At 42.9% G+C, this 133,742-nt stretch overlaps 1 protein-coding gene across 1 annotated transcript; it reads right to left on the bottom strand.

Annotated features, from left to right (window-relative positions):
• Positions 1–29,773: 29,773 nt before the first annotated feature.
• On the bottom strand, positions 29,774–108,525 carry SLC6A13 (solute carrier family 6 member 13). Its single transcript, XM_061638669.1, has 14 exons — positions 108,302–108,525; positions 93,999–94,133; positions 88,843–88,983; positions 87,582–87,666; positions 85,788–85,920; positions 52,125–52,259; positions 46,547–46,650; positions 45,274–45,398; positions 44,486–44,598; positions 42,243–42,380; positions 37,236–37,338; positions 35,042–35,142; positions 33,015–33,185; positions 29,774–30,240 (listed from the first exon to the last, which is right to left on the bottom strand). The coding sequence occupies exons 1-14, from the start codon at positions 108,507–108,509 to the stop codon at positions 30,121–30,123; spliced, it is 1,812 nt and encodes a 603-aa protein (XP_061494653.1). The 5' UTR covers positions 108,510–108,525; the 3' UTR covers positions 29,774–30,120.
• Positions 108,526–133,742: the final 25,217 nt, after the last annotated feature.

Here is a 133,742-nt window from a genome sequence, read left to right as displayed (position 1 = left end):
ACGGTGGCTCCATTCCTATCTCTCAGACAGGCACCAACGGGTGGCATTGGGGGATGAGGTTTCAGACCCTTGGCCTCTCAATTGTGGAGTGCCACAGGGCTCTATCCTCTCCCCCATGCTATTCAACATCTATGTAAAGCCGCTGGGGGCCATCATCAGGAGATTTGGGCTGCAGTGTCACCAATATGCGGATGACACTCAGCTATATCTCTCGTTTAGGTCCTCACCAGAATTGGCTGTGGACACCATGTCCAAGTGCCTGGACTCCGTAAGTGAATGGATGGAAGGAATAGGCTGAAACTGAACCCCGACAAGACTGAGGTGTTGCTCGTGGGGGACAAGAGAAGGTTGGGAGATATGGACCTGCTGTTTAATGGGGTAAAATTGCCCCTGAAAGACCAGGTCCGCAGCCTTGGGGTCATTCTTGACTCCCAGCTGTCCATGGAGGCTCAGGTTTCGGCAATGAGCCGGGCGGCTTGGTATCAACTTCATCTGATACAGAGGCTGCAACCCTACCTTCCTGTCCATCTGCTCCCACAGGTGATACATGCTCTGGTCTCCTCCCGCTTAGACTACTGTAATGCGCTCTACGTGGGGTTACCCTTGAAAACGGTCCGGAAATTACAGCTGATACAGAATGCGGCAGCACGTTTGATTAAGAACAGCTGTCGCCGTGATCATATCACTCCGGTGTTAGTAGATCTACACTGGTTACCAGTTGTCTACCGGGCCCAATTCAAGGTGTTGGTGCTGACCTTTAAAGCCCTATATGGTTTCGGCCCAGTTTATCTAAAGGAGTGCCTCCAGCATCACCAATTATGCCGCCCGACAAGATCAGCCACACAAGACCTTCTCTCGGTCCCACCAGTTAAAACAGCTAGGCTGGTGCGGACCAGAGAGAGGGTATTTTCGATTGTGGCCCCCATCCTCTGGAATTCCCTTCCTTTCGATCTTCGTCATACCCCCTCCCTGATAAGTTTCTGCTGGGCCTTGAAGACCTGGCTGTTCAGGCAGGCCTATGGGATTTCTGGGATGGGTTAGCTTTTAATACTGTTTAGTTTAATTATTGAATGGGTTTTTTTGGTTTTATATTGTATTTTATTATGTCAGTGTGCGTCGCCTAGAGTGACCGTTAATTCGGCCAGATAGGCGACTCATAAATAAAATTTTATTATTATTATTATTATTATTATTGGCCATCTCCCCACCCTGTTTCCCCTGGGAAAGCTGGGGCTCAACACTCTGCAGGCAATAAGTTCAGACTTCTGGCAAGAACTATCTGTGCCTCCCCTAGCTGCCTATTGGGAAGGGAGAGAGAGAATGGGGTGGTCCTCCCCACTTTCCTCTCTGGCCATGCTAAAACTGCAGCTCTGCCCACCATCAGCATGCCTCCCCCAACAGAATGTGGCCCTCCACAGAAAAAGATTCCCCACCTCTCATTTAGGGAGACAGCAAAAGGTTGAGAACGTGGTGTAAGACCCAGGTATCCAATGGTGGCTGGTGGCTCTATGTCAGTGGGGCAGTGGAATCCGCTCTCAGTTTTAGTCCGGGCTTTCAAGGAGCTATCCAAGGTGCTCCTTGGACAGCCCCTTGAAAGTATGGACTAAAACCCAGAGTGGATTCCACTGCCCCACTGACATGGAGCCACCAGCTGCCACTTGAGGTATCTGAAAGAGTGCCTCCTCCTATACCAGCCAACCAGTAGCAGATGGTGGGGTGGGGCGGAAGCACTTACCCTGACCTCCTGTGCTGCTTACTGGGAGGGAGAGTGGGAGGGACAAGGCGGTGGGGAGGTTGGCACTGTGCAGATGCACCAGCAGGAGCACAGTATTGGCTCCGCCAATGCATTTGCACAGCGCCAACCTCTCTGCTGCCTTGTCCCTCCTACTCTCCCTCCCAGTAAGCAGCAGCAACCCACCAGCCAGGACTTCAGGTAAGTGTCACTACTCCACCCTGCAGTCCACTACTCCAGCCAGCCCATGCATCGAGAGGCTCTCTTCCAGATTTCCCTGTCATCAGAGTAAAGTGAGTGGCTTACCGAGAGAGAGAGCCGTTTTAGTGCTAGTGCTCCATTTATGGGATTCCCTCCCCAGGAGCGTTAGCAAAGTCACTTCAGTCACACAGATGTAGTTCAGAGAGAATAGTCCAGATAACACTTTACTGGACAAAAACAAGGTATAATTTGAGAACAGTAAGATTTTGTCTTTGATACATAGCAGGGAAGCATACAACCAAACATACCGAGAAAAACTCCCTCAGTACTACTCAGCCAATCAGAGCACAGTAGTGATGTGACAAATTCAGAAGTGCAGGGTACCTTCGTGATAGTCATGCCATGCTCCTTCATAGCCATGTCCCCTCATTCACTTGCTTGCTGTCCTTTGTCATCTCCACACTCCTCAGTCCTTCCCACATGCACCTTCTTCCACAACAGCAGATGTCCATAGGAGCCAATCAGCGTGCAAGAAGAGTGTGTTAGCCACTGAAAAGAGTCTTCTCAGTGGCTGGCTCACCTCCTTGCACTCTGATGGGCTCCAATCAACAGGAAAGGACAACGAACCATGTAAGAAGATTCTTCTCAGTGGCTAACACACTCTCCTTTCATGCTGATTGGCTCATAGGACACTGGAGACATAGGGACCCTGCTGGGCCCTGCTCTGAAAAAGTAAGGGGTCTAAGACACCCCCCAAGACCTTGGACCATTACACCCCTGTCATAGCATGTGCTACCTCAGTGAAGATCATGCCACTCTGCCTGGATGCTAAGCAACACCTCCACCACCCTGTCCCCCTCTTCGCAAGTTGACTTTCTAACAACAGAATTAACCCTTAAGTTAAAAACTGAATGATCACTGCTGTTGAAGTTCCAACAAGGAGAGATTTGTCTGACACCAATATTGGGGAATGACCATAGCTCGGAGGACAAAAAGCATCTGCTCTGTATACTGAATGTCCCAGGTTCAGTCCCCAGTATCTCCAGGTCAGACTGGGAATGTCAACACTCTGAAACCCTCGGGAGCTACTGCTGGTCAGTATCGACATTACCGAGCTAGGTGGACCAATGGTATAAGGCAACTTCCTGCATTCCTGTCATTATCCTTTTGGTGCCAGGCAAAGATGTGTTTATTTTCCTTAAGCTCTGAAATATATTTGGATGTTGTTTAACATGTTAGTGTTCCATTTTTATTTTGTGTATTTCATTTTTTTGTAAAGCACTCTGGAAGCTCTGCAGAAGGGCAGTACTGAAACCTTTTAAGTAAATCATGAAAACAAAACAACTAAAGGGATATGTGGGGCTCTTGTACCTTTAATTATAGTATGGGTGAGAGGGGAAAACGTTCAGCAGGCACCACTTTTCTAACCCCAGCGTGACAGTTGCATCACCTAACATTTATCATTTTATTTTAAAATATCTATAGCCTGCCCTTCACCTACAGGTACCAGGGTAGGGCACAGAACAGAAAACAAACAACCATACAACTGTCAAACAAATAAACAAAAATCCCACATCATCACCCTCAAGAGAGCCAAATTTATCAAATTCGCACTTTCCAAAACAATATGAGGGCCAAAGCACAGCCATCCTTCAAAATTCACACTTGCCCAAATTTTACAATGCAGTTCTGCTACCAAGCAATGTTTACAAAATGCATCTATTAGAGCAGTGGTTCACAACCTTTATGAGCGCAGGACCCCCTTTACAAGCTGAATTTTTTTGTGACCCCCTCCCCCCAGGGAGGCAGGCTGGCTGCCAGGAAGGAAGGGGGAAGGAAAGCAGCCTTTCTTTGCAGGCTTGCTTCTTTTTGCTTCACAAAAAGCCCTCTCCTCATTCTAAGTAAGGGCGTTGCCAGTAGCGGCAGTGCAAGGAGACAAGAATCAGTGATAGTAATCCCCTCTTCTTCCTGGTAGCTCCACCCTCAGCCTCCTTTGGCATCTGCCATGTATTTTATAGGCAGATGCCTGCCCTTAGTGCGCCTGAAGACGCTCTGGCGCTTCAGCAAAAGGCCTCCCCTCTCGTTTGGAGCAAGGGGGAGGTGTCATCTGCAGCGCCAGTGGGAAGCATACAGTGTCGAGGGAGTGAAGACTTCTTTAAAAAATAATAATAAATAATTCATTTCTTTACTATTCACGGCCCCCTCTGGATTACTTTGTGGCCCCCCTGGGGGTCCCGGCCCCCAGGTTATGAACCACTGTATTAGAGGAAAGGGTGCATAAAATGAATATAATAATGAAAATAACATAGAAAAATGCATTATATTAGGTTACATTGCTTTGGAAAAGTGTGTATATTAGTCAAAACTGCATGCAAAAATGTATTTATTAGGAGAAAGTCATATTAAAATGCTAAAGGATTTTCCTGAGGATTAAAAAAATAGCAAATTGCTATAGATGTGTGGAGAACCAAAGATAAGAAACATGAGAACAGAAATTGTCAGGACATTTCATCCCTACTCAGCAGTCCCTGGTATAGTAAGCCAGGAGGGCCACTATACTACAGCTATCTTTGATCTGGGAAAGAAGGTCAGGAAAGCCAGTGATCTATCATATAATGGGAAAGGCAGTTAAGGTACCCATCTGTGTTATAAGGGGAGGGCATTCCACAAGCAGCTTCCCACTTAAAAAAAAGAAAGCCTCTTCCCTGCATCACCCCATATCAAACCTTCTCCAGTGATGGATCACAGAGAACAGCTTCCTCCAAAGATCTTAAGAGGCAGCAGGCCAATATAGGGAGAGATACCTTCAGGTATTTGGATCCCAAGCCATTTAGGGCTTTTTAGATACTGGCAGCTTGAATAGGGATTGGAAGCAAAGAGGCAGCCAGTGTAACTCTTTCGGAATCTGCGTAACGTGATTCTCTCTGACTACACTGGTTAGAATTCCGGCAGTCCTGCACTCTGCACTAATTGAAGCTTTCATGTTGTCTTCAAGGGTACCCACTCACACGCAATGCTTTACACAGTGGTGGCTGGCTGGTTAGAACAAAACAGGGCATTGCCCTGCCAAGGGGAAATGCAAGCAAAAAAATAAAAAGTTTCCCCCCACATTCACAAAATCTCAAATCTTTCCTGACTCCCACGTGCACATTATCCTTCCATTTGAATTTAGGGAGACTCCTGGAGTCATTATGTCAAATCTCCTGTCTTCTGGCCAGTCAGCTCTCTGCACTGCTTGCCCAGTCCAAATTCAAAACTACTGCTAAAGTCAGGAAGTCTCTCCAATCTGTCTCCCAAACAGTACAAATTCACACATTTTCCTTATGAAATATCCTTGACCTCAATATGACAACAGTTAAGATAATTCTATCAAGCTAACGCATTTATTCTAGCCAGCTTGATCAATCAGTGAATTGATAGGTTGCTGGCCATGCCTGAGTGTCCCTAATATGGAGAAGAACACAGAAGGGGGCAAATTTATCAAGCGAGGGGCTGTAGCTCAGTGGCAGAGCATCTGCTCTGTATGCAGGAGGCCCCAGGGTCAACCCTTGGTATCTCCAGGTGGAGCTGGGAAAGGCTGCTGTTTGGAACCCTGGAGAGCCATGGCCAATCAGTACTGACCTAAGTGGACCAATGATCTGACTGAGAATAAGGCACCTTCCAGCGTTCCTAACATTTATTTATTTATTTTATTTTATTTTATTTTATTTTATTTATATACCGCCCTAAGCCCGAAGGCTCTCTGGGCGGTGTACAAAAGATAAAACAAGCACAGTGTATAAATACAATAAATACAATAAATCAAGAAACAAAAACAAACAAACAATAAAAGAACCAAACAACGTCCAAAATACAAAATAATAGTGAAATACTGTTAAAATACACTCTAAAATGCCTGGGAGTATAAAAAGGTTTTCACCTGGCGCCGAAAAGATAGTAGCGTCGGCGCCAGGCGCACCTCATCGGGGAGACTGTTCACAGTTCGGGGGCCACCACTGAAAAGGCCCTAGTTCTAGTCACCACCCTCCGAGCTTCTCGATGGGACGGCACTCGGAGGAGGGCCTTAGATGTTGAGTGCAGTGTACGGGTAGGTTCATATTGGGAGAGGCGTTCCACCAGGTATTGCGGTCCCATGCCGTGTAGGGCCTTATAGGTCAAAACCAGCACTTTGAATCTAGCCCGGAAACAAATAGGAAGCCAGTGCAGACGGGCCAGAACAGGTGTTATATGAGCGGACCTTCTGGTCCGCGTCAGCAATCTGGCCGCTGCATTCTGGACTAGCTGTAGTTTCCGAACAGTCTTCAAGGGCAGCCCAATGTAGAGCGCATTGCAGTAGTCCAATCTAGAAGTTACCAGAGCATGAACAACTGAGGCAAGGTCATCACTGTCCAGATAGGGACGTAGCTGGGCTACCAAGCAAAGATGGTAAAAAGCATTCCGTGCCACTGAGGCCACCTGGGCCTCAAGAGACAAGGAAGGATCGAAAAGAACTCCCAAGCTACGAACCTGTTCCTTCAAGGGGAGTGTAACCCCATCTAGAACAGGGTGAACATCCACCATCTGGGCAGAGAAGGCACTCACCAACAGCGTCTCAGTCTTGTCTGGATTGAGCTTCAGTCTGTTAGCTCCCATCCAGTCCATTATCGCGGCCAGGCAACGGTTTAGCACGTTAACAGCCTCACCTGAAGAGGATGAAAAGGAGAAATAGAGCTGCGTGTCATCAGCGTACTGATGACAATGCACCCCAAAACTCCTGATGACCGCACCCAGCGGCTTCATGTAGATGTTAAAAAGCATGGGGGACAGGACCGATCCCTGCGGGACTCCACAATGGAGAGTACAGGGTATCGAGCAATGTTCCCCAAGCACTACCTTCTGGTGGCGACCCACCAAGTAGGAGCGGAACCACTGCCAAGCAGTACCCCCAACTCCCAACTCCGTGAGTCTTCCCAGAAGGATACCATGGTCGATGGTATCAAAAGCAGCTGAGAGATCAAGGAGAATCAACAGAGTCACACTCCCCCTGTCCCTCTCCCGACAATGGTCATCATACAGGGCGACCAAGGCTGTTTCAGTGCCAAAACCGGGCCTAAAACCGGATTGAAATGGATCAAGATAATCAGTGTCATCCAAGAGCCCCTGGAGCTGGCTGGCAACCACCCATTCCAGCACCTTGCCCAAGAATGGAACATTCGCCACAGGTCTATAGTTGTTCAGGTTATCTGGGTCCAAAGAGGGTTTCTTCAGGAGCGGTCTCACTACTGCCTCTTTTAGGCAGTCAGGGACCACTCCCTCTCTCAAAGAGGCGTTTATTATCTCCTTGGCCCAGCCGGCGGTTCCGGTCCTGCCAGCTTTCACCAGCCAAGAGGGGCAAGGGTCCAGCACAGATGTGGTCGCCCGCACCAGTCCAAGGATCTTGTCAACATCCTCAAGCTGTACAGACTGAAACTCATCCAATAAATAAGGACAAGACCGTGTTCTGGATGCTTCATTAGATCCCACTGCCATAATATTGGAGTCTAAGTCCCGGCGAATGCATGCGATCTTATCCTGGAAGTGCCTCGCGAACTCATCACAGCGGGCTACAGATGAATCTATGATATCCAGAGGGCCAGAATGTAAAAGCCCTCGTACAATTTTAAAGAGCTCCGCTGGGCGGGAGAGAGATGCCTTAATTGTGGCAGCAAAATATCTCTTTTTTGCTGCCCTCACCGCTACTATATACCGCTTAGAAGAGGCACTTACCAAGGCATAATTGCATTCGTCAGGAGTTCGCCTCCATCTGCACTCAAGCCTCCTCCTCTCTTGCTTCATCACTCTCAGCTCCGAGGTATACCATTCTGGCCAGTGTAGAATTTGCAGTCACAATCTGTATGACGAGGCCAATTTAAGCCTGTGAAAACATTCTGCTTGTTAATGTGCACATAGGGCACATAGGCTCTGTTACAGCTGCCACATAATACTCATTCTGCACTTGTAAGAAATCATTTTTTTAGCATGGCAGCACCTACTCTTTGGAACTCCCTGCCTATCGACATTAGGCAGGTGCCTTCACGGTATTTCTTATGGCACCTCCTTAAAACTTTTCTGCTTAGGTAACCCTATCCAGACACATAGATGCTGATCTGTTTTCATCTTTTTCGTTAGCAGCTGTTTTAATGGGTTAAATATGTTTTTAATTACTTGTTTTTAATTGGTTTTTTATCATTCTTTTTTTTAAAACCACTTAAAGGTCTTTATATTCAAGCGTTATATAAATTTTGTTAAATACAAATAAAAATCCAGCCACAATTAAACACTCCTGTGTCTCATTGATCTCAATAGGAGAATTGTGTATATGCTTAGCCAACTCTTATTTATTCGGTTTATTTAACTAATCTTCACTTGGACCCTGCCTTTCAGATCAAGAGCTCCCAAAATGACTCACAGATTTTTTTTTAATAAACAGGATTTAAAAGGTATTAGCTTTGGTTAGATCATGAGAGAAACAGCCCATCAAGTCCATCTTGGCAATGATTAGAGAAAATTCCTTGAAATGGAGAGGGAAACTGTAAGTGCTGGAAGGAACTCAATCAAAGAGGCTCATATCTTCCAATGTGTTGGCACTGTGACAAGGTATATAAGCACAGGGAATTAATTTTCAAGGAATTAAACGTTACAAAGCAAGAGTTTGTTTTAGCTATTGCGCTGGCCTTGCTAAATATATGGGAAGTGGAGAATGAAGGAGTGTCACATAAATCCCTAATTTGCTTTATGCTAGCTGCAGCCAGAATGAAGATTGCTAAAAGCTGGAAAACTGTAGAGCAGCGAAGATTTGGCAACTGGCTGCAGAGACTATGGCACGTAGCCAGGGCCAAGAAATTGGCATTTAATGTAAGACTGGCAAAAGCAGAGGCAATTGTAGTGGACTTCTGTGCTACATGTTTGTTCATTGAATCACAGCCTTTCTCCAAGGAAATCAGGGCACTGCTCATGCGTCTATCCTCCCAAACAATCCTGTTCAGGTATCTTGGCCGAGAGTAGCAACTTGCCTAAATTACCCAGAGAACTTATGGCTGATCAGAGATTTGAACCTAGATTTCCTCAATCCAAATTCAACAGCCTAGGTACTATGCCACTTCCAAACGAGGGCCAGATTATCTAAAAGGCGCAGTACTCTAGTGCATATCACCTATAGGTAGCATTCCAGAATGGCACAGTAAGTTAAGTAAACAGAAGCTATGCTCTCTTTTCAAAATCTGGCAATAAGGGCACTCCCACGCCTTTTGGAGTTGATAAATGCTTTATACAATATTTCTGTTATTTACTGCTGTACATTTTATGCCACACCCATGTTCATTCTCCTAACATCTAACATTAGTGCACCTTCACTGAACCACTTCTTCAAAACATCAGTAGATATCACTAAGAGACATAAATAAGGGTGGAGGAGACTGGGGTAGTTCACATGACCAGGGAAAAAAGGGGCGGGAACAGCAGCTGTAATGATAACACATCAGCCTTTATTCTCAATGGCTAGGATCCAAAGAACTATATCAGAAGTTCGCTATGCCCAAGGGAGCTCTAGGCTTGTGGAGTTAAACTATGGAACTCACTCCCACAAAAGGCAGTGATGGCCACCAACTTGGATGACTTTAAAAGAGGATTAGACAAATTCATGGAGGATAAGGCTATCAATGGATACTAGCCACGATGGCTGTGCTCTGCCTCCACAGTCGGAGGCAGTATGCTTCTGAATACCAGTTGCTGGAAACTGCAGGAGAGGAGAGTGTTCTTGCACTCAGCCCCTGCTTCTGGTTTTCCAATTCCCATTGGCATCTGGGGTTGGCCACTGTGAGAACAGGATGCTGGACCAGATGGGCCTGACCCAGCAGGCTCTTCTAGGGATGGACAAATATGTCAAATTCTGTTTTTTTCAAATTCTCATTTTTCCAATCTTAAATTCAGTTCTCCACATTTCCCCATCTGCTTGTGAATTTTTTTTTAAATCCTGCATGAAAATTCATCAACTTTTTAGTGCTAATTTCTCCTAGTACACACATTTTTGTATGCAATTTTGCCCAATATACACATTTTTGCAAAGCAATGTTTTCTAATATACTGTATTTTTTGTATATTATTATCACTAATATTTGCATTTATATGCACTCTTTACACTGGTATATGCATTTTTCGTATACACCTTACTTGGCTGGAGAACTGCACTGTAAAATTCAGAGAAGGGCAAATTGAGAAGCATGGCTATGTTTCGGTTCATAGCTTGTTTCAGAAAGTGTGAATTAGGTTGGCTCACCTTTAAATGTGAACTGAATCAAATCCTCCCACACACACAGCACAAGTTTGTGGTTCTAAACCAGCAGACGTGTATGCCACATGGCAATGCACTTTTGAAATTGGGAGGAATTTCTCATTGAACAGCAAACCCACACACCATGCCAATAAACTGAGTCTGAATCCTAGCAAGATGGAGGCGCTGTGGGTTGGTGGTTCCCGAGTTCAGATAATTGGTTAGTTGCCTGCTTTGGATGGGGTTGTACTCCCTCTGAAAGAGCAGGTCCGTAGTCTGGGGGTGCTCCTGGGTCCATCTTTGTCACTAGAGGCCCAGGTGACCTCAGTGGCTAGGAGTGCCTTTTACCAGCTTCGGCTGGTAAGACAGCTGTGGCCATTTCTGGACTGGGATAGCCTGACCACTGTTGTCCATGCACTGGTAACCTCCAGGCTGGATTACTGTAATGTGCTCTATGTGGGGCTGCCCTTGAGGTTGGTCCAGAAGTTGCAGCTGGTGCAAAATGCGGCAGCGAGACTGCTCACTGGGGCAGGGTATCGCCAACATGTCACCCCATTGCTGAAATAATTGCTCTGGCTGCCCATTTGCTACTAGGCCAAGTTCAAGGTTCTAGTTTTGATGTGCAAAGCCCTATACAGCTCAGGACCAGGATACCTGAAAGACTGTCTTCTCCCTTATATACTCAATCAATCACTGTGCTCTGCAGATGAGGGCCTCCTGCAGATACCATCTTATCAGCAGGTCTGTTCCACACAACATAGGAAATGGACCTTTAGTGTGGCAGCACCTACCTTGTGGAACTCCCTCCCCTTAAATATTAACAGGCACCATCTTTGTTATCTTTTCAGCGCCTATTGAAAACTTTCCTCTTTCAACAAGCCTTTTAAGTTGAGACCTTATCCCAGTCTGCATCTGTGTTGGAATTGCTTTTTAATATGTTCTTAAACTTTCTTTTTTAAACATCTTAGATGTTTTGGTAGCTTTTTTTAAGTAATGTTTTTGAAGATGTTTTGTTTTAATGTGTTTTAAAGTTTGTTTTTATGATGTTTTAATGTTTTTAGTGCTTTTGTTTGCCACCCTGGGCTCCTGCTGGGAGGAAAGATGGGATATAATAATAATAATAATAATAATAATAATAATAATAATAATAATAATAATAATCAACTGCTTTTGAAACACTTTAGAAACCCCCCACTAGGAATATAGGAAGCTCCATTATGGCAGCAATGCTTCCAGACTGTCACTGTTTTGTGGGAGGGATTGAGTTACATCCTAGCAAACGTAGGTTTGTGCAATTAAAGTGGGTTGAAGTGCTGTAGCACAATAAACCTACCTGGAAAACATCAGGCTTTTGCAGTAAGGAAAGTGACAGGAAAATGCACTAGAAAATCATGTAACCTCTGTGCAAACAAGTCAGGATGAATGCTCAGTAAACAGGTCATCTGGAAGCAACTGAGGCCAGTCTATTGGCTCATCTAGTTTAGTATTGTCTTTCCCAGCTGGCCACAGCCCTTCAGGGTTCCAGGCAGAGGCCTTTCACATCATCTGCTACCTGATCCTTTTGCCCGAAGATGCCAGTGACTGAATTTAGGACTCTTGGCATACAAAATGTGTACTCTGCCACTGAGCTTTGAGCCCTTGAGAACATCTGTCACTTATGTTTTGAGATATACTTTTTAAGCAAAGAATATTGCAACAAGCCATGTCACTCTGTACTATAACATTTTCACTGACAGCTGGTTAGGTAGTTAGCTTGTTTTTATTTATTTATTTATTTATTTATTTTATTACATTTATATCCCACCTTTCCTCCAAGGAGCTCAAGGTGGTACATGGATCGCCCCTTCCCATTTTAATCCTCACAACAACCCTGTGAGGTAGGTTAGGCTGAGAGACTGTGACTGGCTCAACTACACCCAGTGAGCTTCATGGCCGAGTGAGGATTTGAACCCAGGTCTCCCCACTCTAACCACTATACCACACCGGCTCCTATTATTGCTTATTCCAGGTGTTTAAAGCAAAATGCCATTTTTTAAAGAGGGTAACTGTTGAAACAAGCCTGTTTAAAGCTGGTTTTCTGCTGAAAGGATAGCTGCAGATAGTAAAAAACTGAAGATTTGTAAGAATGACTAGGATTAGAAACACCCTTGTATTTGGAATTTTGCCATCATTGCCACACCACTGCACAGTCTATTAAGAAACGCTGCTGATAAAGGAGTTCAAAAGAGCAATAGAGGGTTCAACGCACATGAGATTGTTGAACTGTATTTGAAAAAAATGAAAAAAGTTTAAAAAGTCAATCAGTGCAGCCACACATATTGGTCCAGCTAGATTAAAAAGTATATAACGTGTCCAACACAGGCAGAGGCCCCAGTCACCTTCACCTTCAGAGGGCAGAGCCGGGGCTTTGGCTTATGCTAGGAAGGCACCCAACTTCCTTCTAGGTGACTCCAGAGTAAACTTGCCAATCCTTTTACAGATTGGTAGCTGGATAAAGCACAGGAAGCAGAGAGTAGGAATAAATGCTTCTCATTCATAAACGATCTGGAGTTAAGGGTGAGCAGTGACGCCTCCAAGTTTGCCAACGATACTGAATTGTTCACTGTGGTCGAAACAAAGCAGGATTGTGAAAGAACTCCAAAACGATCTCTCCAAAATTGCTGAATGGGCAATAAAATGGCAAATGTGGTTAAAATAAGTAAGTAATGCACAATGGAGAAAGAAAGAAAAAACACTAGACACTGATGGAGTCTGAGCCAGGAAAGTGATCTTAGGGTCGTGGTGAATAGTTCAATTTAAACAGCCCAGTGTGCAACAGCTGTGAAAGGTGCTAATTGCCTGCTAGGGGGGTCATTAAATAAAGGGGGGGAAATGGCAATATTGTAATGCTTCCATGCAAAATCTATAGTGTGATGGACCACACTTGGAAAATTGCATAGAGTTCTGGTCACAGTGTCTCAAAAATGGTATTGTAGAACTGGAAAAGGTTCAGAAAAGGGTAAGCAAAATAATCAAGGGGATGGAGTAATTCTTCTGTGAGGAAAAGTTACAACATTTGGGACTTTTTAGTTTTTAAAAAAGGTGAGTATAGGGGAGACATAATAGAAGTGTATGAGATTGTGCACAATGTGCAGAAGGCGTCTAGAAAGATTTTCCTTCCTGATTCAAACAGCATTACAACCCAGAGTCATCCAGTGAAGCTGAATGGTGGGCGATTCCAGACAGACAGAAGGGACTACTTCGAGTACAGCATATAGTTAAAACTATGAAAATAGTTATGCGGTGACAGTCACCGCCTTAGATTGCTTTAAAGGGGAACTGGACTTATCCTACATGAATTTGTCTATCAATGGCTATTCATCAGGATGGCTATATCCTACCTTCAGAATGAAAGGCAGTATGTCCCTGAATGCCAGGGAGTTGGCAAAGAGGTATTAGGAGGAGCCTGTGCACTCATCGTCCTGCTTGCAAGTTTTCTATAGCCATCGGGTCAGCCACTGTGGGAAGCAGGATACTGGACTAGAGAACAGGCTATTAGTCTGATTTGTCTAGGGGTGTAAGGAGGCAGCGATTTCGGTCCCATCCTGTCTTCGTTGCAATCAGCACTGTTTCTGCTCCACTACAGCTTGGCTTTCACTGAAACCTATGTTATTCATCTCACTATCTGCTGTAGCTGAAACTTAGGTTATTAGTTCTGTAACTGATTTCAGTGCATTTTAATGGAAAGGAAATGTGAAAAACAATGCAGAAAATAATGTAATTATGTAACTTTGCAGGCAAAAAAAAATTGCAAATACTGGTCATATTTGCCTTGCGTGATTTCCATTCCTAACCTCAGAAGAACATGCAAAATGTGGCAATTCCTGCTCCTGTTTTTGATGGTCTTCTCCAAAATCCCCAGATCCAGCAGGGCTCTCCTTACTTTATTTATTTAAAATGTTTCTAGACCACCCTTCATTTTTGCTCATCTCAGGGTGGGCTACATACAGTAAGACTGTAAAATTAAACTTCAGTGAATGAAAAATGGACTGCCTTCAAGTCGATCCCAATTTATGTCTTTACCCTATGAATAGGGTTTTCATGGTAAGCGGTATTCAGAGGGGGTTTACCATTGCCTCCCTCTGAGACTAGTCCTCCCCAGCTGGCTAGGGCCTGCTCAGCTTGCCACAGCTTCACAAGCCAGACCCTGCCTTGTCCGCAACTGCCAGCTGGGGGGCAACTGGGCTCCTTGGGACTATGCAGCTTGCCCACAGCTGCACAGGTGGCAGGGCATGTAACCCTGCCCTGAGCCACTCACTGTGGGGGTGATCTTTAGCTGGCCCTTGATGCCCAGGAGACCCGAGCGGGGATTTGAACTCACAGACTCTGGACTCTCAGCCAGGCTCTCCTCCCCACTGTGCTATACCACCTGTTGAAAACTTCAATAGTCAAATCTAATACACACTGGGAAGGGCCTGTAGCTCAGTGATAGGGCATGCAGAAGGTCCCACATTCAATCTCCAGGTAGGATTGGGAATGTTGCCTGTCTGAAACCCTGGAGAGCTGCTGCCAGTCAGTGTAGACAATTCTGATCTTCATGGACTAATGGTCTGACTCAGGATAAGGGAGCTTCCCATATTCCTTCAATTCACAATTCTTACATTCTTATGATTGGCTGTTCTGAGGAAAGGGGACTCGCCTCATCCTAGGTTGGGCCCATTGGATGTCAGCCCTGGATGTAAGTGGGAACCTTCTGGCCCCTAGTAGCTAGTACCCTGTAGCCATCTACGGCTATTTCCCACCCCTTTACACTAGGGCGCTTTCAGGGAAGAAGGGCCTTCTGCTGCTTTTTCCCTGGCTGCCATCTCCTCCATCATCCTGTCACTGGGGCACATTTCAGCACTTCAACTTTCTCCTCCTCCCCCTTGCCACAGCTGCAATGTCAGGGGGACCCTTTAATGGTCTCCTGGGCTGAGCTGGAGCATCTGACATCTCAGCACTGGTGGTACTGGATTTTATTTTTTTACCTTACTTTATAAACCAGGTGTAGCCAACATAGATGTTCAGATATTGTTGGCCTACAACCCTCAACATCTCTGACCATTGACTATTGCTGGTTGGGACTGATGGGAATTGTACTTCAACAACATCTGAACCCTGGTATCAAGATCAAGTTAGGCCAGCCACTATGGGGACATGCATGCCATCACTCGCATTGTACCTGGAAACCAGGAATGGAGATTTGAGGAAGAGACTATCCCAGGATCAAAGCTGTGTGAGAGTTTCAGTGTGTGTGTGTGCTGGTCATATATCAGGGATGGGGAGCTTCCAGCCTCCAGGCCAATCATGGCCCTTCAAGGGGTCCCATTTGGCCCCCGAGGCCATTTTACCCAAACCATGCCCACCTGCCCATCATATGATGGGCAGGAGGTTGGGTTTAACCCTTCATTGACTGTGTGATGCATCATATGTTCCCAGCAGGGAACAAGATCACGCAGCCAAGGCAGTAGAATTTCATCCCCGCTCACCAGCTGAGCAGGGATTAAAGCCCTGTGAAAAAGTGCCTTTTGAAGCAGCTTGCATATGAGCTACTACAAAAAGGCTTTTGCAAAGCCTCTAAGGCAACTCCTGTGTGTCTGTTTGCTCCAATCTCAGAGACGTAAAAGCAAAACACCAGGGATTTTCACAGGTGGGTGGCCTTGCCACCTGCCAAATTTGGCCCATGAGGCAAATCCTGATAAGGATGGAGCTAAAAAGGTTCCCCACCCTTGTCATATATTCTAGGTTATCATCATGATCTGAAAGAAATGATGAATGTGTTTCCTAATTTGGTGCCCTCCAGCTATTTGGCCTATAACTCCCAGCAACAGCAAGGTGGAAGAAACGCGGAGCTAGTGGGCTCCAGGGGGTGGCAGTGGGCCCTCTGCTGTAACATGGCCCTCAGCAACTGCCCTGTGAAGCCAACAACATATAATAAGGCTCCTTAATTCTCCAGTTCATACCTGACAACATCTGACATTCTGATAGAGCCTGATAAGCATCCCAGTCCTCTTGGATGGGTCGTACAGGATCCCCCATAAGCAGACTTCCTCCAGGGAAGGGCTGGTAGCTCAGTTGTTAGAGCATCTGCTTTGCATTGCAGAAGTTTCCTGGTTCAGTCCCCAGCACCTCCGGGTAGAGATCATCCCTCCCTGGAGAGTTGCTTGCCAGTCCATGTGGACAACACTGGGCCAGCTGGACCAATGGTCTGACTTTGTATAAGGCAGCTTCCTGAGCTGCTAAATACACCCACCTGCTCTGCCAGAAAAAGCATTGCTGGAAATGTTCCCATGCCTGGAACCCTGAAGAGCCACTGCTAATCAGCGTAGACAGTTCTGAGCTAAATGGCTCAGAATTGTCTGATCAGGAGAAGGCAGTTTCCTAAATTCCTAATTTAGACTTCCATGGAGTGTGTGGGATGAAGGCAATGCTGGATCCTAGAGCTCATTTAAGTCCCGCTTTTAAACCTGGCTCTTAATCCAACTGTCCTTCTTTCTACACTTCTGATCCTTCTCTGTGCTTTTGTCTTGCTTTCAGCTCACTCTCGCTCTCTTCTCCTCATTAATTTCCCTTTGCCCGCTCTCTCAGTGACCTCTTTTTGTGCCCTGTTTCTTGCTCCACCAACCCCTCCCACATCCTCAATCTAGAATGAAGCAGAAGGTCTGGCTCAGACCTTAAGGGGAAATGGAAAGGAGAAATGCAAAAGAGAGAGAGAAATTCCTTAAAATTATTTTAAATTGGATCTGCTGGGAAAGGATCCTTGGTCTGTTAGTGGGGGGAGGGAGTCTTTCACTTTCATGACTGTCAAATGATGCTGTGTTTTCAGAACTGTTATTGAGCAAGTACCTTTTTAAGATTTAAGCTCAGTGGTAGAGCTCCCAGTTTCAGTTCCCAGCATCTCCAAGTGGGGCTAGGAATGCCCTCAGTCTGAAACCACTACCTGTCAACTGTTGACAATGCAGACCTAGATCAGATGTGGGGAACCCTTGGCCCTCCAGATGTTGTTCAACTACAATTTCCATCGACCCTGGCCACTGGCCATGCTTGCTAGGGCTGATGGGAGTTGTAGTTCAGCACCATTGGAGGGCTAAAGGTTACTTACACCTGGCCTTGATGGACTAATAGTAATACTTGGTAGAAGAGAGCTCTGGGGGCTGGACAGAGGCCTAGAGAGGCTGATGTTCCCCAGACCTGGTGTAGACCAGAAAATACTGGTCTAGGTGGATGAATGACCTGACTCAATATAAGGCAGCTTCCCATATGTCAATTAACAAAGGCCACACCTCCTGCCAGGTGCATCAGTAGCACTTTGCCTGTCCACATGTGGTGAAAGGCTAGCACTTCAGTTGTGTTGTGACAAGTCACATACAAAAATCACTGCAAAGTGTATTTATACCTGGCATTTACACCTTTTTGTTTTTGTTTTGTTTTTAAAAGCGACCATAAAAACAACAGCATGAAGTGGGCTTCACACACTCCCAGCATTGGTGTTCGTTTGTATAGTTTTGCAAGGTGTTTCCACTTGGCCTGCTAATTGCACACCAGATAGAGCTAAAGGTGAATCCAGTGGAAGCTGGTCCATTAGGGCAAATGAGGCACTGCCCCACCAACCTCAGGTTGCTCTCAGCCAGCCCCTACCTGCTTGCCTTCTTAGTTACAGCCAGTCCCAGGATGGCTCTGCCTGTAATTGGTTCTGGCGCCACCTAGTGCTGGTCTCCCTGCCTTCCGCCCTACCATTCCCACTTGGCATCTGTCACCACTAGACTAATCCCAGCATCTGCGTCAGCATTCAGTCTTCTTCCCTACCTTGTGTGTGCTCCTGTTTCCTTCCTTTCTTACCAAATGCTAACAATGGGAACAAGCGACAGCAGTTTTCTTATTCCGACATGCCCTCTTCATCCTCTATTCATCTGTTGCCAGCTGGCAGAGCCTCCTCTGTCTTCTATTCTGCTTGGCCCTTTTCTTCCTGAAACAGGTGCAAAGATTTTAATAGAATGGCTTGGGCTGATTCATGGCCCTCCCACCTGGTCTGTTAACACTGCGTGTGTTCTTTCTTAAAAAGATCCACCGGGAGATGTTCCAGGAAACTCCCTTCCTGTCATATGAGCTCTGTGCTGGAGTTAAGAGACAGGGCAAGCATATCAGTTCACAGAGAGGTCGCTTCCAGAGGACCTGTTTATTGAGTGTTCATCCCAATTTGCAGGGAGGTTATACAATGTTGGCTGTCTATTTATGCATTAATTCTGATTTCTTTATAAAAGGGGGTTATATGATGTTGTCTGAAACAACTAGCTACTTTCCAGCATATTATTCCAGCAAGAAGTTCCGTTTTTGGGGAGCAGATTTGTTGCACAAGAGCGCCAAATCCACTTTAATTGTGCAACTGAATCCCACACACAAAATAGCAACGCTACCGGAAGCGTCCTGAGACAACGTCAGCTTCAATCTGTAGTACTTCCATTTTGGGGGACCCTTCTCCACTTCCTTTCTTCTTTGGCTCAAGTTTGCTCTTTGTCAGCCATCTTGATTTTGTCAGGCAGTTTGCGGTTTTGGAAAACATGCCAGACAAAAACAAATTGTCCTCAGACGAGGTACAGTCTTTGCATTCTCATTTGTTCACTTTGTGCTTGATTTCATTCCGCCCCAATGGCTTCCAACTAAGATAGACATGGCTTGGATTTGATGTGCTGCCTTAGTTGCTACGTGCCTGGAATCCAGTTCTGTACCTGACATTGATGGCAGGGTAGTTGAATGGCTAGAATGGGCATCTCGAAAGCATGCGTCACATAAATGCAGAAATGCCTTGGACAAACTTAATGGTATATTGCAGAGGTGGGGAACATTTTTTCAGCCCAAGGGCCACATTCCCTTCTAAGCAACCTTCCAGGGGCCACATGCCAGCAGTGGGTGGCAAAAGTGGGCAAAGCAATGGATGTTAATTTTACCTTTTTTAAAAAGCGACATTGCACTCCAAGTCCATATCAGGACTGATGTTACAGCAAAGACACAAATCTGTGTTTGATTGTGACCATTTTGGCCGTGAACGAATGAATATGGTAGCAGAAAAAATCAGGTGGGCTTCTTCTTTAAGACAAATGGAGGGAACACTGAGGCCACTAGGGATCCTATTTAGACACCTAAAAGCACTCTCCAGTTCCAGCTCTGACATGAACATCATTTCCCCTGGTTTTTATTTTATTATTATTACTATTATTTTGGGAGACTTAGAGTTCTTCCTGGCAATCAAACATTTAGGTTAAAGTCCACTGAATTGCAGGAAATATGCAGTCCTTATAGATTCTGTATAAGGGCTCCATTATTGATTTATTTTACACATTTCCGAATCACCTTCCTGCCGATGAAGCCCTTGTGAACTGTGGTGTGTCTCAGGAGGCATGAGAGAAATCTCCTCAAAACACAGGGAAGAAGCAGCATCCAAACCTCCTGTGCTGATTGACCTTGCTCTTCCTGGGCTGGTGCATGCCGTGGCACTTCCTCTGTCCCCAAGATCAGGGGACCAAAATATCAGCACCATCTGGCTGATGAGAAGACTCCTGCAAGAGCATTCATCACTCTGTCATTAACAGCAAACGTAGGCAGAGCGTGTTGACAAAAATGGGGCTTCTGAGAAAAAGAAAGAAAGAAAGAAAGAAAGAAAGAAAGAAAGAAAGAAAGAAAGAAAGAAAGAAAGAAAGAAAGAAAGAAAGAAAGAAAGAAAGAAAGAAAGAAAGAAAGAAAGAAAGAAAGAAAATACCCACATATGCAAAGGTATATGGACCCCCCAAAGGTTACACAGTCTAGGAATCTAGGGCAATTTCTCTCTATCTATCCATTCCCTATGCAGCATGCAATCTGCTCCCAGACTTCAAGCTGAGTTGCGTTATCACATTTCCAACAAGCAGAATTGCAAACATATCTTGTACAAAAAAAACTTCATGGGGGCTAACACATACACACAAAAACACAAAATCTGTTGGAAAAGAAAAATAGAAAATGGGGGTGGGAGGAAAAGGAGAATGATCTGCTTATGTTCCTCACATTTCCTGCAAGCAGGCAGTAAGCCTGAATACAAGAACTCCTATTAGGAGATTGAGGATACACTACAACATTGTGTTGTAGATCCTACAAGTACAAACATGCAGTTCCTCAGAGGTAAGGTTGGTATTGCACATCACTAACATACATCCCATTAGCAAAACTATATTCAAAACCACATAATAAAGGATTAATCACCACTTGCCAGGTTTAGGTTGAATTTCTATATGTACCACCCTTTCGTTGACTGGAATAGTCCCATTTGATCCATCCTATTCACTCATGGGAGCAATAGGAATGATGGGTTTCCTAAGGATACTCTGCAATCATAGGTAGGAACATAAAGCTGGGATGATACTTTGGGATGAGGGTCACAAGTGAACACAGTAGTAGTCCAGGGAATATGTTGGATTCTGTACATGAATCCTGTTGCTGAAATAGACTCAGTATCACCACTGAATTAGTCCATCTTTCACAATTCACTGAAGTTCATCTAAATTGCTTTTCCTTATTCCATTCCAACTGCTGTGCAGGCAGCTATGTCACCAGAAGAAGCTAAAGTACTGGGGACACCTTGTGGCTGCTAGAATTATGTTTATACTTTCTTTGCAGATACAACCCCAATTGCTGCTGCTCTTAGAGGCACATGTTACCAAATTCTTCCATGCTACACAGGAAGTGGATGGGACTGTGAAAGACCAACCCAAATGGTGTTTGCATTTTGACCAATTTGTAGGACAGTACAATATCTCAGAGAGGAGGTCAGGTCTCCTGTTCCCCTGGTGCATTCACTGTAGCTGCCCAATTTCCCTGCTTTTTAAAGTTTGATAGAAATATCTGTTGGCTAAAGATACATTCTTAAACAGCAAGGTTTTTTGCCTTTTGGTGAATTATTAATTATCAGTATCAGTGTGTGCACTGCAAAGTCCCTGCTATGAAAGGTGCAAATGGGTAGCAGGAATATAAGAGTGCAGGCATGCACCAAGGCTACTGAATAGCATTTAAAATTCTCGGGGGGTTTTAGGGTCGCTTTAATGCCATTTAGCTGGAAGAAATAGCTACTGAAGTTCTGTGTAGCTTTTTACAAACCTCTTCTTCCCACATGTACCAATATAATATGTACATAATGTACTAGCCCTTAAGATGTCACAAATCTCTGAGATTGTATGTGTTTGTTTCTGTGTTGCTTGGCAACAACACTGTAAGGGATAGTCATCATCATAATAAAAGGTGCCTCTGAGCATGTGTGTTCTGCATCCTCCTCATCTGAGTTCCACAACCAGGCAATAGGGCTGAGTCCAAGGAGCTGCTTCCACATAAGCTTGAACCCCTAACATCTTCCTTTTTTGGGGGGAAAAACCACCTGCCTGAAATTTGGCAGTCTTCACTGGGTGGTCTGAGTTAACAGTTCTTGCTGTTCCTTCTGCTTCTGAAACAGGCGTTTTATTTCTTTCAAAATGCAACCTTGACCCTTTATGCAACGTGTAAGTTAGTCTACAAGCCAGGCTTCAATGGGATTTCTGCTTAGAGTTTATACTTTCTTCAGTAAGGTCTCCTGAGAAGCCACCCCACACAATAAAGATACTGCACAGAAACCTAGGGGAAAGACAAAATGGATAGCTCTGTGGGCAGGTCAAAGCACGCACTCCTCTCCTCCTTATTTAAGTCACACGCCTCCCAGAGGGAGCTCAGAAGACTGTCGTGCTGAACACACCATACGCCACACACAGACCCTCCAAGGTGGGGAGAGGGGAACCCAAGGAGATTGAAAAGAGGGGAGGGGAGCTCAGAACAGCTGGGACACTGTCTAAGGCTCTTGTTGAATGCCATACACAGGTCCAGTGGGGGTGGGGTGGGGGGGAATCCAAGGAGAGTAAACAAACAACAATCCTACCAAAAGTGGGGCACGGCCTGTAATTTGATATTAAAATTAATAATTATTTGATATCAAAAGCAAAGGGCGGGACCTATAATTTGATATAAAATAGACATTAAATTAATATCAATTTTATATCAAAAGGGCAGAGCATATTATTTTATTTTTAAAAAGGCCACGGTCTATAATTTGATATAAACTGATATCAAAAGGGGTGGGGCTGAGAGGTGGGACATGGGGATTGTTCTCGCTTCCTATTGGCTGGGGCATTCTGGCTTCCTATTGGCTGACGGGACCTGTCACCTTGAATTTGATGAATGCTATACATATTGTCTTCTGCAAGCTTCTCGTAGGCATCTGGCTGGCCACTGTGAGAACAGGATGCTGGATTAGATGGGCCACTGGCCTGATCCAGCAGGCTGTTCCTCTGTTCTCATGACAAGCAAAACTCCAAACTTGTATCTAGAGAAACCCTAATGTGCCCTAAGAATGAGGCAGAAAAATGTAAGCTTCTTTCATAGGGGAAGAAAGCTCAGTGGCGTCACTAGGGTTGGTGTCACCTGGTCAGAGCTTGGAAAAGTTACTTTTTTGAACTACAACTCCCATCAGCCCAATCCAGTGGCCATGCTGGCTGGGGCTGATGGGAGTTGTAGTTCAAAAAAGTAACTTTTCCAAGCTCTGCACCTGGTGCGGTAACTCATGGTGTCACCCCCATGGACCTCCTCCCGTATCAGACCATACAGAATTCTTAGTAATGTTTTTTGTACTGGACTTCCCAGGAGGATCGCTCTGCCTGTGACTGCCTCTGAGATGAGCTCCCGTCTCAGAGGAAGCTTTTTCAGTTTTAAAACCAGTCAGAAGAGTTTTTTGACTGGAAAAAAATTTCTCCCAGGCAAGGGAGAAATGTAGAGATCATCCACAGAAGCTTCGTTGTGTTTGTTGGGGACTGGAATTCATTAGGATCGCCTATGAAAGAAGGTGTAGCCAGCAGCGTCGACGGAGCCAGGATTACAAGCAAGCTCAAACTGACTAAGCGAGACGTTTTTTTTTTCTTCAAAGAAAAACGGATTTTAACAGGCAAGCATTCTTCTGTCTACTCTTATCATTTTGTTATCGTTACAGCAAAAGAGATTTGTTAAAGAATCAGCAACAAAGAAACCCTGGGTGAGTTATAACTTTCTCTTTTATACACGGAATTAAGGAGGAAGAAAATCGAAATAGCCTATCTTTGTTTTTATTGCAAAAAGCTGGCATGGAATTGAGCATTATAAAGATACAAACAGATGAGGGGCATCTAATCTGAAGAGGAAAATCTGATTTATATGACATTTGAGTATTATATGTCTGGGACTATTTTTTCTGGTCTACTTTTTTTTTGACGAATCTGCTTATTCTTTATGCCACTAATTATTTGGATGCTGTGAACTAAATTTGTTTTGCACTTTTGGACACATAAGAGATAAGGCAGTTTGTGCTGTCTAGAGGGTGATGTCAACAGGCTTGGAAGATTAACTCCTTTGTGACTGGAAAAAGAAATAAACTGTTCTTTGCTTGGGAATAGTGGCTATATTGGAAATTGAAGGGGTTTTGTTCTTTTGGTTTTAAGAATGACAATCAAGAAGGTGGCTGAGACCCTGGATGTACAGGAAGGGGTTCTCTCTCTAGATATGTTTCAGAAAATAATGAATGAGATTAAGCTAACGAAACAAGAACTGAGACAGAGCAGACAAGAGATGAAAATTGAATTTGGCAAAATGAGACAGGAGCTGAAAGAAATTCAGGATTCTATGAGAAAGGAGGTAGATGAGACCAAAGATATAACTGGACAAACAAAAGAAGATGAAAGAAAAATTAAAGGGAAGGTTCAAGCCCTGGAGATTGGAATAGATTTATCAAATATGGACTTGGAAAAAGATCTGGATTGTATGGCTGTGATGGATCCTAGAGACAAATATTACTGTTTGGAATTCAGCGCTGTCCCTGAAGGAATTGGTGAAGAGATTAGAGATAAAGATATCAACGGTTCGAAAAAATTCCTGGATTGGAAGGATTTGATGGAACTTGAAATAGAGAAAGTTTACAGAATTAATTCCAGATATGTGACAATGGAAAAACTCTCAAGAGATATGCTAGTGCATTCTGTAGAAAAGAGGAACAGAGATACAACTTTACAACAACATTTCAGTAATACATTCAGAATTGATGGCAAGGAAATATTTGTGATGAAGGAAATTCCTATCAGACTCTTATTATATGACTATGATAGCAAGATTATTGGGTGTGCAAAGATGGAAGATGGAAGATGGAATCAACACTGATAATGGAAGAGCTATTAAAATTACTGGACTTAGTAGACTTGAAGAGATGGACCAATTGTCATGTCTATTTGGAGAAAAAATGATGGATATATATCTCAAGGATTGGAAACCTCTCTTTGACTTTTTGTGGAAAGAATAAAATGATATGATGTTAATGAGATTTGATACTAATTAAGATAACCACTGGAGGAAGGTGATTTTATAATCTATTAAGAGACAGGTTTGTTACATATTATAGACCTATAGCTGATCTACGATAAATCGGAAGTCAATAGTTTTTATTGTATTAGTTATTAATTTGTTCTTTTTCTTTTTGTTTTGTTTTGTTTTTGAAAATTTGAATAAAAATTAATGTTAAAAAAAAGTAATGTTTTTTGTACTAATGTTACTTGTAAATCGTAATTCCCATATATCACTGAATGTAATGGCAATAGTAGTGACATAAACAACTAGCAAAATTAAAATTACACCTTTAAATTACAATATCATACGCACAGCTCAAATTCTTGCTCTTATTACTAATGGGAGTTAATTATCTTGCATATGCCCATAGTAAATTTTCAGATACTTTCAGACCCTCAGCAATTTTCAAGTGGTCTGTGTAGAAGAAAGGTTTGGGAACCCCTGGAATAAGACACCTGCTTATGTCCCTATGCTGCTCTCTCCCCTCATTTAGATGTCTGGGATGCATGTGTGTGGACACACCTCCTTACAATTATGGAAAGTGATTCTTAATAATAAGTTTTCAGACACAAAGTTACATAGGTATTTATCAGTTGTTTAGTAGAAAATTCAGAGCTGCAGGGTCCCTTCATGATAGTTACAGCCACGTACACCCTTTTTCGCTCCTGGATTAAGAATGAGATCTTTGTTAATGCATTCTCTCACAACAACAAACATCTCTAGGAGCCAATCAGCATGAAAGTGGAAAGCGTTAGCAACTGAGAAGAGTCTTCTTAGTGGCTGACTCACCTCCTTTCACTCTGATTGGCTCCAATCTGCAGAAAAGGCAAGGAAGCATATAAGAAGACTCTTCTCAGTGACTAACACACTCCCTTTTCATCCTGACTGTAGGATGCTTGGAGACATAGGGACCCTGCTCCCAAAAAAGCAGAGGGACTAAGATCCCCTGGGCTACTACCCTCCTGGTGCTTATGGACATGACCGTAATATATTTTGTGACGTGCAAGTTCGACATTATTTATTAAGTGTGTTTAGGATTACACTGATGGCATTCCCAAATATGTACTTTCACACAGACGTTGGTTTTCCATAACACAATGTTTGTCCAAGCCTCCACACTTGGGGAGGGCACTACTTGCACACCCCTTCCATAAGCACATCAAAGTTGGATACACGCCTGAACCAAGACCCAGACAAAAGGGCACTCAAAACAAAAAGGTAATTACAGTGACTGAGTAGATCTTGTACAGTGGTTATACTGACTGGGCAGCCACTGTCCTTCACATTTTACAAAATACTTTTTCCTATACAAAGATTAAATTTCTGTGTATGAAAAAGTAATATATGAAGTGGTCTCAATAGTGAGAAGAGTAAACAAGTGAATGGTGATCCAAATGTTTTTCATTCTCACATTATGAAGCTAGCTGCCAGATGATTTATTTATTTATTTATTTATTAAATTTATACCCCACCTTATGGCCAAAAGGCCCTCAAGGCGGCTTACAAAAAACATGAATATAGCAATACATGAATAGAACATAATACATCAATAAAATAATACAATTCTCAAAATTAAATAACGAATAACATTATTAAAAGGGGAAAAAAAGCAATTGTATCATACTGAAGGAATCATACTGGTATGGTAGTTCCATAATCACCACAAAATCCAAAGTACCTGATGTATCACCTTCGCTACGCATGCAGCATAGACTGAAAAAACAGCACCCAAGCTACCATTCAATACGTGCACATGTTCTTTCCAACATGAATCTACAGGTCTCAAAAAGTAATGTGTGACAAAGTCCTCAAACACCTTATAACATGCCTCAAACATGGTCTCTTGTTCTACCAGCATGCCTTCACACCATCACTTTGCCAAAACATAAGGATAGGTAAATTGCTTTTAGGGAGGTTCACAATTATGATTTCCTATTTATTTAATCTAAAAATATTTAAAATACATAAAAACAGCCAGGGGAAGATATTGGAGAAATATAAAATAAATACAAATAAAAAAGGGGGGGGGAGGTGAAGAGACCTTAAATGTGCTACTCACCATCTCTCAGCCTATCCTCCCCTCAGGATGAAAACAACGGAGAACCATGACCACCCCCAGGAAGAAGGGCACACTTAAAATGTAGAGGAAAAAATCATCTACCACCATAGTGTGAAATCAAATACTTATTGGGACACAGTATGAATAAATATTTATATAAACATGACTCTCAAATATGTTTATGAATTACACAATCTTTAAACATATTTATAGTGCAAGCCGATGTTTGTTTACTCAGAAGCAAGTCCCAATGTATTCAATGGGGCTTACTCAAACTGGGAAGTGTGAAGAGAACTACAACCTCAAGTGATAAGGAACTTGTTCTTCCATGCTACACAGGAAGTTCTTTCAACTTGTTTAAGTTGAGACCTTATCCCAGTCTGAGTCTGTGTTGGAATTGCTTTTTAATATATTTTTAAGCCTTTTCTTTTTTTAAAAAAAAATGTTTTTTTAAAACTTTTAAAAAATATTTTCAAAGATGTTTTAATATATTTTAAAGTCTGTTTTTATGATGTTTTAAAATGCTTTTAGTGCTTTTGTTTGCCGCCCTGGGCTCCTACTGGGAGGAAAGGCGGGATATAAATCAAATAATAAATAAATAAACTTCATTCACCCAACCCAAAATTCAGAATCATGCCTCTTTAGGCTGTTTTCCAACTGTTTATTCTTGCTTTGTGGTTATTGGATTTTAAATGGCTTTATTTCTTGTTGTGAGCTGCCTTGGTTTCCAACCCTACCTCACAGGGTTGTTGGAAAGACTACACACACACACTGCAGATGTATAAATACATGCAGCCCATATAATAGTTTATTGTCAAACCAGTTGGTCATTGCAGAAAAATCAGTATTAGTTTTTAAAAAACCAGTATTCGTTTCCTACAGAATAAAAACTGTAATACCTAAGTAAGTCCTGCCTACTTGCTTTAAAATAGGACTGGAGGGGGGGACAGAAAGACAACACAAACACAATTCTTTTTTACATTCACTCCAAAGTCCCATTGATTTTCAGCACATTCATAACCATATCTACTCAAAAGTGAATCCTATTGAATTCAATAGGATTTACTCTGGAGATATGGGATTAGCAATGCTTTTACCCCCACAAAAGCAAGTATTGGGAAGGTTTTGAAAACACTGCCCAGGATCTGACTCCTACACACAAGAGGGGAAAAAACTGAAATATATATACTTACCCAATTTATGAAATTTTCAGATAAACGGGGGGGGGGAACCACCATTTTCTGGCCTTGCAATAAGGTTTACTAGACACTGCCACAGGTCAAACAAACACTTCACTGATTGGCTGCAATCCTGAACGGGCGGGGTTAAAGCTACGAAGTGCTATACAGTAGTTTAAAAAAAGATTTAACGGGGCGGCTGATGTTTTTATGTATATCTTGAGAACCGGACCACCTAGAAACGTAATTTTTTAAAAAAATTAAAGCTGAGAGTCACCCCCCTCTGATGGTGTCACCTGGTGTGGTCCGCACCTCCTGCACCCCCCTAGTGGCGCCACTGAGAAAGCTTGAGAAATTGGATGGTAGGTTTAAGCAGAGTAATAATATCAACACCAAACTACACATTGTGGTTGATACAGGTTGGCCAGAAAAAGGCCTCCACCCAGTCCACTCTCCCCTCTCTCAGGTAATGCATTTTTTTCACTTGCCTGTGATGTAACAATATATCAAGTGTTGCCGCTCTTCTAACCACTCCTCCCAACTCCAGGGTCTATAAAAAAAAAACCACTAGCACAGCTTAGAAAATGACACGGGAAAGCCTTTTTCTGTATCCAGCCCACATCTACCATGCCATGTCGTTTGGCCCCAGTTGCACAGCAATTGCTTTGGTGGTGCTTCCTCCTCTATAACAGCGTGTGACTCAAGGCACTGGTATTGGTTGTCAATGGTAGGAATTTCTGGTGAATCTAAGCTCTTTTGGATGATGGCAACAAAGTTGGATGACTCTCTTCTTTTTTTTAAGGATTAGACAGATTCACAGTGGACATGTTCATCAATGACTGTTAGCTAAATGGAGTCTCCAGAGAATGAAGAAATAGATTTTTGCTTCCAGACAGTTGCTGGGGACAAAAAGAGAACCCCCCTCACTTCCATATCCTGCTTGTGGACACCACTACTAGAAACAGAATGCTGGACCTGAATTTTGGTGCAATGCTTCAATGTGATTCTTACATGCCTGTTGCTTGTCAGATTTTTGGACTACAACTCCCATCAGCCCCAGACAGTTGGTGGGAAATGTAGTCCAACATCTGGAGGGCATCAGATTTCCTGCTCCTAGATGGGTAGGTCAACACAGCAACTTCCTACATTTGCAGTTCTGCTCATTTGTATTAAATTGGATGCGGTAAGCACAAGGCAAAGTGTTCCTAACATGTCCCATTTTAAAAAGCAGCTGCCTTTCTGTTATGGGCTTCATGATTCCAGCTGTGCTGCTTTCAGGGCACACATGATTGCTCATTTTAGGGAGGCCGGCATAGGATGAAGTCAAGGACAGTAGTGGACTAGCCAACTTTCCAAGACCTGCAAAATCTGGTGCAAGACTGGAACATCTGGAGTACTTCTGAGGATGGTGTGTCATATTCGGAAAGGTGGTAGGGCAAGCACAGCCAAATCATCACATTTTGCTGCCTAGGGCAGAGCAGCAAATGATGCCACTTCCCAAGTCAAAGGGCATCATACCTCTGAACACACACAGAATTGTCTTGAAAGGGCCTTTTTTTTTTTTAGATCAGCACAGAGCAAATATAATCCACAGTACTAAGCCAACTCCCTTGTCTTCAAACCTATTTGTGCAGCCTGATACTATCCATGTTTGGGTGGGGGGCATTCAGAAGCAATAGCTGGAGCGTGCTGTGCCTGCCCCCCCCTTAAACAGAAAAAGAGAAGGGGGGAAAATCCTGACCTCTCCTGTAACAAGGTAAAGAGCCAATACATGCAGAAAACACTATATGTCTGTGTCAAGCAGTGTGTACCTACAAGTTAGAAAGATGCATACTCTCTTGAGTTACAGATCCCCATCATCCCCTAAAAAGAAACACAACGAAACATTGGAAGGAACAATGATTTTATAGATGGAATGGAAGGCTCTCTAAAATCCATGCAAGATAAATGCTTCTGCAATCATGTTAAGTATTTCCATCCCAGGCTTCCACAGTTCCACTCCCAGAAGATCTCCCAGGGGAACATTTTGGTTTGAATCATCTCCTGTGATTGTGCCTCCAGACAGAAGATGAAGCCACATCTGCTTCCACCATAATGTCTTGGGAGAACTCTCTTTCCCTAGCAGCCATCATAGATCCTTTGGAAGGGGACAGGAAAGTCAGCTTATGGGTCCCGCCCTCCTTGGCCCCTGGCAAAGTCTAGGATTGTCCAATGCAGAGGGGCACACCTCCCTCTAACAGTGAGAATCCAACTCAGTCAACATCAGGAGCCCAGTTCTGCGGGCCGGAAAGGGCTGTCCTGGACACATCCTCTGGGGCAAGTCTTCATCTGGACAGACAAGTTGATGGAACCTCTGAAAGACAAAATGGAGGTGGAAGAGAATTCATGAATTACCCAGACAAAAAGCATCACTTTGTGCACAAATGGGAAGTTGCCTTATATTGAGTTGGGCCATTGGGCCATCTAGCTCAGGATCCCTCAAACTTCTGAGTTCATTGTTCCTTTGATGAGCTTATGTTGTCATTGACCCCAGCCAAAAGAAATAAAGTCAAGAAATATCCATGTATAATCAACATTTCTTAATCATCAGTTACCACTAGCAGGAATCATAAAGCGTAAAAAAATAAGGAAGTAAAACAATAATGCAGTATGGTCTGAGAATTCTGTTGGGCTGTGGAATCATCTTATTAAATATAGAGGTTCTTCACTGGCAAGGGAAGTGCACTCTGTACATGCCCATTCCCATTATTTCTGAGGCTCGTGGTTCCCAATTACATTTTTCAATGAACCCTATGTAGGCCCTTTTCTGCCCCCTTTTCACCCCTAGGTCTTTATTTACCCCTTTATCTATCAATCTCTTTGGGATACCCTGATCTAGCTCATTTTCTACACTGACTGGCAGCAGCTGCCAGGGACTGAACCTTCTGCACGCCAGGCAGATTCTCTACCATCTTCCCCTTCCAAGGAGAATCAGGGAGTCTGGATTTAACTTTGAGAGCTAGCCTCTTTATTCTTCCTTCTAACGTTGCAGCTGTTCTAAATGATCGGTGGAAGAGATCGGAACAATTAGCAACACATTTATTTGTATGTTTCAGTTGTACCAGACCCTTCCTCCAACCAACACAGAGGTGGGTTGAAGCCTCACATGGCTAACCCAATGAATATAGATTTAGGCTGTGAGACAGTCATAATGCACTCTGGGGAGCTTCATAGCAGAGAGACCATTCATTCAAACCAAACACCCTTTGGAGTTCATTGCTGCTATTACAGTTAATTATCTCTAATAGAAGCTCCTCTGTCAAACTGTGGTGGAGAACATCCTTTGACACTCATTTTCAACTAAATCCCTTAATATTTCTGGGGTTATTTCAATGGCAATCCTGCCCACAGATTCTCTACACATTTTTTTAAAAAAATGGATAACCATTCTTCCTTTCCACATATAGGAGCACCCAGAATCACCTCAAAAAAAATCATTCTGTGGAATGATTCTAACCTAGGGATAAGGGAGAAATTCCGTTTTGCATTTTGATAAAAAACTACCTTTCTCAAACCGATACCTGAATTGAATCTGAGCTGTCCTACATTCACGCCCCTCCATATTTGGCAATGTAGTTCTCCAAACAATGCGTACAAAAATGCATCATATATGGGGCAATTGCTTGAAAAAGTGTGTACATTAGTCAAAACTGCATACAAAATTATGCTTATTAGGAGAAATTTGCATAAAAATGCTGAAGAATTTTCATGAGGATTTTTTAAAAAAATGCTGCATAAATGTGGAGACCTGGATTTGAGACTGGGAAAATGAGAAACCGAGAGAACTGAAATAGACAGAGCTGCCCATCTCTACCCTCACCTGAAGAGAGAACTGGTAGCCATGGAGTGATTGATTAAGGAAGAGAGGCTGACAATTGGCCTCTGTCTCAAAGGAGCCACAGCATGTCCACTAGGCCTTGACCAGATGCCCAGAACCCCTGGCTTTACAATGCCTTGTTCACTTCCCAAAACAGTTGCTCGTACAGCAACCACTGAATGAAACAAATGTTATTCTAGATCACATATATTTACTCCTCAAGAGCACCTACCACTCCAGCTATGAAACATTATATAAGAAGTGGTCTTACAACAATCTGCTTTGGGGCAATTTAACCTTGGACAAGACCTTTGAGGCTTGCTATGAATTTCACATACACAAACTTGAAATGATGTATATGGATCTAAGAAGGCACAGCTCAAACTATAGTATAAAACACACAGAGACAATATTCATAGCATTGCGACTCCTTCATAAGCTCTGAATAGTACAGTTATGAGAAACATTTGCAGGAAAATGGAGCCTCTTTTTCAATTACTGGAAAAATAAAGTGCAAGAATCAATCAATCCATATGTATTATTAGGTGATATATAACATAACATATATGATGTATATGAATAATGGATCACTTAGACACAAGATATATTTTTAAAAGAAAGTGATCATTAATTTTAAATGAATTGAAGGGAAAAGATGAATAATGTGCAATATATTTATTCTTAAATTTAGATAGTATTTTAAACATGTTATTACATTTCTTTGGTATTATTTATATGGCATTTTGTATAAAGCTGTAATTTATGTGCACCATTGTAAATTATCTGCATTATTGTATATTATTATTACTATTAAGAAAAGAAAGAAAACCAGTTCAAAATGTCACACAGGAAATACACGGTGTTTCATCTGGAAGTCAATAAGCACAGGAGGGGGGAAAGAGGGGAGCAGAAGGGCACTGCGATGTGAAGCTCTTGAACGGTGACATTTTTAAAATGCTGTGCAGTCAATAACAAGCACACAGGAAGGCAGTTTGGTCTGTGTAGCCCTCGAGCCAACTCGAACTCAATAAAGCCACAAGCTCTTGTCAGAAACAGAATGATCTCTGGCAAAATTAGTCCCAGTTCCCCATTAATTGCTTTTGCAGCACAATAAACCCACCTCAAAAGGCCATCTCATCAATACGCTGGTAGCCAGCAAGCCTCCCTCAGGCCGTCTCATCAATAGGCTGGTAGCCAGCAAGCCTGCCTCACCCAGATAGCCTCCCTGCAGCATCCCAAATCCCACTGAGAAAAACCCACACCAACCTCACCTCTCTCAGGGAGCCTTTGATAGTGGAAAGTTTATAGACAATCCAGAGAGGGATGCAGATCATAGATGAGAGCCCTAGCAGCCAGCCCACAGTGTCTCCCCACCAGGGGTACACATACTTCTTGTTGTATGTCAGTGGAGCGTATTTAATCAGAGAAAAGAGAAATGTCGCCTGGAAGGAGAAGAGGAGGGAGGGTTAGACAGACACCAACACCAGACAAGTCACTTTGCCCACTTCATGGACAGAGCAAAATGGCCTATGACACGACGAGACACTTCCCTGACCAAGATTCCAACTTCATCCCAAGGAAGTACTTCCCCTGACAGAAACAATGTACTCTAGGAGGTGTAGCCAATGTGGTGCTACACACTGTTAAACTACAACTCCCATCATCCCTAACCATCGGCCATGCAGGCTGGGGCTGATGGGAGTTGTAGTCCAACAACATCTAGAGGGCACGATGTTGGCTACCCCTTTAACATATATAGATACAATCAGAACCAAACTAGAAGAGATGTGCAGGGCCAACCCAAGACATTTTGCTGCCTGAGGTAAAGCAGAAAATGGCATAAAGCAGAAAATGGCATCCCCTTCCCCAGTCAATGTAACATCCATGGCTGGCTAAGCTATTCTGGCACCTGAGGGGGGAAAAGCCAGGCAAGCACCTGTCTCCCTCCATGGCAGAAGTATAACAATAAAAATTATCTAACTAACCATTTGCTGCCTTTTCATGACATCAGTAAATCATCTGCCTTTGGAGGCTGCCACACTCTGCTCAATAGTATGGGCCAGCCTTGAAGATCCATGATAAAATACCTACCCAGGCCCATTGTCAGGGGTTGGCATGGTCAGGCACTTGCTGACGGGCCTGACCTGACCCTACCAAACCATCCGAACCAAACTGTAGTGCTGGATATCCCTGCCACAATTACATCCACAGCACTGCATTCCTTTCCTGCTTGCTGCCACATGTTACTCACCTCACGCTTTTCCCATGTTTTTCTGGTGGGTGGCAGCACTTTTGATTCTGAACCACTGCAGCCACCTGCCGTGGTTGATTACCCAAAAGGCAATGTTTGATCAGACATTGCTTTTGGAGTCACTGAACATGGTTCTCAATCTCTGCCCCACGTATTCCCCACCTGCACCAAAATTAAGCTGGTATAATACTAGTGCAAACATGCAGTAGAGACTGTTGGCTCCGACGTCAATGGTAGGGATGGGATCCATCGGCTGGTGCCAGTTCGCGAGCATTCCATCAACCTAACAGGCTTGCATCAATTCGAGTTCATTCTGTATCTGCTAGTGGCTGCTTTTACCAATCTGTGGGGTTTTTTGCTCAGAAAAAATATTGATATCAATATTTAAAATATTGATATTAATATTGATATTTTAAAGGAAATATTGATTTGAAGGAAATATCAATATTTATAAAGGAAATATTGATAAATTATCATTCTTACAATCAATGTTTTAGAAAAAGATTTTTTTTAAAAAGTCTGTTGTCAAAAATAACAGCATAAATTTGCTGTATTAAAATCCAACAGAGACTGAGAATAAATGAATTAATGGAAATTTTGGTACCAAATCTAAACTGGGCGGAATTCCAGCAGATATCTAGTCAACAGGGCAATGAATCTGCTCCAGGTTTTAGTCCAAACTTCCAAGGAGCTGTCCAAGGTTTCACTGCCCCACTGACATTCGAGCCACCAGTTTCCACTGCAAACATGCAACAGCAGTGGTGGGGTAAGGTTGATGTCATGACTGGCAGGATGCTAAACTATGGGATATGGGCCAACCTGCACCTAGCTTTACTGATGCCATTTGGGATTTAGGCATGCTTAATATCCTCTGGATCGTGTTTGCTAGATTTCCACCTATGCAGACTCTCGTCATTATTTCCTCACTTCCTTGAGGAACTGTGCACTGCAATACAGAACAGCACTGGCAAGGACCCTTTTGGAAAATAACTGACCCACTCTTTTCACTTGTGCCTCAAGATCAAAGGACTGAGATATCTAACTCACCAGGCAGACAGCTGGTGTGATGAATAACCAACAGTATTTGATGACAGACCATGGCCGATAGCCAATCATGTCTTCAATGTTATCATAGAAACGGTCAGCTCCTGTGAAAAGGAAAAATAAAGATGGGGAAAAACAGCCTGCTATTAATATATGGAGTGGAGAAGGAAAGGCCAGAGGACCTGTGTAGGAAGAAGAAGGGGCATGGGTGGGGGTTACAAAAAGAGGAGCAAGCCAGGCACATGCATCAAAGCAAAGCAATGTTCAGCAATTTCTCTGGCCAGTGTGGCAATATAGGATAGACCACAGAAGCGGCATCAGAATGTTTCATTCCTTCCCTTGTTAATTTGCTTCCACTCATCCTGAAACTTTCATAGCACCAGCATGCAGCATCTCCTGCCTCCTGAAACCAAATTTATTTATTTATTTATTTATTTATTAGATTTATTAGTCACCCATCTGGCTGGTTGTCCAGCCACTCTGGGCGACGTACAAAATAAAAACATATAATTACATTAAAACATTAAAAATCTCAGAGCTTGGAAAAGTTACTTTTTTTAACTACAACTGCCATCAGTCCCAGCTAGCATGGCCACTGGATTGGGCTGATGGGTTGTAGTTCAAAAAAGTAACTTTTCCAAGCTCTGAAAAATCTCAACAATAATAGTAGAACCTAACCCACCCCAAAAGCCTGTCTGAAGAGCCAGGTCTTCAAGGCCTGGTGGAAGCTCATCATAGAGGGGGCATGGCGGAGATCATTTGGGCGGGAATTCCACAGAGTGGAGGCCACAATAGAAAAAGCACTCTCCCTAGTCCTCACCAGTCTAGCTGTTTTAACTGGTGAGATGGACAGAAGGCCTTTTGAGGCTGATCTTGTTGAGCAGAATCGCTGATGATGCTGGAGGCGTTCTTTCAGATAGACTGGGCCAAAACTGTGTAGGGTTTTAAAGGTCAAAACCAACATCTTGAATTGGGCCCGGAAAATAACTGGTAACCAGTGTAACTCCTTTAGAATGTGATCTCGCCGGCGTCTGCCTTTAATCAGGCGAGCCGCTGCATTCTGTACCAATTGCAACTTCCAGACCGTTTTCAAAGGTAACCCCACGTAGAGCACATTACAGTAGTCTAGGCGAGAGAAGACCAGGGCATGTACCACAGATGGGAGCAGATCGTTGGGAAGGTAGGGGTGCAGCCTCTGTATCAGATGGAGTTGATATAGCGCTGCCCGGCTCACAGCCAAGACTTGAGCCTCCATGGACAGCTGGGAGTCAAGAATGACCCCCAGGCTGCAGACCTGGTCTTTCAAGGGCAGTTGTACCCCATTGAGCACCAGGACAACATCCCCCAACGCTCTCTTGTCTCCCACGAATAGTATCTCAGTTTTGTAAGGGTTCAGCTTCAGCTTGTTCCTTCCCATCCAGCCACTCACCGATTCCAGACACTTGGACAGGGTTTCTACAGCCAACCTCGGTGAAGATTTAAATGAGAGATAGAGCTGCGTGTCATCCGCATACTGGTGACATTGCAGCCCAAATCTCCTGATGATAGCCCCCAGCAGCTTTATATAGATGTTAAGCAGCATTGGGGAGAGGATGGAGCCCTGTGGCACCCCACAATTGAGAGGCCAAGGATCCAAAACCTCCTCCCCCAATGGCACTCTCTGGTACCTACCAGAGAGGAAGGAACAGAACCACTGCAATACAGTGCCCCCTATACCTAACCTCTCCAGACAGTCCAGGAGAATACCGTGGTCAACAGTGTCAAAAGCTGCTGAGAGATCCAGGAGGACAAGGAAGGTACATTCACCCCTATCCACTGCCCTCCTCATATCATCCACCAAGGCAACCAAGGCCGTTTCAGTCCCATGTCCAGGCCTGAAGCCTGATTGAAATGGATCCAGATGATCCGCTTCCTCCAAATGCACTTGCAACTGCAACCAGATACAAAAGAGAGTTCCTGAGACTAAAAATTGGGCAGAGGGCCATTTGAAAGTCAGACAAGGGCCACATGTAGCTTGCTGCAAGGAACGATTCCATGATACCATTCCAAGATATTGGCATGAGATTCTCATGATATTTGCAGTATCTCAATGCCTGGTTACCAGGAGTTGCTCTAGACTGGTGGTTTAATGTGTGCTTTAGAGACAATAGAGAGGAACTTAAACAATGGCACTTGTTTCCTCCACATTTGTACTTACCATATACCCATCCAATGCACAGAGTCTCAAAAATGGCGACAAATAGTAGGCACATTCCACTAGCAGCGTAGTAGTCAAACAGTTGGAAGACATACATCCCACCCTAAGAAAGGGAGCAGGGACATAGAATTGGAAAGGGAAAGGAAGAGAGAGAGGAGAGGAAGCAATTCAGAATCCCAAAATCCAAGGAGAAATTCAGACGAGTATTTTAGATGAATCCCTAAGATTGTACTGCTGGCTTTCCAGGCCCTGAACAGCCGCTGCTGTAAGAAAAATCTAATCTTTGAAACTCATCATGGCAACTCTCTGTATTGAGACACTGGACAATCAAGAACTCATCTGAATAAGCTGAGATATGCATAAGTGCCAGACACCTGCACCCAGCCACTTTATTCCTTCCTTTGCACAAGCAGGTGGGGGTGGGGGAGAAGAGACAGAGAACCAAGAACCACAGTTAATAGCTTCCTCTTACATCCAAACCAGGAAACAAGCCAGAATATGAAGCTGTGATTTAGTTTCCAGATTCTGGCTTGTTCGGAAGCCATTAACCATAGTTTCTAGTTCAGACACAACAGGAAGCTATGGGTAACCATGGATCCTGGTTTCTTCATGAAAGGGAAGAGCAAAGTGACTGCATGCAGGTGCCCGAATCTTGTACACATCTTGGCTTATTAAGCAAAGATATTGAACATCCAGACTGGGCCATTACTTGATATTTGGAGAGCCTATCAACCTATCTTAAATTGACAGCGGACTCCATCTGCACCCTCCAGAGCCTTATTGTTGCTGCTTCTTTTTTACTTCCTGATTACCAAGCATCTTCTGAAAACAATTTTATTCTCTCTGTGTAGTTAGGGAAAACACAGTTCCTTCAAGCTCACTCTCCGTTCCCCTCCGCACAAAGGTCATTAAAAATAATAATAATAATGGCAAATGCCCTAGTGGCTATTCATGTACATTGCACTATTTAATGTTAAGCGCTCTAAGCAACAACTGGTGTGTATGTTCGGGGAGAGTCTTATATGAATCATAAATAATTTATTGTAAAAACCCAACGTCAAAGACTATTCCTTAAACATGCCACATTGCGACAGAAAGCCAAGGACTCAGGAATGCAATCCTAGCAATGTTCTTCTTTCAGCTTCTAATTTCCATGAGACAGAAAAGAGATAAGTTATAGTCTGGGAATGCAGAAGTATGCAGCAGGTCTATATTTAAGTCTCCTCATGGACAGAAACTAGGAATCCGAGGTATCCAGGAGGACCAGCTACTAAAACTCTGATGTCATTTCATGCCTCTGTCATATGCTGGAAAACAGGGAGCCAACGCACTGTGTGGCATCATTTCAGAGTTCTGTTACGTTCCCAACCAAAAGGCACTTTAAAAAGCCCAGAGGGCAGATGAAGGGAACCTTTTTGAGCCCAAGGACCACATTATTATTTTCATTATATACTGTGCTGTGGGGTGCCATAGGGTACCTTCTTGTCCCTCATGCTGTTTAACATCTATATGAAGCCCTTGGGAGCGGTCCTCAGGAGATTTGGGGTGAGGTGTCAGCAGTACGCTTATGATACCCAGCTCTATTTCTCTGTAACCTCTGAATTGGGAGAGGCCGTGCAAGCCCTGGACCGTTGCCTGGACTCAGTGGTGGGCTGGAGGAGGGCCAGTAAACTGAGTCTGAATCCTACCAAGATGGAGGCACTGTGGGTTGGTAGTTCCTGAGTTCAGATAATTGGTTAGTTGCCTGCTTTGGATGGGGTTGTACTCCCTCTGAAAGAGCAGGTCCGTAGTCTGGGGGTGCTTCTGGATCCATTTTTGTTGCTAGAGACCCAGGTGACCTCCATGGCTAGGAGTACCTTTTACCAGCTTCAGCTGGTAAGACAGCTGCAGCTGTTTCTGGACTGGGATAGCCTGACCACTGTTGTCCACACACTGGCAACTTCTAGGCTTGATTACTGTTATGTGCTCTATGTGGGGCTGCCCTTGAGGTTGGTTGAAGCTGCAACTGGTGCAAAATGCAGTGGCAAGACTGCTCACTGGGGCAGGATATCACCAACATGTCACCCCACTGTTGAAAGAATTGCACTGGCTGCCCATTTGCTACCTGGCCAAGTTCAAGGTTCTAGTTTTGGTGTACAAAGCCCTATGCAGCTTGGGACCAGGATACCTGAAAGACCGTCTTATCCCTTATATACTCAGTCACTGCGCTCTGCAGGTGAGGTCCTCCGGCAGATACCATCTTATCAGGAGGTCCGTTCTGCACAACATCGGAAGTGGACCTTGAGTGTTGTGGCACTGACACTTTCAAATTCCCTCCCCTTAATTATTAGACAAGCACCATCTCTGTTATTTTTTCGGTGCCTATTGAAGACTTTCCTCTTTCAACAAGCCTTTTAAGTTGAGACCTTGTCCCAGTCTACATCTGTGTTGGAATTGCTTTTTAATATGTTTTAAACCTTTTTTAAAAAAATGTTTGTAAAGATGTTTTGTTTTAATGTATTTTAAAGTCTATTTTTATGATGTTTTAAAGTGTTTTTAGTGCTTTTGTTTGCCGCCCTGGGCTTCTGCTGGGAGGAAGGGCGGGATATAAATCAAATAATAAATAAATTGCTATCATGCTCAGGTCCTACTTGTGGGCTTTCCATAGGTATCTGGCTGGCCACTGTGAGAACAGGATGCTGAACTTGATGGGCCTTGGCTTGGTTCAGCAGAGCCCTAATATTCGTTCTAAACAGTAAAGGACCAGCATTTCTGAAGGCATGCCTGATCCCATATGATCCTGCCCACCCAGGAACTCAATCCTTCAAGGGGTCCAGTTAGCTCACTCCCTTTTTGGCTTTAGACAAGTCAATAAGAGCTTTTTATTTTTTTCAGCATTTGACATGAAGCATTTGTCTTGCCTGTTGATTGTGCTTTGTTCTGCTCTTGGTTTTTAAATTGATTTTATTTTCTATTTTACTGTTAGCTACTTTGGAGGCCATTTTTAAGGCTGAAATGTGAAAGGGTAGCTAAATTCTGTGCCTTCTGTGTAAGAAGGTAAATTGTACTTGTATTACTGTGGTCAGGCAAGCTTCCTGTTTATGCATTCATCATACACTCTGCTGGTACACATATAAAGTGTGATGTCTTTAAACATTTGTCTATGAGCCAATGAGTCCTGAGCCAATCAGGGCACCAAGTGCATATATACAGGCCCTTAATGACACACAGCTATCAATAATTCAGACTTGGCATGTTGGTGAAAGAAACACTGGTGTCCTTGCAAACAATATTGCTGTTTAATGTGTGTTGCTGCCTTGCCTCTGTGTATATTATTATTACTATTATTAATTAAACTTCTATCCCGCCCATCCTCCCAGAAGGAGCCCAGGGTTGCAAACAACTCACAAGACACTAAAAACATCTCAGAAACAAAATATCTTAAAAACATCTTTGATTAAAAAAAAAAGCTTTAAAAGCATCTTAAAAGGCAATTCCAACACAGACAAACTGGAATAAAGTCTCTACTTAAAAGGCTTGTTGAAAGAGGAAGGTCTTCAGTAGGTGTCAAAGGGATAATTGAGATGGTGCCTGTCCAATATTTAAGGGGAGGGAGCTCCAAAGGGTAGGTGCCACAACACCAAAGGTCCACTTCCTATGTTGTGCAGAATGGACCTCCTGTTAAGATGGTATCTGCAGGAGGCCCTCACCTGCAGAGTGCAGTGATTGACTAGGTATATAAGGGGTAAGACAGTATTTCGGGTATCCTGGTCCCAAGCTGCATAGGGCTTTGTACACCAAAACCAGCACCTTGAACTCAGCCCAGCAGCTAATGGGCAAAAGAGAGGGAGAGATTTGCAGCTTAATAACTGGGACAACAAGCTAGATATCCAGATTCTCCCTCTGCATCAATCTCCCTCTGCATCAATCCCTCTCTGATAATAAATGTTGGATTCTTACTGCCAAGCTTGGTATTACCTACTACAGGCTTGTGAGCCAGCAGGGACCATTACAGAAACAGGACAGCCCATCTTCATTTTCTGTACATAATTTGGAATTTAGAGCATAGGGTTTGAGCATTAAAAAGAGAGAGAGAGACTAGAGGGGGGAGAAAGAAGGAGAGGAAAACTTCTAGGCTTCTTTGTATGCAACCCTTGCATAACTTCTGCTTCCCTCTCGGTTCCTTCAGTCAGTTTCCCCTACTCTGACTGTGCTTTGAGCAGGGAAATCCAATGTGGTACCCTCCAGACGTTTTGGATTACAACTTTCATACATTCTATATAACATGGCCAGTGGTCAGGGATGATGGGAGCTGTACTCCACAATGTCTGAAGGCACCGTGTTGGCAACCCCTTGGTTAGACTAGTGGGAGTATGGAGACTTGGCTTCAAATCCTCACTCATCCATTAAGCTCACGGGGTGATCTTGCAACATTTGTTTGTACATTAGCCCCTCCTGTCAGTTCATGTATTTAAACTATTTATTTAGAACACTTATACCCTCCTTTACAGCCCCAAGAAAAGACTCAGAGCGGCTTACAAAATATTATCACATGAAGCTTTTAAATTTGTACAAGTTGAACAACTTCATTTTTATTTTATTTTATTTTAAAGAGGGGGGGACTTTATCTAAATACTATTTATCAATAAACACTTCTGAATTCGTGGACATAACATTAAGCATTTCCACCAAAATTATAAACAGAACATCCTTTAAAACACTGATTTTCAAACTCTTGAAAGGCTATCAGCATTTCCTCAGTGACAAGAATCAATAAGGGAGAACAAACTTGCTTGCAGGGCCAGCTCCACATTTGGGGAGAGAGGAGGCTGGGAAAAATGTCCTCTGGGGTCCCTCACACTCTGCTAATGCACCCTGGCAGACTTACCTGGCTGTGGAACAGCTCTGGCTGACATGTGATCCAAGCAGCATTGGGCAGCTGACATTTTATTTGCCACAATAGCAAACTCTTTTCCCTCCATTTTTATACAAAAGTTATACAAGCGAAGGAAATGTAGAGTCTTATACCTCAGTGATCATGACCAGTCCCACAAGGTATGAGAGGACAGAGACAAGAAGGATGAGCATTTCTCTGCGGTTCTTTTTCCGGAAGATTCCAGGATACATGTCAACTAGGGCTGTCACCAGGCTCTCCACGCAGACGAACTAGGGAGAGAATTTAGGCACCCATCACCTCTTTCCTACCACCAGATTTTGACCCTCCCTTATCAATCAATTCAATAAGACTCCACAAAGTACTGAACACATTGCCACAGCATTTCCCCTGAATGCTCTGAGAAATTGTGCCTGAAGAGGAGACAGACAATAGTGTTTGGTCTCCAAAAAGTTAAAAGAGGGTTGAAAGAGGGGTCACTGCTCAGGGTGTACTCACTCATGCTGCTTTTGCCTCTGGTAAACCAAGTTCTATCTGGGTTTTGAGAGAAGTGTATAAAATTATGCATGGTGTGGAGAAAGTAGATAGAGAGATGCCTTTCTCCCTCTCTCATAAATGCTAGAACTTGGGGTCATCCAGTGATGGCAGCGTCAGGACAGACACAAGAAATAACTTCTTCATACAGTACATAGTTCAGCTAGAGTCCTCTACTACAAGAGGTAGCAATGGTCACAACTTGGGTGGCTTTAAAAGATTAGACAAATTCATGGAGGATAAGGAGATCAGTGGCTATTGGGCATGATGGCTGTGGTCTACCTCCACTGTTGAGGGTGGTATGCCTCTAAATAACAGTAGCTGGGACTCACAAATGGGAAAAATACTGTGCATTCCTGAAGTCCTGCTTGTGAACCTCCCATAGGCATCTGGTTGGCTACTGTAAGAAGAGGGTGTTGGACTATATGGGCAATTGGCCTGATCCAGCAGGGTTTTGTTATCATTTCAAAAAGCTGCAAAAGTGACCAAAGCCAACAGGAGGATAACAGAAACGCATGTATAACGCCTTGAGAAGCAATGCCTCCCTCAAATCACTTCTTCCCCTCCCCCAGAATTCAATGTAACCTCATTTGGATGACCACCATGGTGGAACAATGAATGGTTCCTCAAACCACTTTCAACTCTCTAAAACAAAACGACAATTTGGCTCTAATCACGGTGATCTTTTTTTAACTACTAGGTGCTCATTCCCCAAAATGTTCACTAAGAGGTGCTGCGTAGCTAGCCTAGCATCATCTTTTTTTGCAAACCAAAATTGGAAGAACTCCAGACCCTTCCTCTGATGCCCGTCACCAAGCTTCTACTGTTCTCAGCAAGAGATGGGCAAGCTCTCCCCTGCCTAGATTAATTCAGAAATGATGCAAAATTCTGTTCCCCTTCCCCAATCAGAAAGATCTCAAATCATATTTTGGAGCTAGTCAGAGCAGTTTTACCAAGCAAACTCTTCAAAGCAATATTCTAAGCAAAGCAACAACAAGCTGTCCTATAGAAAACTGGGACGGGGGAGGGCAAAAACCCACCTTGGGAAAACTGGGACTGGGAGGACAAGAAACCTCCCCTTGGGGGGAAGTTGAGGCAGAACATTCCTTGACCCTGCAATCCTAGTGTACCCAGGGTCCACTCAGCAAAGAAGGGGTAGGTCCTGAAATCTTCTCCAGCTCAGATTTTAATCTCAGCTCCGGAAGAATCTGAGAGTTCGAAGACTTGCCTCTCCTTCAGAAGTGAGCATGACAGTATTCCCAAAGCTTGATTCTGGGCTTGAGCACAGCCAGTTTTACCAGCATCTCTGTCCTCAACATGGCCATGCTCACCCAATGGATCATGAATTGACTGATGGCAAAATTAAAAGCCCTCTTTCAGACAATTAGCTTTCTGCCCCCTGCACCTTCCCCCAGCAGGCGATGAAATGGGTAAACACACAAAGAAAAGACAAGACTCTGATCTAATCAGGTAGAAAAGCAGTGGTGACTGGTGGCTCCATGTCAGCGGGGCAGTGGAATCTGATCTGGGTTTTAGTCCAAACTATCAAGGAACTGTCCAAGGTGCTCCAACACCTGGGACAGTTCCTTGAAAGTCTGGACTAAACCCCAGAGTGGATTCTACTGCCCCACTGACACGGAGCCACCAGCCGCCACTGTATAAAAGTGTATTGCAAGCCACATTAGATTTGTCTGAGGCCTCTTTTCTCATCACCTGCCCTTAAAATGGTATGCAAACATGAACTTGCTATCATTGCCCACAGTGAAAAGCAGCAAGCTCTCTCCTGTCTTCCAGGCAAGTGGTTAAGCTCTTGGCTGAAATTGCCCACACAAGGCAACATTACCTGGCTGTCCAATCCCAGCAGAACAACCATGACAAAGAAGAAGCAGGCCCATAACGGTGAGAAAGGCAGCATGACGACAGCTCGTGGGTATGCTATGAATGCCAAGCCAGGCCCTGTCAAGAGAAAAGTGCTAGCCTAAGTGTGCTAGAAGAATCTGAGATTTCATGAAGATGTGCCATTAACACCAAACAGGCAGTGAGACCAATGACAAAATATAAGCCATGTTCACCAAATTATATTTTATGGCACTGGAAAGCCCAACCTCTTTCTTTGCCTTTGTGCGCAGGCATGTACAGTGTTCATAAAGAATCACAGCTGCTGGGATGTTGGTGCCATTATGAGCAGCAAAGGAAGTTGGGGCACTGCTACAATGGAAGGGATTCCATTAATTACTGAATTTAATTACTGTTTTAATGTTTTAGCTATGCTAATATCATTTAGTGTTATTATGAATTTGTATTTTTATCTGTGATTTTGTTCATTTATTGTATTATTGTATGTTGTACACCGCCCAGGGAGCCATTGGCTATGGGCGGTTTATAAATGAAATTAAATAAATAATAAATAAACGGGGAAAGAGAAAGGACCTTTGAATCTGGTTGGAGAGGTTTGGCTCTCCCATCATGGTCTACATGTTGCTTATCGAGGGGAATAAGGACAGGACTAATTTTCAAGGCATGTTGGGAAAAAAGAGAAAAAAGTGGTCAATATGGCTTTCTAGGATGCTGATAATCACAATGCTACATTTCTGTGGGCTCAAGATAATCCCACATGCACAAACCACTCACCTGACTCAGCTACCTCAGAGATAGGCACTCCCTGCTCTTGTGCCATAAAGCCCAGGATGGAAAAGATTGCAAAACCAGCCACAAAACTTGTGCCGCTGTTTAAAAAACACAGAGCAATGCAGTCCCTAGGAGGAACAGATGAATGTGAGTGCAAAAAAACCCTGGACATCTAGTGAGAAGGAAGCTTCTATAAGGAGGAGGAGCCAATCAAATAATAAACATCATCAGTAGCCAATAAGAGTGAAGCAACCACATGGAGATGTGCACATCTTAGGGCAGTCACTAGATTACTTGCATGAATTAATCAATCAATCAATTACTGATGAATAGCCTCTAAATTGCTGTTCAGTTACTCATTTCCTGTTCCACTCAGAAGGGGCAGTGGCTTTAATTAATGGTTTTCTGTAATTTTTTTCTTTTTTCTTTTTCTTTCTTCCCCCCCCACGTCTTTTTTGTAATTAAAGCCCCATCTTCACCCCATGCATGGAGCATGCTGAGTACAGTACAGTTTTAAATTTTTAAGTTTAAATGTTTAATTTTGAAGACAACTGCAGCTGGCAAAGTGTATTGAAGCTTTTCAGGGCTACTGTGCCTTTAATTATTAGCTTAATCCTTGCTGTTTCTGCCTCTTTTGTCCTGTGTGATGCATGAACTGTGTAGTTGCTGCCATACTGAATACAAAGGAATAAAAGAGGCAGAAGCTGTAAGGAGGAAGCTAATAATTAAAGGCACAGTAGCCCTGAAAATACACCTCAGTACACTTTGCTGGTTACAATTTTCTTTCATATTTAAAATTTAAGTTTAAAATTTGTCACAAATTAAGTCTAAAAAAAGACTGGATAAGAACAAAAAAGATTAAATGCAACAGGCTGGCAATGCTATTGTTTGGATTCTCAGTAAAATGTGAGTGAGGAGAAGGTGACAATGCCAGATTACCCTGGAAGCATAGAACTGACAAATGTGAAAATATGGGTTAAGGGTTACAATATTTTACAGAGGGGAAGGGGTACATCTTGATATGGGGATCCATTTTCGGTGGCATCTCCATGTTTCTTGTAATAGATGACTCACATTTTCGTTTCAGAAAGAACCATTTTTAAAACCTCATTTTGAAAAGTCAGAAAGTTTGAAAAGCACAAAATGCAGGAACAGAGCAGGAATTCTTTAATCCAGTAAACTATTTCTGCAATGGAGAAAGGATTCAGGGGGGTCAGAAAGGAAGGAGCAAGTGACAAGCGCAGAACCTTGAAAGCTGGACTCACACTTCAGTTACCTGTAACAGTTGTTATGATACTTGTTGTAGCTGCCCAAAGCAGTCAGGCATCCCAGGCAAATGGCATAAGAGAAGAAAATCTGAGTACCTGCATCCATCCACACCTGTAAGCAACAGAAAAACAGAGCAAAATTATAGAAAGCACGTCTACAAGGGCCTTTCTTGTAGCTTTACAAAACCAATATATTCAGTTCTTTCATGATGAAGAACTTTGCCTCCAGAAAGCTTGCTGCCTGAAAAACAGTTGGTGGGACTTATTTGTGAATAAATCCACTCAAACACCACAGCAGTTTCAAGAGACAAGGAAAGTGTCCTGTTGTCTAGCAGTTTATCTCACCAAAAAGAAAATATTTCCCGCTCCACTTCCCTAACAGTAAAATTAATTAGGTAACTAGAACAGAAGCTATTATGCTTGCTGGGAAGGGTTCTAAGCTGCTGTATCAAGCAAGATCTACCTGTGAATAAGTGTCTTAGACTGCCACTTAATTCAGCAGGCTGGGGCATCTACTAACAACTAATTACTGTGCTTCTCTTCAGAAACCTGCAAAAAACAATAAAGGACAAAGGGCAGAACTTAAGAGTTTAAACAAATAAACAAAATTCAGTGGATGCTTTGATTTCAACCATTTGAATGAGAAACTCCAGGGGAAAATTTAGTTTTTTCATGTTAGGTGTTAATTTTTTAATTCAAAATTTGAAAACTGAATGCTTTAGACTTGTTTGCACGTCTCAGTTGTTTTGATTTTGGCAGGTGTCAGATATGAAATCAAATGAGCCATCGACTGTCAAATACTATAACCATTATGCATCTACCAATTGCAGAAACACTATTACATGTCAACTATCAAATACATTTTTATATTAAATATCAATATAACAATAATGTTCAATACTATTGCATGCCGACCATCAAATACTGCTAGATACAATATACCAGGAACTTTCTGGCTATTTTCTGGGGAAACCCTGGTTCTTTGGAAGCTTTTCAGGGGGTCCTTAATGAGACACATTGCTATTGACCTTCCTCTGCGGCATGCAGCCACAAGGGAATGCTGTGTAATTGTATAGACCGTGCTCTCCAGTCTCAATGGCAAGAACCAACAACTGCCCCACATGAATCATAGAATCATAGAGTTGGAAGGGGCCTTGTAGGCCATCGAGTCCAACCCCCTGCTCACAGCAGGAAATCTACAGCTAGAGCATCTCCCACAGATAGCTGTCCAGCCTCTGCTTGAAGACATCCAGCGAAGGGGATCCCACCACCTCCCTACGCAGTCGGTTCCATTGCCGAACTGCCCTTACTGTCAAGAAGTTCCTTCTAATGTCCAATCTGAATCTACACTCCTGCAACTTAAAACCATTAGACCTAGTCCTACCCTCTGGGGCAGCAGAGAACAAATCTGTACCCTCCTCTATGTGACAGCCCTTCAGGTACTTAAAGAGTGCAATCATGTCACCCCTCAGCCTTCTCTTCACCAGACTGAACATGCCAAGTTCCTTCAACCTTTCCTCATAATACTTGTTCTGGAATGGCAATGCTAGGGTGTCAAATCTCAGTCTAATAAGTCAAGATGTGCATGAGCTTCATGCACCTGCACATGAACCCTTTCCTCCTGCTTCGCTCCTCCCTTCATGTGATAGAACATACAAGCCAGGAAGCTCCAGTTAACTATAGCTTCCCATCACATCCAAACCTGGAATTACAGTGAATGACTTCCAAATAAGGCAAGCTCCGGAAGCCAACTTTAAAGCATGGCTTCATATTCTGGCTTGTTTCCAATACACATGCGACAGAAAGTTTTGGTTCACTGCCCTTTCCCTGGCTCGTTTCACTGCTTATGTGAAGGGAAGAACAGAGTGAAAGCAAAGGGTGGTGTGTGGGTGGATGACACTTATGCACGTCTCAGCTTATTAAGCGGAGATTTGATCGCGCAAACAGAGCCGGTATGTGCCCTAGAACATACCCTACAATCCTCTGCAGTATGCATGAATTCTGCAGCCCTCCAAGGGCTCACAAAATTCCCTTGGCTCTTCTACCTGCCTGGGACTACATATACAGTGTTGGTATTTACAGCAGGGGGTGAGGAACCTCAGGGCCAGGGGCCAAAGGCAGTCCTCCAAGCCTCTCTGTTTGGCTTATGAGACTCTTTCCTGGCTACACTTCCTCCTTCTCAGTCACCTCCCCTCTCCCCAGCCCTTCTTTGAAGCCTCCTTGAGTGTTTTTGCAGGACTGGAATGTATTCTTGAACACTAATAATACCTCTTGCATGTTTGGAAAGAGGCTAGAGAAGGAGGTTGGCGTGTATGTAGAGACACTATTGGGTGAGAATCCACAGACTGGGTGAGAATTTTGATTGTTTGCATTTCAAGCAGAACATATCAAATTAGCACTTCTGAAGAACCGAAGCATAACCATCCTTCTAAATTCGCATTTATTAGAAATTTGGGATGCAGTTTGCCAAGGGGAAAAGGGAAAATTCAGAAACAAACTTTCCCCCCAATTTTTCTGTTTTGCTTTTTTCAACAATCAGAAACAATATTTACAAAACGCATGTATTAAGGGAAAGTGCGCATAAAAATGAATATATGAGTGAAAACAACAGGCAAAATGGCATGATGTGATGAAAAATGGCTTGCAAAAATGTGTACCTTTGTCAACGCTGCCTACAAAAATGTGTTTATTTGGAGAAATAAAATGATGGAGAATTTTCATGAGGATGTTTTTTAAAAAATCACAGATTGCTGCAGAAATGTAGAGAATCAAATTTAACATTGGAAAAATGAGAAACTGAGAACCAAAATTAACAGATCTTTCCATCCCTAATGTAGACACTAGCCTACTGTACAAAAAGTTAAGCTTGCATTCATTGTTCTGCCTACTTTAGCCTCTGGCTGCACCCACCACTTGTAAGTGCACCCACAGAAGGCTGCCCAGAAGAGAATGTGGTGCTCAGCCTGTTAAGGGTTCCCCACCCCTCATTTACAGGCTAGCAGTCTACAATAAGTGGCTGGTAGTCTGTGTCCCAATTTGTGCAGGCCCAGTCTGAAAACTTGAGGAAGACATTTTTGCCCAGGTATAAGGAAGAGGTTGAACAATGGTAGGCGGGCTATCCAGGTGCAAAACCAGAATCCTGTGTCAACTGAAGAAGAGGTTTCAAGGGATATTAGAGGACAGAACAGACACAAATGGAGAGGCTCTTTGGGAACTGAGTTTGTAGGCCAGGGGTGCAAAATCTGTGCTACGTTTGCTATTGGAATTTAGATCAAGTCTCAGAGCTGCTTCTTAAACTGCAAGGTTGGCCCTACACAGAGGCCTCCTCAGGCAGTAGATGGTGGCAGTCGCAGCCCTCACTCTCCATCAGATCCTTCTGAGCCCCCTGGCCATATTCCCATCCTACTGAGCCAGTCCCCAGTGGAAGGGATGCTTTCTCAGGTGGTGGGTGTAGAGATGTGAAGGCCTAGGGGAGGGGAAGGAAAAATTCAGAAACAAACTTTTTCCCCAATTTTTGTTGTTCTTTTTTTGAATTGGAAAAAAACAGAGGGAAATAGTTTTGCCCCCTCATATTTTTTCTGGTTTTCCCCCTGGTCTTTCACATCTCTAGGTGGGTGGGCTGTCTGTCTATCTCACCTAGGTACCTTCTTCCAATGCTTCACAATCCCTGCTGGGAGATTCCCCTGACTGTGGTTGCATCTATATCATACATTTAAAGAACATCCCCCCCAAAGAATCCTGGGAACTATAGTTTCTCCCCTCAAAGAGAAATGATCCCCAGCACCCTTAACAAATTACAGTTCCCAGGATTTTTGGCGGGGTGGGAAGATGCTTTAAATGTCCTTTAAATGTATGGCATGTTTGCAGCCTGAGCCAGGAGGCAGCCAGCCCAAGCCATGCACTCTAGCAGGCACCACATACGAACATACGTTCTTCTGTCCATGTGGCAGTGCTCATCTCATCGTGAGGTGGGTAGGACTTGACCTTTTTTATAATTATTGGTGGATGAGCACTTTTTCAGGGCTGCTGTTTTATTGGGATTTTTTTTTCTATATATTTGGTTATTAATGTTTATTTCTATTTTATGAATTTGAAAGTCGCTTGGAGACTTTTTGTGTGTGCAAAGTGATAACAGCAACAACAGGCACTGGTGACACTGCTCAGAAACCCAGGAAACTGCCTTATACTGAGTCAAACCATTTGTTGGTCCCTCTAGTTCAGCATTGTCCACACTGACTGGCAGCAGCTCTCCAGGATTTCAGGCAGTTTTAAGGCACTCACCTGAATATTGCAAGGCAGTTATCCCAACCAAAGTTTACAAAAAATGCATATGTTAGGTAAAGGTGTGCATAAAAATGCATATATTAGTGAAAACAACATACAAAAATGCATTAGGACAGTGAATGTTTTTTTTAAAAAAGCACAAATGGCTGCAGAAATGTGGAGAACTGAATTTAATCCTTGGGCTGCCCCTGTTGAATGGATTCCCAGCCCCCAAATGAGGAGTCAGATACATTACCCAATAACATCTCCACTGATTCTACCAAATTCTGTCCTCAAAACCCCCATACTAAAGCTTACTGGCTGGCCTGGGAGGAGTTTAAAAGGGTTACCAAGGGTTTTGCTGACCTATTTTTTTTCAGGCAGGCACCCCCTTAATCTTCTATGGAGACACCTCCTCCACACAAAAGGCTGGTGCAGCAACTCAGCTGGAACCAGGATTTAGCATGGAGGAACTTGGCCTAAAGATTGAAAAATGGCAGTTGGACAAAGGGACATTTCATCGAGGCAACCTGGAATGAACTGGCAATAGAAGAAAAAAGCAAGGGCAGGGAACAGAGCGCATTTGGGAGGCCAAAGAGGTTACAGCAGCTGCTTCCGAACAGATGTGCCAGATCCGTTTACCATTTGTTGTTGTCCCTCTGCACAGTCTATGCACCTGAGCATTGAAAACCTATCACTCACTCATGCACATGAAAAGTACATGGGAGACTCAAAGTCACCTTTTTTAGAGGCAGTAGTGGTGACACAATCAGACTGCCCCAAAAGACATCTATGGGCATTGTATAAAAAGATTCACTGGATATTTGTCGGTGGTGGTGGTGGGGAGCAATTGCAATTGTAGTAACAAACCCAGCTACCTCTCTGCTTGCGCCAGACTCTCTATGCATTGAGCGAAATGCATGCACAGCAGCAGACAAAAATTGTGTGAGCATCAGTCCAGGAAACAGGGCACATCAATCACACAGTTACCATGTATATATTTATTTAATATCCCACTCTTCTTCCAAGGAGTGGAGGGTGGGGTGGGCATACAGTTAGTGCACATTTAAAGCACATGGCTTCCCCTAAAGAATCCTGGGAGCTGTAGTTTGTTAGGGTTGCTGGGAATTGTAGCTCTGTGAAGGGTAAACACAGTTGCCAGGATTCTTTGGGGGAAGCCATGTGCTTAAATGTGCATTCAATGTACTTCACGTGTATGGTGTGGGCGTGACCAAAGAAAAAGAAACAAAGAATAATGGATGTGGGGGAGACAGAGATTCATAAATAGAATAACCAAGCCTCCTCTTGTTTCTTTTAACTTACCTGGGGATCCCTGAGTCTAGTGAGGTCTGGGTAAAGGTAGAAGAGGATCCCTTTAGATGCCCCAGGCAGGGAGACTCCCCTAATCAGCAGGACCACTAGCATCAGGTATGGAAATGTAGCCGTAAAGTACACCACCTAGCAAAAGGGTGAAACACAGTGATCATGAGCAATGGCTGTGAAGAACTGCCAGGTTAGCCAGACTGGCAAGCAGAGCTCCAAGTAAACCTATGGCGAAGCCTGCTTAGGCTTTGAACATTCGGAAAACGGGATGGTGGAAACGAGAAAGAAACATGCTCGGTCCAAAAGCTTCCTGGAATGGCTACTTTTGTCATTACATTTGGACAATCCTATTTCTCCAAGCCTTATATGGAAGCCATTGCCCATTACCAATGTGGTGTAGTGGTTAGAGTGCTGGATAAGGACCTGGGAGGCCAGGGTTCAAATCCCCGCTTAGCCATTAAGCTCTTTCACCCTAACCTACCACACAAGGTTGTTGTGAGGATTGGATGGAAAGGGGGAGAACCATGCATGCCACCTTGAGCTTCTTGAAGGAAAAGGTGGGATATAACAGCAACAAAGGTCGCCTACACCAATTCTGCTACTGATCATTTTGTACTGTCCAGCTAGGTGCAATGCAGCACATAGAGGTAACAGCTAGGAATATAAAATGGGAATGCACAGGATAGGGTAACTTGGGAGAGGCTCAACAGCATCCTGGATAGCCCAGACATTAGAGCAGGGTTTCCCAACCTTTGGGCCACAGATGTTGCTGGACTACAGTTCCCATAATTCCTGACCATTGGCCATGCTGGATGGGGCTGATGGGAGTTGTAGTCCAGCAAGATCTGTGGCTCAAAGGTTGGGAAACCCTGCATTAGAGGATTCTTCCTTCTTCCAGGTGCCCCAGAGCTCCAAGTAGCAGCTCACAGTTCTGCAGTGTCCTTTCTTGGTGTATTAATATTCCTTTTGAAGAACATGAACATATATACAGATATACAGCACATTATTGAATATGGCTTCTGTCCTGCACACTTTGTGTGCCAAACCCTCCCCAGGTTGCCAAGGCCCCTCCCCTCTCCCCAGTCTGCACCTGGCCCTGCCTTCCACCTTCCCCACCACTACACAGCCTGGAGGAAAGGGAGGCCTCATGATAGCAATGCTGAGGCCTCCCACAAAGCGGTTCCCCAGGTCATCCAGGTTGCTGCCCTCTCACTTGCATTCCTTCTCCTCTTTCCCCCCAGATTTGAAGCCAGTGTGGCTGGGCTGCCGCCACCTGCTCACCTTCCTTCCCCCCCCCCAGCCTTGAGCCCAGTGTGACTGGGTCACATTGTAGTTCTTAGCGCCACCTGTCTGTGGCCAAGCAAACTTTAGAGTGACATGCTCAGGACTTACAAAAATATTAAATAGAAAGAAATATATGACTGCAGTTGCAGCAATGGAATACAATAAGTATCCCAACAATGAATAAAGAATACAATTGGATTTCCATCCCTTATTTCATCCCTATATATTTAGTTCATTTCTCCACTCAACTATAGCACATATTTTTCCTTAACTGCTTATAAACAGAAGGCACTGAATCCTTTCTCTAGTACTGAGTCTTGACCATTTTAACTACCACTAACTTAACGGTGAACAGCATCTTCTTTTTAACATTCAAACGGTCATAAGTTACTTTTATTTATTTTCTTAAAAGCATTTGTAACCCACTTATTATTTAAAAAATCTCTAAGTGGTATACAGTCTAAAAAACAAATATATCATTAAAACAATAAAACATAACCTAAAGCCAATAGAATAACAATATAACACATAAAAGCATATAAAAGTGAACTGAGTCTTCCATCCTATATGCACTTACCTGGGAAAAAGTCCCACTGATGTCTGCATAGGACTGTACTGTTAAATAACCTGCCGGGGGAATATTCTTATCCATTTCTGAGCTGGCAATAATAAGGCAAGAGTATTTTTTTTAACTATTGCGTTTTAGCTTCAGGGAACTCCTTCCACATGGGATTGATAGTCAAGGAAACTTTGTGCATCTACTGAACAATTCTTGCATATTGCTGGGATTCTGGGCCATGTCAGTCAAATTTATTTGTTATAAACCATTGGCCATCACACAACCATTGGGGCATGCTCTGTGGCACACACTTCTGTTGGCACCAGTTGTGAGGAAGCCAGTAACCCAGACAAACAAAATAAGACGCCAGCTAAATGCCACAGCTTTTGTTAGGAAGAAGCTTTACTTGCAGCGTACAAATAAAGTTCTTGGTATAGACAGAAATACAGATATACACAATAGCACCTTCTCTCCTACTACTCCTAAACCCCCACACACGCTGCAGTCTCCCTCCTTCTTTTATGAGCCTCTCGTAATTGAGTTGAATTCCTGCAGCTGTTGCAACCAGAGCCATGATTAATTTCTCAGTTAACCCTTGCCTCCCCTGTAATACCTGCCATCCATGGGGATCACAAAAAATGCAAGTCATTCTGACTATAACATTCCCCCACCCTTGTATTTCTTGTTGATTTCTGAGGGATGCAGGTCATACAGTTTATATACATAGTTGCATACGTTTTTACATCCCGTATGATACATACATTGTTTTATTCATTCTATCTTTTACATTCTTAGATCAGTACTAGAGCATCCTGCTGTTCCATCCAGTCTCTATCCCCTTCCAACATTTTGAACCACATTTCATAATCTTGTTTAGTCCATTCATCATCATCATCCTCAGTATACTCCTAGTGCAGTAATGAGCTGTTTGTGCTTATCCTCTGGCAGAGGCTTTGTTAGCACATCGGCTAACATGGCATTGGTATCGCAATATGTTAATGTGATGAGCCCTTGTTTTATACATTCATGTACGTGATGAAATCTAGTGCTTATGTGCTTTGTTCTTTTCGTGTGACTCTCCGCCTGTGCCAAATGTATACAGGCTTGGTTATCCTCAAACAATACATATGGTTTGGATGCAGCCACAGCTACGTCCTTAAATAGCAATTCATACCAAAGCAAGTCTATACAAGCACTGGAGAGGCTGATGTATTCGGCCTCTGTACTCGAGATAGCAACCATTGTTTGCTTTCTACTATGCCAGTCTATTAGTGCCCCGTTATATATTATTGCTGTGCCAGAAATTGACTTTCGGGTTGTGCTATCTGCTGCACGGTCTGCGTCTGCGTAGCAGACTAAACCCCCCTCTCGTGTGGTCGAAAGGAACAGTCGGTGACTTGCTGTACCTTTTAAATGCCTCAACACTCTTTTTAACCCATTCCAGTCCCGTAATGTGGGGTGTTCCACTGTTCTGCTAAGTATGTGTACGGCTGTACATATATCTGGTCTGGTTACCTTGGCGATATACAACAATTTTCCAATAATACATCGATATTGCTGGGGATTTGCATATGCATCATCACATTGTTCACTCTGGAAACCCATGACCATTGGGGTCTTCACTGGGTTACATTCCTGCATACCGTGATCTGCTAATAGCTGTAATATTTTCTGTTCTTGGTGCATTGATACGCTACCATCCTTGTGCCTGCATATCTCTGTACCTAAATAGTGCGCCACATGTCCTAGACGTTTGATGTCAACATGGTTAGCCAGCTGTTCTGCGAATAAATCATCCTCTTCTATTGTCTCACATACATGTAGAATATCATCTACAAAAACCAGACAATATGCTATTTTACTTTTCTGTTCATTTATGTAAAGACATGGGTCTGCAGCACTTTTTTTAAAACCCATGGATTCTAGCACTGTAGTCAGCTTTTCATACCAGCATTTTGCACTTTGTTTTAAACCATATATAGATCTTTGCAGTTTGCACACGCACTTCATGCCATCTTCAAACCCTGGTGGCTGTACCATATATATATCCTCTCTTAATTCACCGTAAAGGAAGGCTGTATTAACATCATAATGAAACACGTTCATATTACCCATGGCTGCCACTTTGAGAATCAGCCGGATGGTTTCATGACGTATGACCGGTGCAAACACTGTGTCATAGTCTTCCCCCATATGTTGGTGGAACCCCTTTGCCACCAGTCTTGCCCTATACCTTTGCACTTCGCCTTTACTATCTAGTTTTATTTTATAAATCCACCTGCACCCGATTGCTCTTTTGTCAGGTGGTAGCGTTGCCAGAGTCCATGTTTTGTTATTCCTCATTGCTTCCATTTCTTCCCCCATGGCTTTTAGCCACATGTTCTTTTCTGTGCTTGGCAATTCATGTATTTCATGATATGTAGCGGGTTCTACCTGTTCAGACCTGGCTACATTTACCTGGAACCTAACAGGTGGGATTCCGAGGTTCCTTCTTTGGGACCTCCGGGGTTGTATGGATTCCGTTTGCGGAGTAGCTTGTGCAATATCAGAGCCTTTGTCTTGTTTGACTACAGGCTGGCCCTTCTCTGTGGAAGCAAGGGAATCTTCAAGATCCCATGTCTTACTAGTGCTTATACTGCTACTAATGATCACACGTTGCCTCGTAGGAAGCCATACACGATGTGCTGAGGGTATGCCTGCATATCCAAGAAAAAACCCTTTTTCTGCTCTTTGGACTAACTTTCCTACTCTACGCGCTTTGGGTACATGTGCCCAACATACAGCACCAAAAGGTTTCAAGTGTGCGTGTTTGGGTTTCTTCCCATATAGCTTTTCATAAGGAGTCATATTTATTGCTATGGAGAAAAGCCTGTTAATCAAATGGTTTGCATACATTGCAGCTTCACCCCAAAACCCCTTTGATAAACTGCAACCATGTAGCATCGTACGCATCATGTTTTGTAAACATTTGTTTCTGCGTTCTGCGGTTCCATTCTGATGCAGAGACCAACTGGCCGTGAGAGAGTGTTTAATGCCTCTTTCCTTAAGGAACCGCTGTAAAGAGCTGGAGAGAAATTCCCCACCCCTATCTGAATGTAGCTGCACCACCTTAACTCTATGCTTAGCTTCCACCCACTTAATGAAATGACGTAGGTTGTTCTCTGCTTCGGCTTTTGTTTTCAAAAGATAGACAAAACTGTATCTTGTATAATGATCCACTATAACAAAATAAAATCTTGCTCCTCCTTTAGATTTTGGAAATGGACCTGCTAGATCCATAGCAGTTCAAATGCTCTGCTCGCCTTGCAGTCACTGTTTTTATTTTTAGGAGCAGCCTCGGCTTTCATTTCTTTACACACTGAGCATTCTTGAAACAATTTGCAAGTCTTGTAATATTTGTCTGCACTGTGTTTGGGCATCATTTGAAGGGTAGAATAACTTGCATGTCCTAATTTTCTATGATAATCATGTATACACCCTTCATGAATGGGCTTATTCAATACCGCATTTACTTTGGCTTTAGGGTTCATGTCTATAACATATAGTGCATTTCTTAGACTTCCTTTAGCTTGCACTACCCCTTTTTTACTTATTGTGCATATACCTTTAACAAACATAACATCATAATTCATTTTGTTCAATGTGGACACAGACATAATGTTTGTTTCCATCTGGGGAACAAATAGTACATTGGTTAAAGTAGTTTGTAAACATTCCACGTAAACAATGCCCCTCCCCTGTACCTCTCTTTTCGTCCCATCAGCCAAAAATATATTTTCACAAGCTGAAGAGAGTACTTTAAACTGTTCTTTTGTATTGCAGAGAAACATTGTTGCTCCCGAGTCGACCACCCAAACGGAGTTGTTTTTCTTTATCTCTTCACACGTGTTGTTTGTTACGACCCGTACTGACATACAGTCTTTTTCTTTCTCTGCTTTTCTTTGTACTTTGCAGTCTTTACGAAGATGAGTAGTAGAACCACATCTGTAACATGTTCTTACTGCGTAGGCTTTAGCGTTGTCTTTAGTCTTTGACGGACAGGTGACGGCGTGGTGCGTTCTGCTTTCACTTCGTCTCTCTGCTTCTTGAAGCAATTTACAGGAAACATACTGCATAGTTAATTCTTCGTCTCTCATAGTTTCCAACGCTAAAATCATGGCGTCATATGAATTGTCCAATGAAGATAGTAAAAAATAAACTTGTAATTGTTCAGAGTAAATAACATCTCTGTCTTGTAACTGTGCAAACAGGCTACATATTGTTTGTATGTGAGCATGCATACTCACACCTTCTTTTAGACATGTCTGGAACAGCTTCCTTGAGAGTAGCACTTTGCTTCCTGCTGTAGCTTGAATATGTACGTTTTGCAGTGCTTCCCAAACTTCTTTGGCTGTTTCCATATGCCTTACGTTTATCAGCTGCGAATCTTGCACTCCAAGTATTATCGTGGCTTTTGCCCTCTGGTCTTGGCGATGCCATTCCTCTGTGAGGTCATCTGGCGTTGCATCCTCAATGACATGCCATAAATCCTCACGGATCAGCAGCATCTGCATCTTTACCTTCCAACTTATATAGTTAGATTCACTGAGACGCTCTAGAGGCATTCCAGATGCAAAGGACATTGCCATCCTTGCCTCTCTCTCTTCAGGAGTAGTGGTGCTTGCCTTTTCTTGCAGCTCACCAGTACTGGCTGCACTCTCGGCTTTAAGTCTGTTCTGCTATCTTTGCTTTCAGGCTTAGAATCTGGGTTTTCAGGCTTAGAATCTGGGCCCATAACCCTATGTTGGCAGCAGTTGTGAGGAAGCCAGTAACCCAGACAAACGAAATAAGACGCCAGCTAAATGCCACAGCTTTTGTTAGGAAGAAGCTTCACTTGCAGCATACAAATAAAGTTCTTGGTATAGACAGAAATACAGATATATACAATAGCACCTTCTCTCCTACTACTCCTAAACCCCCACACACGCTGCAGTCTCCCTCCTTCTTTTATGAGCCTCTCGTAATTGAGTTGAATTCCTGCAGCTGTTGCAACCAGAGCCATGATTAATTTCTCAGTTAACCCTTGCCTCCCCTGTAATACCTGCCATCCATGGGGATCACAAAAAATGCAAGTCATTCTGCACAAAGTACTGGCCACGGGCCTGTAGGGCTTCATCATTCCCCCACCCTCAAAATGTGAGTATCACACCCATACCCCCTATGGGTTGGCTACACATTGTAAAGGGCAGTGGCAGCTGGTGGCTTCATGTCAATGTTGAAGCACTTTGGACAGCTCCTTGAAAGTTGGACTAAAACCCAGAGCTGATTCCACTGCCCCACTGATATGGAGCCACCAGCCACCACTGATCAGGGGAAATTATATTTTTTTTAAATAATAGAGTCTGAGAGGATTCTTTCTGGTAAGGCCATCAAGTCCAACCCCTTAATCAGTGCAGGAAACCCACAAGTGGAACTATTTATTTATTTATTAGATTTATATCCTGCCCTTCCTCCCAGTAGGAGCCCAATCCCCAACAGATGTCTGTCTAGCCTCTGCTTGAAGACCCCTTGCAAGGAAGAGCCTATCCACCCCTAGACCCTTCTCAGTGGCTGCCCCTAGGCTTTGGAATTCCCTCCCTAAGGAGATAAGGCCTCTTCCCTGCAGTCCTTTCGTCGACAGGTAAAAACTTTCTTATTTCAGCAAGCCTTTGATTCTGAAGGCGGCTAAGGATAGGCCCAAAAGGAGGTTATATTGTTCTTGCTTGTTTATTTTTTAATTATTCTGATTTTATGGGTATAGTTTTTAATTATCAAAAACAGTTTAATGCTATTTTAAATTAGAGTTCATTTTTTAATTATATCTGTCTATATTTATTTATGTATTATATGTTTTTAACTTTGGTAGGTTTTAATTGTATCTGTTTTTTATCTGGAAGCTGGCGTGAGTTCCAATTTGGAAAAACGGCAGGGTATAAATAAAGTTAATAATAATAATAATAATAATAATAATAGACAATGGGCTCCATTGTTGAACTACTTTTACCATGAAGACATTTCTCCTAATGGTCAACTAAAATCTACCCTCCTGTAATTTAAACTTGTTGCATTTAGTCCTGTCTGCCAGGGCAACAGAGAACAAATCTTTGCCCTCTTCTGTGTCACAGGCCGCATCCACACCATACATTCAAAACACATGGTTTCACCCAAAGGATCATGGGAACTGTAGTCTGTTAAGGGTGTTGGGATTTGTAGCTCTGTGGAGGATAAACTACAGTTCCCAGAATTCTTTAGAGGGAGCCATATGCATTAAATGTATGGTGTGGATGTGACCCCATTCAGGTATTTGAAGTGCGCTTTCACGTTCCCTGCACACGCACACACACACACCTCACTTTTCTCTTCTGTAGGCTAAACATACCAAGTTCCTTCACTTGTTCCCTATTCTGCTGGCCACCCTTGCTGCCCTCCTCTGAACCCATTTCAATTTGTCTTTATTGTTTGTCAAGTGTGGTGGCCAGAAGTAGACACAGTGCTCCAGTTGAGGTCTGACTAGTGCAGGATAAAGAGGAAATATATATTATTTCTGCGACTTGGAAACTATGGCTCTAGAAATTCAGCCCAACAGATTGGTAGACATGGGCAAACATCCTTTGGAGAAGGTGCCCCAAATGTAGGGTTCTACCAGAACAAAATGACAGAGAACCCACCTAGGAAGGTGCCTCATACTGCTAAACCACTGCGTCTCCCTTTAGTGCAGTTCATCTGCTCCTGACTGACAGCAGCTCTCCATGGTCTCAGGTGGAGAGATCTTTCTCATCCCTACAAAATAAGCTCCTTTTTAACAGGAAATGCTGGGGACTAAAGGGAGACTTTAAGCATGCAAAGCACGGCGATGGCGGTAGCTGTTGACCACTGAGCTACAGGCCCACATTATGTTTAATTCCCAATTCACAATGGACTGCAGCAGAAGGCAGGACAAGGATAAGCATTTGTGGCTGAATTTGTGTTTGTTTGTTTTGGATCAATTTTTTTTTTCATCTTAAGGTAGCTAAAACAAAATTACAGTTCAGGTGAAAACTGTACATGTCAAGAAGGACTCTAAACACAAAAGCATAGACTCTTTTGTGTCTCGCTTTCTTTGGCTCTGGAGACATTCCAAATGGAAACTTTCCTCTGATTTATTTCTGAATCAAAACAACCAGGCTAGAACAGAGTTTGGGGGTCACCTAAGTCCAAATGCCAGGCACAGCAGGCTTGCCTAAACAAACAGGCCATTGCATTGAGTCAGGGTGGGGTTGGGGAAAAGAGCTGTTGAATCTCTCCAAACGTAACTGAGACAAAACAAAGATGCTTTTGCTCATCATCGAAAAACCAGGTATATGGTGTCAAAGAATCACTCTAAAGGTCCATGAGATACGACTGCAGGGAAGAAAAAAAGCCTGTGGGAAAAACAGGGGGTGTCTTGTCAGAATCAGCTGTAACTTGAACCAAGAATCACCTAGCTTCTGTTGCCTATGAGTGGTGGTTAAGGCTGTAAAGCAAAGAATAGCCATGTTGTCCTTGCCAGATTGCAACATGGCTTCACTCACCATCGCATCGTCATCACCCGTTTATTTGTAGGCCACTTTCCCACAAAATTGTGCCCAAAGTGGCTCACAACATATATAAGGAACAGTAAGTATAACAATTCAAAAATATATTTTAGAAAAAATAGAAATAATTATAACAACAATGCAACAGATGCTTCCCATAGGCATCAGCCACCATGAGAAAAGGATACTGGACTGGATGGGCACTGGCCTAATCCAGCAGCACTCTTCTTATGTTCATAAACCAAAAAAAAAAAAACTATTCCATACAACATTGTGTAAAACAATACAAATAAGTTAAGCTAATTTAATGGCTTAAACTAAACAACATCATATAACAATACAATACAAATAAGCTAATCCTGCCCCAGGCAGCTCACTGGCTCATCCTGATTTTGGCCTCATCATGACTGCAGCCCCCCCATATGGCAGTATCATACCACTTTAAACAGACATGGCTTCCCCCAAAGCATCAAGGGAATTGTTGTTTGTTAAGGGCACTGAGAGGAACAGCCTAGCAAGGGAGTCTGCTCCATGACCTAGAACAGCCTTTCCCAACCAGTGTGCCTCCAGATGTTGTTGGACTACAACTCCCATCAGCCTCAGCCAGCATTGCCAATGGTCAGGAAAGATGGGAATTGTGGTCCAACAACATCTGGAGGCACACTGGATGGGAAAGGCTGACCTAGAAGGATCCCCAGCTGATGAAGTGTCTCAGCTCCAGCTGACACAACATCAAGGCAAGTTAAGCAGCAGAGCAAGAAGAGGGTAATAACACCCATTTATCTGATTATTTAATTAAAACAGCTCAGACTAATAAGGTCACTGTGTGCTAGGAGCCAAATCCTGAAAGAACTTATAACTTAGGAGCTGGATTTTAGGAATAGGAAGCCTATAGAAACCTAGCTTTCAACACTACCCTAGCAGGGAAGCTTGAGGGGGCACAGTAAACTAGACTAAACTCCAATTTTGAAAAAAGGGGAAAGAGGAAACTCTAGTGGGAGAGTCAGCTTAGTTTTAAAAAGAGCAGACTTAGCCTTCCTTAAACACACACAAACACCAAAAGCTCTGCTTTTCCTGGGTTAAAAAAGGATTAGGCTGTTGTAAGTAAAGAAAAAGGCTCACCTGGAAGTTTCAGCCATCTGTTTAGATTAAAAGCAGCTAATAGCTAGTCTAGTTTGTTCAAGCTAGAATCAAGGCAACACTTAAAACTACAGGGAACTTGCAATGTTAAAAGTCATCATCAATCAATCTTTATTGATACGGTCATAGACCAAAAGACATTTATAAATAAAACTACATACATTTATAATAAAAGGTTACAAAGTTGCAGTCATGTTAAAACAGTAAAACAATAAAACAACAAGGAAAACAGTTACAGTTGGGTGGCGGAAGCTTCTGAAAGGATAGATGCCTTCCGAATTGATTGAGCCGCAAAAATAAATTTAGCAACTGACAAGATAGTATCCTTATTAGCTGCTGACAAAAGATGTAAAAGTAAACAGTTAAGCGGTTTGTAGGGGTATTTATTTATGATGGGGGTTATGAATTTGGAGCGAATATCGTCATATAGGGCGCACTCAAAGATGACATGAGAGAGAGTTTCTATGGCGCTGACACCACAAAGGCATAATCGGTTTGCATACGGGATACGTTTAAATCTCCCTTCAAGTAAGGCAGAGATAAGACAGTTAAATCTAGCCTTTGTAAAGGCTAGACGATATTTGGGGATCGTAAGAGTTTCCAGATAAGGGGCACTGAGCATAGGCACAAAGCTCAGACCAAAGTGTATAGGAGAGCAGGTCGAGGTGGCTGCAGTTATGGAGCGTTGGAAGTCCATATCGTTGATACGAGTCCGGATAGAATGTTTAACTGTCTCTGGAGCGAGGGACATCAGATGTTCAATTGAGAGGCCAATACTTGCAAGGTAATTTGTAAACGTACGGGCCCATTTCGAGGTAAAAGAGTCTTCCCAGAGTAAAGGGAGATAGCCAGTAGATTTTTCATAAGACATTTTAAACCAGAAATTTAGGGCGGCCAACCACGCTTGAGACTCAAGTGAGACTAGGCCAGATTCTAACCTAAGGACCGCCGCAGGAACGCACCTGGGAACGCCAAAAATTTGTCTGAGAAACAAGGAGAGAACTGCCTCCGCAGAAGAGTTGAAGGCGCCAATCCATAAAGGTACCCCGTAGAGAAGTTGAGAAATAGTTTTGGATCTAAAAACCTTTAGGGCTGCCGGAATGTATTGTCCTCCTTTAGTGAAGAAGAACCTTCGAATACCACTGGCTGAGTTGCGAGCAGTAGAAATAGCCCCTCGGATATGGGGATTCCAGGACAGAGAGGAATGAAAAAGTATACCAAGGTATTTGAAATGAGAAACCTGTTCTATTTTATGGGTATTAATTGTCCATGCGTGAGCAGGAGAGTGCTAGGCAAAAGCTAAGATCTTAGTTTTGGAAAAGTTTATAGATAGTTTGTTATCATGACAGAAACTCATAAAAGCTTTAGTTAGGCGTTTGAGTCCTACTTTAGAAACAGAAAGGAGAACAGCGTCATCTGCATACAATAACAAGGGACAATGCAGGTTTGCTAACTTAGGGGGGTGGAAGTCCGGGGATTGACAATAAAGGGACAGATCATTCATGAAAAAATTAAATAAAAGTGGGGCTAGTATGCAGCCTTGTCTAACTCCTTTTGTTGTAGTAATGGGGTTTGTGAGATGACCTTCACGACTACATCTAACACGAAAGGATGTGTGGTGGTGCAGACGGCTAATTAAGAAGAGGAGTCTCTTGTCGATCGTAGATTTTGCGAGTTTCGCCCATAGTATCTCCCTAGGGATGGAATCAAAAGCCGATTTCAAGTCGACAAAGGCAACAAACAGGCCGTTACCCCAGCGGTTCTTGTATTTTTCAGCTAAGTGATTTAAAATCACACAGTGTTCTATCCCAGACCTACCTTTCCGGAAAGCTGCCTGCTCCCTCCCAAGGATATTATCCTCCTCCAACCAAGATGAGAGTCTCTCTTTTAAGTAGCAGGCATATAGTTTGCCAATAATGGAAAGGAGGCTAATTGGGCGGTAATTTGCTGGGTCCTCTTTGTTCCCTTTTTTAAATATAGGGATAACTATGGATTCAAGCCAAGACTCAGGGAAGCATCCGGAATTATTGATCAGAGTAAAGAAATTTGCTAGAAGAGGGGCCCACCAAGCTTGGTGCGCCTTCAACATTTCAGAAAGTATGTTATCAGGTCCAGGAGCTTTGCCGGATTTCAAGCTAGCAATCAAATCAATAATTTCTTTTTGGGTTACAGGTGGCCAAGTGGGAAGATTTGTTAAATTAGCAATAAAGGAAACAGCATTTACAGTCTCGTTGTTTGCAGAAAAATATTTCTCCCAGAGGTATGGGGAAATGTGGCAAGGGGCCGGATTTAGTGGGCTCATAGAACCAGAAATCAGCTCCCAAAAACACTTCGAATTATTTGATCTGGAGGCTTGAATTAAGGCTTCCCAATCTTCATGCATCACCTGCCTTTTTTTGATGACTATCATATGCTTGTAGTATTTTTTGATAATAAAATACTCAGGGGGGAGGGTGGTTAAATTTTGGTGTCGATATTGAAGGTATAGCCGTCTCAGCTGTTTCTTAGCATCAAGACAGTCCTTATCAAACCATCTGGGAAAACCAGTGGTAGGAGGAGCCCTGAGGGAAGAAGATGGTGGGATAATAGAGGCTTTAAGTTTGGTAATTAAGGAGTTATACGCTATTGACGCTGAATATGAATCAGAAGCATGCATGATCTCCCTCTGTAAGGACAGGGCAGAGGGGGAAGTGAGAAATAAGGCCACATTAGAGGCTACTGTGGGAGTCCAAAATGTCCTTTTATGGGTAGGGTGGATTAGATTTGCCATTGGTTTATGGGTAAGGAGCAAGTGACCGCGTTCTGGTAGATAAAAGGAAAAGGTAAGGGGAAGGTGATCACTATCCTGTCTGGAGCCGACAGAAAAGTCCAAAATAAACCTGAACAGGGAATGCGAGATCAAGGCATAATCGATGACACTGCACCTGAGGCCAGAGATGTAGGTAAATTCTGCACATGAATCTATCTGCTTATGACCGTTCAACATTATTAGGCTGTGTCTAGCAAGGAATCGGTATAAACATATTCCACCATAATTTATCTTGGGGTCCTTGGAAGTCCTAGCATAGCCTGGGAGGTATGGGGCGGTGTCCTCGCCCCCCCAGAGGTTTGAAGCAAATAGCGCATCAATGTGGGGGCCAGACCTGGCGTTGAAATCACCCATAACAATGAGAGGCGCTTTGGGGAATTTAGCCTCGAGTGATGTTAGATAATTGGTAAGAACGTCCCAGTCACAGTCAATTTGTGCCCGAGAGGCATGAGGGGGAATATAAACATTTACTAACAGAAGAGAAAATGTGCTAAAAGATAATAAAACAGCCTGTGCAATGTTTTTACAAGGGGTTAAACTTACAGAGCGAGCTGTTACAGAAGTAGAAATGAGTATGGCTAGGCCTCCTTTGGGTCTGCCTTTGGAACTGGGTTGGGAATAGGTCGCTGGTAAACATGAACAAGAGAAACCATCCACTATTAATTTAAGGGTACACCACGTCTCCTGTAAGAAAATTAAGTCAAATTTGTTCAGAAAAGTAATAAAGTCAGGAATTTTTTGTTTGGCATTCCACCCTGCAATGTTCCAGGAGAGAAGGTGGAATGTAAAATTAGGTGAGAGAACAGAAACCTGGCATGCATTAATAATTGGATTCGTAGGATGAGAAATTTCCTTTGCTGTATAAGATTTGCAGAGTGAGTGCTGTGATGTCCTGAAATGAGGGTTTACCATTTTTTCAGGAGATTCACAGGATAGAATCGGGTTTTTAGAATTTAATAAGGGTTGTCAAGTCAGTTCAGGAACCTCATGTACTATCACATCACATATTGTGCTAGGTCTACAAACATTTGAGTAACAATGTGGCAGTACCTTTAAGGGAACTTTCAGAGGAGAAACTTGAATGCTGGATGGTGAGTTCAGTTCATAGTCCTCCAAGTATCTGGAACATGTCCTTTTTGCCCTTAGATTGTTTAACAGATTCTGCATTTTGTTTATGACCTCACTTTGTTCATTCTCAGTGAATGTATGGAAACTATTTAATAGTTCCTCCTCTCCCTCACAAGCAAAGTCAAATGCAAGATCTTGATTTTCCTTACTGTTTACCAGAGAAGGAGGTGACTGTAACGGAACGAAAATGGGAGCTGGTGGTGGGGAGGAGCTTACTTCATCCAAAATAATAAGATCAGAGTTTATGGAGTTAAGTGTTTCAAAGTTTAATGTTTCTTGTGCTGGGGGAGTCAAAGGGGATAAAAAGGGGGACAGAGAAGATCCATCTAACTATTGTCCAATTAGTCTCCTTTCTGTAATAGCTAAACTATATGCAACCTATCTGAAAGAAAAATTACAGAAATGGATGGAGGAGCAAAATATTCTAGGTAAAGAACAGGCAGGATTTAGAAAAGGTGCATCAACTTTGGATCACTGTCTGATCTTACAACACCTGGCACACAAGTACAGTAAACAGAAGGGAAATGGCCTATATGTCGCCTTTATCGATTTAAAGGCGGCATTTGACTCAATCCCTCGAGATATCTTATGGTCAAAGCTATCTAAATCCACAATAGATAAGAAACTCCTGTTCTTAATATATCAACTGCATCAACAGACTACCTTACGTATACGTTGTGGCAAAGAGGGCGGGTTGACAAACTCTATCCCCACAACTTCAGGGGTGAGGCAGGGTTGCATACTTGCTCCGTTACTTTTTAATCTTTTCTTAAATGATTTAAATGAAAGATGTCTTTCCCATGATTGTCATACACCTAAGATAGCAGATGAGAGATGCCCCTTATTACTTTACGCCGATGATGCTGTAATTCTCTCATTATCGAAGGTGGGACTAAAACGTACAATAAGGGCATTCATGTCTTATTGTACAGAAAATCATTTAAGTATTAATTTTGACAAAACCAAGATCATGGTCTTCTCCAAGAGAATAAGCTCCCCTACTTGGAGAGTGAAAGGACACTCTATAGAACAAGTTACTCATTATAACTATCTAGGCCTAAATTTCCATTATTCATTAAACTGGGCATTCCATATTAAAACAATGATTAGACGAATAAAATCATCCTTGAATAATTTGATCAGATTCTTCTATTACAAAGGGGGACAATTTGTCCCAGCGATTATACATATATTTAAACACAAAATTATCCCTCAATTATTATATGGAGCTCCAATCTGGATACATTCCTTGAAACATTCAGTTAACCTAGTTGAATCTATTCTCTCCTCCTTTTTACGACAACTGATAGGGGTCCCTAGATGTGCCCCTTCGGCAGCACTAAGACTAGAATGTGGATTTTTATCTCTGGAAACCCAGGCTTGGCTTGCTTCTGTAAATTATTGGATAAAAATCTCTGTTAAAAGTGTGTTTTTATTTTATTTGCTAATAATAAAGTAAAAACTATTTAGCTTTTCTTAGTATCATTAGCAAAAGTTTTTAAACAGGCCTCTCTCTCTCAGGAAGGAAGGCTGAGTTTATTTGACAGCTGAACCACCAGCTTCACTAAATCAATTCCCTTTGTTCACTTCCCATGCCCAGGAGGCTAAACACACTGACAGCAGGAATTTAGCCACACCCCCTGATCTCATTTGCTGGCAGTAGTACCTGAGAGGAACCAGTCAAACACATAAATTTATAACAGGTTAGTTAGTCTGCTCTACTAGGTAGACAGATTCCCCAGCTGATGAAGCTTCTTGGCCCCAGCTGACAAAGCATTAAGGCAAGGAGGCCAGGGCACCCAACTTTGCCCATCTGTTCCATAACCTAAACAAAACCTAAACTTCAATAAATTAACTCAATAAACTACAAAAACAATTATGTAGGTAAGAAGCCAGCAGGGGTGAAAGGAGTTTCCAGTGTTTTGTACTGTCTGTAAAATGTAAACTACCTGCCTGTTGGACAGAAATCATGGGTATGCCCTTGGTCCAATGAATACCTAGCTCTGTTGGAACAAGTTTTTTTCCTTAAGGCCAAGGGGGCTGACCTGGAAAAGCTGAGAGAGGCAGAGAGGTTTGTGGATGAGGCCTTCAGGGACATTATAGCTGGGTCCCACTCCCAGGATGATAGCTCTCCTGCTATCATAGAGAATGAGGGCCTCAGGGAAGGAGAATGTCTATCTGAGGAAGAAGGAAATGATCCCTTAGAAGGGACCCATCCCTTGGGAGACAAACAAATATCTTCTCATGCCAAGGATATTTCTCTGGAGGCTGGAGGGATCCTCAGAGTGGGTGATTCAATTGGTGTTTGAGATGGACATGCAGACCGCAGATAGATTTGCCGGCCTGGCACAAAGGTTGCAGATGTCGCCCATCATCTAGATAGCTTGGTACATAGTGCTGTGGAGGAGTCAGTGCCGACATACATCATGACCGCTAATGGGGAAATGCAGTCTTGAGGTCTTGGAAGCAAAAGTTACATTGCTATGTAGAGTGCTGAAAGTCAGGAATTCCAAGGTAGCTTTCTCTGAAATGTTACCGGTTCCACACACAAGGCCAGCTAGACAGGCACAGCCTGTAGTTTCAATGTGTGCATGTGATGTCAGGAGGAGGCATTTGGATTGGTTAGGCCAGCCTTTCACAACCAGTGTGCCTCCAGATGTTGTTAGACCACAACTCCCATCAGCCTCAGCCAGCATTGCCAATGGTCAGAAAAGATGGGAGTTGTGGTCCAACAACATCTGGAGCACACTGGTTGGGAAAGGCTGGGCTAGGCAGTGGAAAACATTTTGGGACAAGCTGGGCCTGTACAGAAGAAATGGGCTCTACTTGAACTGGGATGGAACCAGTCTGCTTGAGCTGAAAATCAAAACGGTGGCAGAGCAGCTTTTAAACTAATTAGGGGGGAAAGCTGACAGGAGCTGAGAAGAGTCCAGTTTGGAACAAATCTCTCCCCCCCCCCCAGGATAAAGACAAAAAGGATGAAATTTTAAATGGGGTAAGCCAAGAACTAGACATTGTGAATGTAGGGGCACAGGAGAGCAATCCAGAGAGGCAAAAGTACCACAGGCCAAACCCAAAGTGCCAAAGACACTTGAAGAGAGACACTGCATGTAAGTGTTTATACACTAGGGATGGGGGAGAATATCCGACAAAATTGAACCTTGTACCAGATCCCGACTGAATTCGTGAGTTCGCCATCCCTTGAGAGCGGCACCGATCTCTCACAGTGGTCCGTGGCTGTAATCGGCACAGATTTTGCAGCCGTGACTGCAATCAGCAAGATTTTTTTTGAAATCCTCCCCCTATTTTACATATTTTTTTCGTAATTATTTTTCACAATGTTTTTCCCCTCCGCCAAAAAAAACCACATGGAACAATGTGATAATTCACATAAGCAACCTAAAAATTACACAATGGTTTTCTCCGCCACCAAAAAACTATGTGGAGTGCTGTCATTTACATAATATATACAAAAACAATTACGTAATTTTTTCAACCTGGAAAAAAAACTGCAGATCACATCACCCAAAAATGCGCGCAGCAGATCAAATCTGCAAGAGCCACAGAAACCGGAAACAAAAAAAGACAGACCAGTAAAGAAACGAAGGACTATTGAAATGTCTGCAGATCAGCACCATGCAGCAAACCCCATCCCTATTATACACTAATGCTGGAACCCTCTGAGACAAGATGGGAAAACTAGAGTGCTTGGTCTTAGAGGACAGCACTGATATAGTGGGCATAACAGAAACATAGTGGAATAGAGAAAACCAGTCGGACACAGTTATCCCTGGATATAAACTATATTGGAAGGACATATTGGAGGTGGTGTTGCTCTATACGTGAAACAGAGTGTTGAATCCAGCAAGATAGAAACCTCAAAACAGGCAGACTCCTCCACAGAATCATTGTGGGCAGTGATACCACGCCCCAAGAGTAAGTTAGTACTGGAGACATTCTATCGTTCCCCTGATGAAAAATGAAATCGAGGAAGCATCCAAACTAGGAAATGTTGTAGTAATGGGTGACTTCAACTACCCTGACACAGACTGGCTACATATGTGTTTCAGTCATGACAAAGAGATAAAATGTCTAAATACCCTAAATGACTGTGACCAGAGGGATGGTGAAGCTAGACTTAATCTTAAGTGGTGCCCAGGACCTGGTGCAAGATGTGTTGTCAAACCGAATGGGAGTAACCATAGTGCTATTAAATTAAACATACATGTAAATGGCTAATTGCCAAGAGAATCCAACATGATCACATTTGACTTCAAAAGAGGAAACTTCCCAAAAATGAGAGGATTGGTAAAGAGAAAGGTAAAAGACAAAATCAAGAGGGTAAAATCACTCCAAAATGCCTGGAAGTTGTTTAAAAACACAGTATTAGAAGCTCAACTGAAATGTATGCACAAATCAGGAAAGGTACCACTGGGGCCAAGAGGATGTCAACATTAACATGGTTAATGAGCAGAGTCAAACAAACTATTAGAGGCAAGGTTTCCTTCAAAAAAATGGAAGCCTTGTCTGAATGAGGAGAATAAAAAGGAACACAAACTTTGGCAAAAGAAATACAAACAGATAATAGGGGGAAAGAATTTGAGAAGCACATTACTAAAAATGTATAAACCAACAACAAAAAATTATTTAAATACATTTAAAGCAGGAGACCGTGTAGGGAGGTGGTTGGACCCTTGGTTGACAAGGGAGTCAAATGTATGCTAAAGCAGGATAAGCACATTGTAGAGAAGCTAAATGAATTCTTTGCATCTGTCTTCAGAGTGGAGAGTATAGGGCAGAGCCATGCACCTGAACTAACTTTTGCAGGAAGGAAGTCTGAGGAACTGAGGCAAATAATGGTGACACGAAATGAAGTTCTAGGCTTAATAGACATAATTTGTTGTTGTTATGTGCCTCCAAGTCGACTACGACTTATGGCGACCCTATGAATCAGTGACCTCCAAGAGCATCTGTCATGAACTACCCTGTTCAGATCTTGTAAGTTCAGGTCTGTGGCTTCCTTTATGGAATCAATCCATCTCTTGTTTGGCCTTCCTCTTTTTCTACTTTCTTCTGTTTTTCCCAGCATTATTATCTTTTCTAGTGAATCATGTCTTCTCATTATGTGTCCAAAGTATGATAACCTCAGTTTCATCATTTTAGCTTCTAATGATAGTTCTGCTTTAATTTGTTCTAACACCCAATTATTTGTCTTTTTTGCAGTCCATGGTATCCGCAAAGCTCTTCTCCAACACCACATTTCAGATGAGTTGATTTTTCTCTTATCCTCTTTTTTCACTTTCCAACTTTCACATCCATACATAGAGATCGGAAATGCCATGATCTGAATGATCCTGACTTTAGTGTTCAGTGATACATCTTTGCATGTGAGGACCTTTTCTAGTTCTCTCATAGAGGCCCTCCCCAGTCCTAGCCTTCTTCTGATTTCTTGACTATTGTCTCTATTTTTGTTAATGACTGTGCCGAGGTATTGATAATCCTTGACAAGTTCAATGTCCTCATTGTCATCTTTAAAGTTACATAAATCTTCTGTTGTCATTATTTTAGTAACTGACAAATTGCTGGGTCCGGATGGCATCCACCCGATAGTTCTCAAAGAACTCAAATGTGAGATTGCTGGTCTTCTAACAATAATATAACTTGTCCCTCAGGTCTGCCTCCATACCTGAGGACTGGAAAGTGGCCAGTGTAACACCAATCTTTAAAAAGGGATCCGGGGGGATCCGAGAAATTACAGGCCAGTTAGCTTAACTTCTATCCCAGGAAAACTGGTAGAACGTATTGTTAAAGATAAAATAACCAAGCATATAGAAGAACAAGCTTGTCTCAAACTAAGCATATTGATACAAGTGATCCAATGGGCTTAGTGTACTTGGACTTTCGAAAAGCTTTTAACAAGGTACCCCACCAATGACTCCTGAATAAGCTTTACAATCATGGAATAAGAGATGTCCTCTTGTGGATCAGGAATTAGTTAAGTAACAGGAAGCAGAGAGTAGGAATAAATGGACAGTTCTCCCAATAGAGGGCTGTAGAAAGTGGAGTTCCCCAAGGATCAGTATTGGGGCCTGTGCTTTTGTTCATAAATGATCTAGAGTTAAAGGTGAACAATGAGTTGGCCAAGTTTGCTGATAATACTAAATTGTTCAGGGTTGTTAAACAAACAAATAAAAAAAGGATTGTGAAGAGCTCCAAATCTGAGTGAACGGGCAGAAAATGGCAAATACAATTCAATGTAAACAAGTGTAAAGTTATGCATACTGGAGCAAAAACTCTTAATTTCACAAACTCTTAATACTCTCATGGGGTCTGAACTGGCAGTGACTGACCAGGAATGAGACCTTGGGGTCATAGTGGATAGCTCAATGAAGATTGCTTAATATGTTTTTTCATAATGTTTTAACCCTTTTTTAAAAAGTTTTTAAAATGTTTTTAACGCTTTGTCTTAATGTATTTTAAGATATGTTTTTATGATGTTTTAAAGTGTTTTTAGTGCCTTGTTTGCCGCCCTGGGCTCCTGCTGGGAGGAAGGGTGGGATACAAATTAAATGAATGAATGAATGAATGAATGAATGAATGAATGAATGAATAAATAAATAATATATTGACCCAGAAAAAAAAAAGTTGACTCAGTGTGCAGCAGCTGTGGAAAAGGCAAATTCCATGCTAGGGATTATTAGGAAAAGTACTGAAAATAAAACTGCCAATAAATCTATGGTGCGGCCACATTTGGAATACTGTGTGCCGTTCTGGTCACCTCACCTCAAAAAGGATATTGTAGAGCTGGAAAAGGTTCAGAAAAAATGTAAATGTAAAGGGTTTTCATGAGGCTGAGAGGGAGTGACTGGCCCAAAGTCACCCAGTGAGTTTCATGGCTGTGTGGGGATTCGAACTCTGGTCTCCCAGGTTGTAAGTCCAACACCTTAACCACTATGCCACATTCAGAAAAGGGCAACCAAAATGACTGAGGGAATGGAATGGCACCCCTTTGAGGAAAGGTTTCAGCATTTGGGACTTTTTAGTTTAGAGAAGGAGAGTAAGAAGTGACATGATAGAAGTGAATACAATTATGTGTGGCAGGGAGAAAGTGGACAGAGAAAAGTTTTTCTCCCTCTCTCATAACAGTAGAACTCACTAGATCTCATGGACATGTAACGTAGCTGAATGTTGGAAGATTCAAGACAGACAAAAGAAAGTACTTCACACAGCACATAGTTAAACTACGGAATTCACTCCCAGAAGAGGCAGTGATGGCCACCAACTTGGATGGATTTAAATGAGGTTTAAACAAATTCATGGAGGCTAAGGCTATCAATGGCTACTAGCCACGATGGCTATGCTTTGCCTCCATAGGTGGAGGCAGTATGCTTCCAAATACCAGTTGCTGGAAACCTCAGGAGGTAAGAGTGCTCTCTGCACACAGGTCCTGCTTCTGGGCTTCCCATGGGCAACTAGTTGGCCACTGTAAGAACAGGATGCTGGGTAAGATGCACCACTGGCCTGATCCAGCAGGCTCTTCTTATATTCATATGTAGAGTTGTTGTCTCTTCTGTATTCTCCTCACAGAGCTACAATTCTTTGAGTGGCTTAACAGTCAATCCCTCATCCCAGGGAACTCTTGGAACTGTAGCTGTGTGAGGAGAATAGGGGTCTTCTTCTAAGAACTCTCCGCACCCTTCACAAACTACACTTCCTAGAATTCTTTGGGGGAGCCATGACTGTCTAAAGTGGAATAATAGTAGAATAAATGTATGTTGTGAATGTAGCCTAGATCCCAATAAATGCAAGTCTTTAAGATACCGCTGGTCTCTTTGGTCTATTAGCCACTTCTGAAGGGGTAGCTGTGTTAGTCTGCTGTTTTGAAAACCCTGGTTTTGGCAAGCATGACTCTGTCCTGTAGATCATCTTGGTATTTAGCAAACTGTACAAGCTAAAAAATTTAATACTTCAAAACAATGACACCTTGTTGTAGACTATGCACTTCCATGTAAACATATGAGCACTGAAGGGCATTACTAAGGCTTTTCTAATCCACATCACTCATATTTCCTAAAATGTAACAGGTATGTTTGAAAACCAAATGGTCAATATATAAAACCATCAGTTGCTTGACTTAGTCCATGTTGCAGACTCTACTATAGAACATGGATGGAAAGCCTGTGGCTCTCCAGATGTTATTGGACTTCAGTTGTCCTCTGCACCAGCCAGCAAGGCCAATAGGCAAGGATGATGGGAGTTGTAGTCCAACATCATCTGGACAGCAGTCACAGGTTTCCCATCCCTGGTGTAGAGGATGGCTTGTATGTTTTTCACTTACTAAAACCTTCTCTGAAGCTTTGGCTTGGGCAAACTAACATGTGACTGAATCAGTTATTATTTTCAAAAAAATTTGTCTTAGTATAGTGGGATAACTCTGGACTTCGCCTGCTTCAAACTTTATGAACATTCACCACCATGATACTCACATGGTTAAATACTGGATCTTTCCCACTGATGGTTATAATTCTCCCAAGTCATACAATCCACTGGGTCTATACTTATACTCAAGCTGATGCCAAACATATAGTCAAGAAGCCAAAGGTAGCCATACTCCATCCAATCAATAGATGCTACCATGTTTCGTAAGCTTCATAGCACATAATGCAGATGACTACGCTTTTCAGATCAGGGAATCATACCAATTCTAGGTTTGACTCTCTATAGCTTCTTTCCAGTTAGCTAGTTCACTTATAGGTAGGGATGGATGAACTTGTCAATTTCGGATTGTCTCTGTATTTTCATTTTCCATAAGTCGTAATCGACTTGAAGACACATAACAACAAAATTCAATTCACTACATTTTTGCATCACTTTGCAGTTTTTTTAAAATCATAAAATTCATTCAAATTTTAATGTGCATTTCTCTTAATATACACATTTTGAATGTAATTTCGCCTATCATACATGTTTTGGCACACAATTGTCTTTAATATAGTGCACTGCTGTATGTTATATTCATTAACATGGGCATTTTCATGCACCCTTTCCCCTAATATAGACAATTTTGCACATTCTTTTTGATTGAAGAATTGCATTCCAATGTTTGGAGAACTGCAAATTTCAAAGGATAGCTGAATTTCAGTTCACATATTGTTTTGAGAAGTGTGAATTATGTAATTAAAATGAAAAGCACACTGCATTTCTCACCCATCTCTAAAGGTAGGTTTGTCACTCAAATACTAAACATAAGAATCTAACCCTTGTTGTGACTGAACATAGAACACACACTGATACCTTTCTTGGGGCATAATAACTGGGTGTGAGAAGGGAACTACTGTGGTGTAGTGGTTAGAGAGTTGAACTTGGACTGGGGAGATCAAGGTTCAAGTCTCCATTCAGCCATGAAGCTCATTGGGTGATTTTGGCCTAATCACACTCTTTCAGGGTGTTGCTGTTGGGAGTAACGCATCAAAGCTTGTAACCAGTAACCTGAGCCAGGAGGGTGGGGGATAGACAGAAAGGCAACCTATTCTTCTCACACAGATTCCTTCTTTAGTAACTACTTGTTGATATGTTGCCTTTTTTTCCTGAGGCTTTACTTCCTTCCTCCTTCTTAAATAATTCATATGTGAGCATTAACCTTATGACTCCATAATGACCACATGTATGTCTATACTCAGAATGTCTTTATTTTCCCAGTAGTAATAAACCTTATGTTTCTGTATTCTTTCAACCACCAGCCTTACCAGACTACTCATTTCTACACTCTGCTGCTATATATATGCCAAACTCCAGAAGGTGCAAGGTGAAAAATGGGAGGGAGGAACTATCTACACCACTGTATGCTCCTTGCAGGAAATGTAATAAATAAATAAAACAAGAAAGGAAGAATCCTAGCCATGGCCTTGCTCTACATCTGTGTTTCTCTTAAGAAAAAAAAAACATACCACAGCAACAATAAAAACAACCAGCTTTTCTATTTATTTGGATTTCCAGTCTGTAACCTAGAAACAGCATAAATCCTTTCTCTAAGCCAAACCTCTCTCCCCAAAGACCAAGGTGGGACTCATTAATGCTCTCACCCAGTAGAATACAGACAACAAAAATTGCTTTCATACAAGGATTCTCCTCCTCGTCTACTTTTCTTAATTAATAAGAGAACATGGAAGTCAAATTCAGTTCACTGTGATCCGCTATCAAGAGGCACCGCCAGACTGTCGCTGGTTTACCAGAGGGATTAGAAACTTGCAAAAAAATTTAGGGTTGCACACTTAAAGTGGATTAAAGTGCTGTGTCACCCTAACACAACAAATTCACTTTAAAAAAGAAAGGAACTGTTTTTTTGCAGCTAGGAAAGTAGCAGGGAAATCCATTGAGAAGTGTGAGATGAACAAATGATTAGATGGAAAGGTGCATAAACACCCTCCAAGCAAATTAGGATGAATATACCAGAAATGCTCATTGCTATATAACTGCTCCGTAAACAAATCAGAACGAATGCTCAATAAAGACCAGTCTAACCACCACATCAGCTTTGTTAAAGCAAATCAGAATGCATGCTCAATAAACATGTTGTCTGGAGGAGCCCCAGGACATCATCTAGATGGTGATAAACCTGTGCCTGGGCTATACTACTTCAGAACATTATAGATGTTTGAATTATGTGCCATGTGTGTGTTTTTAATTCCTCCACAGCCATTTCCCCCTGACATATGCAGTAGTAACCTACATGGAAGGATTCATTTCCTCATTTGAGAATGGAGGAGCATTCAGTCACATGAGCTGCAGTTTGAAGCAGCACAACCCACATAGATTTTAGTGATCTTATAGGCAAAATACAGCCTGGCAAACATATGTTTTCACAGGGCAATAGTTCAAAGCGTCAAAGTGTCCTCCCTTCCATAGTCCAGTGCAAATGCCTAAGCAGTGTGGCCTGCACATCATTCATACCTACACCCCGCCTTTTTAATTTTTATTTGCAAATGTAACAAAAAGAAAGGAGGGAAGATACAAACATCACCAACTGATTCCATCAACCCTAATTTAAAAGTATAGATTAATACAGAGGTTCCCAAAATGTGGCCCACCAGCTGCAATCAGGTGGCCAAAACTATGTCCACAGTAAATATTCATATTGAATTTTAATTGTATTTTATTGCTTCATTTTATTATATTACAATTTTAATTCTATGAAATGAAAATTATAATACAATAGAAGAAAAGAAGCAATAAAAATACAATTAAAAAACTTACAGCACCTAGCACAGTGCATTACAATTGCTACAACAGGCAAAAAAATCATTAAGTGATTCACCAAGACCCTCAGCAATTTTCGAGTGGTCCATGGAGAAAAAACATTTGGGGGCCACTAGATTAATACATGCAGACCATGTGTCCAAGCAGGTATCTTTAACAACATTAGTTGTAAATTATGAAAGGGCAGTGAGATCTTCAAACTACTGAGAAATGGGAGATGGGTATTTGTCCTTCCAACTTGCAATCTATGTTCTGTAGCTACTATAGGGCTCACAGAATCCACTTTTGTTGTTCATCTGTTAGTCCCCGTACAACAAGGATATAATTTAAGATTGTGTAAACTTCCACAAACATCAAAGATTTCTCCAAAACAAATTCAAACAATAATTTCTTACCAGAAAAACAACACTATAGGGCATGTACATATTATATGTCTATCTGAACTAACCAAACCCTTCCTATAAAGGTGCTGCAGCGTCCAATATACCCCAAACATCCATTTTTATTAAACTGCTCTCAATTTTAAGTCCATGCCTACCTGTTGACCTCATAAGCAGAATCCAAAGGGCGGGCAGCCACTAATACATCTGGAAACAGCTTGTCTGCAAGGGGTTATCAGAAGGCATAGGGGCTGCCCGCATGGTGCTTACACATAAGGTATATCTACACCATAAGCCTAAAGCAGTGTCCTAGTCATTTTTCTCCCTAAAATCCCTGGGAAGTCTTTATTTCTTTGTTTGGGATAGGGTTACCTAACAGAGACACTCAGCACCCTCATCACGCTACTAATTCCCAAGATTCTTTGGGGGGAAACCATGAGGTGGAATAAAAATGGTATATATATGTTGCACACATATGCTCAGAACTCCCACCCAAGTCTAATTTTCTTCATTACCAGTTTCCCTCTCTGCAAAACGCACTTGCTTCCTTGCTCAATGCTCCTGTGGAACTGGTCCCCCTCAAACGATGCACAAATACCTTCCTTCTTCATGTGTTGAGCTAATGCAAGGAATGAAGGTTTCCATTTAACTTCCTTTCAAAACACAGGGGCTTCCCAAGGCATCCCATCCATGTACCAGTCAGGCTCACGCTTATCTGCGATGACACCATTGCATCAGGTATTCTTCCACACCATTAATCAGGCCCAGCTTACAGTTAAAAACATAAGAAAAGCCCGGCTGGTTCAGACTAATGGCCCATCTAGTCCAGCACCCTGTTCTCACAGTGGCGAATCAGACACCCATGGGAAGCCAGCAAGTAGGGCCTGAGAACAAGAGCACTCACATCTTCCTTTCAAATAATTGGTGCTTTGTACTGCAAAGTCTTGATACCTGCAAGAATTTGCCATGGAATTGGGTGTCTTGAAAACGGGGTAATATTTGTTCTGGTGTAAGTCTTGGCCAAATCCAACTTTGTGACCATGTTGGTTCAATGAAATGATAGCAGATGTTTGGCTTAGTTATGACCTTTTCCCCCATTTGTAAAGCACCGTTCACACTGGCTTGATTACTAGAAACCCTACTGCGATCAAAGATATCCTTCTATGACTCATATTATTCTATAACAAACATGATTTTGTTTGGATCTGGTCCACATGCTTTTGCCAAATTATTTCATCCACAGCGGCCATTTGGAGGGGACAAAAGATCTCCCTTAATGTTTCCTCCTCTTATAGTGCTGACAAGTTTAAGCATCTGCTCAGTGTATGAAGCTGTTACTCTGGTGGGATGGGAAAAGTCAGCAAATACACCACAGACAACAATGGCTCCATCAATCCTCTCCAAAATGCTATTGTTTGTCTCTGACCTAAGGCAGCTGCTTAGAGCCAAACTAAAAGTGGCATGGGATTGTGGGAGAAATTTGATTCAGTTTGCATTTAAAGGCGAAACTACCTAATTTGCATTTTCCACAACTATATCCAAACCAAAGCATGACCATCCTTCAAAATTCACACTTCTCTGAACTTTGCAATACAATTCCCAAGCCATGTAGTGCGGACAAAACTGCATATGCTAGAGTACAGCGTGCATAGAAATGTATATATTAGTGAGAATAGCATACAAAAATGTATTGTATCAGGGGAAATTACCTTACAAAAATGTGTATATTACACAAGATTGCTTATAAACTTGTATATACTAGGAGAAAATTGCTGATGAATTTTCAAGAGGGCTTTTTAAAAAAAAAAAACAAATTGCGAACAGATGTGGATATGCGGAGAACTGAATTTAAGATTAGAAAAAATGAGAAACTGAGATAAACTGAAATTGACAAATGTGCCCATCTCTGTGTAAGAGATCCATCACTAGAATTCCCAAGTTTTGCTTTTTGGTAAGACCTAAAAGTAGCTTTAGGGAGGGGGGAAATTAGACTGAGCTTGCGGAGTAGGGGTGAGGGGCTTAACTCTTTCTCCCACTCTGTTTCCCCAGCTTAAATCCCCCTCCCTAAAGCTACTGTAAGAGATGGATTGATACCATAAAGGAAGCCACAGACCTGAATTACAAGATCTGAACAGGGTGGTTCATGACAGATGCTGTTGGAGGTCTCTGATTCATAGGGTCGCCATAAGTCGTAATCGACTTGAAGGCACATAACAACAACAACAAAAGCTACTGTTAGCTGCAAGGGGGAGGAAAACAGGTACAGCGCAAACATACAAGGAAACCATGAAGGCAATAGCCTACTCCTGTTGTTTCTCAGCAATGGTACTCTCAGAGATATATTGCCTCTGAAACCAGGGGGCTGTGCATTGCCATCATGAATACCAATAGAGATTATCTACACACTGATTCTTTAGTTGCAAAATGGCACCATCCATGCAGGCTCAGAAGAACACAAAGATTTGTAGCAGTACAATAATAATAATAATTATTATTATTATAAAAAATAAACCTTTAAGGCGTGGAGGAAGCCCTAATGGGGAAGCCCAAAAAGAGCTCATTGAGGACTGTGTGTCCATTGTGCATGGAATGCTGACTGCTGAGGAGAGAAACACAAAGCCAGGCATGGTGAGGAAGAAAGGAGCACCCTGGAAGACAGCATGGCTCATCAGCTGAAACCCTGAACATCAGGAGCACTCTATACTGCAACATTTTGTTGCAGGTCCAATCCCAATTGTCAAGGATAGACTTATCCTCCCTGATTTGTGTATCTCCTGAATTCTGTGGCACATTTGCTTTGGCCCTTATATATCCAAACTAAAAACCCAGAAAGCATCCATGGAAAAGGCAGGTGCTTTTGCTCCCAGAATATTCCTATCACAACCATGGTATAACCTACATAGCCCTCTAGTAGCACATCAGCCCAAAGCAAGTGAGCTATAGAGATCACAAAATAAGCACCTGTGTAAATGCCCTTAACAAGATTGTTTTTCCTGTACTACTTTAATCCCTCTTTGACCTATTGGGCCTTCCATAGCTGTACGAGAACATTTTCATCATGTGCATTTCCTCACACAACAGGAGCCCAGCGTGTGTTGGGAAAAGAAGCCAAGCCAGGGATGCTTTTGGTCATTTGCTCCTGAATGCAATCATAGTGTTTATCTTAATTAGCAAAAGTCTTGGAGATATTCCTAGATTATTTACAGGTTATTCCAGATAAAGAGGTTCATTTACTCTAGATTATATTTACAGCAAATGTTTACATAGATGTACCTCCCAAGAATGAAATAAAACAGCTTAAAAATTAAAGAGAGATTTAAAAAAAACAAAAGATAGTAGTGCCAGAGAGAGTGGAAACAATGATAAAATGGAATTATAGGCTAATTATATGGAATTTTTAAACACTGAATGGTACTTTTTTATTATTGCTTCAGTTTTTCTGAATGGGGAAGAACCATTCCTCATTACAAGCACATGCATTGCAAACAGAAGCTCCCAGATGCAACCCCTGATTTGCTAGCAACTCCATTTTAAAGGACCAAATAGCAAATGATGTGAACGACTCCTAGCAAAAATCCTGCAGAGCTGCTGTCAGTCCCTGGACTAGACCAACAAAGCACCAGGTATAAGGCAGCTTTCTAAATTTAATGCCAATCATGTGGTGGAGGAGAGGTCCAGCTGACCTTTTCAAGTGGATTTGTACACACTGCTCTTGCTGTTCATTCATTCCAGAATGCTTGGGACTGTGTCGTTACAGTGCTGGTGGGATTGTGGGAATAGGGGTATATTCATCTATATGTGGTGGAATTGCCCCAAGGTGCGTAATTTTTGGAGCCGAGTCTTTGACTCGGTTTCAGAGATTACCTCACAGCATCTACAGCCTGATCCCAACTTCACTTTTCTGTCGATGGAAAGTGACACAAACCAGGTGCACCACCATAGGGAATTGGTTTTACTGCTTCTGGTGGCTGAGTGGATGGAAGTTGCTCAGTGCTGGAAAGCAGTAGTGGGCCACGCTAAGGAAGGATAATGGGCTTATGGGTGTGGGATATTGCTCTTGCGGTGCATTTAACTTATTGCAGGGTTGTCCTCAGTAGGTCACGACAAGACAAATTTGACACAATTTGGTTTCCAATGTTGTGTTTTATTATTAGCAATTGGGAATTATACAGTCCCCTACAAACCTATGAAGGACTCTGGCTTGGGTATTCCCTGAAAGCATTCCTGGTAACTGTTTGAGGTTTTGACTGCATCAGTATCTGTAATTCATTGGCAAAATTGCTCTTCTTCTTATAGCCATGTTGGCTTGTTCTGTTATTTTACAATTTATAAAATTCAATAAAAATGTTTTTTAAAAAATCTGTTCTGGGATCACTTTGCCAGAAGCAGCCAGCAGAAGGAACCAACACAGCAGATTGAGAACATAAGAAGAGTCCTGCTGGTTCGGGCCACTGGCCCATCTAGACCAGCATCCTGTTCTCAGAGTGGCCAACCAGATGCCTGTGGGAAGCCTGAAAGCGGAAGAGCACTTTCCCCTCCTTATTGCCAAAGAAATAAACAAAATAGTAAAGCAGGCCCAAATTAGTTAGATAAATGGTCAACAGCACATATTCCTTGTAGTAGCTGGGCAATGGGCAGACTTGTCCTAACATTAGGACCAGCCTTCAGCTCCTTTGTGCAAAAAGCTAAGAGTTGTTGCTTCCTCCCTTCCCTACTGCTCCCAATTAGCATCTTTCCTCTCTTCCACTGATGGCCAGAAGAACTTTACAATGCCAGGAATGGCCACTACAGACATGCTTCCCACATTGACTGCTCTAAGGTGGTGCTATCATGGACAAAATGATATCACTAGATATCATAGGGAGCCTCAGGCCCGCAGGCCTGAGATCCAGCATTTTGTCAGGCCTCTCAATCCAGTCCCACCCCTCCATCTAGGCCACACCCACACCTCCCCTTAGAACAGTGGTGAGGAACATGTGGCCTGGATATTCTTGGACTCCACTTCCCATCAGCCCTGTCCAGCAGTCAGTGGTGAGGGCTGATGGGAGCTGTAGCATAGCAACATCTGGGGGGACCACAGGTTCCCCACCACCATCTTAGAGCAATTGCTCTAAGAAATTTGCACACTGTGTGCATGCCCACATCTTCTTGGAGGTCCTGCTCTTGCTGCTACAGCGAGAGTCTGGGGTCAGTGAGATTATTCTTACATGCAGAAGGCACTAACTGAGTGCTTCTGGTTACATCAACATATCTCATGCTCTAATGCAAGGATGAGGGACCATCCTTGACTATTAGCCAATCTGGCAGGGGTTCTTGAGAGTTGCAGTTCAACAACATCTGGGATTAAACAACACAGGTTCCCCATCCCAGTCCTAATTAGTTATAATTCACTTGTCAGTTATCTCCAGTTGCTAACTTTATTGCTTGAATATTTGCATGCCGTCCCATAACAAAGTTCCCTGGGCGGCATCTAGGCAAAATGTAAAGCAGCACTTTCTCTCCATTAAGGGAGAATATGTGCCAAAGACTCCGTGCTCTCATATTTTCCATTCTTAGATATTTTCTTTAGAGTTTCTGCATCACATGCCAGCTTTGCTTTCACACAGCATATGTTTCATAACACACTGGGGCTTTCACTACATCAGTTATTCATCAGTCATTTTCTGTGTTCCAGGCAGGGCCAGCCCAATACATTTTGCTGCCTGAGGCAACACAAAAGATGGCACCCCTCCCCAATGCCACATACAGAAGCCATCCAGACTGGCAGCTGAATCTAAGGCTGCATTCACACAACATTTTATTCTGGAATCAATGGGACTGAGTACAGTAATACCTCACTTAAGGAATCTACCAGGAACCAAGCTCCTTTTAAGGAAGGCTTTTTTCAAGGTGAAACTGACCAGCTTTGCTTTGCTGTGGATAAGCTGTGCCTTTGCTTTAAGGTGAAACTGACTAGCTTGTGTCTTTGCTTTGCTAGGATGAAAATGACCAGCCTGTGTCTTTGCTTTGCATTGAAGAGATCTCTTGCTTTCTCTCCCAGGGCTAGGGAGGGAAGGTTTCAATAGAATTCAGAGAAGGAGGGGAGGGGGAGGGGACAGGTGCCAGGTAGCCCCTGTTGAAGCTGCCCCCACCATCTACGAGCAGGTGTAGGAGCCTAATCCTATTCTTTCTATGTTATTTCTACCTCTGGTACCAAAGTTTCTGTTAAAGTAATATCCAGGAACACATCTACTTTGTTAACTGAGGTATTACTGTACATGTCTTTTTCCCCCTACATCTAGATCTACTGCATTTTATTTTCTGCACATCTAGAACTACTGCATATTATTTGCCCCTGGAAAGCACTTCTTGAGAAACTGGTTTCATTCAGAAAATAAAAGCTCATTACAGGTTGATTCTGCATTACTCCAAACTGTGTCCATTTGAAAACAGATATAGGCAGTCCCAGCACGGGGTATGTATTCACACCTGGCCAATGACATTGTGGATGGGTATATACCAAGACTGCAATTATCCCTTCCTTCATTCTCCAGCGGCATGTGCAGGGAGGAAAAAGTGTGGGTAACCTAATTAAGGGAAACATGCATCAAGTAACCACAGCTAGGGTTGCCAGGTTCAGGGCCTGAGACTGATCCTGTATCTTTAGGAGAAGAGAAAGTCAGCCAAGTGCAGGTGTTCTTGCAACACTGTAATGGGAAAAACCACATGGTGGACTTCTCCCTTCCCCCTGCACAACTTTTAAAGATACAGAAGACCTCTTGGAGGCAGGGCCTGGCAACCAAGAGGTCTTCTGTATCTTTAAAAGGTGTGCAGGGGGAAGGGAGAATTCCACCTTGTGGTTTTTCTCATTACACTGTTGCAAGAACACCTGCACTTGGCTGACTTTCTCTTCTCCTAAAGATACAGAATCAGTCTCAGGCCTTCAACCTGGCAACCCTAGCTCTGATGCAAACATGACAGATAGATTAAATCAAAGAGATTAGATTAGACAGATTGATACCCATCCAGGTAGGCATTAAAAGTAATAGAATAGTTAGCACTGGCCAAGTGGCAACCCTATGTTATTCTCAGCTGCAGAATAAATGCTTTTACAACTAAAGTTTCATCTCAAATTTCAGGCATCTGATTGCACTTTATATTAATTGCATCAGGAAAGCAATTTCTATCAGGACCACAAAACACGGGAGGAGATACTTAACCTTTCTCTCCCCAGCTGCAATCCAAATGCTGCAACGAGTGACAGAAAAAAGCTTCTAAGAGCGCAAATGGGAACTTTTTTGGTGACTCTATTTGAAATGCAAGGGAGACAATTTCCATAGGTATCACAGTGGGAAAGGGAAAGTTAACCTCCCCTCCCAGGGTCCTGCAGTTCTGAAGGACTCTCAAACTGCACCTAGGATTATGTTGTTTAAATTCCCTGATGTGGCCAAAAGCCAGACAATTAATGTAACATTTTGTTAAACCCATCAGCTCAACGGGGCTACAAGTAGCTCAGATTGTGATGGGGGAGAGAAAGAGAGAGGAAAATATGCTCACCTTGCCTGTAGACTTGACTCCTTTCCAGATGCAGAAGTAGCAGATAATCCAAGCCAGCAGGAGACAGAGAGCCAGTTCCCACCGCACACTTCCCATATGTTCTATGCCATCAGAAATGTTCAGCACTCTCCTCCTACGGAAGAGACAGACCCTGGCTTTATTTCTTCTGGCTTCGCTTTGAAACATCTCAGATTCAGCAACCCCTTACCTGCCTGGACACTTCCCCAGAATATACTATTTCCACAAGGTGCATCCTCACAATGTAATATAAGGTTGCCAGGCAAGCTTCAGGAGGAGCTGGGCAGCCCCAAGCCATTTTGCACCCTGAGCGTTCCCACTGGCCAAGTCAAAGTGCATTGTCGTACCCAAGGCCAGTCAACCTATTTTGTCACCTGAGTCAGAAAATCCAAGATGGATTCCAGAAACCAAACCTGATGGTTTGTAGCCTGGGGAAATGCAGGCGCATCATGCGCTGTGAAAGACTGAAGAAAGGGATGGGGGGAAAGGGAGGGGGAAAAGAAAAGCAGTATGATCCTGAAGAACCACGAGCAACAAGATTATAGGTTGCAGAGTTGAAACAAATTTTCTCACAAAAGAATTCTTATATTCCTTCATCAATTACAGTGAATGTTTGAATAATCTCCAAGTATTTGATATATGATGCCAATATTTGATGCTGTGATAGTCATTTCAAAAAGGAAGATGCAAGGGCAGTGATGCAAGATTTCTATGGAAATGACCCTATGAACACGCTGTACATTTAAAGCACATGACATCCCCCAAAGAAACCTCGGAATTGTAGTTTACCTGTCACAGAGCTACAATTCCCAACACTCTTAACAAACTAGACTTGTCAGAATTCTTTAGGGAAAGTAATGTCCTTTAAATCCTCCTTTCCAATATCGAAGTCCAAAGGTGTCAATACATGTGCGGATAAAAATTGGATTAGATGAGGAAAAATGCCACACCTGCACTATTTCTAAAGCCATTCTGATATAGTGTTTTTGCTGTGCTGGAACACACAACATTATGTGCTACTGAGTGATTTCCAGTGTCAGCCCTCTCTTGCTACCTCCTTTACTGCTTCTTCAATTTTACATAAGGACCTACGTTACTGTATTTGTACATTTGATCAACAAGAAGGGAGCGTGGAATATAGGCACACCACCATAATTCCTAGTGTGCCTGAAATCAGGGAGAGGGGGCTCTTTGGGGGCAAATACAAAGGTACACTATCACATCATGCCAACAGTAGCTTCCACATGATACTGGATGGGTGGACTGTAGGAATATATAAACTGTTGGTAAAGTATGCTTTGAAATTTGCATATATTAAGGGTTCAAATCCCTACACAGCCATGAAGCTCACTGGGTGACCTTGGGCCTCTCAGCCTCAGAAGAAGGCAGTGGTAAACCCCCTCTGAATACCACTTACCAAGAAAACCCTATTCATAGGGTCACCATAAGTCACAATCAGCTTGAAGGCAGTCCATTTCGATTTCAATTATAAATATGCAAAGATAAGGAAGATACGAGAAAACCGAGGCCAAATTTGCCTTCCACTTCGCGCAAAACTTAGCTGATTTAAAACACAAGTACTGCAGGTCAACAGTTAAGATGCTGAGACCAAGATTACATCCTATTGTTCATCAACGTATTTTCTCAGACAGCTGTATGAGCTATTGAGATGTCTAGACCTTGCATGTCCAGCAGAAGACCACTCCTGTGACTGGTGGTCATTGCTGTGGAAACTGAAGTTCCTGAAAGAGGGGTAAGGAGGAGATCTTCACTTACTCCCAGAACTCTATGACTGGAGAGGTGGCATTTTCAGTTGTCACATTTAGAGAAGTGTTTGCCTTCTGGAATTCCATACAGTTCTCTGTAAAACAGGCCCAAGTAAAAGAAACAGTAAACAGATACACAATTATCCACAAAATGAAGCTTATCCACTTTCCTGAAAGAAGACCAGCAATAAAATTTCAGAGTCCCATAGAATGCTCGGAAAAATGGATTCTGACCCCACTGAGATCAGGCCTGACACCAGCAATTGGCCAGGTGGGGCCCTGGCTAAGAGCCCCAGGTACTTAGAAGGGCCCCTCATCAGCCTGACCCCAGGTGCGCTACCATCCACCATTCTGCTTGACGGACCCTGAGATGATTTTGAACAAGAGCCAAGCTCAGCTCCTATCCTCAGTGGCCACCCTACTATAGTCAGGGTAAGATTACAAATCTATCAGTCATAGCATTGCATTTTGAGTAATTTAAGATGGCGGTTAGTCACCATGGATAGAAGCCAAGTTTAGCTCCCATTCAAAAGTGCTACTACCCATCTACTGCCTTCTGGGGAGTGGAGAATGATGGTGAGCATGTTTTGAGGAGCCTTTCTCAGCACCATGCAAAGCCCCCACAAAAAATTCTGGTGCCACACTTGATTGAAAGATAGGTTCATGGGAGTGATTGGGCAGCCAATTACCCTTTCAAATTGATTAAAAGGGTGAGGCAAGTTCTTTCCTGGACAAGATTGGCTCCCCATTATTGTTTCAGAGCTCATGAAATAGACAACAGAACAGATCACGATTCAAGACTACTGGTAGCTCAGCAGTTTCCACCCATTAAAGCAATATTATGATTATTTATTAAATTTATATCCTGCCTTTCCTCCCAATAAGAGCCCAGGGCAGCAATACTGAATGTGGCTAGTGAGGAATATGAGCTAGCCACTTGCAACAATATCCCTGCCTCCATGTAATGGAGAGAGGACAAGGCAACACAGTCAGCCTGCACTGTCTTGTCAAGAGTAGACAATAGCTTTTTTTTATTAAAAAAAATACAAATAGGGGGCATGTGCTGGGGTGAATGCATGGCCTCCACATGGGGGGGCAGGGTTGGAAAATAAGGGAGTGGACAGGTGGAACCCCCTCCACATAAAGCTCCAAAGGTAGAAGCCACAACAGAATTTGAATGGTGCAGATGTTTATTGCTAGCAGAAAATGTCTCAGTACAAACAAATAGTAATCGGACCTTGCAGAATAACAAGGGAGGAACTCCAAGTTACCTGTGTTCCACTCATGGTCACAGCTGCCCCATGGAAGGTCTATGGTGAATGAGCTGAAGAGGTAAAACAAGGCCCAAGCCAGAACAATAATGTAATAGAAATTAAGGAGCACAACAATCACCTGGGAAGCGTAGCCGATTCCTGCAGAGTGAATAAAAGACACAGTAAGGAGCAATGGATGTCCCTCATACCTTTGTACGGTGGTTTACATTCCACACATGCAAAAGTTGGAAGTTTCTGTATACAACACACATCTCTCCATCTTCCTTCCAGGCAACCAAGAGTTCACAGACACATTCCAGCCAGCCAAATGAATGTATAACCTGTGGGAGGGGGTGTGGCTTGAGAAGAGTCCCAGGGGCCCAATAAAGGCATCTGGAGGGCTGCATTTGGTCCCCAGGCCTGAGTCCCCACAGGGCTAAAGGAAGCTACACCTATGACTGGTTCAGATGTTGTTGATTACAATGAAATAACCTCCTTTATTTTTGGGGGCAAGAAATTTCAACAGGTGCAAGACATAACCCTTTGCTTACAATGTTGTGGGTACAATAAATCACAAGCTCTACCCTCTTCTGCCTGCCTGAGCTAACTGCCAGGCTGTTATTAACACACTGATTTGTCTTTAAGTGCAATAAATCAGGAATGCCTAATTATCCAGCATGAGGCTCATTCATTGCACTCTGGGTATGCTGACCTCTGCGATTTCCCCAAATGTGGGAAACTCCACTGCATAATTTGTGGGACTTTTTGCCCCACTTTCCCTTAATTCCAGATTCCGAGTAATCTTTAAATCATGCAAAAATCAGATCAGAGATTGAAATGCATGGTGCAGAGAAAGTAGACAGATTTTTTTTCTCCCCTTCCACTAAATTAGAACTGGGGAAGGGCATCCATTGAAGCTGAATGGTGGGGGATTCAGGACAGATCATTTGCCAAGCTGGATGAGGCTGATGAGAGTTGGAGTCCAAGAAACCACAGGGCCACAGACTCCCCACATCTGCCCTAATGCATCATTTCCATAAAATCCCCATAAAATTGAGTGCACCCTTGTCATTGCAGGATGCCTTGACCATTTCCTCCCCATTTTCCCAGATTCTTCCTGTCACCCTTCTGGCTGTTCCTTCTCTTCTGCACTTCATTATCTTTTCTTCATTATGTCTTCTCCTCGGTACCCTTTCCTTTTTAATTTCCCCTCTACCTGTTTTACACACTTGCCATCCCAGTTGCATTGCCTGAGTGTCATTTATTTTAGAAAATTGCAATTCTGTATAGATGCTCCCCCACCACTTTTCTCCATTGTTTTACACTTTATCATGCAGTGTTTTCCCTTATTTTTAATCTCTAACTCCAACATGTCCCTTATTTCTTAATTTTGATCTGGCAGCCCTCAATCCCAACCAGGAGAGAGTGGAAAATTTTTTATTTAAAGCTAACATAAAAACCTGATTAATAAAAACTAGATCTGAACATAAAAGAAAGAAAGAAAGAAAGAAAGAAAGAAAGAAAGAAAGAAAGAAAGAAAGAAAGAAAGAAAGAAAGAAAGAAAGAAAGGAGCCTTACTTAGCATTCACCCCAAGCTGTCTGACATTGCATTTGTACCATTTTCTCTTACCTGTTAGATCCTTCCTTGTAATCAGCCTAGTAAACAGTCTAATTTAACATGGTCTTTCAGCTAACATACAACCTGAGCTTCTGTTTTTCTTTTCTATCATTTTTTTAAAAAAAATTAAATGAGACTCCTAAGGACACTTCAGCCACATTCTGTTGCCTTCATGACAGTATTCTTTATACCAACTAACAGAGCAATCCAACTCAGGGGTAGCTGGTTTAAGTTGTGCTGGAACAAGAGAAGCTGGTGTAAAGTTCTGCCGCATCCAATTGCCATTCAGGAGCCTCTGGGTTGGCTGCATGCTGGCTCAGCTGGGAGCTGTGTACAGGGCCTAGAAAGTAGAAGCCTGCTCTCCCAAATACCCCTACCGGGGAATAAGCCCTCTCCATTGACTTCTACTGCAATTACTTTCTTAAACTGACCTTTTTGCTGGTGTAACTTTTGCCTGTATCGGGACCTGCAAGAGCGCTCCAAACACAAGTTGGATATGGCCTCTCTCACCTCAATCACCTCCCCAACACACCTCCAGAACACTCCTTTTCTGGGCCTTATGTTGGCTTACACCAGTTCTACTAGCGCCAGTCTCGGCTGAGTTGACCTGGACTGAAGGACTTATGCCAGCCAGCTCAGCTGGAGATCCACCACATCCAACTACCCTCAGGCTGGCATAAATGCAAACTGGATTACACCCACAGGCACATCTGCAATTCCCATGGACTAGTATCATTCACACCAAGAAGCAGGAGGAGCTGTAAGGTACATAATTCTCCAAAACCTGAAACAGTGCTGATGCAGAACAATTTAAAGCAAACATTTGACATTTGGTAGATATTAAACATCGACATGTGTATGCTGACAATCTCGGCAGAATTTTGTGAACGTCTGAAAAGAGATATATTTCCCCACTTTGGGGACAAAATGCTAATGAAAACTGTTAGTCACACTTAGGTGATTATCTGTCAACATTCACCAGTGCCTCTCTTGATTTTAGGGTGTTTTTGTATTTGCCTTTGATGTCCAACGTTCATGATTCATTACTTTAACTGCTTTTGCTACTCCAGACACATTGTGGTTTCCCTTGGAGTGATTGCACTAGCAATGGGTTCAGGCTATTATTTGGATCCTGCCCTTCAGCTGTATGTTGTTTCAAAAGGGATACAGCCAGTTCTCATCTACCATACAATCTGAACCCTAATCTGTATTTGCTGAAACAAGCCAGTTTCTTCTATCATGGTTCGAAGTTGGCTTGGTTCAAAATAAACAATAGTTAATATTAACCATTATGGGCTTTGGACAATACAACAACAAACAATTAATCAAAAAATGGAAGCATTGTCCCCACGTCTCCTTGCAGCCACGACAAAAGAGGAGAGAGGGAGAAGGGGAATGCATAACCACAAGGTTCATCCAGGGTTATTCCAACCATAATAAGTGGTGGTTTATCATAACATCTGATCATGGCTGTTACAAAAAAATGGCAGCAACATCATGTCATTCTCACCCTCTGTTTTTTCAACTAGAATCCCAACATCATTATTCTTTTTTTTTTTTCAATTAATTTTTATTCCAATTTTCAAAACCAAAACAATACAAAAGAAAACAACACAAATCAATAACTAGTACAATACAAAAAGAAAGAAAATATATATATATATATATAAAAGAAAGAATATTGACTTCCGATTTGTCATAGTTCAGCTATAAATCTATAATATATAACAAACCTATCTCTTAATAGATTATAAAATCACCTTCCTCCAACGGTTATCTTAGTTGGTTTCAAATCTCATTAACATCATATCATTTTAATCTTCCACAAAAAGTCAAAGAGAAGTTTCCAATCCTTGAGATATACCAACATCATTATTCTGACCATTTCCCCATCCCTGCCAGCAGCTGTAGACTGGGCGGGGAGGGCAGGAAAAATGCACAGTGTAATGGTGACATAGGATAAGTTGCAATACACATTAGCGGAGAGGAGAGGTGGAAACTCCATATTGAGCTGCTTCCCAGTATTTCTTCTCAACATGTAATTATCTAAAGGGGGGTTAATACATGTGAGGGAGGAACAGCTGAAATGCCCACAGCAACACAGGATGCTGTTATCTTATCATTTGGTATGTTATCAAACTTCAGAAAAGGGGTAAATTTGGACTTTGGACAAAGTGTGAGCCATATTTGCTCAGGAGGTTAGGAAAGCCCAGCTTGTCCCATCTTTTATACTCAAACTTTCTGCAACTGGCTCTTGAGATCGTTTAGTGGCACTTGGACTATGACAGACTGAAATTTTTCTTGCCATTTATCCTGCAGAGAGAGAGAAAGAGAGAGATCTGGAGATCTTAAGTGACATTGACAGAGCTTTTTCTTGTAATCACTCCAAATTAATCTCTGCTAGATTTTGCTTAGTTGTGTATGTACAGTAAGAACATAAGAAGAGTCCTGCTGGATTGGGCCAAAGTCCCATCTAGGCCAGCATCCTGTTCTCACAGTGGCCAACCAGACGCCCCAGTGAGAAGCCTGAGTGCGGGACCTGAGTACAACAGCAATCTCTCCACCTGGGATTCCCAGCAATTGGCACAACAAATCCACATTTAAAAAGGAAAAAGCCCAGAGCTTGGAAAAGTTACTTTTTTGAACTACAACTCCCATCAGCCCAATCCAGTGGCCATGCTGGCTGTGGCTGATGGGAGTTGTAGTTCAAAAAAGTAACTTTTCCAAGCTCTGAAAAAGCCCATACTTTTTAGTTAGGAAAGTAGTAGGGAAATGCATTGAAAAGTGTGGAATGAATGAATGAACAATAGAGCTTGGAAAAGTTACTTTTTTAAACTACAACTCCCATCAACCCCAGCCAGCATGGCCACTGGATTGGGCTGATGGGAGTTGCAGTTCAAAAAAGTAACTTTTCCAAGCTCTGGAACAATGGGAAGGCATGTAAACACCCCATGAGCAAATCAGGATGAATCCTCATTGTGGTATAACCACCCTGTAAACAAATCAGAAAGAATGTAGTCTAACCACCACATGAGTTGCGTGCAAGTAAATCAGGATGATCAACTGATGCAAGATTAATTGATGAAAGACCTACAGAAACAAAATTAGTGTATTATTACAACTCTTTGCATGGCTCAGAGCTGGCACTGAGGAAAAGCAGGGCTCTTCTGCCTTAAACAACTAACTCACTCATCTTAATGGAAATCCAAGAGGCCAAGTCTTTTCTAGTATGGAAGTACAACTATAGGGAAAGCTTTAACCATTCACATTCTGTCTGTCAGACATCTTATTACTTGTGTGTGGTCCCTGATTTATTTTGGGGCCTTCCACCCCCATCTGCAAAAGAGGATAAAAATTTGCATAAGATACAAAGTGTATTTAAATGTTATGCAAATTTGTGTCCTCTTCTGAAAGGTAGGCAGAGGGCCCAAGCCACATATAAGTGTACTGGGCCTAGAAAATCCTATTGGCACCCTGCATAAAATAGCCCTTCATGCAAAACTTGATCCAGGCTTTCTGTCAACTAAGATGGTCCCATCAATCACATCCAACTCACCTTCAAAGAGAGGACACAGCCTCCGCCAGGAAGTGACACCTCCCTGGCTAGTGTACTGCCCAAGCGCCGTCTCCAGGAAGAAAACTGGGATCCCACAGGTGAAGAGGAAGATGAGATAGGGGATGAAGAAGGCACCTACAAATTCAGAACACATGAATGGTCAGTCTTTCAAAACAAGAAGCTATTGTGACACTGAGCCTGAGGGGAAGGGACACTTATTTATTTGTTACATATATATGCCAGGTTTCCTCCAAGGAGCTCAAAGTGGAGCACTCCACATTTTATCCTTACAACAATCCTGTGAGGTAGGTCAGGCTAAGAGACAGTGACTGGCCCAAGGTGAGAAGTAAGTCCCATTGCACTGAACTGGCCTTACTCTCCTGTTAGTAGGCATGTTTTTAAAAGAAAATTAAAAAATGTTTTTGTATTTTTTTTAATAGTTTGATTTTTTAAAAGATAGTAATTGATTTAATACAGTATTGTTGGAAATCTAATCAAAGACCGTATACCTCAGTGAAAACATTTTGCTGAATCACGTTTGGACACTTAGCTTAGTTATGTTTACAATAAAACAGTCCTATAAGCAGTAATATAGTGGCAAATTTAGAAGTGCAGGGTCCCCTCATAATAGTCACACCATGCCCCCTCACACCCTTCACAGCCATGTCCTCTTCTAAGATTATGCAGCCTTCTAAGACTATTTTATTTACTGTATTTATATCCTGCCCTTCCTCCTGAAGGAGTCTAGGGTGGCAATAGAATAAAATTGTATTTTATTCAGTAAAATAAGCTTTCAGTCTCTGTGATTGATAAGTGAGTTGTTTGGACACCAGGAATCCCTGGGGACCTAAAGAACTTTCCCCCTCCCCTGCACTTAGCTAGTGGCTTCTGTCTCCTTGTAATCTCCACTTGAGATCAGGTACACCTCGTAAGTTATTTTCTGCAGATTCTACTACACAGTAAGTGTGGGTGGGTGTTAAAAAATCCCATTATATCTCATTATAGTGTTGCAAGAACACCTGCATTTGGCTGACTTTCTCTTCTCCTAAAGATACAGGATCAGTCTCAGGCCCTGAACCTGGCAACCCTAATCACCAAAAAGAGAGGACAAGATTATTCAGATGTGCATATGCTAATTATATGTAGATACAAATTTAGAAATGATTACTGTAATTTAAGTAGGCCTGCAATACTCCTTACTATAAACTCATAGTCAGAATATGGCTCCTTGTCTACTGGATTATGGCTGCTGCAGATAGCTCTCTCACAGATGGCTAGAATGGCACTCCTTGCCAGGTAGCGCAGGAGCCTCCGCAGTAAACAGTGCTTTGGGTGCTCAGGAAGTACTGTTACTGGAGACGCATCTGCTCGAGCGTAGGGGTGGGAGGCAGAGAAAGAGAGAGAGACCAAGCACACGGTGGTAGTGGTGGTGGCTGCCCCTTGCCTATCTGCCTGCGCAAGTGTAAGAACATAAGATGAGCCTGCTGGATCAGGCCGGTGGCCCATCTAGTCCAGCATCCTGTTCTCACAGTGGCCAACCAGGTGTACAGAAAGAAGAACTGTGCTCAAAGCTTTAGATTGCTAGAGCAAAATGCTATATGATAAAAAGAAAAAAGGCAAGGCAGGCATCCCTGGATGCATTTTGGAAGAAGCCTTCAAGCTGTCTATGTGCAAGGCTTACCTGACCCGATCGTTTCATTTCAGACATGTGTACTGTTAGTTTTGAATAAAAAATTTCCTGGAATATGTTGAACTCTTCTTTTTTTGTGGTGGAGGAATCTATCCCTGTTATTTCCATGTTATTCCTACCTCTGATACCAAAGTTTCTGTTAAAGAAGTAGTGTCCAGGAACGCATCTACTTTGCTAGCTGAGGTATTGCCATACTAATTTTGCTTGAAAGGTACATACCTTTCAGTTTAGTGCATTTTGTCCTGTCTCTTTAAAGGTCAGTCAAGACCAACAGGGAGGCTATTCCTTTTTCTTGCGGAAAGAAAAAATCAGGGTACAATTTACACATGAATGCCAAGTATTATTTTTTTAAAAAAGCAAAGAAACAAAAACCATTATGTGTGTTGAGTTTGAACTGAATGTCAGTGGTGACTGGTGCCCTTTGGGACTGGTAGGGTAGAAGGCTGGGAGACCAATAAGTGCAGCCAGAGCTAATGACTGGCAGAGCCAATTATTCCTTGTTTTGTCCCCATCCTCCTCTCTGCTGAATTCTTCAAAGGCAGCGCAGAGGCCACATATACACCATTCATTTCAAGCACATTATTTCCCCCAAAGAATCCTGGAAACGGTAGTTCATCCTCACAGAGCTACAATTCCCAGCATACTTAAGATCCCAGGATTCTTTGGGGGAAGTAATGTATTTTAAATGCATGGCGTGTATGCAGCCTGAGACAACGGAGGAGGAAGCTGACAGCCACTGCCGCCCCCTAGACTGGTTGTAAGGAAGAAGACAAGCAGATAGGGGCTATATGTGGGCAGACTGACGCTGATGCAGCAGTGCCCCATCCAACCTAATGGACTAGCCTCCATTGCTGAACGCTGATGCCTACCTTAACATTAGCATCCCAGGGGGATCTATGCCTGGCAGTGCACCATACTGGAACTACCTAGTTTAAGTGTAATGGCAAGCCTACAGAACCCTGCATTAAGGAGCAGTTTTGCTTTTGTTTAACACTCACAGCATTACACTTCAACCACACTTGCAGCTCAGGGAAAAGAGCTTAGGCCATTTTGTCCTAGCTGTCAAAGAAAAAAGGGAGGCCCAAACACCCAGATCATCTTTGGATGTAACTCACAGACAAGGATGGGGGGAAACATTCCATTTAGTTCTCATTTCGAAGCCTAACTTGCGCTTCCTGTAACAATACATGAACTGAAATGCAGCTACGCTTCAAAATCCACAGTGCTCCCAACTTTGCGATGCAAATCTCCAGGCAAAACTGCATCACAGCTGTACACCATCAGGGGAAAGTATGCATAGAAATGCATATATTAGTGAAGATAACATCAACAAATGCATTATACTGCAGGACAGGGGGGATGCAACCTTGCTCATGCTTCTTGATCTCTCTGTGGGTTTTGATACCATTGACTATAGTATCCTCCCAGACCAGCTCCATCAAATGGGAATAGGGGGCACCATGCTATGGTGGTTCCAGTCCTATCTACAGGACTGAGTCCAGTGAGTAGCATTGCGTGATTGTCTTTCAGTCCCCTGGGAGTTGTGGTGTGGGGTGCTCCAAGGTACTATCTTCATCCCAATACTATTTAATATCTATATGAAGCTGCTAGGGGTGGTCATTAGGAGTTTTGGGGTGAGATTTTGGGGCAAGGTCTACCTCCCCATAACATAAGGAGAATAAGGAGAGGTTGTGCAGGCCTTGCACCAGTGCCTGGGATGGATGAAGGGGAAAAAGCTGAGCTTGAATCCTGGCAAAACAGAGGCACTGTGGGTGAGTGGTTCCTGTGTCTGAGAAATTGGTTGATTGCCTGTACTGGATGGAGTTGCACTCCCCCTGAAGGAGCAGTTATGGGAGCGTGTCTGGATCCAGCTCTGTCACTGGAAGCTGAGGTGGCTAGAAGGGACTTTTATCAGCTGCATCTGGGAGACTACAACTATTCCTGCACCAGCAAAGCTTGGCCACAGTAGGCCAGGCATTGGTGATTTCAAGACTGGATTTCTGCAATGCACTCTCTGTGGGACTTCCCTTGCACTTGACCCAGAAACTGCAGTTAGTGCAGAATGCTGCAGCCAGATTGCTGACAGGGGTAAGACCATCTCAGCATATAACACCTCTGCTCAGAGATCTGCAGTGGTTACCAATTTGTTACTGGGCCAAGTTCAAGGTGTTACTACTAGTATATAAAGCCCTTAACAGCTTGGGACCAGTTTACTTCCAAGACCACCTTACCCTATATGTGCCCACTGGAGCACTTTGCTCTGCAAAACAGGCACTGTTACAACTGCCACATAATATATGTTCCGCACTTGTAAGAAATCATTCTTTTTGGGTGGCAGCAACTACCCTTTGGAATTCCCTGCCCATTGATACCAGGCAGATACCTTCACTATATACCTTTCAGCACCTGCTTAAAACTTTTCTGTAGGCAAGCCTTTCCAGACACATAGATGTTGATCTGTTTTAATCTTTTTAGTTAGTAGCTGTTTTAATTGTTTTAATTATATTTTGATTACTTTTTTTAACAGTTTCATTGAAAATTGTAATGTTTTTGTAAACCATTTAGAGGTCTTTACATTCAAGTGGTATATAAATTTTGTTAAATAAATAAAATAAAATAAATGTATATATTAGGGGAAACAATGATGAATTTTCATGAAGATTTTTTTTTTAAGGGAACTGATACAGAAATGTGACAAACTGACTTTAAGACTGGGAAACTGAGAGGAACCAAAATTGATGGATTTGTTCATCCTACCCACAGACCGACAGTGTTCACATGTCAAGGTTTGATTTCGACTTACTAGTTCTGGTTTCCAGAAGGGTAGCCATGTTAGTCTCTTGCAGCAAAAAGAAAGAGTTCTGGTACCTTAAAGATCAACAGATGTGTTCTAAAACTTCTGCTGAATTACAGTACTGATATCAGTATATATTCATTAGTATTGTATTGATTTGCATTTGTATTGATGGTTTTATTGTATATTTTTGTATTTTTTTAAAAAAAATGCTGTAAATCACTCAGATATTTTATATGTTGAGTGGTATAGAAATGGTGTAAAATAAAATAAACAGTGGCCATAACAGTGGGGCTGATGGAGACTCTAGCCACATCTGGTGGGCACCATGTTGGCTATCCCTGCAGTAATCCCTATTGATCACAATGGGACTTCTTAGTAAACATGCATTGGGTTGAAAACTCAAGTTTAGGACTCACAAAAATAAAAACAAGCCTCCCCTGTAATCCTTCCTCAAAAACAAAATTCTCACGCACAAGAGAAAGAGGCACAGAAACAAAAGCCTGCATGAAAGTAGCTAACTAGCTAATCCCCTTCATGCTGTCAGGATGGGAAAGCGGTTTAGGTTGGCCCATGAGGCAAATCCAAAAGATTTCAGGCCAAAGTTCGTAACCTACTCACCAAGAACATTTATGAGTCATTCATTGGCGATCACTCGTGGCCGAGTAAGATTGTCTTCCAGAGTAATAGGGTTGCTATAAGTCGGAATCGACTTGAAGGCAGTCCGTTTTATGAGTAAAGAGTCCTTCTAACTTGTTTTCCTACAAGCTTCCAGAAAGTCAAATTAAGCAAATAATTATCAAAACAAAACAGGGAGAATAATTCCCAGTCTCTAGGTAATTTTTTCCCCAAAACACACTAATATACACACACACACACAGATAGACACACAACAGAGCAGAGCAGAGGGTATCTGCGGCAGATGGCTGCTGTTGGGTTTTTTATGTTCTTAAAACACTGCAAAAGACTAGGGATTATCTTAACTCTTTATACAGCTCTTTTGATTTAAAATGCTAATGAAGACTGTTACTGCATTTTTTACTTCAGGAGAACTGGTTAAGAAAAACACCTTCCAACTGCAACTTACCTCACCAGTAGTGGTAATGCTACATACAGGGATGAAAACGTTTCCTTGACTTTAAATTTGTTTTTTTATGTCGAAAGAGAATCATGGGCCCCTTTTCTAGAAGGTGTACTTATTTGGTGTGGCAAGGGGAAAGAAGGCACAGTCATCACTCACCCACCTACGTTTTGTTCCCTAGCATGCGCTTCTGTTGTGAGGGAAAATGTTGCTTAATAGAACATAACACAAGATTCTTGCCCCCAACATATTTTGTTCTGTAGAAGGTTGTTTTACTAATGTCATGTCAAGGGCACCTATTGAAGGGTACATGTGACATCAGTGTGAGATTCATAATGTCTCTCCCCACACACTTGGCCTACTTCATTTTGAATTTCCCACAACTCAAGTAAAGATTAACAAGTCTCAATTTCAGTTTCTCTCAGGTTCTCAATTTCCAATCTTAAACTAAGTTCTCATTTCCACCACAGTTTTAGGAGATTTTTTAAGTCCTCATGACAATTCATCAGCATTTTAGTGTGAATTTCTTCTAATATGAACACGTTGTATGTAGTTTCCCCTAATATACATATTTTCGAAAAGCAATTTTCCTTAATTTTTTGTACAGTTTATTTCTATGCCACCTTTTGGCCAAAAAGGCCCCCAAGGTGGGTCACAAAGAATACACACAATTGCAAAATATAAGAAATAAAAGAATAATTCAATTTACAAAAATTGAAGACAACAAAACCTTAACATTCTAAAAAAGCAACAACAACTAAAAGCCAAATACATTCAACTCCCTGGTAAAGGGCAGTCCCCGGAAAGATGTCAGAAAGAGCAGGGATGAGGGGGTCAAGGCAGGTGGAAATGCTTGCCCCTTGGTGGTTCCAGCACAGGCTCATCCCTGCAGCATTATGTATTTGTTGTTTTCACGAATATTTGCATTTTTATGCACTTTCTACCCTAGTATATGCATTTTTGTACACCTTCCTTGGCTGGAGAACTGCAAAATTTGGAGAAGTGTGAATTTTGAAAGAAGGCTGTGTTTCGGTTCTGAATCAAATTTTTTCCTCTCTCTACCCACAAGAAGACAATCGTGTGTATGAGAGAGCTTTTTAACAGCTGAGCAAAAGATGGCATCTCCTTGGCAACACTTCCCTCCTTCATTACTATGCACCATGGGAGGCAAAATTAAAATGTTATGGAAAGAAGTCATGCTGTCGTCTCATTCCAAAAGATGGGTAAGGGAAGAAGGAACATGCCCCACCATTAGAGAGAACAGAACATGAATTCTTTCTTCACACAAGTGGTTCTTCAGACTAATTTGACTAGGTGCAGATTCACACGGGAGGTGAACTTCGAATTAAAGATATCGCTTTATCCATCACAATAGATTTGCAAGGTGTACACTACCTTCCAATCTGCTGGAAAGGTTTAGTATCGCTGTTTCCCCACCCCCAAATTTACATGTTTACTCCCTCCAGAGTATTGCTAATGAAGAGAAAGGTTTTTTTGTTTCGTTTCTTGTCAACTGCATGCTGAAACTGAGAGAGCGTAGGGGGTGCAATTGACACAAACAAACCTTTTTTTTGTCAGTTTCATTTCCTCCTTACATATTTATAGCAAAAACGCCTTTTTTATTAAGTACTTATAAAATGCAACTTTTAGTGGAAGTGTGTGTGCGTGCATGCGCGCATGCACACACCTTCTGTCTCATTGGTCACACAGTGCACAGGATTATTTCCTAATTATCTCAGGACAGTCACTCCATGTGGAGCCAGAACTTACCTTTCTCTTTCACCATGTAAGGCTAATGATTATTCCCCTCCTCCTCCCGTTCTGCCCGCTGTCTCTCCCCACCTTTCCCCTCGGCCTTGCCAGGAAAGCAAAGTCTTAACTGTGGGTCCCACCCTGAAGTTTCCCTTTTCTCTTTCAGTTATTGCTGATCTCTGGGAAAAGAACAGGTGATGGGTGGGTGAGAGAGAAAGAGATCAGCATGGGTTATGCATGTGTGCACGCCTGTATGCAGCTGCTGAAGTTGTCAGTTGTTATGCACTCTCGGCTGCCCTGTTTCTATCACGCCAGGGCATTGCTGCCCCCGCCACCACCACACACTTCGCAGCCCGACATTAGCTTCCTTTCTGCAGATTGGCAGCACTGTGCGGAAAAGTCGCAGGGGTAGTTCAGCTTCGCTTTTGCAAAGCCCGAGGGAGTTAGGGTGGAAAGTGTTCAAACTGTGTGTCGATGATAGTAGTAGTAAGCGCCAGTAACAAATCACTTCCTCCTGATGCGGGAGGACAGAGCAAGTGGCTGTTTGAGCCACTGGAAAGAAAATAGAATTCATGGAGAGTTTAGTGGGTGGAGAAAGGGGAGTATCTGAAAGTGACAATCCACACACACCCCAGCAAAAAACATCAGAGCAAAGCGCCTACATGGGAGGAGCACAGTGAAGTGGAGACGGTTTTCTGTTCACTTTTCGCATTTTCTGCAGATTGGTCCAATTTGGATTTAAAGCAGCAACACACCTTCCTTTTGCCTGCAACGTCATGTAAACCCTGTGAATTAAATGGGGATGCAACTTGCACCAATCCCCCATCAAATTGCCATGTGAACCAGCCCTAGGTGGGGTTCCCTCCCTTTCTTGGGAGGACGAGAGAAAGGTGAGAGGTGAGCCAATGCTTCAAAGTAGAGATGGGGGAGAAATTCAATTTAGTTTGCATTTTGAGCCAAATCTATCAAATTCTCACTTTTCAAAAGAATATGCAAAAAAAGTTTACAAAAATGCATATATTATGGGAAAGTATGCATAAAAATGAATATATTATGGAAAGTAACATACAAAAATGCATTACACTAGGAGAAATTGCTTGACAAAATGAGTTTATTAAAACTGCATACAAAAATGTTTTATTAGGAGAAATTTGCAGTAAAATGCTGAAGAATTTTTATGAGGATTTTTTAAAAAGAAATTCACAAATTGCTGCAGAATTGAATTTAAGATTAGAAAAATGATAAACATAGAGAACCAAAATTGACAGACCCTTCGATCCCTTCTTCAAAGTCATTCCTACCTTGCTTGCTTTTTGGAGTGGTTGTGAAGGGAAGACTTTTGGGATCCTGCTACAGCCATAACATGTAGCCAGGCTCTCAATCCTCCAATATAGCTGGCCTGGCTTTCAGGGCTCTTGTAGAGATTAGTGAGATTGTTGTTTTTACAATTAGAGTCCAGTAGCAGCTTTATAGCAGCTCAGAGACTAACTAATTTATTATGGCATAAGCTTTCATGGACAAGCGTCCACTTCATCAGATGCATGAAGGGTTATTCTCCATTGGCAAGGGTGTGTGAAATACTTGGTACGCCATCCAATGCTAATTATTATTATTGCCCTAATAAATATCTATTTTCACAGTGTGCAAAATCTAAACACAGAAAGCCTTTCCAAGTGCATTTTTTGAAACTGAGGGATTTTTCTCCCTCTCTTCCCTATCACGTTCAGGTTATCTAACTTGCTGTATGTACATTTAAGGGGGCAGGAGACAAATGATGCATTTAAAATGTGCTATTTCCACAGTAATGAATTAATGCCACATTTCGTAGATTTGCCCGAGTGGCACCATTATGCCCTTTCACTCTATGCAGTGGTTCTCTATTACCATATCACACTCCTGTGCTGGAGCTTACAATGCAGGACATTCAGGAACAAAACACCTTAAAATAAAGAACAAATCAATCAATGTTGGTTTTAGAAAAAGAAAATTTGAACTATCCATAATAGTGTATAAGGAATGATTTGACTGCACTTAATGTAGCTCTGCTGCTCAAACTAAGGACCAAACTGTATGTTACATTGAGTATGTGCATTTAGAAGTGTGCTTTCAACCAGCCACTCTTTTACCATGGGGAGGGGGGCTGATCTGGAGCAGATCCATGGCATATGGGGAGTGGGAGGTAAACTTTCTCCCCATCAAAAATCACTTGCCGTGCTATGATTTGCCCTGAAACTGCTGTTTGCTGCAGTTTTTAGAGAGGGGTTATTTTTAGTTAGAAAATGGAACATGAACAAGAAGTTAACCCTCCACAAAGCCTTAATCCCCACTCCTCTGTCCCCACATCTGGCTAAATTTCCATCCCTATGTTTTGAAGTTTTAAAGGATTTTATAGATTTGTTTAAATATGGTTTCTTTATATGTTTGTGTATTTTTAAATTTCTATACGGTTTTTATGTATGCTTTGCAACTTTAAATCTTTGTAATCTGCCTCAGGACCCACATTCTAGGTGAGAGGCAGACAACAAAAATAACTTATTATTATTATTATTATTATTTAGTCTCCTGACAGATATCATCAACCAGGGTGACCAAATCAGTTTCAGTGCCATAACCAGGCCTGAAGCCAGACTGAAATGTATCCAGATAATGGGTTTCCTCCAAATGTGCCTGAAACTGGACTGATACCACCCTCTCAAGCATCATTTGCTACTGGGCAATAGTTGTGTAATGCTTCTGGGTCCAGGGAGATCCTCTTAAGGAAAGGATACACCACTGCCTCCTTCAAGGCAGATGGTGCCTTCCCTCCTCTATTGAAGCATTGATCACTCACTAGACCCAGCCAGACAATCCCCTACTACTAACTCTAAACAACCAAGATGGGCTGGAGTCAATGAGAAAAGTAGTCATCCACACTTCTTCAAGCATCTTGTCCACATCCTCACACCACAATAATGAAAACTGATCCAGTAATGATGGAACAGACAGCATGCTGGTGTCTGAATCTGAATGATTTTGTCCCTACAGTGCTTTGCAGATTTGTTACAGCAGTGACAGAGCAACACACTTGGCCAGATGACAAAAGCCTATTTACCATTTGAAAAAGGTCTGCCAAATGGCTACTTGTAGAAGCAATGGTGGTGGTTAAATAAACTTTCTTTGCCACTGCCACCACTGACAGGTAGGTGCAACCTCACCCATGTTTGATCAGGTTCAGAATGGGATTTACACCACTCTAGCTGACAACCTTCCTGTTTCATCACACACAGGTCACTAGAGTGCCAAAGCAGCCTATGTGCTCCACAGCAATGGCAAAGGCACTCAGACATGATTGTGTCAATGCCTCTCCACATCTCACCATTCTACAGTGTGATGAGAGCCTCAACAGGAGCACCAGCCATGTCAGCTGAATAATCCCCCAGAGCATACAGAGATCCATCAGATTCCAGAAAGCTCTCATGTTTTTAAGTCTCCTTGGGCGGACTATCTCAATGAGTCCCCAACACCTGTAAAGTGGAGTAGATGCATTCAACCCAAACCTCACCAGAGAGTGATCCAACAGACTCACAACAAGACCCCCAATCAATGGAGGATTACCAAACCACTCTGTGGCAAATACTAGATTAAGGGTATGCCCAGCCACATGTGTCAGGCTAGAGACATATTGTGTCAACCCCATGATTGTCATGGAGGCCATGAAGTTCTGAGTTGGCCCATTTAAGGCAGCCTCAGCATAGTCACTGAAGTCCCCCAACACCACATCGGAGACTACCTCTACCAGCTTAGTTATGGAAGTTGTAGTACAGGGGTGGACAGTTTACTAAGCTACCCATTCCGCTTCTCTGACCCAACACCACAAACAATCCCTCAAATACAGCACAGAGAGGTCTCCTGGTGCGGGAGATGGAATTTTTCATGGATAAAAAAATGGATAGGGAACCCCCACCTCACCCTTCCGACCTGGAATGGTGTTGCATTGAGTACCCAGATACTTCTGGGTTAGCAAAGGGCCACCCACCTTATTTGCCCAGGTCAGTTATACACACCAGGTTGGCCCCCTCATCCACAGTCAAATTGGGGTTGATTAATGTTATTCTGGGCAGATTTGGCATTTAACAACAACAACAACAGACCAGAGGTGGCTGACCAGCACCCCCTAGGTTCTGCAAGCCAGTGGGCAAAGCAGAGGGGACAAGCCAGGCATGTAGTGGGGGGGGCAATTGGGGCACCACCACCCTTGGAGTTTGGGGGGGAAATTGTATTTTTAATCTGTGACATGATAGGCAATGACAATCTCAATTTAAAAAATGATTGTTTGAAGGAGTAATTTAAGAATAGGACCCTCCAAAAAATTGAGTGAATAAGGCAGGGTGAGTACACAACAAAAGGCTCATCTGGAAGAGCCCACAAAAGTCTGCTCACTCAAGACTTTCCCTGACTGAGGGTGGATTTTTCATTATCACAATCACCCTATGATTACAGAAGTAATCCTGAAATGAGAAACATCTTGTATAGTAACATGACCCTTGAAGTTATAAATATTAGAACTTGGACTGAATCAGGCTTGCTTGCCCTGATGGATGACCTTGATCAGGAGAAGGACAGGGGAAGTGCGACCCTATTATTCTTACTTTATCTATCGGTGGCTTTTGATACCATTGATCATGGTATCCTTCTGAGCCGACTTAGTGAGGTGGGTATCGAATGCACTGTTTTACAATGGTTCCAATCCTGTCTCCAGGATTGTTTTCAGAGAATAGCATTCCATGACTGCCTTTCAGGCCCCTGACAGTTGTGCTCCTGGATCCATCTTTGTCACTAGAGGCCCAGGTGACTTCAGTGGCTAGCAGTGTCTTTTACCAGCTTCAGCTGATAAGACAGCTGGGGCTGTTTCTGGACTGGAATCGTCTGACCACTGTTGTCCATGCACTGGTAACCTCCAAGCTGGATTATTGTAATGCATTCTATGTGGGGCTGTCCTTGAGGTTGGTCCGGAAGCTACAACTGGCGCAAAATGCGCCAGCAAGACTGCTCACTGGGGCAGGGTATTGCCAACATGTCACCCCACTGCTGAAAGAATTGCACTGGCTACCTATTAGCTACCGGACCAAGTTCAAGGTTCTAGTTTTGGTGTACAAAGTTCTATACAGCTTGGGACCAGGGTACCTGAAAGACCATCTTACCCCTTATATATCAAGTCGATTACTACGTTCTGCAGGTGAGGGCCTCCTACAGATACCATCTTATCAGGAGGTCCGTTCCGTACAACATAGAAAGTGGCCTTTAGTGCAGTGGCACCTACCCTTCGGAATTCCCTCCCCTTCAATATTAGACAGGCGCCATCTCTGTTATCTTTTCTGCACCTAATGAAGACTTTCCTCTTTCAACAAGCCTTTTAAGCTGAGACCTTATTTCAGTCTTTGTGTTGGAACTGCTTTTTAATATGTTTTTAAACCTTTTTTTAAAAAAAAGTATGTTTTTAAAGCTTTTCTTTTTTAAAAAAACATGTTTTTAAACATATTTTGTTTTAATATGTTTTTAAGGATGCTTTGTTGTAATTTAAAGTCTTTTTTCTGATGTTTTACAGTGTATTTAGCACTTTTGCTTGCCGCCCTGGGCTCCTATTGGGAGGAAAGGTGGAATATAATAATAATAATAATAATAATAGCTTCTTTTATTTCTTGTATTTTATGGTATTACAATTTAAATTCTATGGAATACAAATTGCAGTACAATAAGATACAATATAAGAAATAAAGGAAGCAATAAAAATACAATTAAAAATCATACAGCATCTAGTACAGTGCATCACAATTGCTAAAACAGGCAGAAAAATCATTAAGTGGTCCACCAAGACCATTGCCAATTTTCAAGTGGTCCGTGGGGAAAAATGTTTGGGAACCACTGGTTTACAGAGGGGTTTTTCTTACTTAATACCAAAGCCCATAATCATCCAATGAAGCTCAATTGTGGCAAGATTCAGGACAAATCAAAAGAAGTACTTGTTCACACCGTGCACAGCTAAACTGTGGAATTCACTTCCATAAGATGTAGTGATGACCATCAACTTGGACAGATTTAAGAGGGAATTAGACAAATTCATGGAGGCCAAATCTATCAATGGCTACTAACCATAAAGGCTATACATTACCCCAAGTATCAGAGGAGGTCTGCCTCCGAATACCAATTGCTGGGGAACACAAGTGGGGAGAATGCTGTTGCGCTCAGGTCCTGCTTGCAGGCTTCCCAGCGGCATCGGGTTGGCCATTGTGGGAACCTGATGCTGAACTAAATGAGCATTTGGTCTGATCCAGCAGGGCTGTTCTTATGTTCTTTAAGCAGCTGTGCATGGAAGACACACAGGTTTTAACATATCAAAAGCAGTGGAGGTGACTGAACCCTTTTATCAACCTACAAATTAGATGTCTCTTGCTCCTCAAATGGGGAAAAATATATATACAATCCAGGTGACTTTATGTATATTCCCCCTGCTGTATTTATTATTTATTTATTTATTATACTTATATTCCATGGAGGGCTAATAGCTGCTTCTAAGCGGCCTTAAGACGAGAGAAATGGTATGGGAAGGAAAAACTCACCAAGAAGAACCTCAGCACCATTGCTTCAACACTCAGCTCACAGTACATGCCACTTCCTCACATAGTTTTCAGGAGAAACTGGCTGCATCTTAAGTCTCCCCCACCCCCATACTGGGGTCAGTGTGAAATAACGGATGGGAAACACTTGGGTGCTTTTGTGCAAATTCCTCTTTCTTGCCCGCTCACTCCTTCGCCTACCTCTTAGGGTTGTTGTAAGGATAAATGGCACAAACATTGCAAAATACTTTGCATGCTGGAATACTTGGTATAGTTCTCCTGGCATTCACATTTTCCCCCATGGGATACCATTGCAATGTGCAGAGTGGAAAGTCACATAGCTAAGAAGTTGAGCAGGCCAGTGTCAATTTGCTAGGCAAGAGCTACACTTACCGCCACCATTCCTGTAACAGAGATAAGGGAACCGCCAGACATTCCCCAAGCCAATGATTTCCCCTGCCACAGAAAGCACATATTCCAGTTTGTTGTTCCAGTGGTCTCGGTCTAATGTTTGATTCACAGCTTCTATTTTCTTCTTTTCCCCAGAGGCTTGTGCAGGTATTTCTCCATTGATCACTGCCCCAGGGACTCTGTAATCCATTCCACCTTCAAAAGATCAATGCCGCCTGGTCCCCCTCCACTGTTATGCTTACAGCAATCAAATCCAAGCTGGAATAGAAGTGAGATACAAACTCAGGGACACGCTCAAAAGTTCACACCACAGTCTCCTTGCTTACAACAGCTGGAGATGTTGACATTCCTTGTGCACAAGATGTACCCATAGACTTTACTGAGGCAGGAGGTATTTACTTTGGATTAGAAGAACAGTGTCAGCTTAATTTTTTAGGAGATTCATTTCAAAATGTTCTGGTTCCTCACAGAGTATCCTTTCAGCAAGCAGTCACTGATGTTTTGTACATCACTAGGTATTTTGTTTATTTACTTCCCCCCTTTTCCTTTTAACTTATTTCACTTGTGAAAACAATTCAGTGAAAATATTGCAATCCTGTTTACTTTTACATAAGTGAGCCCAGAAGTGCTAGGTTTAAACATATTTTGGACCATGTGTGTTCCCGTTACTGGCCCATCATGTCCTCCCCAAACCTACAGGGGCAGTCCTATAGTACCCTCAAGTTCATATAAATATTTGCAATGAAGCATCAATGCAATATCATTTACAGCTTGGGTTGAGGACACCTGAATGACTGGCCACCATCACATCAGCTGGTGCATTATGATACCCTTCAGGGGTCTTCCTCTGGATGTCCCCACTACTTAACTTAGGGAGGGGGAACCCTGTGGTCCCCAGATGCTACTAGACTAGAAATCCCATCTTCCCTAACAATTGACAATGCTGGCTAGGGCATATGGACATTGGAGTTTATCATCATCATCAGGGCCACAGGTTCCCCACCCTTGCTTTTCAGCCATAGACTGATCTTTTCAGTGCTGAGACCCACCTTTAACAGGAAGGCAACACCAGTCTTCTGACCAGACATAGGTGAACCTTACAGATGCTTTTGAAAATTATTTCTTCTAGCATCTTCTGAGGTTCACCCACCATTAAATCCCAAATTTCTGTCCTTTGTTCTCTCATGGGCATTTGCTCTATCCTCTCATCTTTTTTTCTCCTTAAGTCAACATCACCCCAAGAAAATGGTGGTGATACTATTGGCATGACCCACCTTGAGTCAGGAAATGACCAAATTTTAGGTCACAGCCCCCCAGTTGAAGACCAGACCTTCATCAAACACCACTCAAGTTTGTTTGAATAATAAATGTGTTAGTAGTACTATGGCCTTTGTCAATGTGCACAATAAAAACATTGTTTGCAGTCCAGTTGACAATTGTTCATTGCAATACAGTTGGCGACAACCTGTGGTAAATGAATTAGTGCCCGTTCACAGCTGTTATCCCCACAGAGTGACAAAAGGGAATGCATCCCCATTGACTAGGGTGTGTGTGGTGAATCTTTAGCCCTCCAGATGTTGCTGAACTGCAGCTCACATCATCCCTGGCCATTGGACATGCTGGCCGGCATTGATGGGAGTTGCAATTCAGCAACATCTGGAAGGCCGAAGGTTCCCCAATGTCGGGCCTAGGGTATGGGGCTGATTCTCCCAGTTTTACCATTCTTCTCCACTAGTGGTTTTGTTGTCCCCCAGTGCGGTGCAACAAAGACTTCTGCCCCACTCCACTCTAGCTCCAATGGTGTGTAGTTACACAAGACTAACTGAGGCACAATTGGGGGAATGTACCTCCCCATCCATATTGTGTCCCAACTAGCCAATGAAGCTCAACTAGTTTGTGATGAGGAAGAACCAGCCTAACCATAGCGTGTCCCCTCTTCCCACCTGGAACCCAACCCCTTGCAAACAGTTTTGCACTCATTTGTGAAGGGGTGTACAGAAGCAGCAGCAGCATAAAAAGACAACACCATCAAATTTGGAGATTTGCTTTTTGGGGTGTGTGAGAAAATGTTAATGAAATATGTACCCCCACTTTTGGATTCCCCACTATACCCGTGTTACTTCAGGGTAGCCACAGCAATCAGGCACCACTGCCCTAACTTGAGGAGGCAGACAATGTATTTGACTTTTAATTCCTGCCCCATGTCTTGTGTCACTGTTTTGTACTTTTTGTAAGCCACCTTGAGTTGTGCAATTATGCTAGTAGGGCGGTATATAAATGCTCAAATAAATAAACACCTCCGGGGTGCATATAATTCATAAGAAATATGGCCACAGACTTTGGCAGAGCTGGCTACAAGTGGGAGTTAATATATTTAATTTCCAAATCCTTTTAAACAGAGTAATCCAGGTAACGTTGTTGGGGGTGGTGTTTGGTTTAGTGTAACATGAGCCAGGGTCCACCAACATGCTAAGCCAAACTATGGTTTAGTTCAGTGCAGCAGCAAAACAGCTGAGAAGGAGTGAAGCAGTTGTAATCTCCTCTCCCAGAGCCCATGCATTTCTGTTAAGCTATAGTTTGCCTTAGTAGCATATGTGAACCAGGCCATTGTCACAGAATCCAGGGTGAAAAGGCACTACTACCTATTTTCATCTCGCCACAGGCATTTAATCAGGATATGTTGCCCAACAGTCACCTACGCATGGTATATCAAGCTTAAATGATATCAAAGAGCACAATCCAGAATTAAGCCTTTTAAAGTCCCATTTATTTCATGCTTTATTTCAAGCACATGCATAATTCTCCTGTTGAAAGCAATGGGACTTTAAAAAAAGGTTAACTTTGGCATCAAATGCTTGTTGTCCACTTATCTAGGGAGTATTTTGTTTGCTGCTACATTTATATCCTGTATTTCAAGATGGTATACATAGTTCTTCCCCTTCCTATTTTATCCTCATAACAATCATGTGAGGTAGGGTAGCTTGGGACACAATGATTTGTCCAAGGTCACCTAGTGAATTCCATGGCCAAGTAGCCAACCACACCTTGCTCTCCTTGCAATGCTCTCTCATTGAGACTTCCTTCTCAGTAGACAGGCACTGGATTGCATTATAAAGATACCATCCTGCCCATTGCTTGTAGAGATGATATCCAACTCTATTTCTCCATTACATCTCAGTAAGGAGAGGCTGTGCAAACCCTGGACTGGTGCCTGGAGGCAGTGGTGGACTAGATGAGGGTCAATAAACTGAGACTAAATCCTGGAAAGATGGATGGTGGGTGGTTCTCATATCAGGGAGATAGGTGAATTGACTGTTCTGGGTGAGCTGCACTCTGTACACAGATATGTAGTCTGGGGGTACTCCTTGATCCACATCTTTGCCAATAGAGGCCCACGTGACTTGTGTGGCTTTGAGTGCTTTCTCTCATCTTTGGCTGGTATGCAACTTATGACCACCTGGACCACAACAACATGACCACAGTGGTCCATGCATTGGTAACCTTAAAGATTTGATTACTGTAATGTTATTTTATGTGGGGCTGCCCTTGTATCTTGTTTGGAAGCTGCAACTAGTGCAGAATGCACTGGCCAAACCGTTCACTGGTGTAGATTACTTGCAACATGTTACTTTGCTGCTAAGAGAGGTGCACTTGTTGCCAATTTACTACCAGGCTTGGTTCAACGTTCTTGTGTTAATTCACAAAGCCCTAAACAACTTGGCCTAAAGTACCTCAAGGACTGTCTGATCCCTTATGTTTCACCTTGATCACTGAGATCTGCTGTGGCACTTCCACAGTGCTGCTTGTTCCCCATGCTGCTGTGGTTTGGCTAGCCTTCACTAGGGACCAAACCTTTAGTGGGGCAGGCTCTGCTCTGTGGAATTCCCCGCCTGTAGAGGTTTGGCAGGAACTGTCCCTGCAACATCTTCACAAAATGATATTATTTAGACAGGCCTTTGCCATTTGAATCTTCTCTTTTTAACCAGTATAAAGTTACTGTATTTATTTATGCTTTTAATTATGTTTTATGGATGCTTTTACTGATTTTATTATAATTGTGTATGCTGCATGGAAATGGACTGCCTTCAAGTCAATCTCAACTTAAGGCGACCCTATGAATAGAGTTTTCATGGTAAGCGGTATTCAGAGGGGGTTTACCATTGCCTTCCTCTGAGGCTAGTCCTCCCCAACTGGCTAGGGCCTGCTCAGCTTGCCACAGCTGCACTAGCCAGCCCCTTCCTTGTCTCCAACTGCCAGCTGGGGGGCAACTGGGCTCCTTGGGACTATGCAGCTTGACCACGGCTGCACAGGTGTCAGGGCACGTAACCCGTGAGCCACTCACTGTGGAGGTGATCTTTAACTGGCCCTTGACACCCAGGAGGAACGCGCAGGGATTTGAACTCACAGACTCTGGACTTCCAGCCAGGCTCTCCTCCCCACTGTGCTATACCTTGATATTTTTTTATTAAAGTGCAAGTTATAAATATTTCAGTAAATAAAATAAATGATTATAGTTTTGAAAGAAACATGGCCAGCCCTAAGAAACTGGCCAGTGGCAGAGAGCATCACATATGCTCTGTAGCATCAGAATTCATGTCTGAGGAATTCTTAGCATTGTTTCTTGATTGTTAATCATGCAAGGTTTAGACTTAAAGCAACCCAAAGATCTGGCAGACAAGTGTGTGCCATTCTCCTTAAGCCAAAGATGCTGTAGGCCCATTAGACTGCAGGATCAAGGAAGGGAGCCCATAACCATCAGTTGCCTAGCAGGTGGTGGGGACGTCTCAGCATGTGGAGAGGGATGTTCAAGGCAACTTAATGTGGTAGTAAAAGAGGGATGGGAGCTGCAAGACAGGCATAAACATTCAGACTTTGTGCCTGGTTCTGAATTATACAATGTTCAAAATAAGGAGAATCCGGCAACAGGGAAAACTCATTCTGCAATCAGATTGTATTATACAAATTATGCACATTTGTACATGCTTATTTGGCATAAAGTCCTTATTTTGTGAAAGGCTGAAGCAGTACAGGGCAGAGCTTGGAACGAATTACTTGTCATTCATTACTTTTTTGAGGAACGAGTGGGTAATTCCTTTACATTTAGATTGTAATAGAACTAAGAGTAATTTTATTGCTTTTGTGGAGTAATTGTGATGTTTCCAGCATTACTTTGGGGCATTACTTGAGTGGAGAAGCAGGGGAAGTCTTCTGCTCCTCTGATTTGTGGATAAAAATCATGTGCCTCAAACTGGGCTTCTGTGCAGCATCGCTCTTCCCTCATGCTCTGTGGGTGGGTAGGAGGCAACGAGGGGGGAGGTGAAGAGTGAGACAGGGTGGAGTGGAGAAAACAATTGTTTAAAAAAATGGATGTGGTGGTGAAGAATGGAGTGGAGGGAAAAAGGAGCTGGATGGCAAGAACATGGATCAAGGAGAAGGCAGCAGCAGCAGAATGGAGATAAAGAACTGTGGAGGTGAAAGATGACAGCGTGCGTGCGTGCGTGCGTGCGTGCGTGCGTGCGTGCGTGCGTGCGTGCGTGCGTGCGTGCGTGCGTGCGTGCGTGCGTGCGTGCGTGCGCGCACACTTGGCACACAAAGTGACCCCCATCACCCTCTCTGGCTACTGTGCTGCATATACAGTATTTTAACTTTTTTGCATCTCAGGGGAAAATGTTTGCTTGGGTGAGTGTCCCTTAATTGGAGGCAGGGCAGGGTCAGAGAGGTGGTTAAGTGAGAGAGATTATGCTTGGTGGCGGGGGGGGGTTGCACTTGGTTTGACGTGCAAAGAACTGAGTAGTGGCCTCTGCCTCCCTCCCCACCTCCCTTACCAGCGGAGAGACTACCATTGCTATCGTATGGATAAAAAGAATTACTCTACTACCTCTGTATGTGTGTGTTTAGTTTTAATTTTGTTTTAGTCTACTGAGATGTGCAGCAGCCAAGGCCAGCACCTTGTAGACATTTTTCCCAAAAAAAGTAACTGAAATGTAATTGTAGTGATTATTTTTGAGAAAAAGTAATCCGTTACTTTCAGAGCAACTGTAATTGTAACAGTAATTACTACTTTTTGGGCCATGTAATTGTAACTGGAATTTACTACTTTTTGGGCCATGTAATTGTAACTGGAATTTATTACTTTTTAAAAGTAATCTTCCAAGCTCTGGTACAGGGGATGGAGATCAGAACCGGGCACCTGGTTGGCCACTGTGAGAACAGAATGCTGGACTAGATGGGCCACTGGCCTGATCCCACAGGCTCTTCTTATGTTCTTATGTTCTTAAGATCTTTAGAGGCTAGCAAAAACAGCAATACTCACGATTCTGAAATTTAACCAGACATTCCTTTGTGATTAAGTCCCCTCCCCCAGACCAGAAAATTCCCTTTGTCCAAAAAAATATTAATTCTGGGGATCTTTTGATGCTCTATTCTGCTCACAGATCTGACAGACATTATTGTCCTTTTATTGAAACACACAATGCACAGTGGATATCAGGTGGGAGACATAACTGGAGCCGGAGCTGATAAGTGAAGGATCTGGTGCAAATACACCTATTTAAGGGCTTGCATAGTATTATTGCAATAGGGAAGAGAAACTGCATACATATGATGGAGTACTAAGCCAGTTAAGAGCAGGGTGACCAACTGCAAAAGAGGATAGGTATCCCATAAATTTAATAATGCAGTGTTTGTCAATGTTAGGTCTCCAGATGTTACTGGACCACAAATCCCAGCCACCATCATTCCCAGCCAACCTTAGCCAATGGTCAGGGATGATGGCAGCTGTAGTCCAACAACAGAGGAAACCCAAGGTTGATGAACACTGCTTTAGTGGGTTGGTAGGAAAGGAAATTCCACCTGCTAAATCCATGCTTGTACATAATTTGTAAAGGTACAGAGTTCTTCACCTCTTGTCCATTAAGTCACCTTACTGATGTGCCATCTATTGCACATAATTTCTTGATGTGAAATTTAAAATAATTGATCTTATCAGTGTTGAGGTCATACTCCAGGATCTCTGGTTACTTCAGACATGAAGCCCCTGAAGTGGTTTATTCTGAAAACTGTTACAGACGCTCTCCCAGTCATAAGATGTTCCTGTCACCATCATGTGCAGTGCATAATTTGCCTCTCTTCCCCTCTCCCCGCTTCCCAATGCAGGAATCTTTAATAGTTGCGTTGTGGTCCAGTCCACATCCACCCAAGAAACTGCCCCACTATATGCCAAACAGTAAGCTAGCTTGTTTCGTGTGGCACTTCCATACGTCTCCAAGGTTCTTTTGAATCCACTCCCTCACTCCCTATGGAGAACTGCTCCAAGAGAATGGCATTAGTATCATTCATGTAAACAGCATCAGCCATTGGTCAGTTACCCATTTCCACCACCACCCGGCTGCCCCGTCAAACCCAAATCCTTTGATTCATTCATTCTCTCTGTCAAGTCACCAGTCTCTTTGTGAAGAAACCCAAGATTCCAATTCTTATAGGACGAGTACTTCAATCCAAAGTGCTTTGGACACTGCACACAAAGGCAGAACAAGAAGGAACAATAAACTGTGTTAAATGGGAGGACGGGGGGGAGGAGAGAGAAAGAGTAAGAGATGGATCCACAAAGATATCTTTACCAATGAGAGGGGTTAAGCAGCGCGCGCACACACACACACACACACACAAACACACACACACACACACACAGCCCCTGTCACCTTATGATTACAATACAGCCAAATGCAGAAGAGGAGAAGGTACAAAACTACGTTGTTACCTTAAGAAATGAGCTGTCAGGGGTCTAGCAGATTGGGGAACCATGAAAGCAATAGTGAAAAGGTGCTGACTATTTAAAGCATGGAAGAAAAAAAACTATTCTGCAATGGTGTAATTCTAGACTTTGCCCAGCCCACATTCCTTCCTCCACCCCCACCCCCCAGGGCTGCACAATAAACTACACACAAGACTTCTGATGTTCTTTAACTAAAGGAGTCCTGTCCCGCTGCCCATACAACTTTCCTACCCCCTCTTCCTTTTGCCATCTGTGTAAAAGAAATGCACACAAACATATAAGCGCTCTCTCTCTTCATTGTCTGTGCCCATGTCTGTCAGTGGCCTGTTTCTGTTTGGTCTCAACTTCCCCACCCAGCTGCAAGCCTTGGAAACTGTACTACATACCGCATTGATAAAGGATATTTTAACAGGGAATAACTGATGTTGAGAAAGCAAATAGAGAAACTATCCCCCCCCACACACACACACAAAAAAAGTCCTCAGGGCCATCTTGTGACTCTGATGTGCACACACATACTGGTTGAGCCCATCTAAGAATTGTTTTGGGGGGGAATGCAGCAAAGGTCATGCCTTGCTGCAGTGAACGGGAGAAAAAATAATGGAAGGGCTATCTGTGCAGCCACAAGAGGGGGTAAAGCCACTGGCTGCTAGCAATGGCGATATGAACAATGTCCAACATTTTTGAGAATATTCTAAAATGTTTGTACATAGTTAATATCTTTTTGTTATATGAGGGATAGGGAACCTGTGGTTCTCCAGACGTTGTTGGACTCCAGCTCCCATGAGCCCCAGCTAGGATGGCCAATAGTCAAGGATGATGAAAGCTAAAGCTAAAGCCAAGCAACATCTGGAGGGCCACAGGTTCCCCATCCCTAGATTATATGAACTGGTTGTGTAGAGACTGCCCCTAAGGAAGATCATGAGCTCAAAAGGTACAGGGCATCAAACACATTTAACATTTTATATCTGTTACCAGAATGTCTGTCTGTCTCTCACACACACACTTGCCACACTAATAACTGCCATAATAATCGACAAGCAGGAACCTGCTGTTAGAGACTTTGGAGATAGATATAGATATATATAAACACAGAGAGTGGAGGGAGAGAGCGAGAGCAACAGAGTATAGAAATGATTGGTCTGTTATGATTGATAGTCAAAAGAATAAAGAAACAAAGTTTATTACTACAAAGAGGAAAAGTTATACATGCTGAAGCAGCCATGCAGCTTTCACTTAGGGAGCCATTACTAACTGACAGAGAACAAAGTCAAGAAGAGAAGGGAGGAAGGGGAGGGGCAAAGCCTGCAAAAACAACAAACACTTTAGAGGAGGAATCAGCAGAGGGAAGACTAGATTACCTGTCTATCTCCCCCTCCCCGATGCCAGTTCAGGTCACTTAAAGTGTCTGTGGGTGCTTTACTCCCAACACCCCTTCTCAACAACATGTGTCCACAAGATACATTTTCTCTCACAGATGTTGGAAGTGGTCTCTGGGAAGTGGCTTACTGGGAATATCTGCAATCACGCCCCTGTTGGGCAATACTCCATTTCAATAAGCCCTTTTTTGTGCATGTCTCTCAAGGGTGGTATTTCACATCAATGTGCTTGAAATGTGAGCTGATTCTTTCAGTCTGTAAGAGTTTTATGTAGCTTTAGTTGCCTTCCAGGATCTGTATGGGCTTTGGGTCATCTATTCCTAGACCCTCCAGTAACAGACATAGCCATTTCAGTTCCTGGCATGCTTGGGCAGCTGACACATACTCTGTTTCAGTAGATGAGGCTGCCACTGCATCCTGCTTCTTACTTGTCTAGCTGACTGCTCCACTTCTATAGATCAGGAAGTTTCTGCTGGTGAATTTGTGATCTGTGTCTCCAGTCCAATCTGCATCTGTGTAAACTGCTAGTCTGGGACTGTTGATGACCTGTAACTTTAGTTTCAGTTCCACAGTCCCTTTTAAATGCATGGCCACTCTCTTTATAGCCATCTAATCTCTTTCACTTGGTGAGTTCGTCTTACTACACAGTATTCTTATTGCTGTGGCTATATCCAATCTTGCTGTGGTTCCCAGGTACAGCAACTTTCTTATAGCTGTCCTGTATTTATCATTCTGTGGAAGGGGGTTTACTCTTTTCATCCCCCTTTAAATAATTTGTCTCTATGGGACTGGCATCCTTGAGTCCTAGGTATTCTAGACTTTCATAGTTCTTTTGTTTCTGGCTGAGGGGGAGATGGGGAGAGAGAGAGGAAGATGGAAGCTATTTGGATCCTGAGGTAGTGGGTGTTCTCTCCCAGTTGATCCACCTCTACCTCTCAATTCAGGTGATGTACAGTTTCCTCATGGTCAGTTTCATCTTCATAACTCAAAAGTAAATCATCAACATAAATTACGATATAAGTCCAACTGCCATCATGCATAGAGACAGGGATCAGCTTGATCTTGCTTGAAACCTTCTCCGATGAGCATTTGATTCAGCTCCTCATTCCATGCTCTTACTGCTTGTTTTAGTCCATATATACTTTTCTGGAGTTTGAACACAAATGCTTTGTCTCCTGATTTTTTAGATTCAGGAGGTTGTTCCATGTAGATTTTCTCTTTAATTTCTCCATGTAAGAAAGCAGTCTTTACATCTAAGTGTCCAACATGCATCTTTCTTGATGCTGCCACACTTAAAAGTGTCCATATTGTGGTATACTTTACTACAGGAGTAAATATTTCATTGTAGTCCTCCCCATATTTCTCGGAATAGCCCTTGGCTACTAGTCTGACTTTGTATCTCTGAATTTTCCCTTCTACACTTTGCTCTGCTTTGAAGCCCCATTTACTCCCCACAGGCCGTTTGCCTGCTGGTAGTTCTGTGACTGTCCAAGTCTGTTTTTTGCGCAGAGCCTCTATTTCTTCTTGTACAGCTTCTCTTCACTCAGTGGCTTCTACTGTGAGCATTCTCTCAACCTCTTCCCATAATGAGGGTTCATGTAGCACTGCAAAGTAGGACAGTCGTATAGCTGGTATACCATTGTTGGGTCAGGATGAGTGTCTAAGTTCTGGTTCAGAAGCTCCATCTACGTCCGTAGCAACTTCCAGCTTTGTATTTTCCTCTTCTTCTCCTGCATGCCCCTTCTGCCCTTGCATCATTTTGCATCTCTCCACCTTTGGCTAGTGATGCAGGTGGGTAACCCTCAGGCTTAAATACTGGTTTGTATGCCATTTCCCCTTCTTCACTGTGGATTCCTTCCGTTGGGTACTCCACATCGTCATGGTTTGTGCTGGTTCTCTCATTTTCATCAAAGTAGACAACACTGGTCACTGTGATGTTTCCTGTTCTTGGATCCAAGATTCTGTAACCTTTGCTTCCTAGAGCATAGTTGACCATTATTCTTTCTGCAGTTCTGTCATCCAGTTTCTACCTCTCCTCCTTTGGTACATGCACATAGGCTTTGGATCCAAACACTGATGTGCTGCACATTTGGCCACAGTTCAAATGGGGTTTTGCCTGTCTCCTTAATTGGCGGTCACTTCTGCAGGTAGGAAGCTGTCATCAGTCTCTCCCCAATATTGGTTGGGTAGCTCAGAGTCTAGCAACATGCAATTTACTATCTCCATAAGAGATCTAATATTTCTCTCTGTGATGTCATTCTGTTCTGGAGTGTAAGGTATTGTGTGTCTATGTGCTATGCTCTGCTCTCTTAGATATGGCTGCATGTAGTGCAGCATGTACTCTCTCCCGTTGTCTCTTGGAAGAGCTTGAGATTTCCTGCCAACTTTTTTGCTCATGGTCGCAATGTACTCCTTCAGAGGTTGCAGGGTCTGGCTCCTCTCCTTCAGCAGATAGGTTACACAATACCTAGAACAGTCATCTACAAATATTAGTAAACAACGGTTTCCTCCTTTAGAAGTCTGTATGGGGCTATACAGGTCAGAGTGTACCAGTTCAAGTGGTTTATCTGAGTGCCTTTCACTCTGTTTGGGAATAGATGGCCTTGTGCCTTTCTCTTTTATGAGGTTTACACACCTGTCATCTTTACTGTTAAAGCTTTGGCTAGATTCTTCCTTTCCAGATCAAGTATGGCATTTATATCATGATGTCCAAAAAGTCTGTGCCACAGCTCAAGACAATCTCTACTTAGCAGTTCATCACTTTTGCCTCCTCCCTTTGACAGTCTAGTTCAAACACCTTCATTTTCAAAAGCTGCAGCATACACAGTTCTCTGTCCATGGTCTGTTTGGAATGAACATAATGTCTGGAATGAACATAATGTCTCTTGTTTCTGTCTCATGGCTTCCAAGTTCTGTATTGTAGGTCAGAACTCCCTCTTCACATCCCTTAGCAGGCAAAGAGTTCCCATCTGCAATAAACACATCTCTCCTTCTATTTGGATCTAGTTTGCTGGAAAAATTCACATTTGATGAGATTGTGGGATGAAGCCCCACTATCAATAAGTCATAGTCCATGTTTAGAATTATTATTTTCTTATTGAAAAACAGTGACAATGATGATGATGATGCAAGACTTGGTTTGTTTTTAGCTGAAACTGCTGATCTGAATCAGCTTTCAGTTGCCTCTATCCTCGCCTGCAAGCCTGTCTTTGTACAAAGCGAGAACTTTCATTGGCTGCTAAATAGTCCCTTTTGTAATGTCCTTTCTGACCACAGAAGAAACACACTGGCTGAGCTCCTTTTTTCTGATTGGCTCTTGGTAAACCAAGAACTATTTATTTAGAGAGCTTCGGCTATGGGGCGGTATATGAATGCAATAAATAAATAAATAAATAATTTACACAGGGAATAACAAGATTACTTAAAGGTTCAGTCAACATGCGGTTGACTTTATGTGGTTGACTTTATGTGGTTTCATAAAATGTGTTACTCTTGATATTTCTTAGTCATAAATGACCTGCTTCGCTACCCACCTAAATCCAATCCACCCCCCAAAACCCAAAACCAACCACCACCCTCTCCAGAAACCCCTCTTAGCACTCAAACCCCCTCACAACTGTCATCCTCACATTTATACCTTCAGACACCCAGACACTCAGCCAATCATCATACAACACTCATCAACATTCCAACCCATGTACTCCCCCCTCTCACTCAGTCTATTTACCACATATACTCTAATAAACTTGCACTTACCATATTTACAGTAATTACATTTACAGGGTCATCACAGGGGTCATCACTACCTTTTGTGGGAGTGGATTCCATAGTGTAACTATGCACAGTGTGAAGTACTATCTTTTGTCCATCCTGAATCTTCCAGTATCTTCCCCGAATTCTAGGGGGAGAGTAATCTTTTTTCTATGCACTTTCTCCACACTTGCATAATTTTATACACGTCTATCATGCTCCCCCCCTTGCCTTTTCTCTAAACTTAAAAGCCCCAAATGTTGCAATCTTTCCTCAAAGGGAAGATGCTCCACCCCCTTGATCATTTTGGTTGCCCTTCCTTTTCTGAGCCTTTTCCAGCTCTACAATCTTATTTTCAAGGTGAGGTAACTAGAACTATACACAATATTCCAAGGGCAGTCACACCATATATTTGTATAATATTATATTGGAGTTTTATTTTCAATCACATTCCCAGTGATCCCTAGCATGGAATTTGCCTTTTTCACAGCTGCTACACTCTAGGTGTCATTCATTACAATCCAACATCTCATTCATGGCCAGTCACCACCACCAGTTCAAACCCCATGAAAGTACAGTATACATGAAACATTGCTCCAGGTTTGTTTATTTGTCTGTGTGTGTGTGTTTCAGTGTGCATCACTTTATACTTGCATGTATTGAATTGCATGTGCTATTTTACTCCTCATTTACCCAGTCTGCAGAGATTCTTCTGGAGCTCTTCATAATGACTTTTTGTTTTTACTACCCTAAACAATTTGGTATCAGCAGCAAGCATTGCTACCTCACTGCTCACTCTGAACTCTGTAATTTATGAACAAGTTCAAAAGCACAGGTCCCAATACAAATCCTTGGGGGACTTCACTTTCTATATCTCTCCATTGGAAGAACTGTCAATCTATTCCTACCCTCTGCTTCCTGTTACTTAACCAGTTACTGATTCACATGAGGACCTCTCTTCTTATTCCATGACAGCTAAGCTCACTCAGGAGTTTTTGGTCAGGTATTTTGTCAAAAGCTTTTAAAAAGTCTAAGTATATTATGTCAGCCGGCTCACCTCAATCTATATGCTTGATGACACTCTCAAAGAACTTTAATGACACACAACCTACCCTTGCAGAAGCCATGCTAGTTCTGCTTGAGGCAAGACATGTTTTCTATATGCTTGGCAATTCTATCTTTAACAATGTTTTCCACCAGTTTTCCCAAAACAGACATTCAGCTAACTGGCTGGTAATTTCCAGGATCTTTTTTGGATCCCTTTTTCAAAATTGGAGATACATTGGCCACTTTCCAATCCTCAAGTATAGAGACTGATCTGACAGGCAAGTTCCATATTTTTGTTAGAATGTCACCAACATTATCCAGACTCAGCAATTTGTCAGTTTTTGTCAACAAGGCTTTCTCTGAATATTAGTTTAGACACAGGGATCTGTCCTATATCTTCTGCTGTGAAAATAGATGCAATGAATTCTTTTGGCTTCTCTGCAATCTCCTTACGATCCTTTAGCATACCTTTTAATCTCTTGTCATCCAAAGCTCCGACCATATCCCTAGCAGGCCTCCTGTGACTAGTATATTTAAATAATTTTTTGTTGTTAGTTAATTTTAAACTGGTGGGTTGTGGCATAAAACTCAGTCCCTTTTGGACTCAAGATGGGTCATGCCAATAGTATCACCACCATTTACTTGGGGTAGTGTTCATTTTAATAGAAACAAAGATAAGAGGACAGAGTGAATACCCATGAGAGAACAAAGGACGGAAGCTTGAGATTTAAAGGTGGGTGAGCCTCAAAAGATGGTAGAAGAATCTCTAAGGTTCACCTCTGCCTAGTCTGAAGACATGTTGCCATCTGGTTAAAGATGGGTCTGAGCTCTATAAAAGCAGGGATGAGGAACCTGTAGCCCTCCAGATGTTGCTGGACTCCAATTCCCATAAGCCCAAATCAGCATGGCTGATGTTCAGAGATAACAGGAGCTGTAGTCTAGCAACAGCTGGAGGACCACAGGGTTTCTCCATCCCTTCTGTAAAGCATAGAGCAACTCAATGAGAAGGTAGGATCTGATGTGTTATTGAGCGGTTTTATGGACAAATGTGATCCGTTTTTAGAAAGCAATAAGGTAAAGTTATAAACCATTCCCTTCTGATTTTGCAGTTTTATGAAACGTTATTGCAAGCTAACCCCACCAGAATAGAAAGATCAAGATTCCTAAGCTGCTTGAAAACACTGCATATTGTATTGCGTTCACAGGGGACTTTAGAGAACTGCTGGATAACAATCTAAATTAAGTTCTCACACACAGTCAAGCAGCTACCCCGGAGTCACAGCACACTGAAGAAATTCATGACCTGAACAATTCACACCTTTATCTCAGAGGCTTCCAGATTCTGAGCTCATCATAAATTATGAAAGATCAGTTAAAATGTATGCAGTTTCACTTGGATAAATCTTGACAATTTCCCCCCAGAAACCTGCTATATTAAACCTACCTCCACTCAAAAAATAAAAATCAGTGACTATGCTGGCTGGGGATGATGGGACTTAATACTCAAAAGTATTTGGAGGGCACCAGCTTGAGTAAGTCTGCCTTACAAGCTGAAGCTTTGTGTCAACATTGCCTGTATGTTGTCACATGTATCTCTAGAACAAAAAGAATTAGGCTTTCCTCTCTAGAGAGAAATTTGTGTAATCCTCAGCAATCACAATTCTGTCCCAGAATTCTCTTCCCATGGGTATATTTTTTAAAAAACCACAAGCCAGCCATGATCACAGTTTTGCTGAAGAGGCTTTCCACCAGCACTCTTAAGGGGATGGAGCAACTCCTCCATGAGGAAAGGTTGCAACATCTGGGGCTTTTTAGTTTAAAGAAAAGTCAGAGGTGACATGATTGAATGTATAAAATTATGGATGGCATGGAAAAAGTGGACAGAGAAAAGTTTTTCTCCCTGTCTCATAATACTAGAACTCATGGACATTCATAGAAGCTGAATGTTGGAAAATTCAGGACAGAAAAAAGAAAGTACTTCTTAACACAGCACATAGTTAAACTGTGGAATTAACTCCCACAAGAGGCAGTGATGGCCACCAACTTGGATGGCTTTAAAAGACGACTAGACAAATTCATGGTGGATAAGGTTATCAGTGGCTACTAGCCATGATGATTGTGCTTTGTGACCACAGTCAGATGTAGTATGCTTCTGAAAACCAATTGCCAGAAGCCACAGGAGGGGAGAATGCTCTTGCACTCGGGTCCTGCTTGTGGACTTCCCATGGGCATCTGGTTGACCACTGTGATGCTGAACTAGATGGGCCACTGGCCTGATCTAGCAGGCTGTCCTGATGTTCCTGAGTGTCTTGCCTGCAGCTGAGTGTGCAAAAATCATCAGTGTATTGTAAGGTTGGGGGAGAAATATGAACCAGTTTGCAGTTAAAGCCGAATCTATCAAATTTGCCCTTTCAGAAACAATGAGAACTGAAACACAGCCATCCTTCAAACTCTGCACTTATCCAAATTTTGTGATGCAGTTCTCCCACCAATGTTTATAAAAATGCATACATTGGAGGGAAGGGTACATAAAAATGAATGTATTAGTGACAATAACATACAAAAATGCATTAAGGAGAAATTGCTTGCAAAAATGTGTTTAGTAGGAGAAATTGCACTAAAATGAAGAATTGCTATGATTTTTTAAAAGTCACAAATTGCTGCAGAAATGTGGAAAAAACGAGAAAAATGAGGAAAAAAACCAAAATTGGCAGATCCTTCCATCCCTAGTGCACTGGTAGGCATAAGGGAAATCATACAATCTATTGGTTTGATGAAGCACTGGTATGTTTTATTAATAATTATATTTTACTATATTAATATTAGTTGCTTTTTTAGAGCGGTAAACTCAATGTGACTTACAAAACAAACATTAAAACAAGTGTTAAAACAAGAGTAAAAACAACCTAAAATGCTCACCAATAATATGTATAAAAGAGCAGAACCAGAACTATCACTAGAAGCTAAAATGATGAAACTGAGGTTATCATACTTTGGACACATTATGGAGAAGACATGATTCACTAGAAAAGACAATAATGCTGGGAAAAACAGAAGGGGTAGAAAAAGAGGAAGGCTAAACAAGAGATGGATTGATTCCATAAAGGAAGCCACACACCTGAATTTACAATATCTGAACAGAGTGGTTCACAACAGATGCTATTGGAGGTCACCGATTCATAGGGTCGCCATAAGTCGTAATTGACTTGAAGGCATATAACAAGAGCAGATCCAACTCAACCTCTCCCAATTAAAAGATCATTTTATTTTAAGTTCCAAAGGTTTAGGTGAATACAAATATTTTTGCCTGGCACCTAAAAACAGATCGTTCTGGTGCCAAGTAAACCCTAATTTATGAATTGGAAGCAAGCAATGTTTGCATTGTTTGGAGGGGGGCAAGCAAAAATATGCAGAAGTGGAAGTGTCTGATTTTATTGAAAATTTCTAGACATCACATCCTGCTGTGTAGGACAGGTAGCAATGCAAATGTTAGTGGCAAAGTATGCCCCTAGGAGTTTGGAAGCAGGACATAATGGCAATGGCCTTCTACACTATCTAGTAATCTGAAGTTGAAACTAGAGACAAGCTTGCAATATCCCCTAATTTGGATGAATCAATCAATCAAATGAAGAACAACAAAGCTAGTGGACCTGGTGGGATTCCTGCTGAAGTCTTTAAAAAAGGTGGGCCTGAACTTACACAACAACTCCATAAGCTCATCAAAAAAATCTGAATAAGGGAGGAGATCCTGGAAGACTTTAGGGACAGCATAATTATCACCCTTTTTAAGAAGGGTGATAGAACAGATTGCAGGAACTATCAAGGTATCTTTGTTCTTGCTACCGCAGGTAAAATCCTTGCAAGGATCCTCGCAAATCGCCTCCTGCCGATCTCAGAGGATGTCCTTCCCGAATCTCAAAATGGTTTCCACCCTTCCAGGGGGACAGTGGACATGATCTTCACTGCACGACAGCTTCAATAAAAATGCCAGGTGCAGAATTGACCTTTATATGTGGTGTTTATTGATCTAAGACCTTTGACACTGTGAATCGAACCGCTCTCTGGACAATCCTTCTGAAAACTGGATGCCCTGATAAATTTGTGAATATTTTGCGACTCCATGACAACATGACAGCAACAATTTTGGACAACAATGGCTTTCAGAGCAATTCATCCAGAGTCGGATCAGGAGTAAAACAGGGATGTGTCATTGCTCCTACCTTATTTGCTATCTTCATTGCTATGATTCTACACCTTACTGAGGGGAAACTTCCTGCTATTGCGGAAATCATATATTGAACAGATGGAAAGCTTTTTAATCTCAGTAGGCTGAAAGCAAAGAGTAAGGTAATGTCAACCTCTGTCGTAGAACTTCAATATGCCGATGATAATGTAGTCTCTGCAATTCAGAGAAGGATCTTCAAACTATCCTAATTGTCTTTGCAGAAGCATATGGAAAGCTTGGGCTCTCACTTAATGTTAAAAAAACCAAAGTGCTTCATCAACAGGTGTGAACTAGTCCCTCTGTAGCACCATCGATCCAGCTTCATGGTGTGACACTGGAGAACGATCACTTCCCCATCTTGGCAGCCATCTCTCTGTAAAAGCTGACATCGATGCTGAAATTCAACATCGTCTGAGCTCTGCGAGTGCCGCATTCTCCTGAATGAAGCGTAGAGTGTTCGAGGATCGGGATATTCGCAGGGAGACCGAAATGCTTATTTACAAATCCATTGTACTACCAACCTTACTGTATGCCTGTGAAACATGGACCATCTATAAATGCCACTTCCAACTTCTTGAAAGATTCCACCAACGCTGCCTCTAGAAAATTCTGCAAATTACTTGGGAAGACAGACAGACTAATGTTAGCGTTTTGGAAGAAGCAAAGACTACCAGTGTTGAAACAATGATCCTCCAACATCAACTTCGCTGCACCGGCCATGTTGTTCGAATGCCTGATCACCGTCTTCCAAAGCAGCTACTTTACTCCCAACTTAAGGATGGAAAACGGAACATCAGCAAAGGAGGTTTAAAGATGTTCTTAAAGCGAATCTAAAAAAATGTAACATGAACATCGACAACTGGGAAGTCTTGGCCCATGAACGTCCCAAATGGAGGTCAGCTATTATCAAAGGAGCTGTAGACTTTGAAGAAGCACGAATACAGAACAAATGGGACAAACAAGCTAAGCGGAAGGCACGTCAAACAAATCCTCATCGCAACCATCTTCCATCTGAAAATCTATGTCCTCACTGTGGGAGGCTGTGTGGATCCAGAATTGGCCTCCACAGTCACTTACGGACCCACTGTTAAAGACCTTATCTTGGAAGACAATCTTACTCGGTCACAAGTGATCGCCAATGAATGAATTTGAAGTACATTGCTCTGTAGGAGCATCATGGCCCAAAACCATAAGCCAGCCTGTCCTTTTGTGAATCTATCCTGCAGACCCAAAATTGTTTTTGCAGTCTTCATTTCATTCCTGAAAAGCACTTTCAAGTTTGGACAGACCCTTTGAAGGAAGCGGGCTGTGAACTTCACAAATTCATGGGAAGTAGTAACTGGACAAGGACACCTTTCCCACGTGGATTTATCACTATATCAAATGTGGTCCCATCATTCGCTGGGAGCAAGATGGCAGGCCGTAATGCAGCTCGCTCTTATCTCCATGGTTTGTTTTAAACCTTTTAGTGTTTTATTCTTCTGCTCCTGGCTTGCTCCGTCCTTTTATTATAACATTCAACTCCAAAGATCTCAAAGAGCCCCAGAGATTACTGGTTTAATCGTTTGTAAACTCCCAGAGGCCCTATCTTGCCTGGAGAGCCCTAACTCATCAACTCGGCAGGTAGCCGGACGAACTTTGTAGTTTATTGCCTTCACTGGTATCTGAAGGGAAGCCAAAGCTACCTCAGGAGAACTGCCAAGAGAGGAGGTAAGGGCCTCCCAGCCCCTGGGAAACTAGGTCGGCCGAGCTCAATTTAACAGGAATAAAAGCCTTCAGGTGTTTAAGGCTGTGGCCTATTCCCCCCCTCCCTTTTTTACCCCTTTTTTCTCTCCAGTTTTTACATCTGCTTGGGCGATCTCCCTGATACCATGGTGCTCACCAGAAAGGGCTATAGGGACCTGGTAATTGCTCTGACTGTGGGGGAGGCCCCCCCAAAGTCGCAGACCCAACAAACAAAAATCACTCCATTTTTCCTACCCATGGAGGAAAATTCGGAGTTTAAAGAGGCGCCCTCGTCTCCACCTCCTCCCTCAAATATTCATCAGGATTGGATTTTGGATTATAAAACCAACTTCACTGGACTAAAGGAGGATTTTGCCTCCATGGACCTAGCAGCTGAGCTGGCTGCAGCTGAAGATTCCTCGCTGTCGCGGTCTGAGAACGACAAACAATCAAAGGATCTGTCGTACAACCAACTGATAGAACCGACAGGCAGCCTGGGTTTAGAGAATCAGAATGACAGCCTTGAATCATCAACAGTGTCTTCTGGCTCTAAAGCCCCTATTGAAGGTTGGATTTTTCTGATGTTGGAGGACCTCAAGCACGTAAAATCCTTTCTCTCTGAATGCAACCATCTCCTAACCACCCTGGTGGAAATTTCTAAAAAGGCTGGCCAGTCCAATGGGGGTGAGAGCTCTGGCCCTAGAGTGAGAAGTGTGGGCTCCCAAACATCTGAGCCCCCCCCTCCACAGGCCAGGGTGGCACGCAGCCAAACATCTAATAATAAAAGTGCCTGCGATCGGAGAGAGGGCAATCCAAAGAAGAGCAAAAACATCAAAAACACCAAACCCCCACGATACAGGAAAATGAGGTTTAACCATCTCTTCAAACTACTTGACGAGCCCGCGACCCAGGAACCAGCATTAAAATCTAAGGAGGAAGCCAGGCACAAAGGAACTTATAGCACTCCTGCTCCAGCTTGTCCTACTTCACGCATCTCCCCCTTATTGTCTTCCCTACCACAGTCATCTCAGGAATTGTTCCCAGCTTCAGCAGCCCAAATCCCAGGGCCCGCATTTCCTCCAATAGAGCAGTTACCACAAGAACGCGCAAAAACCATGAACTGGAATCTCGTACTGAATCAACACAAGCTGGTTCTTGTGAACTACCCAAAACCTGAAGGGCTTTTATCCCAACATAAGCGCAAACTTCACTTGCTAGATATATTAGAGATAGCCCTCCCTGGCCAGTTATGCACAACAAGCATAGCTCGAGTTGACTACCTGTTTTACAATCATTGGAATGCATGCACGGTGGTCACCTTCAGGGACTGGAATCTGGCTACAAAGGTGCACGATCGTAGAAATGCCTTTCTTGTAAGGGGGATCACAGTCTTAAGGCTTTTTGAGAATGCGGTGCCTCCTCTGGCCTTATGCCCTTCCCACCTCCCTCCTCTAAAGAACGATCAGGGAAATGTGTCCCATGCCCCCACCAACTTGATAGATTCAGACATTTCTACAGGCCCTGTGCCTCCACCCCAGGGTGGAGTTAGCCTTTCAATACCCCTTTTGAGTAAGAGCCCTACAAACAAGGAGTCTGCCCCGCTCAACAATGAAGAGATACAGCTGGTAGCATCCTTCCGTGCCTTGCCTACAGAAGACCAAACTGAAATCATGCTGAAGCTGGATCTGTTAAAATCCCACCTGGAAAATCTGCAAGGTGAGCAACTCAGCTCTACTTGTAAAAGGGGGCCACAGTGGGGCCAGACGTCGCCTGTATCTAACCACCGGACTTCTAAGAAGAGCCCCGGCTGAAAGGGAACATGCTTCTTAGCTCAACAGACAGCCGTGGAAATTAATCTAATTTCCCACCCAAACAACCAGACCTGCATCAAGAGTACCCCGGCCCTTTCTGTTGACAACAACAATCTAGAGCCGCCTAATTGACCCTCGTGGCTTGATATGCGTTTCTTAGAGAACGGTGAAACGGGCTCCCCCAGAAGGGAAGCGGCTTCTTAGAACTTCCCTTCCTCCTATACTGGAATTTACACTTCAAATGTTAGCAGGGTGAGTCCATCCTTAGAGGCAATCACCCCCTTAGAGGACACTTCAAAATGACGGAGTGTTTCCCCCCCTACTGATCCACATGTGTCCTTAGTCCCTGCAGTGTGCAACTTGAATCTTTTCGTGGCACAATCAAGGAGATGTGCAGGAAATGTTTTACCTTCGCTTGGAGCCAATCACCCAGAGGTCAAGGCCAAGGGACTGTCACTCCGGCAGGATCAATACAAACCCTCTACCCTTACCGGGGAGCTGGGTGGAGAATTTCCTCCAGACTGTATTGGAGGACCCCCTGCCTCTTCTAGTGGAGTCCAATTATCGGCCAGGCTGATAAACCTCTTATCAGGTTGGCAGAACAAACTGGTGGACTTGGACTTCACTCTCTACTTACAGTCCTTTGACATTGTCTGCCTTCAGGAGACCTGGCTCTTGGAAAATAACTCTCTCCAACTACAAGGCTTCAGATCCCGGGAGCAACCTGCTGTGAAAATTTTCCATCAAGGCCGAGGCAGCAGAGGACTGGCCATCCTGATCTCCACCATTCTGGATGTGCAGGTCCTTGAGGCTCCCGGGCCCATCCCTAGCATCTGCCAGGCTTTAATCATTCAGGGCAGCTCGGTGCCTCCCCTTTTATGTGTTAATGTCTATTTACTCCCCTAGCTACCCCCTGCTGGGGAAAGACCTTTGGCTTGATCCCGGCGAATTAGCCAGCTTCCCCCACGAGTCGTGTGATAAGACAATCAATAAGTACGGGCAAGCACTCTTTTCCTTAATTTTAAAATTCCAACTGGTGTGTATTAATGGATCCTATCTCGATCACTCCAAGGGATATTTCACCTACATCTCAGAGAAGGGAGCCAGCGCCATAGATTACATACTCGGGTCACCTTCCATTGTCCCCTTCATCCAGGGTATGACAATAGATGATAGAGCGGAAAGTGACCACCTTCCGCTTAGGCTCAGCCTTTATTTCCAGAATTTTTGCCCCGTTGCAGTGACCAATTCTAAAATGCCAGGCCGTCTGAAGGGTGCAAGACGGCTCAAATGGTCCTTGGAAATTAATGCCAACATAGGCCGAATGTTAGAGTCGGATAAGCTCTTACAGCTTCGACACCTGGCCTTTGAAACTCCCGGGCCTATCCCCTGGATCTATCAGGACATTATAAGTACTCTCAGACCCCTAGTGACTTCGACCTTGGCAGCCAAATCCCCCAATGGCGCTCGGTCATGGTTTGACAGAGAATGTATAGCCAAGAAAAGAGAGCTGCGTCAATTAACTAGAGTGATTATGCGCGATGGCTCTGATGAGGCCATCTCCCTTCTGCAAACACGCCGGAGAGAGCACAAAGTATTGCACAAAGGGAAGAAAAGGGCCTTCTTCACCAATAATTGGAAGACCCTGGGCCTTGCCCTGTCTGAAGGAAACAACCCCAAGTTCTGGAATTTGATCCAAGGAGGTTTCTCACAGAATCATCTTCAGGTAGTCCCTCCAATCCTCCCCGAAACCTGGGCCTCTCACTTTCTGGGCATCTTTGATAGTAACGAAATATCGTCCCCAGCCCCATTTAGGAACATCTCTAATCTTCCCCCCTGGCCACCCGTAACCACTTCTGAAATAGTGGACTTAATTTCATCGCTCCACCCCGGCAAGGCCCCAGGTGAAGACATGATCCCTCCGGAGGTTTTTCTCCTGGATGCCAACTGGTGGGCACCAGTACTAGCCACTTTATTCACATACATCAATTCAACTGGAGATATCCCTCCAGGCTGGCGCTCTAGCATCGTTGTACCCATCTTCAAGAAGGGAGATGCCACAGACCCCCAAAATTATAGACCCATCAGCCTCTTGGATGTGACCTCCAAACTTTATGGGCGCTACCTTTTAAATAAGCTACTCAGGTGAGACATTAGCCACTCTATTCTCCATGAGGAGCAAGCAGGATTTAGGAAGGGCAGGAGTACTGTTGACCATGCATTTGTTTTGCAGCACTTAATATATAAAACCATTAAGGGCCCAAATAAGTCCCTTTTTGCGGCATTTGTAGAGTTCACCTCAGCTTTTGATTTAATAGATAGGGACTTGTTATGGCACAAATTGGACCAGACAAATATTGACAAAAGACTGCTATGGCTTATCCAGTCCCTTCATCAGGCCAATACCTTGCGGGTCCGTGTGGGCCTGCAAGGCACTCTATCTTGTGCCATACAGGTTGAGAGAGGAATAAAGCAAGGATGCATTCTGGCCCCTTTCTTATTTAACTTCTACATTAATGACATCATTCCTGGGATGGCCTCCTCTTCTTTTTTTCCTCCATCAGCTGGCAACCATAAGATCCCATTATTGCTCTATGCTGACGACCTGGTTCTACTATCCCTGAATAAAATCGGACTTAAAAGGATGCTAGCCCGGCTCTATACTTTCTGCAAGGAGCAGCATCTGATAGTCAATCATTCCAAAACCAAGATCATGGTTTTTGGTAAGAGGAGGCCCAACTCCAACTGGGCCCTTAACAGGCACTGACTGGAACAGGCCCACCTATTCAAATACCTGGGACTGTGTTTCAGCAAGAAACTCTCATGGAAGCCCCATGTGAAGGCAATTAAACTCTCAGGCGATAGATCGTTAGGCCAGCTCAGAAGGTTTTTCTTACGCAAGAGGGGGCCAACTTGTTAATCCCATGCTTAAGGTCTTTGCGGCCAAAACTTTAGCTCACATGCTTTATGGGGCAGAACGGTGGGGGGAAACTGCTAAACACGAGATAGAAGCCCTGCAAAATAAGCTCTTGAGACAGATATTGGGACTCCCTCACGGGGGCCCTGCAGCTCACCTCAGAGCGGAGCTTGGTCTCCCCTCACTTGCAGTCAGAATTGATCTAGCCTATCTTAGATACTGGCACATATATAGGATGGACGAGCATTCTCTCATCAAACTTTGTTGGTCGGAGCAGCTTAGGAATGGGGGGTGGGCCCATCGGTGCCAAGTAAAGTTGGAGATGTACAACCTATCCATGAGGGAATTCCTAAGCCTCAGTCCACATGCCCTTAGGAATCGGATCTTTGACTACGATGCATGTCAAGATCGGACAAATATTGCTGTTGCCCCCTTTTCCCCCTGGTACCCTCTATTCAAAGTTAATCATGCCAGATCACACTACTTTGAGGTTTTGTCATACGCCCCTCCTTCGTAGGGCTTTCATGGAACTTAGGTTCCAAATGATGCCCTCAGCCTTCCTCGATGGGAGATACTTGAGGATTCCAACCAAGGAACGGAGATGCATTTATGGGTGTAACTGTATAGAAGATATCTCCCATTACCTGCTACACTGCCTGTTGTACGCGAATCCTAGAAGGAAATTCTTGGCCTGATACATTTACTCGCGCCCAGGCAATTGTTCCCGGGAGTTGATAGTGGAGCTCCTAAGTGATAATGCTAAACAAGTAACACTTTTGCGCTGGCCACCAAGCT

Source organism: Rhineura floridana, chromosome 8 (assembly GCF_030035675.1).
Source record: "Rhineura floridana isolate rRhiFlo1 chromosome 8, rRhiFlo1.hap2, whole genome shotgun sequence".
NCBI lineage: Eukaryota > Metazoa > Chordata > Lepidosauria > Squamata > Rhineuridae > Rhineura > Rhineura floridana.
The sequence above is the reverse complement of the archived record's forward strand: the minus strand, read 5'-3'. Positions and strand labels throughout refer to the sequence as shown.

Excerpts from the sequence above, each read along its gene's own strand:
- SLC6A13 (XM_061638669.1), bottom strand. The coding sequence starts at position 108,509 with ATGGATTACAGAGTCCCTGGGGCAGTGATCAATGGAGAAATACCTGCA. Across the intron at positions 87,667-88,842 it reads TGACCATGAGTGGAACACAG|AGAACTGTATGGAATTCCAG; the intron begins GTAACTTGGAGT and ends CCTGTTTTACAG. Across the intron at positions 44,599-45,273 it reads CTCTGAGGTAGCTGAGTCAG|GGCCTGGCTTGGCATTCATA; the intron begins GTGAGTGGTTTG and ends TTCTCTTGACAG.